At 45.6% G+C, this 144,179-nt stretch overlaps 3 protein-coding genes across 4 annotated transcripts; 1 reads left to right on the top strand and 2 right to left on the bottom strand.

The window, feature by feature from the left end:
- Nucleotides 1-319: 319 nt before the first annotated feature.
- tubgcp2 (tubulin gamma complex component 2) lies at nucleotides 320-52,756 on the bottom strand. Of its 2 annotated transcripts, XM_072491666.1 has the most exons (19): nucleotides 52,621-52,725; nucleotides 51,836-51,931; nucleotides 47,527-47,685; nucleotides 46,850-46,978; nucleotides 38,479-38,655; nucleotides 35,730-35,889; nucleotides 32,526-32,733; nucleotides 32,130-32,329; nucleotides 31,337-31,526; nucleotides 30,704-30,849; nucleotides 28,341-28,521; nucleotides 24,673-24,853; nucleotides 22,080-22,252; nucleotides 16,995-17,123; nucleotides 14,774-14,894; nucleotides 9,948-10,091; nucleotides 6,395-6,514; nucleotides 5,311-5,474; nucleotides 320-1,206 (listed from the first exon to the last, which is right to left on the bottom strand). In XM_072491666.1, exons 2-19 carry the CDS (start codon nucleotides 51,884-51,886, stop codon nucleotides 1,107-1,109), a joined length of 2,733 nt encoding a protein of 910 aa, XP_072347767.1. In that variant the 5' UTR covers nucleotides 51,887-51,931; nucleotides 52,621-52,725; the 3' UTR covers nucleotides 320-1,106. The 2 variants fall into 2 exon arrangements, with proteins under 2 accessions (XP_072347767.1, XP_072347768.1); XM_072491667.1 differs by lacking the exon at nucleotides 51,836-51,931 and having other exon boundaries at nucleotides 52,621-52,756.
- Nucleotides 52,757-52,963: 207 nt separating this feature from the next.
- znf511 (zinc finger protein 511) lies at nucleotides 52,964-74,175 on the top strand. Its single transcript, XM_072491349.1, has 7 exons — nucleotides 52,964-53,010; nucleotides 53,218-53,377; nucleotides 63,860-63,930; nucleotides 64,056-64,257; nucleotides 69,454-69,578; nucleotides 72,599-72,805; nucleotides 73,861-74,175. Exons 1-7 carry the CDS (start codon nucleotides 52,964-52,966, stop codon nucleotides 73,925-73,927), a joined length of 879 nt encoding a protein of 292 aa, XP_072347450.1. The 3' UTR covers nucleotides 73,928-74,175.
- Nucleotides 74,176-81,305: 7,130 nt separating this feature from the next.
- Nucleotides 81,306-93,623, bottom strand: msx3 (muscle segment homeobox 3). Its single transcript, XM_072491668.1, has 2 exons — nucleotides 92,847-93,623; nucleotides 81,306-82,775 (listed from the first exon to the last, which is right to left on the bottom strand). Exons 1-2 carry the CDS (start codon nucleotides 93,259-93,261, stop codon nucleotides 82,360-82,362), a joined length of 831 nt encoding a protein of 276 aa, XP_072347769.1. The 5' UTR covers nucleotides 93,262-93,623; the 3' UTR covers nucleotides 81,306-82,359.
- Nucleotides 93,624-144,179: the final 50,556 nt, after the last annotated feature.

Here is a 144,179-nt window from a genome sequence, read left to right on the forward strand (position 1 = left end):
GCATCACCGGGCAGGTAGCAAACTGCGACTGTATTCACTGGTTAACTTGTACCAAGACTCATTTTCTCCAAGTCCATCAGGCAAAAGTCATGAGCTGTAACATAGATACATAGCAGATAATGGCACGTAAATGTAGAGAATTTCACTGGCTTCGTAAAAAAGCTGTGGAAACCTCCAATCAGAGCTTGCACTCTAGGTTTTGAATCTCGTTTCGACAAACATGAAAAGGTTGCCTCTGATGACAGTCGAGTTTCGTTTCAGTTCAGTTCCCGAGAGTCCGCACACTTCACTCACTCAAAGACGAAGCACAATGCTACAATTTAGACGTGTTTCATATTGAAAATTTATTACAGACTGTTGATCAGATATACTAAATATAATAAAAATTGAAGTGCAGGGTGTAGATAAAGTGAAATGATTGAAGGCACTATGACTTTAAAATAAAAATCTGAAAATCTCAGCTTTTGAATAAACATACCACCCCATTTACACAGTCCTGCACTCAACGTAACACTTAGAAATTTCAAAACATTACCCTTAGATTCTCCGCTCTTGCCTACTTTCCATTTCATACCTCTCTATCACTCTCTTCAATGAGAAGCAGAGCAGATTCAAGCTCAGCTGCTCCTTACACAGTAGCGACACTGTAATGATTACCAATTGGCCGATTCTCTCTCCCTCTCTTCCCCCCCACCCCACAACTTCTTGCTTCCTTTCCCCAATTACACCTATCTGAGAATAGCAACATAGTCATGAGGAGGGGGACAATCAGGAAGGGACAATGGACTGCTTTGGGTACAAATCTCCTCAGGGGTTAGAATTCACACCAACCCCCCATCGCCCAGCAATATTGAACACAAAAATAACTCCATTTTACTTTTCTGTATCTGACAGCTAGCTGCAAACTAACATAGTATTAACAAAATGGATCTTATTCACAAAAGCTTCAAAATAATCTAATTACATATTTGAAAACTTGGATCGCAGAGTATGGATTTCTGGTAGCCTCAGTTATTACACACCTACATACCAGTCTTGTTTTGCAGTCATTGGACATTATGATGGCAAATCTACAATAAACCACGTCTAGCATTTTATTGAGTGGATCAAGTTGCTCTTGGAACAGTTCCTTGGGGGCCCTGCGATTTACTTCTTTCTGCAGACATGTGTTCAAGGCGCTCGGTGTAAAATCCATTAAAATCTAATCTGCAATGAGAAAACACAACAGTAGTTTAACAGATAAAATTATCCAGAAGGGGGCGGTTTACGGGGATATTTTGGAAGAGGAGAAGGCACCGCTGGAAGGGATCAAGGCAAAGTGGGAGGAAGAGTTGGGAGAGGGTATGGAGGAGGGGTTCTGGTGTGAGGTGCTCCGGAGAGTGAATGCCTCCACCCACCTCATGCACGAGGTTGGGGCTGATACAGCTGAAGGTGGTATGTACAGCACACCTCACAAGGGCAAGGATGAGCCGGCTCTTTGAGGGGGTAGAAGATGTGTGTGAACGTTGCGGGGGGACACAAACCAGTGATCATATGTTTTGGTCCTGTACAAAGCTAGAGGATTACTGGAAGGAGGTTTTTAGGGTAATCTCTAAAGTGGTGCACGTGAAACTGGACCTGGGCTCTCGGGAGGCCATATTCGGGGTGTCGGACAAGTCAGGGTTGGAAAAGGGTGAGGAGACAGATGTTGTTGCCTTCGCCTTGTTGATTGCCCGAAGGTGGATCCTGTTGGGATGGAGACCAACCTCTCCACCATGTGCCCTGGCGTGGCGGGGGGACCTGCTGGAATTCTTGACTCTTGAGAAGGTCAAATTTGAACTGAGGGGAAGGATTGAGGGGTACTTCAATTCATGGGCGTTATTCATTATGCACTTTCGAGAATTTGATTACATCGAACATTAGGTGGTGGGGAGGGGAGAGAGCTGGGAGGGTTGGGGGGAGGGGGACTCTTGTGTTAATGGTGACTATGGGCGATTCCTGATTCCTTTTTGTTATTTGTTTTTCAGCAATCTACGCAATGGAATTCTGATCAGTCCCAAACAAGATTACATTCTGACGGGTGTGTGGTCAAGTTGAAGCATCCTCTACACTCGTATGGAATAACTGGATCAAGGTGACATTAACTCTGCGATGATGTGCAAATACCATACTAGCAGCCTCAGCTTCATGGGGTCAAAACCCCAGATTGCTAGTCACCGTAGACAGCGAGCTTCTTAATTTTTCATTCCGCCACTAGATGGAACACTGTTCTTTGGCAGGGCATCTAATGTGTGGAAAGCAAATTGCTGGTCTCGTTACAATACTCCCTTTTGTCCGTGTTTTGATGTACCGCCTCTGTTATAAATAAGGAGATTCCTGCAGAGCACATAATTCCTTCCTTCTACCCAATAAAAGGAGACTGCATGCTCGCAAACACGCCCGCGAGGAAAATAGGAAGGAAAGCTGGGCGATTTAAAGGGCAATTTTCAAAATGATTAAATCGAAGATGTGCGTTTACCCGCCGATCATGGTTTTCCCAAATTACCAACTCGGGCTTCTCAATCATTGGTTTCACTTGCAGATATTAGGCCAATATCTATAACCACGTGCTCAGTTGCTGGGAATTCCCTCGGGTGGGGGAGGGGTCCTCCAGATTGGCCGGAGTAACTCCAGTGGAAATTGGGCAAGCCTTGTAAAGAGGGATATTACCATTCCTCTGCCAACGTTACAGCAGGTAAAGAGGACAAAGCTGTGGGCAAAAGTGTTTGCAAATGCTGCTTTCACAGGAAGAATGAATGTATTGATCCAAAGCTTTGCGAGAGTTCTGACACCAGTCTGAGACACACAAATGGAGGGCAAAGGATTTTAGCAATTAAACAGTGATTAGGAAAAATAATTACTTTCCAAAGAGTTGTTGGAACATGAAATTCTCTGACACAACCATTGTTGAAGCATAGGCCATAAATTCATTTAAAAGGGAAATACACCTGGGCTTAAAATGATTAGAAAGAAGAATGAGTGTGTGAGAAGGAGACTGGGACTAGCCTGAGTTGTTGATATGCTGCAAAATGCCCGGAAGAATGACCAGCTTCTGTGCTGTCCACTTTCTGTGATTCCATCAATTCCAAGCAGGTAGGAAAGAATTTTGATGTTCACAAAATAAAAACCTAATAAAAACATCCAAAGATGCGTGCAGGTTAGGTGGATTGACCATGATCAATTGGCCCTCAGTGAAAAGGGATGTGCAGGTTAGCTGGGGTTATGGGGTTGGGGGAAGTGGGCCTGGCTGGGGTGCTCTTTTGGAGGGTCGGTTTGGACTCGATGGCCTGAATGGCATCCTGGTGCACTGGAGGGATCCTATGGATTCTCAATGAAATCAGAAACACAAATCAAACAGTGGCTTGTGACACCAAACAGTCTTCGTCACTTGATCAGACTGATTGATTGCTATTTATTGTCACATAAGAACATAAGAACTAGGAGCAGGAGTAGGCCATCTGGCCCCTCGAGCCTGCTCCGCCATTCAATGAGATCATGGCTGATCTTTTGTGGACTCAGCTCCACTTTCCGGCCCGAACACCATAACCCTTAATCCCTTTATTCTTCAAAAAACTATCTATCTTTATCTTAAAAACATTTAATGAAGGAGCCTCTACTGCTTCACTGGGCAAGGAATACCATAGATTCACAACCCTTTGGGTGAAGAAGTTCCTCCTAAACTCAGTCCTAAATCTACTTCCCCTTATTTTGAGGCTATGCCCCCTAGTTCTGCTTTCACCCGCCAGTGGAAACAACCTGCCCGCATCTATCCTCTCGATTCCCTTCATAATCTTATATGTTTCTATAAGATCCCCCCACATCCTTCTAAATTCCAACGAGTACAGTCCCAGTCTACTCAACCTCTCCTCGTAATCCAACCCCTTCAGCTCTGGGATTAACCTAGTGAATCTCCTCTGCACACCCTCCAGTGCCAGTACGTCCTTTCTCAAGTAAGGAGACCAAAACTGAACACAATACTCCAGGTGTGGCCTTACTAACACCTTATACAATTGCAGCATAACCTCCCTAGTCTTAAACTCCATCCCTCTAGCAATGAAGGACAAAATTCCATTTGCCTTCTTAATCACCTGTTGCACCTGAAAACCAACTTTCTGCGACTCATGCACGAGCACACCCAGGTCTCTCTGCACAGCAGCATGTTTTAATATTTTATCATTTAAATAATAATCCCTTTTGCCGTTATTCTTACCAAAATGGATAACCTCACATTTGTCAACATTGTATTCCATCTGCCAGACCCTAGCCCATTCACTTAGCCTGTCCAAATCCCTCTGCAGACTTCCAGTATCCTCTGCACATTTTGCTTTACCACTTATCTTAGTGTCGTCTGCAAACTTGGACACATTGCCCTTGGTCCCCAACTCCAAATCATCTATGTAAATTGTGAACAGTTGTGGGCCCAACACTGATCCCTGAGGGACACCACTAGCTACTGATTGCCAACCAGAGAAACACCCATTAATCCCCACTCTTTGCTTTCTATTAATTAACCAATCCTCTATCCATGCTCCTACTTTCCCCTTAATGCCATGCATCTTTATCTTATGCAACAACCTTTTGTGTGGCACCTTGTCAAAGGCTTTCTGGAAATCCAGATATACCACATCCATTGGCTCCCCGTTATCTACCGCACTGTTAATGTCCTCAAAAAATTCCACTAAATTAGTTAGGCACGACCTGCCCTTTATGAACCCATGCTGCGTCTGTCCAATGGGACAATTTCCATCCAGATGCCTCGCTATTTCTTCCTTGATGAAAGATTCCAGCATCTTCCCTACTACCGAAGTTAAGCTCACTGGCCTATAATTACCCACTTTCTGCCTACCTCCTTTTTTAAACAGTGGTGTCATGTTTGCTAATTTCCAATCCGCCGGGACCACCCCAGAGTCTAGTGAATTTTGGTAAATTATCACTAGTGCATTTGCAATTTCCCTAGCCATCTCTTTTAGCACTCTGGGATGCATTCCATCAGGGCCAGGAGACTTGTCTACCTTTAGCCCCATTAGCTTGCCCATCACTACCTCCTTGGTGATATCAATCCTCTCGAGGTCCTCACCTGTCATAGCCTCATTTCCATCAGTCACTGGCATGTTATTTGTGTCTTCCACTGTGAAGACATGTACTGAAGTACAGTGAAAACGCATGTACTGAAGTACAGTGAAAACGCCTCTCATGTATATGCAGAATAATCAAACCAAAGTGAATCCTGCACCAACAGCACAGCAGTTCTCAAATTCTGTATATAGACAGGATACCTCACCAATAACCTACCTGTATATTATGTTGATCATACTGTGCTCGCAGTCATTTGTACTTGAAATACTTAATCTGTCCAGCAGGTCAAGCAGGTTGGACGAAAAATTGTTGTCAAAGGTGTTGATTGTACTCTCGAATCCGGATGTCGAATGTAGTGCGTCAGCATGCTCCGCTACGAACTGCAGAAACAGTAGAGCCTTTAGAAATGTGTCCGAACAACAATCACTGACCCCACAATCAAACATTGCTGCTTTGATTTTGAATGAAGAAATTGCCAACAAACTCGAGAGAAATTTTAAAAACTAGAGAACTGTATATTTTAAAATTCAACGTTGGTGGGCACAGTGGTTAGCACTGTTGCCTCACAGCGCCAGGGTCCCAGGTTCGATTCCCGGCTTGGGTCACTGTCTGTGCGGAGTCTGCACGTTCTCCTCGTGTCTGCGTGGGTTTCTTCCGGGTGCTCCGGTTTCCTCCCACAAGTCCCGAAAGACGTGCTGTTAGGTGATTTGGACATTCTGAATTCTCCCTCCATGTACCCGAACAGGTGCCAGAATGTGGCGACTAGGGGCTTTTCACAGTAACTTCACTGCAGTGTTAATGTTAGCCTACTTGTGACAATAAAGATTACTTTACTTGAAAAAAAAAGAAAATTGCATTTTTGCTTCCTGTGTCTGCGGCAAGCACCCTCACACATTAAACTCTCCATTCCCCTCCTCCCACCCCCACACTCCCTGCAGGGTGTACTAACCCTAATCCAACAAGAGCACATCCCGCTCATATCAGTGTGAATATTTTTATTTTCTACACCAGCCATCCAGTGATATTGCCAAATTATTGCTGGTGGTTTGTACTGGTAAACAAAAGGCGGATGTGGTTGCCAAATTAATCCGGTAAAGAACAATTTCATTCCAGATGTTGGATTTAAATTGCAATGCCCAAGAACAAGGGGAATGTGTTCTTCTAAAAACACTGCAATTAAATTACAAGAAGCTAAATTTTACACGGTTACTGTATTTTTCGATGCAAAACATTTGTTGTCAGTATGGTACCAAGGTCAGTACGTAGCCAGGAGCAAAACAGAATTAGACAGAATATTTACCTTTTTAGTGAGCCTCTTCTTTTCAGTCTCTTCACTTCGTTCCGACTGAGTTGGTGGACCTTTCATTGTACCATGTACCAGCGAGATCTCACTATCAATCTTGATGCTTTGCGTAAACTTCTGAGAATATAACATTACAGCTTATTGTACTTCAGACAATCCTAAACAAGTCAAAAGTGCTTGATGGAGATAGCAGAGGGCAACTACTCATGATAGGCAACAATTCTGTTCTCATAAATAGTTAGGCTCGGGAGGCAATGGCGCAGAGGAATTGTCCCTGGACTAGTAAACCAGAGACCCAGAGTAATGCTCTGGGGACCCGGGTTCAAATCCCACCACTGCAGATGGTGAAATTTGAATTCAATAAAAATCTAAACAGACCAACATTAAGTACAATGAACAAACCCTGGAATATGGATCCTGGATTTTCCATTATTTGGGAATTGTGTAATTTAGTTTGGAATGGGGAATAAAATGGAGACGTGAAAAATACTGCTGAGGCATCATTCTGATCTCAGATTCTCCACTTGTAGCTCAATGATTAAGGTACATAATATGTGTATTTAACATTTGATCCATTTTAGTGTACTTATAATTGAAAACTAAGGGGCAGCACAGTAGCATTGTGGATAGCACAATTGCTTCACAGCTCCAGGGTCCCAGGTTCGATTCCGGCTTGGGTCACTGTCTGTGCGGAGTCTGCACATCCTCCCTGTGTGTGCGTGGGTTTCCTCCGGGTGCTCCGGTTTCCTCCCACAGTCCAAAGATGTGCAGGTTAGGTGTATTGGCCGTGATAAATTGCCCTTAGTGTCCAAAATTGCCCTTAGTGTTGGGTGGGGGTACTGGGTTATGGGGATAGGGGGGTGGTGTTGACCTTGGGTCGGGTGCTCTTTCCAAGAGCCGGTGCAGACTCGATGGGCCGAATGGCCTCCTTCTGCACTGTAAATTCTATGAAATACAAATTCTATGAAAAACTAACGACATTCGATCTACTGATTCAGTGATGCCACGAACTGGATCCATGGAAAGATCCCTTAGTGTCCAAAAAAAGTTAGGTAGGGTTACTGTGATAGGGTGGAGGCGTGGACTTAGGTAGGGTGCTCTTTCCAAGGGCCGGTGCAGACTTGATGGTCCGAATGGCCCCCTTCTGCACTGTAAATTCTATGATCAGTTGGAAACAAGTTCAAAGGAAGATGACAGATTTTATTTTCTTTGTTGTTCAATTTCTTGTTTGAGTCAATGTTTTATTTCCAAGTATCTTAACACATTTGCCCAAATTCCTGGAGAATTCCTGGTTTGCTGAATAACTAGGTATGATTTTTTTTTTTTTTTAAAGGAATTTTATTGCTAAATCTTGAAGCTTATTGAAGAGAGAGGCAGACCATTCAGCCAATCCTGTCTTAATGTTTTTCTCCATGAGAAAGGGAAAAATCCTGCATTATGGACCTTGTCACGGCCTCAGGACATCCCAGCTAATGAGGTACCTTTGAAAAATAGGTCACTATTGAAATGTAGGAAACGAGACGGCTAATTTGTGATAAATGGCCAGGTAATCACTTTTGATGATAAATAATCTTAATTGTCACAAGAAGGCTTACATTAACACTGTAATGAAGTTACCGTGAAAAGCCACTGGTCGCCACTCCGGCGCCTGTTCGGGTACACTGAGGGAGAAGTTAGAATGTCCAAATTACCTAACAGCACGTCTTTCGGGACTTGTGGGAGGAAACCAGCCCTCTGAAACAGGACCCCAACTGAGCCCGCTCCCCAACCCAAGCCCCATAACCCTACCTAACCTGTATATCCCTGGACACTTATGGGCAGTTTTATCATGGCCAATCCACCTAACCTGCACATCTTTTGGGACTTGTGGGAGGAAACCGGAGCACTTGGAGGGAAACCACGCAGACACGGGGAGAACGTGCAGACTCCACACAGACGGTGACTCAAGCCGGGAATCGAACCTGGGGCCCCGGTGCCGTGAAGCAACAGTGCTAACCACTGTGCTGCCCCCATTGGTTGAAAGATAAATGCTAACCAAGACGTTGGTTAGATGTCCCTGCTCTTCTATGAAATTTGCTGTGGAATAATGTCAAACCGGAAAGATGACACCTCCGTCAGTAGCTTAGAATTTTTCTCTCTCCAAAATTAAAATAAATTCAGCGAGTTAAGGAAATCTGCTAAGTAATATTTTGCAATAAAGCACCGTATATTATTATTTAGTATAATTTACGCTTTAATTTAGGTTGGATCAAACAGCCTCTTCAAAAGAAATTCAGTAATTGAAGGGTGAAAGTTTGCAACCTTCTTCCTTGATGTAGATAGGATACTTTCAAATCTCCAAAATGCATTCCCTCCACCCATTTTCAAATGGGAGGGGAAGCTGCAGAGCTGTGTAACCTTTGATCTGACGGTATAAAAATATGTACATTTCCATTAAGCAAGGGCTAGACAGGTAATGTGCACATTTCGACCCTGTAATACTGAAGCAGAATTACAGCCACACTGTTCCTGCATGCGCACAATAAATATTTGTAATCGATCTAGTGAGGTGGTTGTTTTTTGTTGGCAGAAGATGACAAATAAAAAAAAAAATTAAGATTATAGATGGGTTCTGAGATTAGATTTCAACCATGTGTCAGCACTTGTACCAGGGAATGTTAACGGCTGAAGTTGGACTACCAAAGCGAGGTAATTGGAATCACACTGCTTGCATTTAAAGTGTGCCAGTTTCAACCCTTTTACTGCTAAACCTCCTTGTGACATTTCAAAAGGACAGATTACTGAGGGAAGGATCAAGGCATTTGATCTGCAGTTTCCTAGTGCCCCCAACCAACTGAAAGCCTAGCCTGCCAGCCAATCAGGCTGCCTTCTGCGTAGGAGACCTATCAGATCAACTATGCAGTCAAAGTGCCACAGCATGCACACAAACAGACAGTCTAGCTCAGTGGGCTAGACAGCTGGTTTGAGATGCAGAGCGAGGCCAGCAGGGTGGGTTCAATTCCCGTACCGGCTGAGGCTATCCATGAAGGACCCGCCTTCTCAACCTTACCCCTTGCCTGCACCACCAGTCAGCTCCCGCCTCAAAGTGGAAAGCAGCCTTTGGCGACTTTTCTTTTACAGCAAGCAGAGGATTCATAGAATTTACAGCGCAGAAGGAGGCCATTCGGCCCATCGGGTCTGCACTGGCACTTGGAAAGAGCACCTTACTTAAGCCCATGCCTCCGCCCTACCCCGTAACCCCACCTAACCTTTTGGACACTAGGGGGCAAATTAGCAAGGCCAATCCACCTAACCTGCAGATCTTTGGACTGTGGGAGGAAACCGTAGCACCCGGAGGAAACCCACTCAAACTTCCAGGTTTTGTGACAGAAATGCAAGCTCTCCCACCTGCACAGACTACACTTATGGTTTTAGCTTAAAGCAAAATATCCCTGGCATTGGCAGTCACACGCAGGTTAGTTGATTTGTTCTTTAACCAGATTTAATGAAAATAAATAAGGACAAGAGAACAGAAACCTAGACACACATAAAATGGAATAGAAATGCTTACCTGCATACAGTTAGTAAACATGACACACACTGACATAAGTTTTGAGAAGATTTGCAGCAGCACTGTATTGGTCAGCATACAATCCTTCATACAATTGTCCAGGAAACTGGTGTGGTAGCTCAAAACCTCATCAATGTTGGATGCCTAAAGTGGTGCCAAACAGTTGCAAGAATTATGAGAAGTATTGGTTCATCCCAGGAAACTTCACGCATAAATGTTAGTTAAATACAATTCACCTGGATTATGATTCGAGATGGGGGGGGGGTTAGTGCGGAATGTCACTCCGAAGTGCAAAAACTGTTGCTTAGGTTATAAGAAGCTTTGTTTAGACACACTGAATAGGAAACTTCATACACTCTTAAATTTTATTTAATGGGCGCGTGCAAAGACTTTCCTTGGGAGGTTCGCATGACCGTGGTGAACAGTTTGAGGTGACCTCATATCGACCAGGGTCACCGGGTTTCTGACCATCTTCTGTTGAAGTTAGTGTCCATTCATAAGAACTAGGAGCAGGAGTAGGCCATCGGGCCCCTCGAGCCTGCTCCGCCATTCAATAAGATCATGGCCGATCTTTTGTGGACTCAGCTCCACATACCCGCCCGCTCACCGTAACCTTTTATTCCTTCACTGTTCAAAAATCTATCTATCTTTGCCTTAAAAACATTCAACAAGGTAGCCTCAACTGCTTTACTGGGCAGATAATTCCACAGATTCACAACCCTTTGGGTGAAGAATTTCCTCAACTGTCCTAAATCTGTTTCTCCTTATTTTGAGGCTATACGCCCTAGTTCTAGTTTCACCCACCAATGGAACCTCCCTACTTCTATCTCATCTATTCTGTTCATAATTGTATATGTTTCTATAACATCCCCCCTCATTCTTTTAAATTCCAATGAGTATAGTCCTAGTCTACTCATTTGGGGTAGAATCAGAATAATTATAATCTTTATTAGTGTCACAAGTAGGCTTACATTAACACTGCAATGAAGTTACTGTGAAAATCTCCTTGTCGCCACATTCCAGCGCCTGTTCGGGTACATGGGAGGGAGAATTCAGAATGTTCATTTCACCTAACAAGCACGTCTTTCAGGACTTGTGGGAAGAAACCAGAGCGCCCGGAGGAAACCCACACAGACACAGGGAGAACGTGCAGACTCCGCGCAGACAGTCAGACAGTGACCCAAGCCGGGAATCGAACCTGGGACCGTGGCGCTGTGAACCACTGTGCTGCCGTACCACCCAAATTAGGGTTAATGCTGGGGAGTCAGGCGTGAGAAAGCAATGGACAAGATAAAAGAATTCAGACACTGGGAAGGAGAAAGCAACAGTGAGAGTGCAGATGCCCTTTCCTCCCTCAACCCGCTGATCTGACGAGCAGTCCGCACACTCTGATGGACAATACTGCAGAATGCAACAGCAGCATAGTGGAGGAAGGTCAAGAACAGCCATTCCATTCTGGGTTTCAAGGAGGGCAGCTTTCCCAACTTCACCCTCAAACATGCAAAGCATAACTTCCAGTATCAAGTCATTTGTCTAATCAGAATTCATCACATACATAAAAAAAGGTGAAGAATTAAACCTGTCACTAGTAATGTATGGCTGTATGGGATATTCTTACTTAGCATTCACATGTTCCGTTACAAGGACAATGACTGCTTGACAATTTTCATGTGTGTTTATGACCAGCTGCATGTGAGGAGTATGTGTAATCAGCAGGAAGCGACTCTCTCAGACTAGTATTACTAGTTTTACAACCAAACCAATTTCAAAATCCATTTCCAGAGGAGCAGTCACATCACTGACGACATGTCAGTCATTCTCTTCAGTCATTCACGGGATGTGGGCGTTGCTGGCTAGGCCAGCATTTATTGCCCACGCCTAATTGCCCTTGAGAAGATGGTACTGAGCTGGCTTATTGGACCACTGCAGTCCATGAGTAAATACACCTACAGTGCCGTTATGGAAGGGGACAGTGAAGGAACGGCAATTTATTTCCAAGTCAGGATGGTGAGTGACTTGGAAAGGAAATTCCAGGTGCTGGTGTTCCCATGCATCTGTTTGTCCTTCTGGATGGTAGAGGGTTGAAGATGTTGTCTAAGGAGCCTTGGTGAGTTCCTGCAGTGCATCTTGTAGATGGTACACACTGCTGCTATGGAGATATCATAAACTAGTAGATGGTACACACTGCTGCTATGGAGATATCATAAACTATGTAAATCAAACGTTATTCTATTTAGCTTATTTAAAAACAAACTTTGCTGAACCAAAGAATAACCGCCACAAGTCACCTGACAACCGGAATTGTAAGGTGACCACTTAGGCACTGGAGACATGCCCTGACATGTGAGATTACACATCTGGGACTCTCAAAGTCCATTTCAAAGGGGAACTATTGAAAGGAAACGGATGTCATTTGCATCTTTGTAAGATTACCCAGAACAGGGTGATCAATCTGGACGACAATTCTTTTCGAGGCTAATGACTGGGACATTAATAAGCCAGAAAACAAACGCCAGATAAATATCACTTTATGAAATCATGTGTGCAGGGAGGAGGTCACATGACTCAAATGAGCATTTTGAAATCTCTATTCAAGTTTAGAACTCAGAAGCTGTTCATTACCACAGAGAAACCGTAAGTGGCTAAAAGGTATAGGGGATCCTTTGCTTTGTAAGTGGAGACGTTGAGTACAAATCAAGGAAGCTTTGACAAACCTTTATACAACTTTGGTTCAGCCTCAACTGGAGAACTGCATCCAGTTCTGGGCACCACGCAAACTTCAGGAAAATGTGACGACTTTAGGGAGGATGCAGAGTAGATTTATGAAAATGGTTCCAGGGATAAGGAACTACAATCACATAGATAGATTGGAGAAGCTAGGATTAGAATATCTACAGTGCAGGAGACCATTCGGCCCAACAGGTCTGCACTGACCCTCTGATAGAGCACCCCACCTCGGCGCACTCCACCGCCCTACACCTGTAACGCCACCTAACCTGCACATCTTTGGACACTTGAGGGGCGATATTAGCACTGCAGGAGGAAACCGGAGCACTCGGGGGAAATCCATACAGGCACGGGGAGGAAATGCAAACTCCACACAGAAAGTCACCCAAGGCTGGAATTGAACCTGGGTCCCTGGCGCTGTGAGGTAGCAGTGCCACCATGCTTTTCTCCTTAAAGTGGATCATAGAATTTACAGTGTAGGAGGTCATTTGGCCCATCGAGTCTGCACTGGCCCTTGGCATGAGCACCCCACTTAAGCCCACACTTTCAACCTATCCCCGTAACCCCACCAACCTTTTTGGACACCAAGGGCCATTTAGCAAGGCCAATCCGCCCAACCTGCATGTTTTTGGACTGTGGGAGGAAACCGGAGCACCTGGAGGAAATCTAGGCAGAGATGGGGAGAACGTGCAAGCTCCACACAGACAGTGACCCAAGCCAGGAAGCGAATCTAGGACCCTGGAGCTGCGAAGCAACAGTGCTAACCACTGTAGGTTGAGAGGAGATGCAAACGGTGTTCAAAATAATGAACGGTCTGAGCTAAATAAATTGAGAAAAAACATACCCATTGGTAGAAGGGTTGAGACCAGGTGACAGCTATTTAAGGTGATTGACAAAAGGTATTTTGTAAGCAGCGAGTGGAATGCGTGGGGAAGCGGATATAAACACCTGAAGAGAAGAAATCTGCAGGCTGCGATAAAGGGCAGGGCAGTGGGAGCAGTTGTGTTGTTCCTGCTGACAGCCAGCATGGACATGACGAAACAAATGGCCTCATCACTGTGATTTCCCCCCCCCCATACATCTGTGGCAAATACCATCTTCAAATCCTTTCATGGTCTGTACGGAACAAGAACTATCCTGTATTTCTGGGCACCAATGACCAATTTCCTTCCTTCAATCTATCATGTACAAAATACCCTCTCCAGTCACAGCACAAGCACAGTGGCCATGTTTCAAGAGAACAAGCGATAAGCTGGGTTCCAGTCACAATCTTTAATGGGTCAGACTTAAGATGCCTAAAGTCACACAAAGGAATCGTTGGGTTCTAAGCCACAATCTGGGCAGAAGTCACTTTGTTTTAACTGAACAACAATATTGTAAAACTGGGAATTGAGTTTTCTGGAGCCAATCATACATACAAAGCATCTTCAACCCAAACTGTTCCATCCTTACTACTGCCCATAATTGGGCAATGACAAGGAACTCGACAAGCATAACAATAATTTCAATGTGAAATTATTCAAGATATATCTCTATTTCAAATACTTCCATTTATAAATATTGGAGATTGTGCACTGCAGCCACAATTAACAAGAGCATAAATAACTCTGCAATCTTGTCCTTAAAACATTTTAATGAGTACCATAAGACTACATGACAAAAATATGGTTAGCGCACATTTTGATTTAATTATCTGTCTCTGCAGTAATGTCTTCCACATTTAGGTTACGATTCCTTCGTTTTTTTCCCCCCCTATTATTGCCAAAAGGTTTACGTGAGGTTAGTCAGTAGAGAAAACAAAACGAATTCAGAGTATTCATTAAAACTAAATGCTTTTAACAGCAGGTAATTTATATTTGCTTAATGTAATTTGGTTCATGATTACAGCCAAAAAGAAATGCTGAGCTAATCTTTTCCACATTGACCAAGTTAAAAGCGGCACAGCACAGAGTACAGTAACAACTGTCCGGGAGACATTAAGTTTGGCAATATTTTGTACATTAGAATAGTTTGAGCAAAGTACGAGACAGAAATGAGGCACCATTAAGACTCCTGTAAATGGTTTTCCAGCTAATTTGAATTTTTTTCTCCTTACTTACGGATTTTAGGTTATTTTCCATGACGTGCCAATTCGGCTCCATGACCTCAAACATCATGTAGTACTGAATGTTCTGCACAAAATTCAGCATTCGCTGTCTCAAAGTGAAAGCTGCAGCAAGCCTAATGGATAAAGCAAGGGATGGTGAACGTCAGGAACCTGAAGTATTAAAAACAAACCTGCAAATAAAACTTGCAGACTCGGAAGAAAAAGGTGGCAGGCTGAGAAGACTGTTTTCCTCCACAGCTTCCTCACAATAGAATGTTGTGCACCATTTACAAAACCATCTTTATCTCAACTTAAAATGGCTTTTCTACCCCCCCCCACCACTCAATTCTCTTCCTCACAAAGTCCAGAGTCAAACGTCCTCATAAATAAATGATCCGAAACCACATCCAGGTGGAATAAACCTTGGGCTCAGTGGCAGCATTCCCACTCGAGTTAAAAGGTTACGGATTTGGGCCCTACTTCAGATTGTATCAGTGAGAAGCGATGAGAACTCTGGTTGTCTCGGAATACCAGGCTGACATCTAGCAGGTCATTTGTGTCCGAGGGGAACAGAGTGGCTTCACTCCAGCAAGCAGGAGGCCAGAGCTCCAGTATTCAAATAGTGGATGGGTAACCAACATGGCGCTCAACATTCCCACCTTGTATCTAGCTAGTTGTCCTGGTTAGAGCGAGGTGTCTGACTAAAGACATGTCCAAGCTTGATGGGACTTTAGATATGGTAATGGTTGCCTCGTTCAGTTTGACAAGAAAGGGAGTAAGAGCATGACATTCAAATTAACATTTGTTTCATAGAATCCCGACACTGCAGAAGGAGGCCATTCAGCCCATCGGGTCTGCACCGACACTTCAAAAGACCACCCAACTAGGCCCAATCCCCCACCCTATCCCTGTAACCCCATCCAACCATTGGACACAATGGGGCAATTTATCATGGCCAATCCACCTAACCTGCACATCTCTGGACTGTGGGGGGGAAACTGGAGGAAACCCACACAGACACGGGGAGAAAGTGCAAACTCCACACAGACAGGAACCAGAGGTCGGAATCAAACCTGAATCCCCGGCGCTGTGAGGCAGCAGTGCTAACCACCATGCCGTCCCTATTGACATTAATTCAGAATTCACGTTTTCATAAAAGCAGTGTTACAGTACAGACCGTTTAACGGTTAAAATGCTTTTGAGGAATAGATATTTTGCATTTTAGGTTTCAAATGTTTAGAAGTTGTTTGAGTAGCTGGGAGTAATTCACATCACAAATACATATTTCGACATTCTGACCAACTTCAATTTAAAAAAGGATTGAATAAACATGGTTATCATCAAGAATAAGTAGGCAACAATATCGCAAAACAAAAAAAAAAACCCCAGCATGACAGCTTAAATTGAACACTCGCCCAATTATACGTCTCAGAAGAATTTGGTCAGACATTTACTTGAGGTTTTGCCCAACCTGCTGCCGAAATGATGGCAAGCGACCGGGGTCAACCCAGGGAAATTTCCAGTCTGTTTGTGTGCGATATGAAGCTTGAACCACACCTTTATATTTTGTACAGATGGCGTTGATGGAGCTCATTAAATATTTTGGGTGGATAAATGCCACAAGGTTTCTCGATTTACAAAAAACATCTGCTGAATGGAATTCTCATGCAAGAACTGCAATTTTCAAGCTTGGCTTCAATCAGCTAGTGCGTTTACTTTATTCAAACTTGCTAACTAGTGATTCATGTAATATTTAAACAAAGTGGCCAAAAAAGCTCAAGTAGCATTTTGATTTGTATCTTCTTGCCCCATGCTCTTCTGACGAGCTAAACCGCATATTTAACATCTTCCATATTTATAGATAAAGTGCATTTTAAAGGACAGTTTTCTCACAATAAAAGCATTATTGTTCAGAGTACTCACTGATCGCGTGAGCTCACACTCTAATTCTGGGCGTGTTACACAAATCGTAATTCCATTTGGCCTTAAAATGATGCTGCCCTTACTTGAGCAATATTGTTCATTTCGGGAAGAAATCTGGCACCGCAGCCAAATGCAAAAGGATCCAAACATTTGGAAATTGGATTATGACCCTGCACGCCCACGGGCATAGGCTCACAACTGTGGGAAAATCACAGTTCTAGTAGCGATGCTATAATGCAGTAAAGATTGCGAATGCATGGTCAACTTTTTTCAGTATACTGTATAACACTGTTCCAAAATATCATACTCACCATTTTGCAGAGTGTAATGAATACTGTTTTGCAACTTTATTACTGATCCACACATTACACAGCTGCCGTTCCACATGCTTGCAGTAAAACATATGTCTGAAGAGCATTTGATACCTAGTTAAAGCTTTCCTATTGAGAAGAAATAAATGAATAGTGAGCTTACAGAAATACAACTCGAGAACTGGAAATAAGATCTTTATGGGCAGCATACATTGGAACAACTACATGAAGCCTCCTTTGCACAGAAGTCTGGAATGCACCCACGGCATTGCATTTTCAAAGCGTATGTATATAATTTTACTCTGTGGTAATAGTGCGATCCAAACAGACCCACTGTTAAAAAGCATGTTTAGTTAGTTTTGCTAATGCTATCTAGCATTTTTCCACACAAAATAATTTTATGGAAAATTGGAGAAATCATCTACGGTCTAATAGGCCATAATGAGGGCCCTCTCTAGCATTTGCGAAAGCGTCTGATGTAACGTTAAAGTTACAATTCACCATAAAGTTAATACTTCTGGCTGTCAGTACTTAACATTTGAGCTTATTCAATCTTTGAATATTGGGTCACCTTCATGTACAAAATAAATAGTCTTCCACCATATAGGAGAAACGAGAAATTTGGGATATTCTCCCTTTTAAAGGAATTCATTTGTTCATTCCAAGGCCATTTCAGCTTCAACTCCATCGGATATAGAAGCCTTGGCTAGGCCACACCTTGGCCACGGGCGGCAGCAGGGCAATAATGACAGGAGGTCAAACATGACAAGCTGTGCGTGTCTGAGAGAAGAACTGGAGGCAAGAGGGGAAATCTTTATTGAGAGGCTCAATTGGATTCACAGAATGAGGGACTGTCCCTTACTTACTGCATGTAATGTAACATTCTTCCTCATCCATTCACTCACTTGTCCTCCACCCAACAAGTCAATTATGGCAAACACACAAAACAAAACCTTGGGAAGTAGGAAAACAACATTAAAGACCAGCTTGGAGTGGAGCGCTTTCTAGTTTCAGCTGTCAGGTCAAAACACTAATGCTTAAATGAAATCAGGTTAGTTATTCTGCAAATAGCATTAAGATAAGCTTTCCATATATTAATCATCCCTCTGTTGGAATAGTTTCTAACTTTCTCCTCAGTTCTTGATCAACAATGAATGGCAGAGATATATATTCTGCATCTTTAACAGTCAAAAATTAATTCAATGCTTGAGGCACTTTGAGAAGCTTCGGACGCATGATGAGTCCGATGCAAGTATTTACTTTATCAATCCAATTTCCTAATCACTGCTCTGTGATGGTTTTTGCTACGAGCAAAATGAAAAGCTCCCTAGATTGCTGCTATGCTTACATTTTTTGTTGGTGTAAAGGATTAGTGAACCACGTGCATTGGTGCAGATCCCACTTCATCTCGTTCAATATTAAGTTAAAGCAGCCAAGATATACTTTTGAATACAAAATATAAAAATCCTAAGACGACAAATGTGAAATGCATCGAACACAAGCTTATTTCATAAGAGATTCAAATTTCAGAGAGGCATTTGCTGCCAAGCTTCCTAGGTCCCTTTAACGACCCTGAATTCCACTGTGTATCTGCCAACAGAATTTTTTGCCAAGCAGATGATTGCTGGCATATGAATTTTCAGTCAGTCAGCTGACAGATTCTGCCTGGAAATCAGTCAGAAAGCTGAAATGTCACAGCATAATGGGTTGCGGTCACAAAAAAAATCCTGGAAACAGTTTGTGAATCTTTTCCACTGACATGGTTTTATTTTTAAAAAAACGATGAAGATGGTAATAAAACATCCAAATACCACTGTAACAAGAAGTTACAGACTTCCACACTACTTGGTGATTATGAAAAATTTAGGAATTCGTGGAAGTACCTTTGAGATCAGAGTTAATCTACATCCGAAATAGTGTGTGCTTTCTTTTCAAATCCCTAAACGTTGCTCAGCTATACTTCACTTTGCAATCCATAATTCCTGCATCGAGATGCGGAGTGGGTGGCGCACCTCAATCTACCATGATGTCCTTATTTTTTTTTTAACAGCAGGTTTCACAATATTGTGGTTGCAGATACCAATGTTAAAATGAGCAAAGTACTGCGGATGCTGGAATCCGAAATAAGAACAGAGGATGCTGAAAAAATCCAACAGGTCTGGCAACATCTGTAGGTAGAGAAAGCAGAGTTAACATTTCAAGTCTGTTTGACTCCCCATCAGGATTGAGAGTCAAACGGGCTCGAAACGTTAACCCCGTTTCCCTCTCTCCACAGATGCTGCCTGACCTGCTGAGGTTTTCCAGCGTTCTCCGTTCTTGTTTCACTTAAATATTCAATTAGCTAACTTATCCCAGACAATGTGTGTTCACCTTTCCATTCATGTTGGAGTCTACGATAATAGAGCCTAACCCTAGAAAAATAATCTACAATTCTGTTGTCTGTGACAGCCCCATGGTCGAAAGAATTCCTGCTTAAAAACACGTAGATCTGCTCTATTCTTTGCTACTTTTAGGAGTTCAAACATTGCTTAACATAAAGAGCAACTGGGAATTCTGCTCGTATGTTTTTAAGTCCCACATTCTGCTAGAATCAAGGATCCATTATCCCAAGATATTAGAAATGCAAATTCTTTTTTACAATTGTATATATTGTCAATTATTTCTCGGGCTGTTTAATATCTTACTGTTGTGAATTATTTAAATATGAACAAATTTGACTAGTTATTTTGGAATGTGCAGAGCATATATATGTTCCATCATTAAGTAGACTACATATTAGAAACCCTGCTTAATTCCATGGTGCAGTTTACTGTAATCAGGACTAATTGATTGAGATGGGAGGACGGGGGAAAATGTCACTGGACTAGCAACACAAGAGGCCCAGGCTAATGCTCTGGGGACATGCTCGTCCCACACCGTAGCTGGAATAAATAGCTAAATCTGGACATTATAAGTCTGGTCTCAGTAATGGTGACCATTAAGCTACTGATTGTTGTAAAAACCCAGCTGGCTCACCGATGTCCTTTAGGGAAGGAAATCTGCTGCCCTTACCCAGTCTGGCCTATACGAGACTCCAGGCTATTGGTTGGCTAACCGTGCACTGAAATGGCCCAGTAAGTCATTCGTTCAAGGGCAGTTAGGGACGGGCAATAAATGCTGGCCCAGGCAGCGACACCCACATCCCATAATAGAAGTTAAAAAAAAACAACTTTGGACCAATTATGAAATCTCAAATCAAGTTTCACAAATGTGAAAGCATGCAAAATTGGGCAACTCAAAATACACTTGAGGAGATTTGGGAGCACTGTACTTAACCCCATTCCTTTCTAAAACAGGAAACTCTGGGTGGCACAGTGGTTAGCATTGCTGCCTCACAGCACCGAGGACAAGGGTTGGATCACGTGCCTGGTTCACTGTCCATTCTCCCAGTGTCTGCGTGGGTCTAAACCCCATGCCCCTAAAGATGCGCAGAGTAGGTGGATTGGCCACACTAAATTGCCCCTTAATTGGGAAAAAATAATTGGGTACTCTAAATTGAAACAAAACAGGAAAACTCTTTTACTATTGCGTGCCCTTATATTCAATTTTAGAAGTGACAATCTCAACAAATTCAAATGACACCCTGCTTTGGGTCTTCAACTTAAAATGTTTCCCAACAGAACATAGCAAGCTATTCATGCAACATTATATTAAAGTCATTCCAGCAACATTCGCAGTAGCAGTCTTAATAGTTTTGATGATCTTCAGATTCATCTTTTTCACTCGAAATACAAGATTTTCTTCAGCATTTTTATCATTAATTTCTACAGCAGGGTGAAAGAAATTGAAAGAAGTTGTATCCATAAAGTAGTTTATCAGATCTTCAAGCTTTGCCAAAGCACCTCTCAACTAGATTACCCGTAATCAGTTATGTGGGAAAACATAGCAGCTAAATATGTGTACAGGAACATCCCACAAACAGCGAACAAAGAATTAACCAATGAATTTAATTTTTGTATCGTGTCCCCTGAGGGTGAAATGCTGGACGTGACAAGTGGAGAATTCCGCGATCATTTTTGAGCATGAAAGTGATAGCCAATGTCCACATGCGAGTTGGCAGATTGGATCTCTGTTGAACGCATCACCTGAAAGGTGGCACCTCCAACATGGCAGTACCTCCTCATCAATGCCGTATGAGGAGAGATTATTGAACAGTTTAGGCCTATACTCTCTGGAGTTTAGAAGAATGAGGGGAGGTCACATTGAGGTATACAAGATGCTAAAAGGTATGGATAAAGTAGACGTGGAGCTGATGCTCCCTCTTGTGGGGCATTCTAAAACGAGAGGTAATAAGAATAAGAGGTAGCAAATTTAAAACAGATTTGAGGGAAAACTATTTCTCCAAAAGGGTTGTTGAATCTGCGGAATTCGCTACCCCAGAGTGCAGTGGATGCAGGCACAGTGAGTAAATTTGAGGAGTTAGACAGATTTTTAATTGGTAACGGGTTGAAGGGTTATGGAGAACGGGCAGGACGGTGGAGTTGAGGCCAGGATGGGATCAGCCATGATCACATTGAGGGCGTTAGGCTCGGGAGGCTAAATTGCCTACTCCCGGTCCGAGGTCATGTATTCTAGGGAGGAGATGCTGTGGCTGATTTTGCAATCCAGTTCTTGGCCTGTCGCATTGTAGGTAACAGATGAGGAACATATCAGCCATGATAGAATAGCAGAGCAGACTCGGTGGGGTGAATGACCTAATTCTGCTCCTATATCCTATGAACTTATGAAAAGTTGCCAATCTAGCTTTTCTGCACAAACATATGGAGGGTCTTGAACCTACAAGCCTGATTCAAAGCAAGAGCATTACAAGCTGAGCCACAGCGTTACTAATCACCTTCGTTCAGTTGGTGAGCAGCGTTTTGCAAAGCTGCCGTGAAGCTCTAGAAATTAAGTTATATTCTAAGGAAGCGCTTAAGTCGCCATCATCACCAGAGATCCTCATTTCCTTGATCAGCTGATGTCGGTGCCCCAACCAAACAAGTAAGCTAAACAAGGGCTTTTCTGGTAGATTTGCATGCTGCATTGTATCTAGACAAGGCCAATTACCTATTTATAATCAACGAAAGTGGCCACTTCACAACATAATCAAAGGAGAAAGCTTCCAGGCCACTAAGAGCAATCTCTGTTGGATCTGCATTGATGATATCCTTTTCCAGTTTGGTTTCAATAGCCAGAACCCGCAGGAGCTGAGTGATGAGGTCATGGGGCATAAGATTAATCTGCAGAGGAATAAAATCATTACTTAGTTTCATTTACCAGATCAAAAGTAGCATCAATGATGCAAAGAGTTGACAGAGGCAGTTATTTATCGGTTAATGCAGCTGTATAATAATATAGTTTTAGTAATAGTTTAGACGACTGAATGATTAAATGCTTTGGAAAATGCGCACAAGTACAGCAGATCTTAAATAGCTAGGCAGAATCTATATATATATATTTAAGAAATAATTAGACATTTATTTGATTCCTTTGTTATTTACAGCACATACTTTAACATGTGATCGAAGGTCGAGAGAGACTTTGGACTCCAGAAAGTCCATTAAAGAGTGAGAAATTTGCAATACAGCCATCAGCTTGCGGAGGAGGGAGGGAATAACTTAATTAATTGTTACGCCACCCAGTTCATTCCGTTACATTTGTGAGTCATAAAAACAGGTCGCTCAGCCTTTAAGTCTGCGCTGTTTTCCTCCAAGAGGCACCTCTCTGCTCAATTCATTCAGAATTCCTTTTTAATCCAAGCAATGGGCAAAGTTTCTTCAAATAACTTCTGGACTCTACAAGGAATTCGACATGCTAATCCCGTGTTTTAAAAAAAAATGTTCTGATCGTGTTACATTTATGTTGTTCCCCAGTCAGTTGTCCATCACAACCCTTCGTAAATATCAAAAAAAACCTTCAGGTCACTCTCTCACCTCTCAGCCCTCATGAAAAATACTCCTTTGCTTCTCATTTTTCCCCATCAACTTGTAATCCTCATCCCGGTGAACACACTAAATAGTTTACGCTGATCCTTTTCAATGTCCTGCTTAAAATTGGGCATTAAAACTGCACACCTCACTCCCACCATTCTTCAACCACTTGTAAAAGACCATCATCAGCCTCTTACATTCTTTGCATCTAAATTCAAAAAGAATCAAGAGTTCTATTTCTTTTTATGGCTTTTTTTTACTTGTGGGTCGCCCTGAAAGGCCTGGGTATTTGCACGTCCAGGACCCTCTGCTGCAGTTCTCCATTTAGAATTTAACAAACTCAGATACATTCCCTTTCGCTACATTCCCTTTCGCTATTCGGAAGTACGAAATGTACTCTTCGGGACTTTAACATCGAACTACATCAGTCACAATCTAAAAAGATGGGCAGATATTTGTCCTTCTGCAGTTCTACATAATCCTCATCACAATTTGTCATAGATCCTATTCGGTATCAGGCAATATCAATGTTGTTTCCTTGATCTCTAGATCCAAAATACAAGTGGCCCCATAACCCATGCGGAACATAGCTTTTCATATCCCAGGCAGAAAAATGTATTTCTTTCAGAACCCTTTGATTTCAGTCCTAAATACAGAAACTAATGCCCCAAACATTGATTTGTTTTTATTTGAAATGAAAATCGCTGTCACGAGTACGCTTCAAATGAAGTTACTGTGAAAAGCCCCCAGTCGCCACATTCCGGCGCCTGTTCGGTGAGGCTGGTACGGGAATTGAGCCGTGCTGCTGGCCTGCCTGGGTCTGCTTTAAAAGCCAGCGATTTAGCCCAGTGTTCTAAACCAGCCCCTTTTTAGAGTATCCAATTATATTTTTGTCCAATTAAGGGGCAATTTAGCATGGCCAATCCACCTTACTTACACATCTTTGGATTGTGGGGTGAAACCTACGCAGACACTGGGAGAATGTGCAAACTCTACACAGACAGTGTCCCGGGACCGGGATTAGAGGTGCTCAGTGCCATCGGCAGCTGTGCTAACCACTGCACCACCGCATTGCCCTATAAAAGTGAATTCTAATGTATTCCTTAAAATGATAGCGAGCCAATCCATCAAGGAATGGGGCATAATCTATTTTGTATATTTCAAGGAGTAATGTCACACAGACTGCTCTCTGATTAATTGTCCTTCTCGCTTTCCCAATCATGCACTGTTGCTTGGATAAGAGGGTGTCAGCTCCCAGAGCTCCGTCACTGTCGGTAGAAAAGAAGTGGGAGAGTGCTCCGTCACTTTCGATTTTTTTTCTCCTCGTCTCGGGTTGGGAGCAGGTGTGGGTGGATGGGTTAGCGGGTTCATCACTAGGTACACACAGCTTGCTAATATTCAATATAATTCTGGCATATAGGCCTTCGAGCTATTAAAAACAGTCAACCCTCCTATTCAAACGCAGGACTTACTCGGATACTCATAATCGTTTCAATATTCCCTGAAAGTGTGTCCAAGTGAATAACAGTAAGAGTTGTTTTTGGCACAGAAATTATACCACACTGTTCACAAGGTTAAAATTGTTATAAGATTTGCCTTATAATCCCACTGAGTACACTGTTAATAGAGGTTTATTCTGAACTTATCACAGCTAAACATTTTTCCATAGCCATTACATTAACAGGAGTTATTTTTAAACACAAGGTTCCATTAATTATGCTCCAACACACCTTCAAATCATCTTTAAATGGGTCAGTGTTGGCAGTGCTCATTCTCAGGGCTAGCTCCAGCAGGGCTTCCAGTCTAGTGGGAATGATATCATCTACTGATTTTTTTAGCTCCTCTTCTGTAAGGTCCATAAAGTGGACGAAGAAATCTCCTTGGTCCATCAGGAAGTAGTGTTTTATTGACCTGAAGAAAGAAGAAATTGAACAGCAAGCATTTTACTGAAGAACCACATTGATGAAGGCATGCTGTTTTTACAGTGCAGGACCACATAATGATAATTAACAAGCATAAAGCCCAAGGACGACAAAATACATTTGGAAGCAATTTATCCAGTCTTATTATGTTAGCACAGAACACATAATGAAATTCAGCTTTTGACAATGTGCGTTAGAATTAATTTGCATCAAAACTTCTTGAGCAATATCCAGGCAACAGATCACAATCCAAATGGGCTTCCAAACAGATTAAGCATCATTAGGATAGAGGCAGAATGTGTAATAACATCAATCATCACACTGCTGAATTCAGTTAACTAAGAGCCACAAAAGGTTACCTGTCTGAGAAAATAAGACCCGTTCAATTTTCTTCCCTCAGATTCAGGCTAATACTATAGGAGTAAGTTTCTAACTCGCATTGCTTTTACATAGCAGATTTTAACAATATCTACTTATTAAGGTTTTATCTTTTTTAAAACAAATTTTTAATTACATTTCGAGTCTAGAGTCCTTAAGAGAATCCGACTATAGTCTGTTCTATTTGCAACAGCCTCGTTTATGGAAACTTCTCTTTGGATGAGTTTAAAATTCTTGAACCACATTAATCTTCTCAGAGAAAGCTAAAGCTGTTTTAATTGAATAGTTAGTACCGATAAACATGATGCCTTCAATCAATCATGTTGTTATTAACTGGCTCATGTATAGCATCCACTGAACATAATAATCTTTATTTATAACCTTCATTATTGTCATAAGTAGGCTTACATCAACACTGCAATAAAGTTACTGTGAAAATCCCCTAGCCACCACATTCCGGAGCCAGTTCGGGTACACTGAGGGAGAATTCAGAATGTCCAGTTCGCCTAACAGCACGTCTTTCAGGGCTTGTGGGGGGAAACTGGGCCACCTGGAGGAAGCCCACACAAGACATTTTGAGGACATTAACAGTGCGGTAGATAACGGGGAGCCAATGGATGTGGTATATCTGGATTTCCAGAAAGCCTTTGACAAGGTGCCACACAAAAGGTTGCTGCATAAGATAAAGATGCATGGCATTAAGGGGAAAGTAGTAGCATGGATAGTGGATTGGTTAATTAATAGAAAGCAAAGAGTGGGGATTAATGGGTGTTTCTCTGGTTGGCAATCAGTAGCTAGTGGTGTCCCTCAGGGATCAGTGTTGGGCCACAACTGTTCACAATTTACAGGAGTTGGGGACCAAGGGCAATGTGTCCAAGTTTGCAGACGACACTAAGATAAGTGGTAAAGCAAAAAGTGCAGAGGATACTGGAAGTCTGCAGAGGGATTTGGATAGGCTAAGTGAATGGGCTATGGTCTGGCAGATGGAATACAATGTTGACAAATGTGAGGTTATCCATTTTGGTAGGAACAACAGCAAAAGGGATTATTATTTAAATGATGAAATATTAAAATATGCTGCTGTGCAGAGAGACCTGGGTGTGCTCGTGCATGAGTCGCAAAATGTTGGTTTACAGGTGCAACAGGTGATTAAGAAGGCAAATGGAATTTTGTCCTTCATTGCTAGAGGGATGGAGTTTAAGACTAGGGAGGTTATGCTGCAATTGTATAAGGTGTTAGTGAGGCCACACCTGGAGTATTGTGTTCAGTTTTGGTCTCTTTACTTGAGAAAGGACGTACTGGCACTGGAGGGTGTGCAGAGGAGATTCACTAGGTTAATCCCAGAGCTGAAGGGGTTGGATTACGAGGAGAGGTTGAGTAGACTGGGACTGTACTCGTTGGAATTTAGAAGGATGAGGGGGGAATCTTATAGAAACATATAAGATTATGAAGAATAGATAGGATAGATGCGGGCAGGTTGTTTCCACTGGCGGGTGAAAGCAGAACTAGGGAGCATAGCCTCAAAAAAAGGGGAAGTAGATTTAGGACTGAGTTTAGGAGGAACGTCTTCACCCAAAGGGTTGTGAATCTATGGAATTCCTTGCCCAGTGAAGCAATAGAGGCTCCTTCATTAAATGTTTTTAAGATAAAGATAGATAGTTTTTTGAAGAATAAAGGGACTAAGGGTTATGGTGTTCGGGCCGGAAAGTGGAGCTGAGTCCACAAAAGATCAGCCATGATCTCATTGAATGGTGGAGCAGGCTCGAGGGGCCAGATGGCCTACTCCTGCTCCTAGTTCTTATGACATGGGGAGAACGTGCAGACTCCGCACAGACAGTGCCCCACGCGGGAATCGAACTTGAGACCCTGCCGCTGTGAAGCAACAGTGCTAACCACTCCTACTGTGCTGCCCTGTTTAAACCACTTTCGACAATAAACCTACCCTACTGTACTTGGCCAAGTAGAACTACAAGCTTTTTTTCCCCCAAAGGAAAGAAGCTTTCTAATGTTAGAGCCTGAAGAACTCACCATATTCTTTGCACTGGAATAAAGAAATCTAACACTTTAACTTGCATTTGATATATGCAGTTGAGGATTAGTATTTTAGGGAAGTTATGAGACAGACCGCCAGCTATAGTGGACAAAAGAACGTTGCACCAATTAATCAGTCATAAAGGGATTCTACTAGTATAGCTGACTTACACCATAAATATAAAAGCATACATTTTACGAAATTCTTACTGTGCAAACTTCACCAGTTCGTGCTTCAAGGAGAATGTTACTGGTAGTTAATACATTTTAACACAACTGTTTATCAACACTTATAAAGAAGTTGGGGCATATTGGTCATGCTATTAAGAACCATCATTGTACATTGCACACAAGAACTAGGAATTTGCCAAATAGTTTTCCCACCTCCCTGAAAAAGAAGTCACACCATCGAATGAAGAATGGCATTCACCAGGCTGAAAGTAGAATATATTCCAAAATTCTGCCACTTGGATGGAATGCCAATTGTTATTGGATTTAAAAACAAATGTTCATTTAAAAAAAAAAGTTTCCAAATTCGATTAGCCCCCCATGTGGAATGAAAAGACATGTCAGTGAGTTTTAATCCTGCGCAATAGATGAACCCATATTTTTTTAAAGCATTTTTTCTAGCCTTGCATGTTAAACCACAGAGCAGAAACCTCAACCCTGCATCTTTGATTCTCATGACGCTAACTTGTTTTGTGAGAAGACTGGTCCAGTGAAATGTTTCTTGATCCCCCTTAAAAGGCATTTTTGAGACAGTGACTACTAATTTCTGAGTAAACATCCCGTCTGTGTTCTTAATAGGCTACATGCATAGATACTCATGATACAAGTTGACCCGCACCAGGGAACTATGAAACACGCAATTAATTCAATTTGTGGGAATAACAAAACACACTAAATGGCTTAGTATTTTAGAGCTCCCCATGGGAGTATTGACTGCATAATCCACGAGATTGCACAAAACTTGGAAATTAAGAGGCACTTTATGACGACTCAAATACTGTAGGCAAAGAACATAAGAAAACATTTCCTTTTTCAATAAACGACTTGATGCCGTGTACCTGAGACGTGCCAGCAGTTCTTTTTCCTTCATTAAGAAGTCTAATAGAACCTTGCTGGCATAGTTGTAAGATTTTTCGATTTGTTCCACATATGCTCGTTCCTTCAGAGTATAGATCACTTCCTTGGCATCGGGACAGGTCACATCACGGCCACATTCGCGAACGACATTAAGATATTTTCCTAGGGGCGAGGGGGGACAAAGAAATTAAAGTTATTGACCTTCAGACTGACTGGCCAAGACAAGCTACTTCACTTCTGTCTTATAGGAAGTTCTTCAACCTTTTGAGTCCAGGATGGAGGAGAATTCATTATGGAGTAAACGGTTTGCGATCAAACAAAAGAAAAAAATAAAATGGCAAGCTTGGTTTATTCTTTTTTTTTTTTTAAATAGGATGGAGTTTATTCTTTTTTTTAAAAATAGGATGGAGAGGCACAGAGAGAGTTTCCACTTTCAAGTTTCTGCAGAACATCAGGAAATTGCACAGCGATTTTCTGTCAGCTGATTTGAATGAATCTTACAGGCTAGGATATGCTACTCTGCACTCATGGTGTGAAATAAAGTATCCTTGATGAAAAATACCTCAATTCCAGTAACTTCAACTGGGGAAAGGTTTCCTCTGTCCAGTGTATAACAAATGTAAATATTCTCTTTAATAAGAAACAATTTTCTGCCTTGGATTTTAAGAAAACACTCCTCAATATTTTTTCATTTTTACAATTAAGGGGCAATTTAGCATGGACAATCCACCTACCCTGCAGATCTTTGGGATGTGGGGGTGAGATCCACGGAGACACGGGATAATGTGCAAACTTCACACGGACAGTGACCCAGGGCCAGGAGGCGTGAGGCGGCAGTGCTAACCACTGCGCCACCGTGGCGCTCTGAAAGTGCCCATAATTAACAGAATCTTTAGAGCAAAACAGTGTTAAAATGAAGTCCTCACGGCCAGCACAATCAATTTTCGGTGTAGGTTCTATCCATCTTGCAAAGCGACTCGTAACCTGCCATGAGCTAGTGCAATTGGGCAGCTTTTTAAACATCAAAAGCAGAAAGATTATTTTAAAAGCTTCCTTTATATGTTTAGGAGTATTTTGATTAATGCAACTGAAAATGGTTTTAGCACAACAAAAGCATTTTATATGGAGCATCTGGACCACCAACAGTTGGTAATCTGATTTGTAACTGACTGAAAATTCATTTACAAAAAAAAAAACCCCCGGGCCATTTGCTAGTTATATCGGTGCACCATAGCCAAGCTTTTTTAGTAAATTAAAAATATTATATATCAGCTTTCAAAATATGTCTATTAGCATCCTTGAGTTTTTAAATAATAACAGATCTTTTTAATATACAGCCTCGTGGCCAGATCTGTGCACATCTAGGGAAACACTTCTTAATCTAGTGGAACTCAATTTATAGCAAGTATATTTATTGCTCTAAAATTCTGAAATCTTGTGTGTTGATTTGGCAGATTTGGGGAAACTTGCACCGATGAAAACCAGTGCAGCTTAACAGAAATTGCAGCCGCTTAATTGCAAAGTAAATGGGTTGAATTAATAACGGGAGCCACAAACAATGCAGGTTACATCCGTAGATCTTGTTGCAGTGCGTTGCCCTAACTAGAATGCCACATGTTTACTTCCGAGAAGGACATTCAAAAATGTAATTTCCTTGGAGATTCTATCATCTTTTTGCAATACAAGGACATTGCAAATCTTCCCTGCTTGTTTTAAAATAGAAATTTAAAAAGTGGAATTAGACTCAAAAACAAGGTCTGTTCCTAAGGTCTCATTTTCAATAAGATTTCATGTACTCAGTCTCTGGAGTCAAAACATGCCACTATTTTGTCTTCCTAGTCGTCATGCCATTTTTTCCTGCTAGGAATTATGGACAAAGACAACATTATTGAAGCGTAATACTAAACTTATGTTTTGCAACCCCCAGCTAGATACATTGAAGAGCTTCGTAGACAAACCTTGTATTTTCAGTTCTCTATTAATGTTTTCAATAGAACTCATCTATGCAGACTGTGTGAAGTATTGTTAGACATAAATAGTACTCAGATGATTGAAAGTCTCCACAGACAAAATCAACCCGACTATACAGCAATTTAGCAAGACGCTCAGATCCTGAATGCAGGAGCGCACAATAAACTTGCTGATGAAATTTAGCTACAAATGTATTTTTCATGCAATGTCATTCCTCAGGACTTACAAAAAAAGCTAGTTTAACTTAACATCTTTTTAAAAGTCAATTTGCTTCAATGCTAGAGAACAACATAGATGTCATTGTAATTTAAACATAAATTAGATACAATGGAACATACAGATAATGAAAAGAGTACACCAAGTATTACACTACCTGTGCTAAGTATCTTATCAGCCAACCTCTGCAGAAACGAAGGGATTCTGTGCTGGATAATGGTATACCTCTCATCCCAGTACTTGTCATTGTAATCCTCCTGAATTTTCTCCTTTTGCAGTTCATGTTCCTCCACCATGAACTCACTGTGCAACACAAAGAAGGATACATTTGTTCAATAAAATTAACTGGTGAATCTTATGAAGCAAAATGCTATTTGGCAAAGTAATTAAAAATATTCCAAGCTAAGAAGTGGGCACATTTTCTTGTACACTGCATTACCTGGCCTATTCATGACCCAGGTCGCCTGCAATTCACAAACAACAGAACCCGTTGCCCCTCTGCAAAACAGTTCAGCTCAACATTTCCAGATCGCAAGATCCATAAATTCCCAGTCACACCATGCAACAACATTTAACTTCTTGGGAGTAACAACAGCATCAGACAGGAGTGACCAAGGGTGGGGAAAAATTACTCCATGAAGTGCACAGCCCAGGAGGGGACAAGAAGGGTAGAATGATGCCAGTGCGGAAGAAGATGGGAGGAGAGCAAGAGAGTATTTTATCTGTTTGGAACCAAGACTAAAATTTAAAACAAAACTCGGGGAGTGATTTCCAGTGGGTAACCTTATACCTGTAAGGGTCTTGTATGATTCCCCTGTAGATCCACTTCTCTAAAATTTCAAAGTAAGGAACACTGGCTGCTTTAGTCAGATAGAGACAGAGCTCTTGTGCCTGACTGTCTCCTGTGTAGTTAAAAGTCCGATCATGGAGCACACTTAGTGTTGATCCCCCCATGCATTCTCCTTTCTCCACAGAGGTAGCTGGTACAAAACACAGAAGAGAAATCATGTCCTCTTGAATCAGTTACTAATTATATATTTTTTTTGCCAGAAAATAAAAATCCTGGTTAGCTACACATAAATGCAGTTATCAACAATTAAAATGTATTAGATTTCTACCAAGGCTTGTTCACAGTGACAATAAAGATTATTATAAATTATAAATATTACTCAAAGATATCTTCCAATTAGAAGTGCATATGAGTGTTCGGCACAGTGGTGCCGTGGTTAGCACTGCTGCCCCACAGCGCCGAGGACCCGGGTTCGATCCCAGCTCCGGGTCGCTGTCTGTGTGGAGTTTGCACATTCTCCCAGTGTCTGCGTGGGTCTCACACCCACAACCCAAAGAAAATGTGCAGCGTAGGTGGATCGGCCACACTAAATTGCCCCTTAATTGGGAAAAAAATGAATTGGGCATTTAAAAAAAAATGTTTAAAGTGCGTATGAGGTAACTTTATATTAATATTATTTTTTAAAACAGGCAAATTGACACGCGCAAACTTTTCTCTTTTCGCTTTCTCAAGATTTTTAAACTTTATTTATACATTTAAAAGAATGAAGTTCAAAACACAGACAGAACAATACCTATCGAAGCCAATATCTCCATTGTTCTAATAGTTGGCTGAACATAAAACCAAAGTTTCTGTAACGAGAGCAGCCCTTGTCGCTGCAAGTGTTCCAGTTGCGTCACGAGGATCATGTACTCCTTCACAAGCGTCCGCATGGCTGCAGCCAAAGCATGGTTTACCTGACCATGCTCAAAGGAGGACTTATCTTCAATGAACCTGAGTAGAGACCCAAAGCAGAATTATCAAAGGTCCAGCCAAATTATTTACAGACATTGATCCAAGGTCTAGCATGTCACAGTTCCTTAGTCAATTTAGAGAACATGACTGTTGGGAACATCCAGTAAAATGCTTCTAATGCAGAAGCAATCCACATGTAAATTTCTGACCTCCAACACCTTTTGAGGTTGCCCACCTGGTGACAGAGGAGTAGCTCGCTGCTATTGGAAGAATCCTATTTACAAGTTCTTTAACAGACATGTCCAGTGTGGGGTCAACAGCAAAGGATCGACTGTGTCTTCCCATCAATGGCTGTGCTGTGATGTACTTTCCATCGACTCCAATCAAAACGTACAGCAAGTCTTCAACTATCATTTGTTCTTGTGCAGCAAGTGCCACAGTTCCTAATGGAGAGGGAGAGAGGTTTGGCAGTGAAACACATTGCGGCTGGATTTGGATCATCCCAACAAGCTTATTCTGAAAGTTTGGCCAACATAATTTTCTACAAGTTGCATCGTACGACAGACAATCTGCATGATTGCACCTCAACAAAAACATGTACAAAATCTTTTGATCTCAGAAGTAAAAGGAAGCATTCTGAACATTCATAAAAAGCAAGAGGGTAGCCAGGGAAAGGGTTGGCCCACTGAAGGATAGGCAAGGGAATCTATGTGTGGAGCCAGAGGAAATGGGCGAGGTACTAAATGAATACTTTGCCTCAGTATTCACCAAAGAGAAGGAATTGGTAGATGTTGAGTCTGGAGAAGGGGGTGTAGATAGCCTGGGTCACATTGTGATCCAAAAAGACGAGGTGTTGGGTGTCTTAAAAAATATTAAGGTAGATAAGTCCCCAGGGCCTGATGGGATCTACCCCAGAATACTGAAGGAGGCTGGAGAGGAAATTGCTGAGGCCTTGACAGAAATCTTTGGATCCTCGCTGTCTTCAGGGGATGTCCCGGAGGACTGGAGAATAGCCAATGTTGTTCCTCTGTTTAAGAAGGGTAGCAAGGATAATCCTGGGAACTACAGGCCGGTGAGCCTTACTTCAGTGGTAGGGAAATTACTGGAGAGAATTCTTCGAGACAGGATCTACTCCCATTTGGAAGCAAATGGACGTATTAGTGAGAGGCAGCACGGTTTTGTGAAGGGGAGGTTGTGTCTCACTAACTTGATAGAGTTTTTCGAGGAGGTCACTAAGATGATTGATGCAGGTAGGGCAGTAGATGTTGTCTATATGGACTTCAGCAAGGCCTTTGACAAGGTCCCTCATGGTAGACTATTACAAAAGGTGAAGTCACACGGGATCAGGGGTGAGCTGGCAAGGTGGATACAGAACTGGCTAGGCCATAGAAGGCAGAGAGTAGCAATGGAGGGATGCTTTTCTAATTGGAGGGCTGTGACCAGTGGTGTTCCACAGGGATCAGTGCTGGGACCTTTGCTCTTTGTAGTATATATAAATGATTTGGAGAAAAATGTAACTGGTCTGATTAGTAAGTTTGCAGACGACACAAAGGTTGGTGGAATTGCGGATAGCGATGAGGACTGTCGGAGGATACAGCAGGATTTAGATTGTCTGGAGACTTGGGCGGAGAGATGGCAGATGGAGTTTAATCCGGACAAATGTGAGGTAATGCATTTTGGAAGGTCTAATGCAGGTAGGGAATATACAGTGAATGGTGGAACCCTCATGAGTATTGAAAGTCAAAGAGATCTAGGAGTACAGGTCATTGAAAGGGGCAACACAGGTGGAGAAGGTAGTCAAGAAGGCATACGGCATGCTTGCCTTCATTGACCGGGGCATTGAGTATAAGAATTGGCAAGTCATGTTGCAGCTATATAGAACCTTAGTTAGGCCACACTTGGAGTATAGTGTTCAATTCTGGTCGCCACACTACCAGAAGGATGTGGAGGCTTTAGAGAGGGTGCAGAAGAGATTTACCAGAATGTTGCCTGGTATGGAGGGCATTAGCTATGAGGAGCGGTTGAATAAACTCGGTTTGTTCTCACTGGAACGAAGGAGGTTGAGGGGAGACCTGATAGAGGCATACAAAATTATGAGGGGCATAGACAGAGTGGATAGTCAGAGGCTTTTCCCCAGGGTAGAGGGGTCAATTACTAGGGGGCACAGGTTTAAGGTGAGAGGGGCAAGGTTTAGAGTAGATGTACGAGGCAGGTTTTTTACGCAGAGGGTCGTGGGTGCCTGGAACTCGCTACCGGAGGAGGTAGTGGAAGCAGGGACGATAGGGACATTTAAGGGGCATCTTGACAAATATATGAATAGGATGGGAATAGAAGGATACGGACCCAGGAAGTGTAGAAGATTGTAGTTTAGTCGGGCAGCATGGTCGGCACGGGCTTGGAGGGCCGAAGGGCCTGTTCCTGTGCTGTACATTTCTTTGTTCTTTGTTCTTTGAACGAAAGTGAAATTTAGCAACAGATTTACCATATGTGAGAGGCACGATATTGCAAAAAGACAATTTAGGAACATGTCAAACTTGGTTAAGAGATTTCAAACAGAAAGAATGAGTGGGAAATCAGTTCCAGCACGTTAGAGCTTGGGTTGAGTATGTTTTAATCTGAAGCTCCTAGGAACTCCTGGGAAATTGGGTAATGGAATATTAATGTAAAGTGCATTTTTACATGATTCACAATCTTTTTTTAACTTTTAATCGAAAAATAATTTGTTTAACATCTCTACAAACGACACACCAAAAAACATCTTTATATACAAAAATAAAATATGCCCCAAATCATAGGTAATACTGATTGCAAGGCTGTTCTTAAAGACTTTGGATGACATAAATCACAATGCAAAATATAAAATGCCTTTTACTATCAGCCCCGAAATGGGTTTACTACCCCCGACACTTCGCCAAAGTAAATGCCGTGACAAGTAGACATCCAGAGCACTGTGTGCCGTTAATGGATAACAACACAAACTGAAAGATTGATAATTGCATCATGATCTTTGCTACAGAAAAGAAATAAACAAAGGGATTCTTTATTGTAAACTGATATTGTCACAGGATTTCAGTGGAGCGCAATGGTGCCAGTGCTCAGCTCCCTTGAACGTTGGAGACGACCCAATACTACATGCGTTTCCACAGTGAGTCATGTTTGAAGGTAGCATTTAGAGTTTTACTGTTGACCGTTGATGGAACTCAAGGAATGAAAGTAAGAATAACACAATCTGCTTCAGCACAGCATTATGCAATGGTAAGAATGATTTTATTCTGCAGTGTATTGGTGTCCGGTTGTCTGTAATCTATATGAACGTAGTAAGTATTAATCCAAGAATACAGACCTTCGGATAAAATAACACTTCTAGTTTCTGATTTTCAATTCAGTTCTGTACAAGACTCACAATAATGAAAGAAAATTCAATGTATACTCTATATACCTATAGAAACGACTGTCTCAGTGATTGGACTCGAGCTGTTTATAAAGTCCCCCAGAAGAGCCGGCCTTTCATACACCCATGGTGGAAAATGTGGAATAATCAGCCCTGGATTTCTCTTGTTGTGCTTGTCCCGAAGGAGCTTCCGGACAACTTCAAGCGGCTAGAAATCAAAATTTAAAAATATGAAAGCGGAGACCACAAGTATAACTCCCTGACCTAATAAATTAAATTATTACAAAGGATACTCAGCATAACTGTGAAATGTCATTATTGTTTATTGCGAGGGGGATAGAGTACAAAAGTACGGATGTTATGCTTCAGTTATAAGGCATTGATGAGACTATATCTGGAGTGCTGTGTACAGTATTAAGGAAGGATGTAAATTCATTGTAAGCATTTCAGGGAAAAAGTTTACGGGAATGTACGGGTTGTCTTACGAGGAAAGGTTGGACAGGTTTGGTTTGTATTCACTGGAGTGGAGAAGTGTTAAGTCGCAACTTGACTGAAACATTTGAGATCCTGAGGGGTATTGATAGGGTGGATATGGTAGGATGTTTTCTCTTGTGGCAGAATCTAGAACTAGGGGTCACTGTTTCAGAATAAGGGCTCGTTCAGTTTAGAGAGGGGGAGGATTTTTTCTCGCAGAGGGTCCCAAATCTTTGGAGCTCTTTCTGTAAAGGCAGTGGCAGAGTCTTTGAATATCTTTAAGGCCGAGCTAGATAAGTTAGAAGTTGGTATTCCTACAGTGCAGGAGGAGGCCATTTGGCCCATCGAGCCTGCACCGGCTCTTGGAAATAGCACCCTATTTAAGCCCACTCCTCTAACCTATCCGTGTAACCCAGTAACCCTATCTAACCTTTTGGACAGTAAGTTCTTGATGAGCAAGTGGGTGAAAGGTTATCGGGGATAGGCAGGAATATGGAGTTCAGGTTACAATCAGACCAGCCATGCTCATGTTGAATGATGGAGCAGACTCGAGGGGCCGAATGGCCTACTCCTGCTCCTAATAAATTTGATCGTCGTAAATTTACTCCAGAATTTACTACAAATATATTCTTCATAGTGTTGTGCAACATTTCCAGTTACCTAATATCATTCAGTTTTTAAAATCAGTTTTTAAATATTTTGTGTTCCGTTTTTGAGGACTTCTGTAATAACAGAACAATATCCAGGCTTGTGCTGACAAGTGGCAAGTTATATTCACACCACTCAAGTGCCAGGCAATGACCATCTCCGACAAGAGAGCATCGAACCATCGCCACTTGATATTCAATTGCTTGACCATCGCTGAATCCCCACAATCAACATCCTGGGGATTACCACTGATCAGAAACTGAACTGGACTAGCCACATTTATACTGTGGCTACCAGGGCAGGTTAAAGGCTAGGAATCCTACAGTGAGTAACTCACCTCCTGATCCCCTCAAAGCCTGTCCCCCCATCTACAAATCACAAGTCAGGAGTGTAATGGAATACTCTCCACTTGCCTGGATGAGTGCAGCTCCAACACTCAAGGAGCTCAACACCATACAGGACAAAGCAGCCCCGCTTGATTGCTCCTCCTTCCACAAACATTCAATCCCTCCGCCACCAACGATCAGCTGGAGCCGTATGTATCATCTACAAGATGCACTGTAGTAACACGCCAAGGTTCCTTAGAAAGCACCTTTCAAATTCACACCCGTTACCATCTAGAAGGACAAGAGCAGCAGATACCTGGGAACCCAACCATCTGGAGGTTCTCCTCCAAGTCACTCACCATCCTGATTTGGAAATAGATTGCCGTTCCTTCACTGCCGCTGGGGGAACGTCCTGGAACTCCCTCTCTAACAGCACAGTGGGTGCACCTCCACCTGAAGGACTGCAGCGTTTCAAGAAGGCATCTCACCACCACCTTCTGAAGGGCAACTAGGGATGGGCAATAAATGCTGGCCTAACCAACGACACCCACATCCCATAAACGAGTAAAGAAGGGATTTTGTTTGCTTCGTGATTTAAGAAGTAACAACTTTCATCTCCCCCTAGAATGCTTTAAAATCCTCAAAAATACCCCATCTATTAAGGCCCACTCCAGTTTGCAACAACCTCTGCTGGAAAACACATATATGTGTGGACATTGGCATGAGGGCAGGATGAGAAGCTTGATTAATGATGCCAACTACAGGAAATAACCTGTTGACACACCATCCAGGTTCACCTGAAGAACTTGGACAAAACATCAGAGAGACACTGGCCTCCGGGAAGTGCAGCAAGGGTAAAGGTTTGGCAAGAGACGGCAGAAAACAAAAATGGGGCTCTGCGGGGCGGCACAGTAGCGTTTCAAGAAGGCATCACACCACCACCTTCTGAAGGGCAACTAGGGATGGGCAATAAATGCTGGCCTAACCAGGTTCAATTCCGGCCTTGGGTGTCTATGTGGGTTTCCTCTCACAATCCAAAGATGTGCAGTTTGGGTGGGATTTTGGATAGGTCAGGGGAGTGGGTCTAGGTAGGGTGCACTTTCAGCGGGTCAGTGCAGACTCGATGGGCTGAATGGCCTCCTTGTGCCCTGCAGCAATTCTATTCTACGTGATTCAGTCAGTTTTTACATTGGGAAATTTCGAATCATTTGCAAAACTTGAATTCATCAGCACAAATAATCGAAAATGGAAAATTTGTTCTTTAAAACACTGAATTCACACCAGCCGATGAAAGACGGCCTAAGTGTACAAGATTGGCCAAATAAAGATTTGAAGTTCAATCACTTTACCTGCTGTGAACTTGAGGCAGTAGTGACACTGCCAAGTTGTTTTCGGAGTTCTTCAAGTTCCTGTATAGAGAGTTTGGCAGTGGTCGTTGGAATGCTGAATGTTGCGCTACTGCTAGCTAAGACATTGGATGAATGTTCTGCTCTCTCCTTCGCGTTTTGTTGTAAGTACTGCAGAGTCTGCAATAAAATGGAAGACAAACCTGCTTTGAAGCTCACTGTATTGAAAATGCTTGCAGCTCACAATTTCCTGGCTATAATTGTTTTTTTTTTTTTAAAGCAGTCCTGTGTTGTCGCTTAGCCAGGTTGGTACCTTCCTGCACACTTCAATGAACCAGGGTTGATCTTTTGTCTTAGTGATAATGGGAGAGTGGAGGATATGCCCCATGGGGCATATCCATGAACCCATGGGGTTCTGCAGCATTATCCATGAAGTTGTATTTATGTACTTTGCTATGCATTGTGAATTACCTAATGTGAGCTGCGTCTATATATCATAAGCTTGCATTTCCAAATTCTCAGTCTCGTGCTTTAGAACAAGTTTGCCTGATGCAGATTCAATCATAGCAGAACCAAAGGCTATTTAGGGTAGTGAAAACACGACTGAGCCAACGTGCTTTGCCATGGAATGGCAAGATATGAATTTGCACGGTTGCAACTTCTGGGCAAGTTCTCAACTGGTTAGGTTGTCCAAGAAAGTCACCAAATGATGGTCCAAGTTACTTTAAGCCGCCCTCATACGCCTTTAACTGGCTGCCTTTAGGACATCATTAGTACAGGCCTGGGAGCAGATCACTTCAACACTCCCTTGGTCAGAGAAAGCAGGCAGCATTAACAGAAGGCCTAAAGAAAGAATGACTGAAAATTGATAACAAAAAGATTATTTCCACACCTTGTATAGTATTGTTACCAAATGCAGTCTAGCATGCTTAACAACAAAAATATTACCTGCATCGAGAAAACACAATTGGAAAAATAAACTGTGATCTACATGATAAAAATGCTAATCCTTTATGGAATCAAATTTAAATGGTGAAAGGGCTCAGCCAGTCCTGGTGGGGAGTGGTCATGTGACCTGCTGACTTCTTCGTCTTTCCTGATTTTATTTCTAGTTTACAGCATCTGCAGTATTTGCCTTACCTAAACGGTCGAGTTCTACAAATTTCTAATTGCATTTTGCCCCGGGAAAGTATTCCCTGATGATGGAGGTTCAATACAATTCTCAGCAAATTAGCAACGTCACAACAATCTTTCAATGTTTCAAGATAGTATAAAGTTCTTGTTTGGTTACAACACGACACAGAACCTTTAACACAGCAAACTGCCTGAGATCAGAGCGTGTTTGTAGAATTGGACAGGAATTTAGAAGTGGCCAGAGAATCCAGTCTTCAATGAGGGAAATGGATGAAGCTGGATAGGGTAATGAAATACCATTAAAAGGAATTGAAGTTGAGACACGTATGACATTAGAATGAAGACAAATTTTGCAGCAGGATTCAAAGTAATTTTGATATATAGGTGCACGATTTGCTTTAATTTTACGGCAGCTGTAGTTTGTTTTATTGAAAAGAGTGGAAAAATTGCATTTTATTTATGAGTGATGGGAAAACATCCATCACTGCAGACGGATGAGTATAGTTAAGGCAAACTAAAGCAAGTCACCAGGCCACAGTCTGCCAATGGGCGTGGGCAACTTCAGCACTGAAACTGTGCCACAAGAGTTACACAAGCACCATCTGTTTAAAAAAAGGGGTGCGTCACAGGGAGCCATATGTCAATGCCACAAACCGCAAGAAATTAAATGCAAATTCCCCGATATTTTTGGCAAATCCACCTATGACTAAATTAATTCAAGATCTCCATTGGCCTGTGTCACTGTGACCAGGCTGTTGGAATTTACAGTGTCAAGGAGAGAGATTTGTTCCCAAATTCCTGATTTTCCACATCGCCTTCCAACCAAAAGACAGTTGCAAAAAAGAAATACGTCAGACACCTATCATCAGAATTCATTGTGCCATCAAAACTCATACTAACAAGCATGTTTAGTCAAATTGGCAGGAACATTACATGGCTAGCACTGCTGCCTCACAGCGCCAGGGACCCTGGTTCAATTCTGGCCTTGGGTGACTGTCTGTGTGGAGTTTCCATACTCTCCCAGTGTCTGCCTGTGTTCCTTTCCGGAACTCCGGTTTTCTCCCAGTCCAAAAATGTCCAGGTTAGGTTGGTGTCAGGAAATAGTTAAATTGTGGGAGCACATCAGTTTTATAGAATCCAGAGTGGTGTGACAGTATAACAAAGGGAACATAGCCAGTATGTTAGATACCAATGTGAGTGACGTTAAAGACCACTATTCAGAAGTCACAATTCACAACTTGTAAACCAAAGAGGGGCAAAGAGGGGGGGCAGTATCAAACCGTACAGGTATAATGTTACTGCCGCATGTGTTGCCCGTCTCTTCTTCTTCGCCTTTGTTCTCCTTTCATTGTTTTCTTTAGTTTATTTTATTCAGTAGTTTTTGAAGTGTACTGACCTGATCTTTGCAATAAAACTCAATCTCTCACTACCACCGGACCCTCATCTCTCTTTTGAAAAATAAGCAATCCGACAGTTGGGTGATGGGGATAGGGTGGGATAGATAGGGTGCTTTTTCAGAGGGTTGGTGCAGACCCCATGGGCCGAATGGCCTCCTTCTGCATTGCGGGGATTGTATGGTAAAGAAGAGGGCGGTGGTTGGGGGGGCGCGGCGGGGGGATTGTGTGGAGCTGGGTGCACATAATGCCCTAGTGCATTATCGATTTGTCTTGAAAGTTAGCAGATACGTGAAGCAAAACTTGCTCCTTTCACACTGTGCCCCATTGCACAACGAGGAATGCACATTATAGAGTATAATGTGGGAATATGCAAGTTGGCCCACTTTGGCAGGGAGAACAGAAAAGCAGAGTATTATTTAAATGGAGAGAGACTGCAGAATTCTGCAGTGCAAAGGGATCTGGGTGGCCTTGCCCAAGAATCACAAAACGTCAGCAAGCAGGTGTAGCGAGTCAGTTGGAAAGCAAATGGAATATTGGACCTCAGTGCAATGGGGATGGAGCACAAAAATAGTGAAGTCTTGTTACAACCGTAAAGGACATTGGTGAAAGCACACCTAAAGTATTATATACAGTTCTGAACTCCTTACTCAAGGTCGGATTTACGTGTACTGGAAGTAGTCCAGAGGAGGTTCACTGGAGTTATTCCTTATTAGGAAATATTGAGCAGGTTGAGCCTATACTTATTGCATTTGAGAAGAATGAGAGGTGATTTTATTGAAACAAAAGATTCCTCGACAGGGTGGATGCTGAGAGAATGTCTCCTTTTGTGGAGCAATCTGGAGTTTGGAGGCATTGTTTGACAATAAGGAGGCTCCTAGTCTATAGGCACTGGAGATCGACATGGGACCAGTCTGGGTAAAAATAAGAAGTAGTACAGGAAAGTCCCTGGTGGGAGTAATCTTTTGATCCCCAAACAGCAGTTGCACAGTGGGGCACTGCAAAACCAGGAAAATTTGGAGGCTTGTAAGAAGGGTATGACAATAATGATGGGAGATTTTAATATGCATATAAACTGGATTAATGAAATTGGCGAGGGTAGCCCTTTAATGATCAACAAAGGGAGAATATGTTTCTTGGAGCTATATGTTGAGGAACCAACAAGGGAGCAGACTATTCTAGATTTGGTATTATACAATGAGGAGGAATTAATTAATTAATGACCATTAGCTAAAAGGGGTCATGAAATATCTTTGGCTAACAGGGTTAAGGAAAATGCCAAAGCCTTTTATTCATATACAAGGAGCAAGAGGGTAACTAGAGAAAGGATTGGCCCACTCAAACACAAAAGAGGGAATTTACGCGTGGAGTTAGAGGAAATGGGTGAGATTCTTAATGAGTACTTTGCATCGGTATTCACCAAGGAGAGGGACATGACGGATGTTGAAGCTAAGGATGGATGTTTAAATACTCTGGGTCAAGTCGGCATAAGGAAGGGGGAAGTTTTGGGTATTCTAAAAGGCATTAAGGTGGATAGGTCCCCAGGTCCGGATGGGATCTATCCCAGGTTACTGAGGGAAGCGAGGGAAGAAATAGCTGGGGCCTTAACAGATATTTTTGCAGCATCCTTGAGCACGGGTGAGGTCCCGGAGGACTGGAGAATTGCTAATGTTGTCCCTTTGTTTAAGAAGGGTAGCAGGGATAATCCAGGGAATTATAGACCTGTGAGCTTGACGTCAGTGGTAGGCAAACTGTTGGAGAAGATACTGAGGGATAAGATCTATACACATTTGGAAGAAAATAGACTTATCAGTGATAGGCAGCATGGTTTTGTGCAGGGAAGGTCATGTCTTACAAACCTAATAGAATTCTTTGAGGAAGTGACAACGTTAATTGATGAGGGAAGGGCTGTAGATGTCATATACATGGACTTCAGTAAGGCGTTTGATAAAGTTTCCCATGGCAGATTGATGGAAAAAGTGAAGTCGTATGGGGTTCAGGGTGTACTAGCTAGATGGATAAAGAACTGGTTGGGCAACAGGAGACAGAGAGTAGTGGTGGAAGGGAGTGTCTCAAAATGGAGAATGGTGACAAGTGGTGTTCCACAGGGATCCGTGCTCAGATCACTGTTGTTGGTGATATACATAAATGATCTGGACGAAGGTATAGGTGGTCTGATTAGCAAGTTTGCAGATGATACTAAGATTGGTGGAGTTGCAGATAGCGAGGAGGACTGTCAGAGAATACAGCAAAATATAAATAGATTGGAGAGTTGGGCAGCGAAATGGCAGATGGAGTTCAATCCAGGCAAATGCGAGGTGATGCATTTTGGAAGATCTAATTCAAGAGCGGACTATACGGTCAATGGAAGAGTCCTGGGGAAAATTGATGTACAGAGGGATCTGGGAGTTCAGGTCCATTGCACCCTGAAGGTGACAACGCAGGTCGATAGAGTGGTCAAGAAGACATACAGCATGCTTGCCTTCATCGGACGGGGTATTGAGTACAAGAGTCCGCAGGTCATGTTACAGTTGTATAGGACTTTGGTTAGGCCACATTTGGAATACTGCGTGCAGTTCTGGTCGCCACATTACCAGAAGGATGTGGATATTTTAGAGAGGGTGCAGAGGAGGTTCACCAGGATGTTGCCTGGTATGGAGGGTGCTAGCTATGAAGAAAGGTTGCGTAGATTAGGATTGTTTTTGTTGGAAAGACGGAGGTTGAGGGGGGACCTGATTGAGGACTACAAAATTATGAGAGGTATGGACAGGGTGGATAGCAACAAGCTTTTTCCAAGAGTGGGGGTGTCAATTACAAGGGGTCACGATTTCAAGGTGAGAGGGGGAAAGTTTAAGGGAGATGTGGTGGAAAGTTTTTTACGCAGAGAGTGGTGGGTGCCTGGAACGCTTTGCCAGCTGAGGTGGTCGAGGCGGGCACGATAGCATCATTTAAGATCAATCTAGACAGATATATGAACGGGCGGGGAACAGAGGGAAGTAGATCCTTGGAAAATAGGTGACAGGTTTAGATAAAGGATCTGGATCGGCGCAGGCTGGGAGGGCTGAAGGGCCTGTTCCTGTGCTGTAATTTTCTTTGTTCTCTTTTTGTTCTAGTACTATGAGTGATCATAGTATGCTAGAATTTCAAATTCAGTTTGAGGGTGAGAAACTGGAGTCCCACACTTGTGTTATGGGCCAGGGTTTAGAGAACCCCAAAGTGTATCATGGAGTTCACCTGACCCACAACTTTTACTAGATTGTGGTATGGAGAGCACAGGTGTGGTACAGCAGAAATGGAAAAGTATTTTTTAAAAGCAAAACAATGTTTATTCTATGAACTCAAGTTAACCTTTTTAAAACATACAGTGAACATGTTAGCAACCATTAATTCAAATACAACTCCCAAAGAGTACAACACTAAGTAATCCTTACGCTGTCCTTTTAACATCCATAAGACTTAAAACACCTTTTACCAGAAGCACATCAGCTTAAAGTCACTACTGAAAACATTTATAATTCTGAATTCACCAAATGATCAAGAGATAGTCTTTTCATGGCAGAGAGAACAGCAGTACACCTGCTCTGTCTGGCTTCAGCTCCAACACTGAAAACGAAACTAAAACACATCCTGCAGCCTTCTCAAAAATGAAAGTAAAAAGCTGACAGACAGCCCAGCTCCACCCACACACTGACATCACTGATAAACACCCATTTCTTAAAGGTACATTTCTTAAACACACATTTCTTAAAGGTACTCTCACATGACACTTATGTTCTGGAGTTAAACAAAAGTATTTACATTGGCATGAGGACAGATTTGGGCCAAGTGGACTGGGCAGGAAGACTAAAAGGTAGGGCAGTTGTTGAGCAGTGGCAGTTGTTTAAAGAGATATTCAATTCATCCAACTAAAATATATTCCAGAGGGGAAGAAAGATTGTATGGGGGGGGGAAACATCCATGGCTGAGCAAGGACGTCAACGATAACGCGAAGACAAAAATGAAGACATACCATTTTGCAAAGTTCAGTGGCAGACTGGAAGATTGGGAAACTTTTAAAAATCAACAAAGGATTACTAAAAAAAGTTATAAAAAGAGCTAAGGTAAATTATGAAAGAAAACTAGCGCAAAATATAAAAAAGGAGAGCAAAAGCTTCTATAAGTATATAAAAGGGAAGAGAGTAGCTAAAGTGAATGCTGGTCCCTTTGGTGGAAGAGACCAGGGAATAATGGGGAACACAGAAATGGCGGAGAAGCTAAATCAATATTTTGTCTCAGTTTTCACGATGGAGTAATCTAGTACAATCCCAACAGTAACAGGTAATGCAATAGAGGCAATAGAAACGGAGGAACTTAGAACAATCATCAATAGGGAAAAAGTACTAAACACACTGTTGCGATTGAAGGTAGGCAAGTCCCCATAGCCTCTTGGCCTCGGGTCTTGAAGGAAGTGACAGCGGAGATAGGTTATAATATTCCAAATTCCGCTAGATGCAGGAAAGGTTTCAGTGGATTGGAAAAATGCTAATGTAACGGCCTGATTCAAAAATGGAGAGAGGCAGAAAGAAGGAAACTATAAATCAGCAACTTTAACATCGGTCGTTGGGAAAAGTTTAGAATCCATTATTAAGGAAGTGACAACAGGACGTTTAGAAAGTCAAAACGCAATCCATCAGAGTCAGCATGGTTTTATGAAGGGTAAATAGTGTTCGACTAATTTGCTAGAGTTATTCGAAGCTGTAACAAGCCAAGGTGATAATGGGCATCCTGTGGATGTCGTATGGCTGGACTTCTAGAAGATATTTGTTAAGGTGCTGCACAAAATCACAAGGGTTTGGGGTAATTTATTAGCTGGGATGGAAGACTGGCCAACCAACAGAAAGCAGAGAGTTGCGATAAATGGGTCTTTTTCTGGTTGGCAAGATATTACTCGTGGGATGCCGGAGGATTCGGTCCTCGGGCCCCAACTATTTACAATATGCATTACTGACTTGAATGTAGGGATAGAAGGTACTGTAGCCAAATTTGCAGATGACACAATAGGTGGGATAGTAAGTTGCAATGAAGAAATAAGAAATTTACAAATGCATATAGTTGGTTAGGTGAGTGGCCCAAAATTTGGAATATGGAGTTTAACGTGGATAAGTGTGAGGTTATACATTTTTGCCAGAAAAATAAATGGAGAGAAACTTCAGAGTGCTTCGATACAGCGGGATCTGGGTGTCCTCCTGTATAAATCTCGGAAAATTAGTATGCAGGTACAGCAAGCAAATGGAATTTTGGTCTTTATAGTCAAAGAGATAGAACATAAAAGTTGTAAAGTGTTGCTGCAACTGTACAAGGCATTGGTGAGACTGCATTTGGAGTACTGTGTACAGTTTTGGTCCCCTTATTTGAGGAGGGATGGAGTTGCATTTGAGGCAGTTCAGAGTAGGTTCACTAGATTGATTCCAGAGAGAAGACGTTTGTCTCATGAAGAGAGAGTGAGCAGTTTAGGCCTATACTCTCTCGAGTTCAGAAGTTTGGGAGGAGAACTAATTGAGGTATGATAAAAGGTATTGACAAAGTAGACATAGAGCGGATGCTTCCACTTCTGGGGAAATCTAGAACGAGAGGTCAGTTGTAGGATGAGGGGTAGCAGATTTAAAACAGAGATGGGGAGAAATTGCTTCTCTCAAAGGGTCGTGAATCTGAGGAATTCACTACACACAGTCACCGAGGCCGGAATTGAACCTGGGACCCTGGCGCTGTGAGGCAGCAGTGCTAACCACAGGGCCACCACGCCAACTTTATAGCAGATCAGATCAAAAGACTCAGAACCGCTGAAAATATATTCAAAACCAAATTACCTCTTTATCTTCGGTAAGTTTTGATAACAGGTAAACCAATGGATCCACATTCCGAACATTTATTGATTTCAGCTCATCGTATTTCCTCAGAAATTCCTCCGGAGTTCTTGAAAACTCGGCTATTTTGACCTGACGGTTAGCAAAAAAATGTTTTAAATGCGTTTACTTTTAAGCAGTGCATACCCAGCAGTGTTCTCTGCTCACTCTGCCCCAAATCGAGCCTGGGGCCTTGTCCATGACCACTACCCTTCGTCAGCCACACACATGGTGGTCAAAGTCAGGCGGCTGAGACCCATTATACAATTTGCTATGCAAGCGCCTCTGCATACGAAATCCCAGCCTCTGTTCAGTGACTCTTTAGACTCCAACTCAGTAAAAGTTCTACCCAGGTATTCAAATCTCAAATCCAACTTCATCACCCCCCTCAGAGCACAGAAGCAGGTTATTCTGTCAAGCATGCCTCTCTCCATGGCCCATTTCCCTGCATTTAGTCCTGCAAACAGTCCTGCAAACCTTTACCCTTCAAGCTTGCATCCAATTTCCATTTGAAAGCTATCATTGAATCTACCTTCACCACCCTGAAGCAACACATTTCAGATCATAACCATCTCAAGACAGCATTTCATGTTGCGAGAAAGAGAAGCAGATACTTTAGGGATCCTTGCTAGACATATTACCTTGGCACTATGGGAAGAGACGGTCGTTGTGACATATGGAGTTCTGTTCTTTTGAAGGAGATCAATGTACACTTCAGCTCCATCGCCACCACGAACTCGAAGCAGGCTGAGCAGTTCATTGACATCATGATGGATTCGGAATTCACTCATGATTTCTTCCTGTGTAAACAAGAAACTGTAAGCGTGAAAAAGTTGACCGAGAACTTCAAATCATTCCATTACATCATAACTGCATCCTTAATTATATTTCAGTACAATCATTTTACAGCCAAGTATTTTAACAAGGCCAGTTTTCATTGCTCCCAGAGACATGTCTAAAACAAGGCGAGGTAGCAGATGTGAAGAAATGTGGAAACAAACTATTATGGTCAAAACTATGTCTGTGAACGGTGTCATTTTAAATGTAGGCTAGAGTTCTCTCTTTTTTTAAATTTAGAGTACCCAATTCTTTTTTCCCAATTAAGCGGCAATTTAGCGCGCCCAATTCACCTATCCTGCACATCTTTTTGGGGTTGTGGGGGTGAGACCCACACAGACACGGGGAGAATGTGTAAACCCCACACAGACAGTGACCCAGGGCTGGGATCGAACCCGGGTCCTCGGCGCCATGAGGCAGCAGTGCTAACCACCGCGCCACCGTGCTGCCCTTAGAGTTCTCTTTTAAATCAATCAATAAAACCTTCCCAAATTTCTGAAGGTTATGTGAGGATAGACAATATTTGTACCAAAACAAAGGAATTAAAAAGTCAAAAGTAAGAATCAGGAGTGCAAAGTGAACAGGTTGGGGGAGTCATTTCACAGGTTTACATCTACTGCATGTTACTAAGGTACACCTAATCTCACGCCTGTAGTTGTGCAATTTGTACACAAACATTACATCGAAGCAGAACGGTTAAAGGGTTACAGGTTGTTTTATACATCGCACGGCTAACTTTTCACAAAAGTATACAACAAAACTACCTGTGCAAATTAAGGGGAGGGTATTGCTGCTGTAATATTTATCCACTGAGTTGAGTTGAAACTATTAATCCTCCAATTCCCACCACATTGTTCATTAGGTAGTTAACCACAAATTTAGCCATGACAGCTGGAAACTCTCGACTTGCAAACAACAGCCTAAAATCATTAGCAACAAAAGAGAAAATGCTGGAGAATCTCAGCAGGTCTGGCAGCATCTGTAGGGAGAGAAAAGAGCTAACGTTTTGAGTCCAATGACTCTTTGTCAAAGCTTTGTCACAGCTTTGACAAAGAGTCATTGGACTCGAAACGTCAGCTCTTTTCTCTCCCGACAGATGCTGCCAGACCTGCTGAGATTCTCCAGCATTTTATCTTTCATTTCAGATTCCAGCATCCGCAATAATTTGCTTTTAGAAAACCATTAGCATATTGTAGGCAAGGAGAGCTTAAACATTCCGCAATACACTTTTTTATTCTAGAACCATTGAGCCTGGAAAATTACTAATTTGAACACCAGTTTCTACAGTCCATATTTTAATAGAAAGGACATCTCAGAACCACGAACTTGTGCGTAATTAGCAACGACTGTAATCAGTGATATTTGAATTTTAGTAACACACATTCATATCTGTCGAGAAGTGTCTTGTTTACGATACTATAATCGATTAAACAAACTAAGCGGCGGTGAGATACATTGACCAATTTACAAAAACTTTATAAAATTCTAGCTTGGAAAATCATTTAAAATCCACAAATTGCAGTCCAGCTTCTGCAAATAAAACAGGCTTGAAAATGAGGTCTGCAAAGGTTCAGCCATATTTATTCAGAACTAATGGATCCTTGGGTGTTACCCTCAGTGGGCCGATGCAATACAGAATGCATCATAAACTAACCTGACAGGGCCCTGGAGATAACAGGGAAAAATTGTTTAATAATAATCTTTATCAGTGTCACAAGTAGGCTTACAATAATGCTGCAATGAAGTTACTGTGAAAATCCCCTAGCCGCCACACTCCGCAGCCTGTTCGGGTACACAGAGGGAGAATTCGGAATGTCCACAGCAATGAGGTTTATTCAAACACTGGGAATAACATTTTGTGTCTACTTTCCTTTCAATATCTAGTTTATTGACTTCTATCTTTGTTCTCTATGATTTCCATTTCTAATTTCTCTCTCTCTTTCACTTCTGGTTTTGTTTCGTCAATTCCTGCTGTCCCATTTCATGATTCCCTCTCACTCTTTCTGAGGCTGGAATTTGTCCCATTTATCTACAATTCAAATGTTGCATCAACTGAACCTTTCAGGATATAAGCCCTCGTTTAGGAGTACCAATTAGGAGTCGGCCACTCGGCCCTTCCGAGTCTGCTCCGCAATTCAATAAGATCATGCCTGATCTGATTGTAACCTCAACCCCACATTCCTGCCAACCCCGATAACCTTTCACCCCCGTGCTAATCAAGAATCGATCGAGATCTGCCATAAAAATATTTTTATATTTATAAGATTCTGACTCCACCAACCTTTGAGGAAGAGTTCCAGAGACTCACGACTCTCAGAGAAAGAATTTCTCCTTATCTCCACTTTAAATAAGCGACCCCCTATTTTTAAAACAGTGACCCCTAATTCTAGATTCTCCGACAAGAAGAAACATCCTCTCCACATCCACCCTGTCAATACCCTTCAGGATCTTCAAGGTTTCGATCAGGTTGCCTCTTACTCTTCTAAACTCCAGTAAATAAACTCCTAACCTGTCCATACTTTCCTCATAAGACATTTTGCATCAATCTGTTGATAAATCCACCAATCAGATAATTATTGTGCCTTTGTCCCCCAAAAAGTTATAATGTTTGTGTATGCTCATAGACTGGAAAGTTCGTTTTTTTACAATGCACCAATATAATTTATGCAGCACAACTCTGCTGAACATGCACTGCCTATGACGCGATAGCAATTTGCCTTTATATACCTTTACTATAGCATTTAATGAGAGCATAAGACCATAAGACATAGGAGCAGAATTAGGCTATTCAGCCCATTGAGTCTGCTTCACCATTCAATCATGGCTATGTTTCTCATCCCCATTCTCGTGCCTTCCCCCCATAATCCCTGATCCCCTTATTAATCAAGAACCTATCTATCTGTCTTAAAGACATTCAGTGACTTGGCCTCCACAGCCGTCTGCAGGCAAAGAGTTCCACAGATTCACCACCATCTGGCTGAAGATATTCCTCCTCTCAGTTTTAGAGGATCGTCCCTTCAGTCTGAGGCTCTGCCCTCGGGTTCGAGCGCTATCAATAAATATTTTTGAAACCAAGCCTAAGAACGAGATTTCAGAACAGATGCCTAAAAGGGAGGTTCAAAGAAGCATTGTGAAGAAGGCTATTAGAGAAGTGGAGGGGTTTAAGGAGGGACTCCCAGAAATCAGGGCCAAGGTAGGTGAAAGTGCAGCCAACGACGGTAATTAAAACTGGGCTCCGAAGAGGAGTCATATCCAGTTCGAAACGTTGACTGTTTCTCTCTCTCTCCATAGATATTGCCAGACCAGCTGAGTTTTTCCAGCACGCTCTGTTTTTATTTCAGATCTCCAGCACCCGCAGCATTTTGCTTTTAATGCAATTAAAACTGGGGGATGCGTAGGATGCCAGAATTGGCGGCAGAGGGCGAGAGATCGTGCAGGAGGTTTAGAGAGAGGGTGGAGGGTTTCAAAAGTAAAACTGTAAAAAAACAAAACGGGGAACCTGGAGGGGGGAGGGCACCTGTTTGCAATATTCCAAAAGGTTGCAGCATTGGGATGCCACTGCTGCACAATACAATGCAACCAGCCATGCGAGGTTTAGCTTCACCTGTAAAAACAGGAGGTACTGGTAGCCATACGGAAGGAACATAGGAACACAGAAATTAGGAGAAGTCAGCAATTGAGTCCTTCAAGCCTGCACCATTGTTCAATCAGATCATGGCTGATCGCTTCCTGGTCTGAATTCCACCTCCCTACTGGTACCATATCCCTTTAACTGTTTTTTTAATACCAGAAATACATCTATCTCCTTCTTGAAACCATTAAATAACTCCGATCCCATTGCACTATGGGGCAGTGAGTTCTCCATTCATCATCCTCTGCGAGAAGTAGTGCCTCCTCATCTCAGTTCGAAATCGACCACCTCTCAACCTATATCCATGACCTCTCGATCCAGATTGCCCCACAAAGGGGAACATTTGTTCTACATTTACTTTATCAGTCCTTTTACACTATACACCTCGATCAGATCCCCTCTCATCCTTCTAAACTACATAGAATATAAGCCCGCTCCCGGCACCGTCTCCTCCCGCTCTCACTCCGGGCCCCGGCTCTCACCTCCTGTTTAATCTCTCCTCGTACTTCAACCCTTTCATCCCCGAAACCCATCTGGTGAACCTCCTCTGAATTGCCTCCAATTCCACCACATCCTTCCTGAAATAAGGAGACCAAAAGTGGACACAATGCTGCAGATGTGGTCTCATCAACTCCCGATACAATTGCAACAAGACTTCTCTACTTTTATACTCCAGTCATGGAGATTGACAGAATGGAAACAGGCCCTTCGGGCCAACTTGTCCATGCCGCCCAGTATTTAGCACTAAGCTAGTCCCAATTGCATGCATTTGGGCCATATCCCTCTATACCCATATGAAATGAAAATCACTTGTCACAAGTAGGCTTCAATGAAGTTACTGTGAAAAGCCCCTAGTCGCCACATTCCGGCACCCATTCGGAGAGGCTGGTACGGGAATTGAACCGTGCTGCTGGCCTGCTTTAAAAGCCAGCGATTTAGCCCAGTGAGCTAAACCAATGTTTCTAAAAGATAAATGTGTTCCTTCACCAATAAACGTTAACATTTAATTTGCCTTTTTAAGGATCTGCTGCCCCCCTTCTTCCAAAAACACTTGTCTGCAGGAGCAATGCAGCTCATTCCAACAACAGCAGGACAACCTGTGAAAGAGGAGGGAGTGTGTGGAGCTGCTGCAGCCGGGGCCGGGAGCTATACTGCCAGTACCGGGCTGCTGGGCCTCTCCTGCCCTGCGCCTCACCCACAGAGACAAACAAACCAGCGGCCGGGATGGAGAGGCCCGGCGCCGTCTCCTCCCGCTCCGGGCCCTCACCTCCTGGCTACTCCACAGCCCCCGGAGCCACCTTCCCGTTGCAGAAAGCCAAGGCTCCTGCTGCTCCTTTCCGCCTGGGTTGGAGACACACAAGGAGAAGGAGATTGGGGGGGGGGGGGGGTAGACGTGATTCCAGCGGGCGCTAGGGCCCGGTAAGGGAGAGCGCGGGATTGCGGAGCGCAGGCGTACTGGAGCTGCCGGCCGGGAGACGGCTAATACGCACGCGTGCTGGAGAGATCGAGCCGGGTGACGGCTACTACGCGTGCGCAATAGAGCCCACTGGCCAGGCGGCGGCTGGTACGCATGCGTAGTAGGGCCAACGACGGGCCGGCCGTGCAAACGCATGCGTAATAGTGCCACTGGCAAGGCGGCAGTTGGTACTCATGCATAGTAGGGTCAGTGGCGGACACCTGTCGATACGCATGCGTGATAGTGCCATCGGGCCGGGTGACGGCGACAGCGCAGGCGTGAGTGAGCCCGGGGGAAGGGGAGGCGGCGGTCGATACGCCTGCGTAGTTGAACTATTGACGGGTGACGGCTAGTGCGCACGCGCGCTGGAGCCACCGTCCGGGAGTGACGGTTCCTGCACACACGCAGTCCCGGCTGCCGGCCGGTTGGCGCTCCGACGGTGAGTTGTCAGAGTCCAGGCCCGGGGCTGGCGGGTGCCGAGGGCGGTGGCGATGGGGCGGATGCCGAGTCGCCTTTTACCTTCAGCTCCAGGAGGATCTTCCTGCAAAAGGAGGACGAATTCTTCGAAGTAGGTGATGGTTCTTGGAGCGGGTGAGACCTTAACCCGAGAGTCACATCGCCGGCTCCAGTCGGTGGGTGAGGGTGGTGCCCCGGCCAACTTTCATCCATCAACCAAAATCACTTAAACAGTTGATCAGCTCATTCCGTCATTGCTGCTGCTTCTGGGCTCTTGCTGTGCTGCTGCCTGTGGGATCTTGCTGTGCTGCTGCCTGTGGGATCTTGCTGTGCTGCTGCCTGTGGGATCTTGCTGTGCTGCTGCCTGTGGGATCTTGGTGTGCTGCTGCCTGTGGGATCTTGCTGTGCTGCTGCCTGTGGGATCTTGCTGTGCTGCTGGCCATGGGATCTTGCCATGCGGAAATTGGCTGCCGTATTTCCTTACAAAGTATAAAAATTGTATTTTCCTTGCTCCTTTTATGAGCCCAAGGTGTCTCGAAAGTGTTTTGCAGCCAATGAAACACTTTAGGAAGTGTAGTTTCTGCTGCAATGTAGGAAACGAGGGCAGCTAATTGGTGCCCAGCCAGATCCCACAAAGCAGCAATGTTCTTATGACTAAATAATCTGTCCAGGTTATGCTCATCAAGGGAGAAATATTGGCCAGGACACCGGGGAGGAGAGACTCGCCTGGTATATTGAAGATTTCTACTGGATCATGTTCAGTTCAGCTGGGCTTGATCCATCATTTCGGCGGCACGGTGATCAACACTGCTGCCTCACAGCACCAGGGACCTGGCGTCAATTTTGGCCTTGTGTCTGTGCGGAGTCTGCACGTTCTCCCAGTGTCTGCGTCGGTTTCCTCCCACAGTCCATAGATGTGCAGGTTAGGTGGATTGACCATGCTAAATTCCCCCTTAGTGTCCAACAACGTGCAGGTTAGATGGGGTTCCGGAGGAGTGGGCCTAGATAGATTGCTCATTCAGAGGGTCCGTGCAGACTCCCAAAACCCGAATGGCCTCCTCCTGTACGGATTCCATGATTTCCTCAGGAGTGCCACCTTAAAAGGTTTCACACCACATTGAAGGTGCCGACAGTGGACCTCCGGTTGCGGCCATGCCTGAATAGGTCGCACGTTCGGCAGCTGCCGCCGGGAACGGACTTTAGGGCTCTCTAGAGGGGTCCCAACGGCACTTCTTCGACGGCTTCCAGTGTGGGAAGGTGACAGCAAGGTCCCCCCGACAGTATATGGATTGGACCAGGAGTGGAGCGGTGAAAAAAGAGATCTTGGAGCAGCGAAAAGTGAGAGGGAGAAAAAGCAAGGTGGCGGCGGGTGGAGACCAAGCAGCATGGGCGCAGTGGTCGCCGGAGCAGCAGGAGTTTCTTAAACGCTGCATTGAGGAGCTGAAGACAGAAATACTGGCGCCAATGAAGGCCGCGATTGAGAAGCTAGTGGAGACCCAGAGGGCCCAGGGGGCGGCGATCTGGGAGGTGCGGCAGAAAGCCTTGGAGAACGAGGATGAGATCTTGGGCCTGGCGGTGAAGGTGGAGGCACACGAGGCGCTGCATAAGAGGTGGGCGGAAAGATTTGAGGACCTGGAGAATAGGTCGAGAAGGAAGAATCTTCGGATTCTGGGTCTCCCTGAAGGAGTTGAAGGGCCCGATACCGGGGCATATGTGAGCACGATGCTCAATTCGCTGATGGGCGCGGGAGCTTTCCCGAGGCCCCTGGAGCTAGATGGGGCTCATCGGGTCCTGGCAAGGAGACCCAAGGCCAACGAGCCGCCAAGGGCTGTAGTGGTGAGGTTTCACCGCTTTATGGATAGAGAGTGTGTCCTGAGATGGGCCAAGAAAGAGCGGAGCAGCAGGTGGGAGAACACGGAGATCCGAATCTACCAGGACTGGAGCGCAGAGGTGGCCAAGAAGAAAGCTGGCTTTAATCGGGCCAAGGCGGTGCTCCATCGGAAGGGGGTGAAGTTCGGTATGCTGCAGCCAGCGCGATTGTGGGTCACATTCCAAGATCGGGACCACTATTTTGAAACGCCTGAGGAGGCTTGGAGCTTTATACAGACTGAAAAGTTGGACTCAAATTGAGGGTTTGTTGTTGTGGGGGGGATGTTTGCTGTATATATGGTTTTAACTACATGTAGGGAATGTTCCCTTGGTTGGGTGATGGGTGGGGATGGATGAAGGGATTTGATGGGGAGACTGTGGGAGAGTGTGAGCGCCGGTGTTGGAGGGAGGGGAGGCCCGGGGATCGGGGAATTGAGATAAGGCCGGAAAAGGAGCTGTGCCAGATGGGGCGGGGCCGGCTCAGGAAAGCGCAGGCTTTTTCCCGCTCTAGGGAAGGACGGCGGTGGGGGTCGGAGGAGCGCACACTGACTGCCAGGGAGGAGGGGGAGGGGGGATTCCCACCCTGGGGGGGGTAGATGGGAAGGCGGGAGAGGCCGGGGTCAGCAGGAGTCAGCTGACTTATGGGAGTGTTATGGGGGGAGCAAAAGAGTGAGGGGCCTGAATGGGCCGGTTAAGAGGGCCCGAGTGTTCGCGCACTTAAAGGGACTGAAGGCAGACGTCATGCTTCAGGAGACACATTTGAAGGTGGCAGACCAGGTCAGGTTGAGAAAGGGATGGGTAGGACAGGTATTCCATTCGGGGCTGGATGCGAAGAACAGAGGGGTTGCAATACTGGTGGGGAAGCGGGTGTCGTTTGAGGCCAAGAATATTGTAGTGGATAAAGGGGGTCGATATGTGATGGTGAGCGGTAGGTTGCAGGGGGTGTGGGTGGTACTGGGATGATGCCGGATTTATGAAGCGCATGCTGGGTCAGATTCCGGACCTGGAGGCAGGAAGCTTGATAATGGGGGGGGATTTCAACACGGTGCTGGATCCAGCATTCGATCGCTCCAGATCCAAGACGGGCAAGAGGCCGGCTGCGGCCAAGGTGCTTAGGGGGTTTATGGACCAGACGGGGGAAGTGGATCCGTGGAGGTTTGCTAGGCCAGGGAATTCTCATTCTTTTCCCATGTACATAGAGCCTACTCCCGGATAGATTTTTTTGTTTTGAGTAGGGTGCTAATCCCGAAAGTGGAAGGAACGGAGTATTCGCCATAGCCATCTCAGACCACGCCCCGCACTGGGTGGAGCTGGAGTTAGGAGAGGAGAGGGACCAGCGCCCGCTGTGGCGTCTTGATGTGGGATTACTGGCGGATGAGGAGGTGTGCGGGAGGGTGCGGGGTGCATTGAGAGATACTTGGAGGCCAATGACAACGGAGAGGTGCAGGTGGGGGTAGTTTGGGAGGCGTTGAAGGCGGTGGTCAGGGGAGAGTTAATCTCCATATAGGGCCCACAGGGAGAAGAGAGAGGGCAGGGAGAGGTTGGTGGGGGAGATCTTAAGGGTGGACAGGAGATATGCAGAGGCCCCCGAGGAGCGACTACTTAGGGAGCGGCGAAGCCTCCAAACGGAGTTTGACCTGTTGACCACAGGGAAAGCAGAGGCACAGTGGAGGAAACCACAGGTGGCGACGTACGAGTATGGGGAGAAGGCGAGCCGGATGCTGGCACACCAGCTCCGTAAGAGGGTGGCAGCGAGGGAGATAGATGGAGTTAAGGATAGCAGGGGGAATACGGTGCGGAGTGCGGTGAGAGTAAATTAGGTATTTAAGGACTTCTGTGAGGATCTGTACAGATCTGAGCCCCCAGCGGGGGAAGAGGGGATGCGACAATTTTTGGATCAACTGAGGTTTCCGAGGGTGGAGGAGCAGGAGGTGGCTGGTTTAGGGGCGCCAATTGGGTTGGATGAGCTGGTTAAAGGATTGGGGAACATGCAGGCGGGGAAGGCCCCGGGGCCAGATGGGTTACCGGTCGAGTTTTATAGGAAATATGTGGACCTGCTAGGCCCGTTGTTAGTGAGAACTTTCAATGAGGCAAGGGAGAGGGGGACCCTGCCCCCGACAATGTCCGGAGCGCTGATCTCGCTGATTCTGAAGCGGGAGAAGGACCCGCTGCAATGTGGGTCGTAAAGACCGATCTCGCTCCTCAATGTGGATGCTAAGTTGCTGGCAAAAATGCTGGCTACGAGAATTGAGGACTGTGTCCCTGGGGTGATTCATGAGGACCAGACAGGGTTTGTAAAGGGCAGGCAGCTAAATACCAATGTGCGGAGGCTCCTCAACGTGATTATGATGCCATCGGTGGAGGGAGAGGCAGAGGTAGTGGCAGCTATGGACGCGGAGAAGGCCTTCGACCAGGTGGAGTGGGAGTATCTTTGGAAAGTGCTGCGGAGGTTTGGGTTCAGGGAAGGATTTATCAGTTGGGTCAGGCTCCTATATGGAGCCCCGGTGGCGAGTGTGGCTACGAATCGGCGGAGGTCGGAGCACTTTCGGCTGTACCGAGGGACGAGGCAGGGGTGCCCCCTGTACCCCTTGTTGTTTGCATTGGCAATTGAGCCTTTGGCCATGGCACTAAGGGAGTCCAGGAAATGGAGGGGGTTGGTCCGAGGGGGAGAGGAACATCGGGTGTCGCTGTATGCGGACGACCTGTTGCTGTATGTGGCAGATCCAGTGGAGGGGATGGTGGAGGTCATGCGGATCCTAAGGGAGTTTGGGGACTTCTCGGGCTATAAGCTCAACGTAGGGAAAAGTGAGCTCTTTGTGGTGCATCCAGGGGACCAGGGAAGGGGGATAGACGACCTAACATTGAAGAGGGCGGACAGGAACATTCGGTACTTGGGGATCCAGGTGGCTGGGAGCTGGGGGGCCCTGCACAAGCTCAATTTGACGCGGTTGGTGGAGCAGATGAAGGAGGATTTCAAAAGATGGGATGTGCTGCCACTCTCGCTAGCGGGCAGGGTACAGTCGGTTAAAATGATGGTCCTCCCGAGATTTCTCTTTGTGTTCCAGTGCCTTCTCATTGTGATTACCAAGGCCTTTTTTAAATGGGTAGGTAGGAGCATCATTGGTTTTGTGTGGGCAAATAAGACCCCGAGGGCAAAGAGGGTGTTTCTGGAGCGTAGCAGGGACAGGGGAGGGCTGGCGCTGCCAAATTTGTGCGGCTACTATTGGGCAGCCAATGTGGCGATGATCCGTAAGTGAGTAATAGAGGGAGAGGGGGCTGTGTGGAAGAGGCTAGAGATGGCGTCTTGTGTGGGCACGAGCCTGAGGGCGCTGGTGACGGCGCCGCTGCCGCTCTCGCCGACAAGGTACACCACGAGTCCGGTGGTGGCGGCAACGTTGAAGATCTGGGGCAGTGGAGACTGCATAGGGGTGAGATGGGAGCCTCAGTTTGGTCCCCGATTCGGGAGAACCATCGGTTCGTCCCGGGAAGGATGGATGGGGGGTTTCGGAGCTGGCATCGGGCAGGGATCAGAAGAATGGGGGACCTGTTTATAGATGGGACGTTTGCGAGCCTAGGGGCGCTGGAGGAGAAGTTTGGGTTACCCCTGGGAAATGCGTTCAGGTATATGCAAGTGAGGGTGTTTGTGAGGCGGCAGGTGAGGGAATTCCTGTTGCCCCCGGCACAGAGGATTAAGGACAGGGTGATTTCGGGTGTATGGGTCAGAGAGGGCAAGGTTTCGGCGATCTATCAAAAGATGAAAGAAGAGGAGGAGGTTTCGGTAGAGGAGCTAAAGGACAAGTGGGGGGAGGAGATTGATGAGGGTCTGTGTGCTGATGCCCTGAGTAGGGTTAATTCTTCCTCCTCTTGCGCCAGACTCAGCCTAATACAATTCAAGGTTGTTCACAGAGCGCATATGGAGTAGGTTCTTTGGGGTGGAGGACAGATGTGGGAGGTGCTCGGGGAGTCAGGCAAATCACATCCACGTGTTCTGGTCGTGCCCGACACTGAAGGGGTTTTGGAGGGGTCTTGCAAGGACTATGTCCAAGGTGGTGAAAGTCCAGGTCAAGCCGAGTTGGGGGTGTTGGCATTATTTGGGGTAACGGACGAGCTGGGAGTGCAGGAGGCGAAAGAGGCCGGTATGCTGGCCTTTGCGTCCCTGGTAGCCCGGCAGAGGATCTTGTTACTATGGAAGGACGCGAAGCCCCCCCAGTGTGGAAGCCTGGATAAATGACATGGCAGAGTTCATTAAGCTGGAGAGGATAAAGTTTGCCTTACGAGGGTCTGTGCAGGGGTTCTTCAGGCGGTGGCAACCGTTCCTGGACTATCTCACGGAGCGCTAGGGGGAGGTCAGCAGCAGCAACCCAGGGAGGGGGGGGGGGGGTTCCCCCAAGGGTACTCTTGAATGTCATGGGGGTGGGGGGTTAATATATGCGGGAGAAACCCAATGTATAAGTCGTTCATTATTTTTGATTGTGGTGTTTGTGTTCTTTTTGTTATGGGGGTGGGGGCTTGTTTGTTAAAAAATTTTATTGGAAACATTTGAATAAACGCATTTTTTTTTTTTAAAAGAAGGTGCCGACAGTGAGAAATCAACTTTCCTGAGTTTTTTTTCTACCAACCTTGGCAGGTTTTTATAGAGGTGGTTTGCTTTGGGATAGATCAGAAATTGTGCAGGAGCTTTGGAGTTGACATATTTCAATCATGGAGCAGTTAGAATGTGGACAAATGATCAAGTTTAAAAAGTTGTTGATGGAGATGAGAATGAATCTCCCGAGATACTCGCAAAAACTCCAAGTTGGGTACTATTTCTGGACCATGAAATGAGAAGCATCATAAACCAGCCAATTTGTGCAGGTGCCTAAGCTGGTTATTCGATCGTGACTGCTGGGATTGTGACACTGCAGCAAATATGATTACTTATTCTCTGAACCAAATGACTTTGGAAATGAGTGGAGTTGACAGTTGCCTCGCTAAAGTGAAAGTTGATCTCATTGACCTGCATTGTTGACTGTTACTTCCAGTCTCACTGTTGGAAGCTGTTCTTGGTCAATTTAAAAAAAAAAACTATATTCTATTGATAGTATACATTAAAGTGGAAGCTATTGTGTGCCCTTGTAGCCTGATCTGCTGGCAGTCTGTTTCTGGAAATTTATTCCTAGGCCACTCATTTATAGCAATAGGTTTCAGTGGGCCAGGTGTGGCAAAGTTGATGATTTCATTGCCTTCTGATGGCATTACCTCCAGTTGAGTTCTTTTTTATATTCATTAATGGGACGTGGGCGTCGCCAGCATTTATTACCCATCCTTAATTGCCCTTGAGGTGGTTAAGAGTTAACCACATTGTAGTGGGTGGTGGGAGGGGGGTCGGTGTGGGAGCGAGTAGAGGCGGCTTCATACAAGGGCACCAGCTTGGGGGCGTTGATAACAGCGCCTCTGCCGTTCCCGCCAGCCCTGTGGTGGTGGTGGCGCTGAAGGTCTGGGGACAATGGAGGAGGCATGTGGGAGCGGAGGGAGCATTGGTGTGGTCGCCAATCTGTGATAATCACTGGTTTGCCCCGGGAAGGATGAATGGAGGGTTTCGGAGATGGTGGAGAGCAGGAATTGAGAGGTTGGGGAATATGTTTATAGAGGAGAACTTTCCTAGCCTGAGGGAGCTGGAGGAGAAATTTGGATTGGCGAGGGGAAACAAATTTAGGTACCTGGAGGCGCAGGACTTCCTACATAGGCAGGTTTCAACGTTCCCATTCCTACCACCAAGGGGGATACAGGACAAAGTATTTTCCAGAGTGTGGGTGGGAGAAGGGAGGGTCTCTGCCATTTACAAGGAACTTGTGGTCAGAGGGGTCGCAGACTGAGGAGCTGAAGCGCAAGTGGGAAGAGGAGAAATTGAGGATGGTCTCTGGGCGGACACGTTGAGTAGTCAACGCGTCCACAACATGTGCCAGGCTCAGCCTGATACAATTCAATGTCGTTCACCGGGCTCACCTGACAGTGGCCCGGATGAGCAGGTTCTTTGGGGTGGTGTTGCCATCTAAGAAGGCCACCTGTAAAGGACCATGAGAATTATGGCCAACCCAGGACTCAGACAGATACACAGCCTATGTGTATCTTGTTGCTAACTTTTGGTTGGCTCTTAATTCGTAATTTGCTCTGTTTGTTTAACCTTTGCTCTAGAGTCGCCAGGTATCTTTATGATACCGCCACAAGGTTCAAGTTCAAGTAATGATCAATAACTCAACACACCAATTAGTAAGATTCAAATCAAAACACATTTATTATATACAGTAAGTCACTACTTATGCATATAACTCTACTTTCTAGACTATTTCTATCACTAAAAGGCCTATACTTAGCTTCGGAATTGGCCCACCAGGTCAGGGGAACAAATGGCCTTTCGTTCAGGTCCTGAGTCTGCAGGATTCAAAAGCTGGTATGGACTTGTAGCTAGGAGCGCCTATCTCGTAGCGTGCGTTGACTGGAGACTTGGTTGGTGCGGCAGCTGGGCAGTTCACTCTCGGGTTGATTCGCGTTGTTGAGTGACCCTGCCAAGAAGACCGATTTGAACTTGGGGGCTTTACTTTATAGTCCCCAGGGGCTTCCCACCCTTCGGGGCGGACCCCGTACCTGGTTCCAAGTGATTGGACTGCGTTCCGATCACTTGGGTCGATTTCTCCAATACTGGAGTTGTTCCCTGATCGTTTGGCCTTCCTTTGTCTTGGCTCCTGCTGGCGCCGAGGAGTCTGGCTTGGCCTTATTCACCTGAAGTGTATCAATTGTGCCCGGAAATCGCTCATTACTATGCAGATGACTGCTGGTTTCAGTGCTGTCTGGTTTTTACAAGTTCAAATACACAGGATTTCTGCACTTGCTCGTTTTTGCCTGTGTTGGCTGAATTTCCCTTTAGTCTTTGCGGTTCTCCATTTTAAGTCGGGAAGTGGCCAACCCAGGTGGCTACAATCTAAAACCCCTGATCGAAACCCCCGCTTGTTTGCATTTTAATGACCCATTTTCCCAGGACAATAGAACTCCAATCAAGCAATTGGTACATCCACAGACTGATCGGCGCCACTCCCCTTACTCAGAAAGCACAACTGCCAAAGTCAATGACCGCTAAGGACCTGCCCAGCTACCAAGGCACCCACTCCTTTATTGGCCGAAATCGAAGAGAGTGATCAGAGTCCTGTTCAACTATTGGGTCCAAGGTTAAGGACCGCCCCAAAGAGCGCAAAATCTCAGAGGGATAAAAGAGGACACCGCCATGTGTTCTGTCTCTTTTGGATCTGTCCTGTGCCAACCCAATTGCAGCAGGAACAGCCAACTAAGTTCAAGACCAACGATCTCTACCTGACAGATGACCCCAGCAGAGACAGAGCCACTTTCTTCGAACCAACCAAGTAAAATCCAGATAAAGGCCTTATCCATTTGCACCGTGCCGGTCACCCTGAAGTTAAGTATAGGTTATTGTAGTTGATAGGTGTAGTTTAACTCATAGTAGATATTGTATTTGCAAGTTGAGATAACTCTTGTGTATGTGAATAAACCATCTTTTGAACTAACTAACTAGTTGTGTGGTCATTTGATCGATAGAAGGGAAGGCTTGTGGTTCACTAAGATAAATAGAAATACCCACAGTATTGGCGATGCTGTTGTGACCGAAACAGAGCAACAGTGGAAGATAGGTGCGCAAGGTGTGCGGGAGGGCCGGCGAACCATGTCCACATGTTCTGGACATGCCCAAAGCTGAGGGGATTCTGGCAGGGGTTTGCGGATGTCATGTCCACGGTGTTAAAAACCAAGGGTGGCAATGAGTCCAGAGGTGGCGATTTCCAGAGTGTCGGAAGATCCAGGAATCCAGGAGGAGAAAGAGGCAGACGCTCTGGCCTTTGTTTCCCTGGTAGTCCGGAGACGCATATTATTAGCTTGGAGGGACTCAACGCCCCCTAAGTCGGAGACCTGGCTATCTGACATGGCTAGCTTTCTCTGTCTGGAGAAAATCAAGTTTGCCTTGAGAGGATCACTGTTAGGGTTCGCCCGGAGGTGGCAGCCGTTCGTCGACTTCTTTGCGGCAAATTAATCGTCAGCAGAAGGGGGTTCGCTTAGTTTAGAGTAGGGGGTTAGTGAAGGTGGGACCTGTAAGGGAGGAAGATGGCTTTTGCACTACGTTTATAAATTAATGTACATTGTTTACTTTGTTGTTGTAAAACCATAAAACCTCAATAAAATGTTTATTAAAAAAAAAAGAGTCAACCACATTGCTGTGGGTCTGGAGTCACATGTAGGCCAGACCATGTAAGAACGGCAGATTCCCTTCTCTAAAGACATTAGTGAACCAGATGGGTGTTTGCAACAATCGGCAATTTCATGGTCATCATTAGACTTAAACTCCAGATTCTTTTATTGAATTCAAATTCTGCCATCTGAACTGGTGGGATTTCAACCTGGGTCCCCAGAGTATTACTCTGAGTCTCTGGACCAGTGACCGTGTCACTACGCCACCTCCTCATGGCCTCATCCAGTAGTTCCATTGCCTAGGCTTATGGGTACATTACTGTCTTTGCTCTGCTCATGATGTGGGCTAAATTAGCCAATTGGCTGCACCATAAGAAGGTTTATACCGAGAATGGATTAAAGTTTGTGTGTGACTGACCAACTTGTAACAATTAAAAATAGCAGTTCTCAAACCAATGACTTACAGAAAATAATTTCACGTTTTATTTTGGTTCAGGACGGTGATATCCACAGACATTTATATCTGCGAGATGCCATAACAAGTGTGGGAGAAGTAGAAAGACCCACGTAAGAAAAACTATTTGTTTTTAAGATTGCCCCTTTCCTAATTCTGTTGCACCAAAGCTATTTGAATTTCACGTATTTTGTTCCTGCAGTGCTAACTTGTGGATATGCATTCTTTTTTAATGTAGGGTTTCTGAATTCTGTTGCCATATAGCAGGTTGCAGTCAACTGTTTGACACTCTAGAAAACTACGAACATCATTATAATACATTCCACCGCAATGTCTGTTCCTCCTGCAAACGCTCTTTCCCGTCCAGTCACCTGCTAAATATTCACATCCTGGAATGGCACGACTCACTTTTCCAAATTCTGACAGCAAAACAGAACATGGTAAGTAATTGTACGGCTGAGAAGAGAGACATGCTGTCGAAGCTTTTTGTTTTGCACCTATCAGGACAGATTCAAGAATGCCAAATTTCAAAGGGAATAGCAATTTACACTGTGTGAGAAAACAGAGTGCTAATTGGTTGGCACTCTGGCTGATGTGTTGCCATGGAGAACATACCAGGGGCCAGCTACCCCTAAGCTTTTGTTCATCTTCACTAGTCTGTATACATGTTGGGATTCCTACAGTTCAATAAATTAGAAGACTGGCCTATCAGAACCTCATATAGAGGGCCCGTGGGATAATGGCTACCCCGATCAGATAATTGCTTGTTTCATATAACGTAAAGTGATTAACGGGCCTAAGGCCATCACGTTCGGCCCTGAAAAGTGCCGTCTACCTCCAGTCACCCTGGAGAGTCTCTCAAAGGTTGGAGCAACAGTTAAAACTAGCTGTTCACACTGCTGCTATGCTGTAGCAATGTGAGTGGTATTTTCCACTAACAGGATGCAGCGATCAAACCAAATTACACAAATGAGTAATATGTATGAATTTCAGCACTGGTGTGATGCCAGGTATGTGGGTCGTATGTCCCAACAACTGGTGCATTGAATCAATCAGTACATCTCTTTGGCTGCTCACAGTAGGCAGAGTACTAATTGTGCCAACAGCCTGTGTTTGCAAAACTCACAACATTGTGTCCAACTTTAGACTTGATTCCATTATTGGGCAACACTTGATGAATAATCCAGAGCGCGCCAACGATTGCATTAACAACCAATTTAAGGTTATCAGTCGGGGCTTTTCACAGTAACTTCATTGAAGCCTACTTGTGACAATAAGTGATTATTATTATTATAAAGTGACTCACTTAATGCTTCAGCTGTGACAAAGGGTCATCTGGACTCGACAAGTTAGCTCTTTTCTCTCCCTACAGATGCTGAGATTTTCCAGCATTTTCTCTTTTGGTTTCACTTAATGCTTGCTGGAAGCTACATATATTACCACTCATTCCCCATGGCATGTCTCGACCGGTCAGAGTTGCATTGCCGGCCAGTCGACACCCTGTTTCGCATGCAGTGTAGATTGTTGTTCCCTTTGAAGTTTGGCGTTCTTGCAAATGTCCTGATGGCGTGCTCGATGAGAGGCTTCAACAGCATGTCTCTTTTTTTCAGCAATACTCGGGTTCTGCCAAGTGACGATGACTATAAAATTCTTAAGTCATGAATTGTTCTCTGGCCTGTGTTAAATCTATGTATTTATGTACAATTTAGAGAACAAACTGTCTGAACTCCATACAGATCTAAGTACATTGGCAGGATACTCCAGGAATCTCATGTACAGTTTTAAGAGGAACCATTTGGGTGCAGCTAATTCAGGGTGCATTGTGGCTGTAGAGTTGGAAGGAATGAACGTTGTGTTATAAGATGCATTTGTAATCCAAATTAATCAAGACAAAGCTTTGCCAGTGTTTGAAAACATAATTTTAATGGAATCAAGCCCTCAAATGAGGTGCAGCATAGAATATAGAGCCTTTCTAATCTTCCCCAACTTCAGAAATTACATTTGTAATCACCTCTAGAACAAAGGTTGTGGTTTAGGCTGCTAAACAGCACTGACACATTCTACTTTCTAATGCATAATTTAAGAAAACCGGGCCATTAGCATTACCATCCTTCAGACGAGAGGTTAAAAGATTAGCAGTGATGGACATTAAAAGCTCTGATTGTTTGACAGATTATCGGGAAAGTATGCTACCACGGTGCCAAAGCTGTCACCCAAGTATGCTTTGTACAATATTACAATCTGGTTAGGGACTTGTAACAATTTGTTTAAAGTAGACAAAGTCATTGATGTCCTAATTGGCTAATATTCTCTCAAGGAATCCCTGGCCCTGATTAGCACCTTGCTCCACTGAAGAGGTTATACAGAATGTTGTAAAGTCTCTGGGTAGTCAGCATCCAGCTGGTGTTGCAAACCATTTGATACATCTGCTAAACAGGTCTCAAATCCCTAAAGAGCAGCGGGAATGGGGAGCCAGAGTATCCTAAAGTGTGGCGTTACTTCAATACTTTCCATTTCTCTACCATGCACAGAGGCAGTCTTAATACTAATTCAATATTGAAGTCAATTATTGAGTTCAGACCTTGGCCATCTTGCCGACAGTGCAACCCCATCATGAACAATCGCCAAAAGATGTTGAATTCGGAACATAAGCCTGGGCCTATCAAGATGTGTGTAGCAACGTATCTACCTTCCATTTACTGTAGGAGTTGAATTTAATTCAATCCCACCTCTTGATTTTTTAAAGGTGGGATGCCAGCCTTTGTTCCATACTTTCTGCCCAGTTAATCTTGCAGCCTTCTGCTATGCAAATGAATGCCTGTTTCTGAGGGGCAGCATGGTAGCATAGTGGTTAGTACTGTGGCTTCACAGCACCAGGGTCCCAGGTTCGATTCCCCGCTGGGTCACTGTGTGCGGAATCTGCACCTTCTCCCCGTGTCTGCGTGGGTTCCCTCCTGGTGCTCCGGTTTCCTCCCACAGTCCAAAGACATGCAGGCTAGGTGGATTGGCCATGCTAAATTGCCCTCCGTGTCCAAAATATTAGGAGGGGTTATTGGATTAAGGGGATAGGGTGGAAGTGAGGGTTTAAGTGGGTCGGTGCAGACTCAATGGGCCGAATGGCCTCCTTCTGCCCTGTATGTTCTATGTTAACTTCAAAAAAGGTTGCGAAAGCAGCTCTAGTATCCATCGGGAAAGTTAGCAACACCTAAGCTTTCCTGACTGGAAGGAACAGTTTACTTCATTGCCACAACTGTCTAATCTCGAGCACCTCTAATCTTAAGCGCAGCTTGTTTCTTACCGATTGAGATTGTTATTTGGTTGTATACTTTGCAGACAGTGTTTCCTAAAATGACTAGTTTCTTTGGTGGTTTTGATGCCCTTTTTCTTTGGTGCCCTTTTTCTTGCTTTGGTGGCTTGAGTTATGCAAGAAACAACTTTCATTTATATAGCGCCATCCACGTCCTCAGGCTGTCACAAAGCACTTCACAGCCAATGAAAGGCAGTTGAAGCAGAGAGGCTTTTCTAATGTAGGAAAAAGCACCAGCTCATTTATACATGGCAGCACCAGCTCATTTGTGCATAACTGACAGAGGCATAAATGATTAAATAATTTGTTTCAGTGATGTTGGTTTCATGATAAATGCTGGCCATGACACTGGTTATTTGAGTAGTGCAGTGGAAGCTTTTATGATGGCAGATAAACACCTCAACCACCATACAGCACCTCTGACAGTGCAGCAGTCCCTTAGTAGGGCACTGAAGTGTCAGTTTAGATTGTATGCTCAGGTTTCTAGTGAACCCATGACCCTCTGTTTCTCAGGAAAGTGTGCTACCCACTGTGCTTCCCACAAGTATGCTTTATAGAGTTTTACGATTAGGTTAGGGACCAGTAACTCTTTGTTTAAAGTAGACAACGTTTGAAACCTGTTACCTACTAGAGGAATAAAGCCACAAGATTCCACAGTTCAAGCCAAACAAAATGAACCTAACTCTACAAGGTCAGTAATGTAAAACAACTTACAATATCAGTTATTAAAGATGAATTAGCAGGCAAACTGGCCGAACATATCACACTGGACAGTAAATGGTACGTGCGACCAAGACATATCCCATGGATTTCTCAGCAGCCCGCCCAGTTGTCAGTGACCACTATGAGTCACAAAATCTCCCTCACGAGGGATTTCAACTTCTCACTTTCGATGATCTAGCCTCTGAATTGCCTTGAAAGCTGCTCCGACATGTACTGCCTCAATAACTGCTCACCTCGCAATGGCTCAATCTCTTCTCCCAGACTGTGCTCCATGGGACTCAGAGCCGCACTGCCACCTCTAGTGGCACATTTCCAACTCTTCCGAAGACCTCTAGCTTCACAAAGCTGCCACTGCCCTTGGGATTCTCCAAACACCAGTCTCCCAGCTGCATCAAGATGTATATGGCTCCCAGGTTTTCTGAACCCCTGGACCCTGCTAACAGCTACCAGTGCCTCTGTGAGCTGCAAGTCACACGAGATCCAAACAGCTACTAAACCCTCTCTCCCCACAAGTACACACCTAAATTGAAAGCAGAGAACCTTCTTAAGTTCCACCCATCTCCATGACAACGTAATCTTTCCGAGTTCACTGAATGCTATTGATCTAATTTAGCTCTAACTTCTAAAACGGCAAGCAGTGTAGACATCATGTCTCCATCCCTTCAGTTAAGTAAGCCCACCTGCTGTTTTATGATCTTATTCGCTGTTAACCCCTTAAGGCAACATTGTCCCTCCAACCTTTTTTCAAATAAATTTAGAGTACCCAATTAATTTTTTCCAATTAAGGGGCAATTTAGCGTGGCCAATCCACCTAGCCTGCACATCTTTGGGTTGTAGGGCGAAACCCACGCAAACACAGTAAGAATGTGCAAACTCCACATGGACAGTGACCCAGAGCCGGGATCGAACCTGGGACCTCGGCGCCGTGAGGCAGCAGGGCTAACCCACTGCACCACCGTGCTGCCCTGTCCCTCCAACCTTTTAAGTATAATAGAGTCCAAGCTGCTTTGGCTGCATTTATCTCATTTTCTACGGTTAAATTTTTAATTTTGCCAGAACTAAACATTATCTCAAAATGTTAACATGAACCGTGAACTAGATATTCATCATAAAGTGTTTTAATTGTGCTTAGCCAATGAACAAGGAAGCAAAACTAAACCACTTGAAGTGAGGGTGTGATACAGGTAAAGGATGCATTCTGCAGAAGTGTCAATCCTGTCCCAAAGTGCAGCTGGAAGGGAGTCGCAGCATAGTTGGGAAGGGTGCCCCACACCAGTGAGCATGTATCAAGTGTCACCACACTGCTCCAATGGTCGGAGAGATCTGCCCCTAGGAAGGCAGAAGACCATGTACAGAAGGTCATTGGCACCTCCAATTAATTACCTTTTGTGTAGAACTTTTTGGGGGATTCATAAGCTCCTCCCTGTGGTAGTCCGGGAATTCCCACAGCATTCCCCTTGAAGTAACTCGCTCACTGTGGGATTTATATCCCTCGACCCACAGGGCAGTTTGAGGTTTGTCTCCAAATTACTGCCAGCCCACCCCATCACGGTGGTTGCCTAGAATTTCCCGATGAATATATTTATAACTCGCTGTTATTTTCCAGTATATATGTTTGGTGGAGAGTTGTACAGAAAAATTCAAGGCTTCAAGTGACCGGAAAAAGCATTTGATCAAAGTTCACGGTTATCCAGCTGACTTTAGATTTGACAAACCGAAGAAACTGAAACGGTAAGGAAATTGTCCTCTACAGGTTTACGTCTAACTTAACTGGGGCGAGTTAATAAATTAAACAAGATGGGTTTTGGATCGCAAAACAATAGAGCCATGCTTCCCAAATGTCTTTCCATATAAGACATAGGAGCAGAATTAGGCCACTCGGTCCATTCTGTCATTCAATCATGGCTGATATTTTTCTCATTCCCTTTTCCCCATAACCCCTGATCCCCTTATTAATCAAGAACCCATCTATCTCTGTCTTAAAGACACTCAGTGATTTGGCCTCCACAGCCCTCTGCGGCAAAGAGTTCCACAGGTTCACCACCCTCTGGCTGAATAAATTCCTCCTCATTTCTGTTTTAAAGGATCGTCCCTTCAGTTTGAGGATGTGCTCTCAGGTTCTAGTTTTTCCTACTAGTGGAAACATCCTCACCACGTCCACTCTATCCAGGCCTCTCAGTATCCTACAGGTTTCAATAAGAACCACCCTCATCCTTCTAAACTCCAACGAGCACAGACCGAGAATCTTCAACCACTCCTCATATGACAAGCTTTTTTTTCCAGGGATAATTCTTGTGAATCTCCTCTGGACCCTTTCCAAGGCCAGCGCATCCTTCCTTGGGTACGGGGCCCAAAACTGCTCACGATACTCCAAATGGCGTCTGACCAGAGTCTTATACAGCCTCAGAAGTACATCCCTGCTCTTGTATTCTAGCCCTCCCGACATGAATGCTAATATTGCATTTGCCTTCCTAACTGCTGACTGAATCTGCACTTTAACCTAAGTTCTACCCCAGTGTCTTATTATCTTAGATTGCATACTGCCTGCTGGGCAATCAGTTGAAAGTTATTTCTTGATAAGCTTGTTAAAGGAGTTTCAGTTATTAATCCTTCATAAATGAGGCTAACAAAATCATAAATTGAGAGAGTGCAGAAGGAAACCGTTTGATGCATCAGTGCCTGTGCTTGTACTTTGTTAGAACCATCTAATTAATCCCATTATCCTCTTTCCGCTAAGTCACGTCATTTCTTTACCTTCCAAGTATTTGTCCAATTCTCTTTTGAATTTTACTATTGAATCCATCAGTTTTCCAGGCAGTGCATTCTGGATCACAACAACTCACTCTGTAAGAAACTGTTTCCTCACATCACATCTGAGTCTTTTTGCCATTCACTGTAAATATGTGTCCCCTTGTTACTGACCTTTCTTTCACTCTTTCTCTTTATTTGCTCTAATCAAAATCATTCACCACTTTGAACGTCCCCACCAAAGCTCCTCCTTAAGCTTCTCTGCTCCCAGCAGCACAATCGCAGCATCTCCAGTCTCTCATCCCTGGTGCCTGTGGGTGGCACGGGAACACAGTGGTTAGCATTGTTGCTTCACAGCGCCAAGGACCCAGGTTTGTTTCTCGGCTTGGGTCACTGTCTGTGCGGAGTCTGCATGTTCTCCCCGTGTCTGCGTGGGTTTCCTCCCAGAAGTCCCAAAAGATGTGCTTGTTAGGTGAATTGGACATTTTGAATTCTCCCTCAGTGTATCCAAACAGGCGCCGGGGTGTGGCGTCTAGGGGATTTTTGCAGTAACTTCATTGGAGTGTTAATGTAAGCCTACTTGTGACACTAATAAAGATTATTATTATTTGAGCAAGTCTGCATCTCCTCCAATCTCTTGACTTTGTTTGCAGTATAGACCCCAGAATTGAACAGAATATGTCTATTGTGGTCTAACCAGTGTGATATAAAACTTAATTCCCCTGTTTTTGTACTCTGTTCCTCAAACAGTTCATTAGTAAAGCCAAGGATCCAATATTTCTTCTTAAACACTCTTCTCCACATGTCCTGTCACCTTCAGTGGTTCATGTGCACACCCCAGGTCTCCATGTTCCTGCACCCTCTTTAAAATTATCCCATTTAGTTCATACTGCCTCTCTTAATTCTCCCCACCTAAATGCATCGCTTCACTTCATCTGATATGTATCTGCCTTTCCACCAGTCTACGTCCTCCTAAAGCCTGATACTATCACCCTTGCTATTTATTATCTTTCTAAGTTTTGATCTTCAGCGAGCTTTGAAACATTGCCCTCTACACACAAGACCAGGTTGTTTATATCAAAAGATCAATGGTTCTATTACCACCTCTTGGGTAACTTCCCCCGCTCTGAAGAAACATCAACTATCCCCCTCAACCCTCTCTGTAACTTCATGAAAGAACACAACCAAGTTAGTCAAACATGACTTGTCTGTAACACATGCATATTGACTTCTATTTATTAATTATATCTTTCTACATTTTGCTTTGGATTAACCCAATGCCCCCAATTAGCAAAATTCCCTTTGCACAACTTTTTCTACCTAACAAAGTCAGTTCCAAAGAGATTCAGGACATAACCATTCATGATGGATAAGAGTGTTGATTTTCAGAAAAGAAGTCACAGAAAGATGCATTGTATACACTGAAATGTTATTAGATTGATTGCTACTGGTACTGGGGTTCTACACTGCCTGTCAGATCGCAATCATGTGCCTGTGTTGTCATCACTTGTTGTGGTGGTTGATCAAGAGTTCCTTGCACTTGCAAAGAACAAGGCATTCGCCAAAGTCTTCACGAAAAGACTTTAAACAATACTTTACTTCCTTGTCAAATCTACCAAGTCTTTCTATGCAAAAATCTTGTTTAATGTGTTTGAATAGAATGGGGGAAATCTTACAGGCTTGAAATGGTCACGTTTGGAGGGTTTTGTAGAGGCAGAGTGAAATCGTACCTTCACTTAATTGGCTCAATTGGAACAGAAAATTGAAGCCCCAATCTTTTAGCGACGAGCAATACTTCCCTGTAGCAGTGAGAGAACAAGCAACCCAGGCCGAATGGTTCGGCCGTGTGGGATTAAATGCCACATTTTTGTGTTCATCTCAAATAAATGGGTGCCGGACGTGAACTTCAAATCGGAAACCATTTTGAAAGTCATTGGTTGTGCTAATCTTCGATGTGACAGTACAGTGAAAACAAACGTGCTCTCTTCCTCCCCGCCTCGCAGCAATCAAAAGAATAAAGACAGGAGTTCATACGACATGGATGTGGAAAAATCCAGTTGTCAAAAAGAAACAAACGGCATTTTCTGTACAACAGCTGCAGAATCAATGGACCATGCACCGGTGGAAACAATGGAAGCTGAGAATCCATCTGTGACGGGACAAGCAAAATCCAGCAATACACTGCATCAAAGGTCTTCATACTCCCACAGGTTACAGTCCTATTTTTATCACTTTTACCTAACTTCAAAGGAATAAGAGCATAGCTTTATCTCTATTTAAAATGTATATAGTAAAACACTGCAACATTATCCTGTTATTTCAATGTTAGTTTGCAGTCAATTTTGTGGTATGTGCTTTTTATTTAACTCTACTTTCATTATACAAGATGTAATGGTTGTAATCATGTTCGGAAAACATTCCCAGAAGTTACAGAACTTTGTCGGTACTTAGTTATCAGTTTAACTACTCCCCTACCCCACCTAGTATTTCTTCCTGTCACTCACGGAGCAGCTGAAGTTCAGCTGCCTGCCTTCCATTATCTTATCTAGGTGACAGTTGTTCATGTATATGCAGACAGTCAGCATTTAAAGATATTTAACTGTGGGAGGCATCATAGCTAAGCCAGTTATATTCTTGCCTGAATGAGTGCAGCTCATCAAGAGGCTTGACATCACCCAGGACAAAGCAGCCCGTTTGATTGGCACCCCATTTACCACCTTCAACATTCATTCCCTCCACCAGCGATGCACAGTGGCAGCCGTGTGTACCATCTACAAGGTGCACTGCAGCTACTCACCAAGGCTCCTTCGACAAGTGCCTTCCAAACCCACAACCTCTCCACCTAGAAAGACGAGGACAGCGGATGCCTGGGAACACCAGTTCCCCTCTAAGCCACTCATCATCCGGACTTGGAAATATATCGGCGTTCCTTCATTGTCACTTTCAGAATCCTGGAACACCCTCCCTAACAGCACTGTGGGTGCACCTGTAGCAGTTCAAGAAAGCGGCTCACCACCACCTTTTCAAGGACAGCTGGGGATAGGCAATAAATAAATACTGGCCTAACCAGCCTCGCATCCTGTGGAACAGTAGGAAATAAACATGTGCACCTTCCAGCACCTGGGCCGACACTTTACTTTGACCACCTTCCTAGACTTGAGCACTGATCACCATCGCCACTGCCTTGGGTTTAACAATGGCTGACGATGAAAGCCGATCCTATCTGACCTCCACCGTTCAATTGTCTTTCTTTTTTTCCTTGTAGGGTGCCAGCAACAATTTGTTTTGGCCATGGGTCAGTCCGTGGCTTCAATCCAAGGAAAAAGAAGTGATCTGTTTTTCCGAATTAACTAGGCACTGGTAACAAGAACAATGTACTGCAAAAGGCATTAGTTCAAAATATGAACTTGGAAGATCACGTTTGGCCTGATCAGTTGGAACAATCTCAGCCTCCAAGAGGCAATCGGACACAATTATCGGTCAATGTGGTTGCAAATCTTTTTTTTAAATAATTGTACGGTTCAGAAAACAAATAAGTATTTATTCATTATTCCCAAAATAAATCAGTTGCTTTTCATCATTTCCATGCACCTTTATTGAACACCCATCATTTCCAAACACATTGCCACTGCTTTCTGGATAGGATATTCCAGTAGAAAGTGTTTTAATTAGATTATACCGGACAAAGCTGTGGATTGCCGATGCTTCTACACAAGAGTGTGAAAAAGATGCAGCGTGGAGGATATGTAGTATATTGGGGCTGGTTTAGCACACTGGGCTAAAGAGCTCGCTTTTAAAGCAGACCAAGGCAGGCCAGCAGCACGGTTCAATTCCCGTACCAGCCTCCTCAAACAGGCGCCGGAATGTGGCGACTAGGGGCTTTTCACAGTAACTTCATTTGAAGCCTACCTGTGACAATAAGTGATTTTCATTTCATTTCAGTATTTATCCCCCTCTGTACAAGACTCCCGGTGCACCCTTTCAGTCACCATCCCATGACAGTGAGGTGGAAAATAATTGCTGGTCCGGCATCCCCTTCTCCCATTGACTCCCAAATGGAGTGGGGAGTGAAAAAGATGAATCAAGAGCCCTTTTACACAAACTTCTGCGGCACTACAATATTCAGATTACACCATCACAATCGTGTCATATGACAGCAACACATAGCATTTATAAGCAGCACAGAAATATTGACTAGATGTTTTCCACCAGCGTTTTGGACAGTTTAAGCTATTAAAGCCCAGTCCAAAGCCTAAGGTGTGAGGTTTTTATTTTGGGTTGACCAGTGTTTTGATTACAGCCAGGCCCAAAGGTAAGGTCTGAGGTCATTTGAAGGTAGGCCTCATGCTCCATAACCAGTCAGCCAGGCCTGGACTGTGGGGGGGGAAAAGACCATGTGCCCGGCTGCTGTTCGTTGGAAGCTTATCGGTGCAGTGCTGTACCAATGATGGTTTCAGCAAGGACTGCCTTTTTGTTTTTGTGGAAGTGAGAGAGGTATACAATATTTTAGAATCGTGTAATATGGACCAGTACATTTGCTATTTTACAGTGATAGGCACACAATGACCAATACCAAATACAACCCATCTCTTAATTAATTCGCAGGAAGTGAACATTGTTGGTCAGACCAGCATTTACTGTTCATGGTGGTGGTAAGCTGCCTTACCAAGTAGCTTGAACTTGCAGGTGTATTGTACAAACATGTACAGTGGGTGTTCTATGCATTTAAATACTGCCTCCTATTTATTTATGTGGTAAAGCTCAGACCAAAGTTTATATTTAATTCTATTAGAGTTATTTACAATCCTGACACCTACTGGTTACTTTTTTAAGTCACTGTTTACTTTTGTGTTGAGCTAGAAATTTCCGATTCAACAGAAGGAAATCCCCAGCAGTAATCAGTGTGGTTACGGTGGGGGAAACCAGTGAACGAGTATAAATGGGACTTAGATAGTGGAGCTTTCCTTTGGGGTAGTGGGTGCGAGAATATGATTCATGCCCACACAAATGTTTGCAAAATAAAATGTATGGCTGAGAAATCTTAAAAATGTCATGCAGTCACAGAGAGACGAGGCTGGGTAAGGACGGCAGATTTCCTTCCCGAAAGAGCATTAGGAATCAGATAGGGTTTATTATAAATGAGAATCCAGTAGTTTTTGGTCACTGAGGCTCAGATTTTAAAAGCTGTGCTGGGATTTGAACTAATCTCCCCCTCCCCCCCCCTCCCCTTCCCCCCTCCCCCCCTCCCCTTCCCCCCTCCCCCCCTCCCCTTCCCCCCTCCCCTTCCCCCCTCCCCTCCCTCCCCTTCCCCCCTCCCCTCCCTCCCCTTCCCCCCTCCCCCCTTTCCACCCTCCCCCTCCCCTTCCCCCCCTCCCCTTCCCCCCTCCTCCCCTTCCCCCCTCCTCCCCTTCCCCCCTCCTCCCCCTCCCCCCCTCCCCCCCTCCTCCCCCTCCCCTCCCCCCCTTCCCCCTTCCCCTTCCCCCTTCCCCCCTCCCCTTTCCCCCTTCCCCCCTCCCCTTTCCCCCTTTCCCCCTCCCCCCTTTCCCCCTCCCCCTTTCCCCCTTTCCCCTTCCCCCCTTTCCCCCTCCCCCTTTCCCCCTTCCCCTTTCCCCCTTCCCCCTCCCCCTTCCCCCTCCCCCTTCCCCATCCCTTCCCCCCCTCCCCCTTCCCCCCCTCACCCTCCCCCCCTCCCCCCTCCCCTTCCCCCCCTCCCCTCTCCCCTTCCCCCCTTCCCCCCCTCCCCTTCCCCCCTCCCCTCCCCTCCCCTTCCCCCCTCCCCTCCCCCTCCCTTTCCCCCCACCCCCTCCCTTTCCCCCCTCCCCCTCCCTTTCCCCCTCCCCCCTCCCTTTCCCCCTCCCCCTCCCTTTCCCCCTCCCCCTCCCTTTCCCCTCCCCCTCCCTTTCCCCCTCCCCCTCCCTTTCCACCCTCCCCCTCCCTTTCCCCCCTCCCCCCCTCCCCCCCCTTTCCCCCCTCCCCCCCTCCCCCTCCCTTTCCCCCCTCCCCCCCTCCCCCTCCCATTCCCCCTCCCCCCCTCCCCCTCCATTCCCCCACCCCCCCTTTCCCCCCTCCCCCCATTCCCCCCTCCCCCCCTCCCCCCCTTTCCCCCCACCCCCCTCCCCCCCCTTTCCCCCCTCCCCCCCTTTCCCCCTCCCCCTCCCCTCCCTTTCCCCCCTCCCCTCCCCTTCCCCCCTCCCTCACCCCCCCTCCCTCTCCCCCCCTCCCTCTCCCCCCCCTCCCTCTCCCCCCCTCCCTCTCCCCCCCCCTCCCACCCCTCCCCCCTCCCTCTCCCCCCCCTCCCTCTCTCCCCCCCTCCCCTCTCACCCCCCTCCTCACCCCCCTCCCTCCCTCTCCCCCCTCCCACCCTCTCCCCCCCTCCCTCCCTCTCCCCCCCTCCTCCCTCTCCCCCCTCCCTCCCTCTCCCCCCTCCCTCCCTCCCACCCCCCTCCCTCCCCTCCCCTCCCTCCTCTCCCCCCTCCCTCCCTCTCCCCCCTCCCTCCCTCTCCCCCTCCCTCCCCCTCCCCCCTCCCTCCCCCTCCCCCCTCCCCCCCCTCCTCCCCTCCCCCCCTCCCTCCCTCTCCCCCCTCCCTCCCTCTCCCCCCCTCCCTCCCTCTCCCCCCTCCCCTCCCTCTCCCCCCTCCCTCCCTCTCCCCCCTCCCCCCCTCTCCCCCCTCCCCCCCTCTCCCCCCCTCCCCCCCCTCCCTCCCTCTCCCCCCCCCTCCCTCCCTCTCCCCCCCTCCCTCCCTCTCCCCCTCCCTCCCTCTCCCCCCTCCCTCCCTCTCCCCCCCTCCCTCCCTCTCCCCCCTCCCTCTCCCCCCTCCCCCCCTCCCTCCCTCTCCCCCCTCCCCCCCCTCCCTCCCTCTCCCCCTCCCCCCCCTCCCTCCCTCTCCCCCCTCCCCCCCCTCCCTCCCTCTCCCCCCTCCCTCCCTCTCCCCCTCTCCCCCCTCCCTCCCTCTCCCCCCTCCCTCTCCCCCCCTCCCCCTCTCCCCATGCCCTCCCCCTTCCCCCACCCCTTCCCCACCCCCTCCCCCCACCCCTTCCCCACCCCCTCCCCCACCCCTTCCCCACCCCCTCCCCTTCCCCCTCCCTCTCCCCCCTCCCCATCTCCCTCTCCCCCCTCCCCATCTCCCTCTCCCCCTCCCCATCTCCCTCTCCCCCCTCCCCATCTCCCCCTCTCCCCATGCCCTCCCCTCCTCCCCCTTCCCCCACCCCTCCCCTTCCCCCACCCCTTCCCCCACCCCTCCCCCTTCCCCCACCCCTCCCCCTTCCCCCATCCCTCCCCCCACCCCTCCCCCCACCCCTCCCCCCACCCCTCCCCCTTCCCCCACCCCTCCCCCTTCCCCTTCCCCCTTCCGCCACCCCTTCCCCCACCCCTTCCCCCACCCCTCCCCCTTCCCCCACCCCTCCCCCTTCCCCCACCCCTCCCCCTTCCCCCACCCCTCCCCCTTCCCCCACCCCTCCCCCTTCCCCCACCCCTCCCCCTTCCCCCACCCCTCCCCCTTCCCCCACCCCTCCCCCTTCCCCCACCCCTCCCCCTTCCCCCACCCCTCCCCCTCCCCCACCCCTCCCCCTCCCCCTTCCCCCACCCCTCCCCCACCCCCACCCCTCCCCCACCCCCTTCCCCCCACCCCCTTCCCCCCACCCCCTTCCCCCACCCCCTTCCCCCCACCCCCTTCCCCCCACCCCCTTCCCCCCACCCCCTTCCCCCCACCCCCTTCCCCCACCCCCTTCCCCTCCCCTTCCCCCACCCCCTTCCCCTCCCCTTCCCCCACCCCCTTCCCCTCCCCCTTCCCCTCCCCCTCCCCCTCTCCCTCCCCCTCTCCCTCCCCCTCTCCCTCCCCCTCTCCCTCCCCCTCCCCCTCTCCCTCCCCCTCCCCCTCCCCCTCTCCCTCCCCCTCCCCCTCCCCCTCTCCCTCCCCCTCCCCCTTCCCCCTCCCCCTCCCCCTCCCCCTCCCCCTCCCCTCCCCCTCCCCCTCCCCCTTCCCCCCTCCCCCCCTCCCCCTCCCCCCTTCCCCCCTCCCCCTTCCCCCCTCCCCTTCCCCCCTTCCCCCCTCCCCCTTCCCCTTCCCCCTCCCCCTTCCCCTTCCCCTTCCCCTTCCCCTTCCCCCTCCCCCTTCCCCTTCCCCCTCCCCCTTCCCCTTCCCCCTCCCCCTCCCTCTCCCCCTTCCCCCTCCCTCTCCCCCTTCCCCCTCCCTCTCCCCCTTCCCCCAATAACATAACTGCTCTGCTACCATATCCTTGGCCTACCCCTGAGGGAGATCAGAACACATCTAAATTAAGAATCATCAAACCACTATAGCACAGAAGGAAGCCATTCAGCCCATCGAGTCTGCACTGACCCTCCGAAAGAGCACCCTAACCTCAGCCCATCCCCGTAACCAAACTAATATTATCTGTTGACAAAACTGTGCAGTTTGATACTGTAGGGAAAAATGGGAAAAAAACATACTCAGGCGCTGCTTATAATGCTTAGGAAGCTGCATGATATGTGGAGATCACAGGTGAGAATGGAAAATGTATCCAGACACCAGACACCCTTGCCCATATGGATATTTCACGAAGCTACCCTGATAGATTCCTGGGAAAATGGTGGTCCTGATTTTGGACTGAGCCACCAAGAACAAGAAAGTCAAAAACTGCCTGCGCTGAGTAAGCTATTTTCATTCCAGCTACCAAAAGTAGATCAGAAATTCTTGCCAGATAATTTTCAATTCTGAAACAAAACATTAGACCAGGCTCCAACTCCTGTTTGAGAGCCAATGGCCTCCTGGAGACTGGGCCCACACACTGATGGCTAAAGTGTGGTCAGGGTCTGGATTGCCGCGATGTCCCAATAATCTTTCGGACACCGGCCCCCTCCGCCTCGGGCGAAGAACGGTCAGGCCTTTCCCCCAGCGGATCCACATCTCCGCATCAGTCACTGTCTGCACTCGAAAAGAAGAGGACTATTCTATACAGGGTTCAGAGATGGAACGTGCTTCGCAACATAGTGTAATTTTTATTTTACAAACAGGATTATAAACAGTCAAAATAAACTGAAAGCCCATAAAATGTACAATTAAGGTATATTGTGCAATAATGTACAGTGGGTGTTCTAAGCATTTAAATACTGCCTCCTATTTATTTATATGGTAACGCATTGGAGCTACTGACAACCTCTAATTATTTTTTAAATCACTTTTTACTTTTGTGTTGAGCTAGAAATTTACGATGCAACAGCAGGAAATCCCCAGCAGTAATCAGTGTGGTTACGGCGGGGGAAACCAGTGAACGAGTGGAAATGGGACTCAGATAGTGGAGCATTTCTTTGGGGCGGTGGGTGTGAGAATTCATGTCCATACAAATGTTTGCAAAATCAAATGTACGGCTGGGAAATCTTAAAAATATCAGGGAGGTAAGTGCAGAAACTATGCATGCAAATAAAATGCATTTTTTTAAAATGATGGGATGCTTGTGCTGTGGGTGGAATCTGGGCTGGGGATTGACAAAACACAGGCCAGCGGGTTATGCAGGAGGTGACCGCTAGATGGGAATATTGCATTGTGTTTGGGACATATCTGCACGGGGCACACACTGCGGACTTGTTTGAGCGGAAATGCTTTGCTCATGTCCGCAATAATAACTCAAGGGCCCATTAAACGGACGGAAAGTGACCCAAATTATTAATATTATTGAATTTTAGAAAACGATTAGCTCTGTGAAATGACCCCGGACGGTGCAGGGTGCACCTCGCGTAAAGTCAGTCGCCTTTAATGTCTGAATTTAGTTTTCAACTCGGGAGTTCATCATGAAAAAGTGACCAGACATCGCAAGCTTCAAATGGCACCGGGCTGGCGAGAATCTGACTGGCAGATTCCTCAAACAATCCGATTCAACCCCCGCCCCCCTTAAACACTGGGGGGGGGGTTAAACAGCAAATGTAACGCGAGTGCTGGGCACTAACATTAACACAGGAGAAACGGTTGAACATTCAAACGGTATAAACTTGGGAGGTGAGGATGGGAATAAATAGGATTGGTTAAACAACAATTGTGACAACAACTCTCGACTTGGCCAGTCCTTGGCGAGCAAAACATTTGAAAGTCAAACATGTCCTTTCGACGAACAACTTAATCGACCGGGATTCTAAACACTTACACTCATTATAATATTAGTGATTTCAAACTCACTAAGCAGGTTGGACAATTAATTGCATTCTAATCCGATCAGATGGTTATAAATTTGGTTCCAACGGCAGACATTGAACAGTTGGTACAATCTGCCCGGATCCACAGCTCAAAAATCAATCGATAAACAGTCTGCAGAGAGCAGGGACCTCGCAAAAAAAATGTTTTGTTTTAAATTTTGTTTTATTTAAGACTGGGGAGGAGGGAGACGAAAATAAATCAAGCTGCCAGTTTTTAAAAAACTGACCCAAAAAACTCTGCACCGTTTTAAACATACTATTCGCTGCGTGAATTCCCCGGGTCCATTTAGCTTCGTTTGATGTTCATTTCGCCCGCCACCATCTCCCTGACCATTGAAGTTTAAGTGGTAGCCAGGAATCTAATAAAGTCCCCATTTCTCTCTCTCTCTCTCCCTCCAGCATCAGCTCAACATCCATCCCCCCAGTCAGCTATTATGAGATCGCAAAACATTTCGTCTTCTAAAGCAATCGCAATGAACTGTCATCAGTAAACGAGGGAAATAAATAAAGTTAGGAGGGGGGAGAAAAACAATTCAAGAGTTTATTTGACCATCAGTGTACAAAAAAAACAAGTGAAGTTCTCGTAACCCATTTTACCATCTGCAACGCACTGTACACTCGTGTAAGGAAATGTAAACAGCTCTTAAAAAGTATCTTAAATGCACTTAATATATATTTAAATATCGGTAAACACTCTTCAGAGTTGCTCCCTCCTGCTACGGCTGGCGGAGGTTGCGTCCAAAAAGCAAAATAAAAACAGAAAAACCCAGCCCTAATTCTACACATTTTTTGTTATATTTACAAGGAGGTCTGGTTGATCGAAGACAAAAAGTCCTTAAGCAAATGATCAGATCACACTTTCTGAAAACAAACCTCGTTTTAAAACAAGGTGCAACTTCCCCTGTCAAAGGGGTTGGGGGTGTTTTAGACACAGACGAAGTTATAAAATGACAGTGAGAGAAAAAGTGAGACAATTTAGCAACGCCAAAACAAAAATATATATAACTCCCCCCTCCCCCCCACCTCTCCCGGAGCCACGGGCTATCACGTCCTGTTGGGCTTTGCTCCCCAACCCCCGGGAGCCATTAAAAATAAAACCCCTTCGGCAAGTTTTGCTTCGTCCATTCAAAGTGAGTTTCCAACTTTTCACCCCAACCCCACCCCAAATTAAAAGTCAGGAATCAACTCAAAAGTCTACAGGGAACGCTGCAAAACTCCAGAGTCCGCGGGATTAATCATCAAAACCCAAGGCACTTGAAACCAAACGACAGCTATATTATGTGGAGAGGATTTATCGCTTTCTTTTCTCGTTTCGCCGTGGAAATTTTTGGTGGAGACTTCGATTACTAGATATCGACTGTTCCGTGTATTGTTGCACTTTGTGGGGGGGGGGGGGCAGACCCCCTTAAGTCTGGGGCAGAAAGTGGTGGGGGAAATCCCACCACTGCAAACTAGCAGATTATTGTGCAAGAATGTTGCCAGCCTCTGGAACACTGCACTGCAACCTTGTGGTAGCTGAGTTCAATTCTTTCAGGGGGGGCTGAATAAAGGCACAGAGGGTGGGGGGGGCACAGTTACAATCTATGATAAATAATACATTCCATATGTGACCGGGGCTGTGAGAAAGCCCGGCACAGGGAGGCCAGGGCGCTGGAAGGCGTTAGACGGTCCATACAGGCCGGGGGAGGTGAGGTGCGAGGCGATGGGGAACGGCAGGCCGAACGACGGCAGCAGAGGCTTGGCCGCCAGTTTGAGCTTCTCCAGTTCGGCTTCCTGTAGCCTCTTGGCCTTGGCCCGTCGGTTCTGGAACCAGATCTTGACCTGGGTCTCGGTCAGGTTGAGGGAGCTGGAGAACTCGGCCCTCTCGGCGATGGACAGGTACTGTTTCTGGCGGAACTTGCGCTCCAGGGACAGCAGTTGCGAGGTGGTGAAGGGCGTCCTGGGTTTCCTGTTGTTTTTGTGTTTCCTCAGCGTGCACGGGGGAGGACTGGGGTGCCCTGCAATAAAAACAACCAGTTTTATTTAAAAATAAAGCACTTCAGCTGCTGTGCATGGAGCGGACCATTCAAAACACTGAACTCTACTCTACATGGAGCAGACCATTCAAAACACTGAACTCTACTCTACATGGAGCAGACCATTCAAAACACTGAACTCTACATGGTGCGGACCATTCAAAACACTGAACTCTACATGGTGCGGACCATTCAAAACACTGAACTCTACTCTACATGGAGCAGACCATTCAAAACACTGAACTCTACTCTACATGGAGCAGACCATTCAAAACACTGAACTCTACTCTACATGGAGCGGACCATTCAAAACACTGAACTCTACATGGAGCAGACCATTCAAAACACTGAAATCTACTCTACATGGAGCAGACCATTCAAAACACTGAACTCTACTCTACATGGAGGAGACCATTCAAAACACTGAAATCTACTCTCCATGGAGCAGACCATTCAAAACACTGAACTCTACTCTACATGGAGCAGACCATTCAAAACACTGAACTCTACTCTACATGGAGGAGACCATTCAAAACACTGAACTCTACATGGAGCGGACCATTCAAAACACTGAACTCTACTCTACATGGAGCAGACCATTCAAAACACTGAACTCTACTCTACATGGAGGAGACCATTCAAAACACTGAACTCTACTCTACATGGAGGAGACCATTCAAAACACTGAAATCTACTCTACATGGAGCGGACCATTCAAAACACTGAACTCTACTCTACATGGAGCAGACCATTCAAAACACTGAAATCTACTCTACATGGAGCAGACCATTCAAAACACTGAACTCTACTCGACATGGAGGAGACCATTCAAAACACTGAACTCTACATGGAGCAGACCATTCAAAACACTGAACTCTACATGGAGCAGACCATTCAAAACACTGAACTCTACTCTACATGGAGCGGACCATTCAAAACACTGAACTCTACTCTACATGGAGCAAACCATTCAAAACACTGAACTCTACTCTACATGGAGCAGACCATTCAAAACACTGCACTCTACTCTACATGGAGTAGACCATTCAAAACACTGAACTCTACATGGAGCAGACCATTCAAAACACTGAACTCTACTCTACATGGAGCAGACCATTCAAAACACTGAACTCTACATGGAGCGGACCATTCAAAACACTGAACTCTACATGGAGCGGACCATTCAAAACACTGAACTCTACATGGAGCGGACCATTCAAAACACTGAACTCTACTCTACATGGAGCAGACCATTCAAAACACTGAACTCTACATGGAGCGGACCATTCAAAACACTGAACTCTCCATGGAGCGGACCATTCAAAACACTGAACTCTACATGGAGCAGACCATTCAAAACACTGAACTCCACATGGAGCGGACCATTCAAAACACTGAACTCTACATGGAGCGGACCATTCAAAACACTGAACTCTACATGGAGCAGACCATTCAAAACACTGAACTCCACATGGAGCGGACCATTCAAAACACTAAACTCTACTCTACATGGAGCGGACCATTCAAAACACTGAACTCTACATGGAGCAGACCATTCAAAACACTGAACTCTACATGGAGCAGACCATTCAAAACACTGAACTCTACTCTACATGGAGCGGACCATTCAAAACACTGAACTCTACATGGAGCAGACCATTCAAAACACTGAACTCTACTCTACATGGAGCGGACCATTCAAAACACTGAACTCTACGCTACATGGAGCAGACCATTCAAAACACTGAACTCTACATGGAGCAGACCATTCAAAACACTGAACTCTACATGGAGCAGACCATTCAAAACACTGAACTCTACTCTCCATGGAGCGGACCATTCAAAACACTGAACTCTACATGGAGCAGACCATTCAAAACACTGAACTCTACTCTCCATGGAGCGGACTATGCAAAACACTGAACTCTACTCTACATGGAGCAGACCATTCAAAACACTGAACTCTACTCTACATGGAGCAGACCATTCAAAACACTGAACTCTACTCTACATGGAGCAGACCATTCAAAACACTGAACTCTACTCTACATGGAGCGGACCATTCAAAACACTGAACTCTACATGGAGCAGACCATTCAAAACACTGAACTCTACATGGAGCAGACCATTCAAAACACTGATCTCTACATGGAGCAGACCATTCAAAACACTGTACTCTACTCTACATGGAGCAGACCATTCAAAACACTGAACTCTACATAGAGCGGACCATTCAAAACACTGAACTCTACTCTACATGGAGCGGACCATTCAAAACACGGAACTCTACATGGAGCAGACCATTCAAAACACTGAACTCTACTCTACATGGAGCAGACCATTCAAAACACTGAACTCTACTCTACATGGAGCGGACCATTCAAAACACTGAACTCTACATGGAGCAGACCATTCAAAACACTGAACTCTACATGGAGCAGACCATTCAAAACACTGATCTCTACATGGAGCAGACCATTCAAAACACTGTACTCTACTCTACATGGAGCGGACCATTCAAAACACGGAACTCTACATGGAGCAGACCATTCAAAACACTGAACTCTACATGGAGCAGACCATTCAAAACACTGAACTCTACTCTACATGGAGTAGACCATTCAAAACACTGAACTCTACATGGAGCGGACCATTCAAAACACTGAACTCTACATGGAGCGGACCATTCAAAACACTGAACACTACTCTACATGGAGCAGACCATTCAAAACACTGAACTCTACTCTACATGGAGCAGACCATTCAAAACACGGAACTCTACTCTACATGGAGCAGACCATTCAAAACACTGAACTCTACATGGAGCAGACCATTCAAAACACTGAACTCTACTCTACATGGAGCGGACCATTCAAAACACTGAACTCTACTCTACATGGAGCAGACCATTCAAAACACTGAACTCTACATGGAGCAGACCATTCAAAACACTGAACTCTACTCTCCATGGAGCGGACCATTCAAAACACTGAACTCTACATGGAGCAGACCATTCAAAACACTGAACTCTACTCTACACGGAGCGGACCATTCAAAACACTGAACTCTACTCTACAGGGAGCGGACCATTCAAAACACTGAACTCTACTCTACATGGAGCAGACCATTCAAAACACTGAACTCTACTCTACATGGAGCAGACCATTCAAAACACTGAACTCTACTCTCCATGGAGCGGACCATTCAAAACACTGAACTCTACATGGAGCAGACCATTCAAAACACTGAACTCTCCATGGAGCGGACCATTCAAAACACTGAACTCTACATGGAGGGGACCATTCAAACACTGAACTCTACATGGAGCGGACATTTCAAAACACTGAACTCTATTCTACATGGAGCAGACCATACAAAACACTGAACTCTACTCTACATGGAGCAGACCATTCAAAACACTGAACTCTACTCTACATGGAGCAGACCATTCAAAACACTGAACTCTACTCTACATGGAGTAGACCATTCAAAACACTGCACTCTACTCTCCATGGAGCGGACCATTCAAAGCACTGAACTCTACATGGAGCAGACCATTCAAAACACTGAACTCTCCATGGAGCGGACCATTCAAAACACTGAACTCTACATGGAGCGGACCATTCAAAACAGTGAACTCTACTCTACATGGAGCAGACCATTCAAAACACTGAACTCTACATGGAGCGGACCATTCAAAACACTGAACTCTACATGGAGTGGACCATTCAAAACACTGAACTCTACATGGAGCAGACCATTCAAAACAATGAACTCTACATGGAGCGGACCATTCAAAACACTGAACTCTACATGGAGCAGACCATTCAAAACACTGAACCCTACTCTACATGGAGCAGACCATTCAAAACACTGAACTCTACTCTACATGGAGCAGACAATTCAAAACACTGAACTCTACATGGAGCCGACCATTCAAAACACTGAACTCTACTCTACATGGAGCAGACCATTCAAAACACTGAACTCTACTCTACATGGAGCAGACCATTCAAAACACTGAACTCTACATGGAGCGGACCATTCAAAACACTGAACTGAACATGGAGTGGACCATTCAAAACACTGAACTCTACTCCAAATGGAGCAGACCATTCAAAACACTGAACTCTACTCTACATGGAGCGGACCATTCAAAACACTGAACTCTACATGGAACGGACCATTGAAAACACTGAAATCTACATGGAGCGGACCATTCAAAACACTGAACTCTACATGGAGCAGACCATTCAAAACTCTGAACTCTACTCTACATGGAGCGGACCATTCAAAACACTGAACTCTACATGGAGCGGACCATTCAAAACACTGAACTCTACTCTACATGGAGCAGACCATTCAAAACACTGAACTCTACATGGAGCAGACCATTCAAAACACTGAACTCTACTCTACATGGAGCGGACCATTGAAAACACTGAACTCTACTCTACATGGAGCGGGCCATTCTAAACACTGAACTCTACTCTACATGGAGCAGACCATTCAAAACACTGAACTCTACATGGAGTGGACCATTCAAAACACTGAACTCTACATGGAGCGGACCATTCAAAACACTGAACTCTACATGGAGCGGACCATTCAATACACTGAACTCTACATGGAGCAGACCATTCAAAACACTGAACTCTACATGGAGCGGACCATTCAAAACACTGAACTCTACATGGAGCAGACCATTCAAAACACTGAACTCTACATGGAGAGGACCATTCAAAACACTAAACTCTACTCTACATGGTGCGGACCATTCAATACACTGAACTCTACTCTACATGGAACGGACCATTCAAAACAGTGAACTCTACATGGAGCGGACCATTCAAAACACTGAACTCTACATGGAGCAGACCATTCAAAACACTGAACTCTACTCTACATGGAGCGGACCATTCAAAACACTGAACTCTACATGGAGCAGACCATTCAAAACACTGAACTCTACATGGAGCAGACCATTCAAAACACTGAACTCTACATGGAGCAGACCATTCAAAACACTGAACTCTACATGGAGCGGACCATTCAAAACACTGAACTCTACTCTACATGGAGCGGACCATTCAAAACACAACTCCAAATGGAGCGGACCATTCAAAACACTGAACTCTACATGGAGCAGACCATTCAAAACACTGAACTCTACTCTACATGGAGCAGACCATTCAAAACACTGAACTCTCCATGGAGCGGACCATTCAAAACACTGAACTCTACATGGAGCAGACCATTCAAAACACAACTCTACATGGAGCAGACCATTCAAAACACTGAACTCTACGTGGAGCGGACCATTCAAAACACTGAACTCTACTCTACATGGAGCAGACCATTCAAAACACTGAACTCTACTCTACATGGAGCAGACCATTCAAAACACTGCACTCTCCTCTACCTGGAGCAGACCATTCAAAACATTGAACTCTACATGGAGCAGACCATTCAAAACACTGAACTCTACTCTACATGGAGCGGACCATTCAAAACACTGAACTCTACTCTACATGGAGCGGACCATTCAAAACACTGAACTCTACATGGAGCGGACCATTCAAAACACTGAACTCTATCTGGAGCAGACCATTCAAAACACTGAACTCTACATGGAGCAGACCATTCAAAACACTGAACGCTACTCTACATGGAGCGGACCATTCAAAACACTGAACTCTACTCTACATGGAGCGGACCATTCAAAACACTGAACTCTACATGGAGCGGACCATTCAAAACACTGAACTCTACATGGAGCGGACCATTCAAAACACTGAACTCTACATGGAGCGGACCATTCAAAACACTGAACTCTACTCTCCATGGAGCGGACCATTCAAAACACTGAACTCTACTCTACATGGAGCAGACCATTCAAAACACTGAACTCTACTCTACATGGAGCAGACCATTCAAAACACTGAACTCTACTCTACATGGGCGGACCATTCAAAACACTGAACTCTACATGGAGCAGACCATTCAAAACACTGAACTCTACTCTCCATGGAGCGGACCATTCAAAACACTGAACTCTACTCTCCATGGAGCAGACCATTCAAAACACTGAACTCTACTCTACATGGGCGGACCATTCAAAACACTGAACTCTACATGGAGCGGACCATTCAAAACACTGAACTCTATCTGGAGCAGACCATTCAAAACACTGAACTCTACATGGAGCAGACCATTCAAAACACTGAACTCTACTCTACATGGAGCGGACCATTCAAAACACTGAACTCTACTCTACATGGAGCGGACCATTCAAAACACTGAACTCTACATGGAGCGGACCATTCAAAACACTGAACTCTACATGGAGCGGACCATTCAAAACACTGAACTCTACATGGAGCGGACCACTCAAAACACTGAACTCTACTCTCCATGGAGCGGACCATTCAAAACACTGAACTCTACTCTACATGGAGCAGACCATTCAAAACACTGAACTCTACTCTACATGGAGCAGACCATTCAAAACACTGAACTCTACTCTACATGGGCGGACCATTCAAAACACTGAACTCTACATGGAGCAGACCATTCAAAACACTGAACTCTACTCTCCATGGAGCAGACCATTCAAAACACTGAACTCTACATGGAGCAGACCGTTCAAAACACTGAACTCTACTCTCCATGGAGCGGACCATTCAAAACACTGAACTCTACTCTACATGGAGCAGACCATTCAAAACACTGAACTCTACTCTACATGGAGCAGACCATTCAAAACACTGAACTCTACTCTACATGGAGCGGACCATTCAAAACACTGAACTCTACTCTACATGGAGCAGACCATTCAAAACACTGAACTCTACATGGAGCAGACCATTCAAAACACTGAACTCTACATGGAGCAGACGATTTAAAACACTGAACTCCACAAGAATGGCATTTTGACTCTGCTATACCCAGCCCATCATCGACAAGAATAGCATTTTCCAAAGCTTTTATTTTGAAATCTTTACAAATGCATTTTCCAACAGCTGACTGAATCAACAGCAAGATTTGGGTTTGTTTCTGCAATACAATTGACCTCACACCGCCTATGGAATGGGGCAAGTGCTGGAAAGAGGGCTTAGTGCAGATGTAATGTCATTTTGTCGGTGTCGGCTGGATGGGTCGAAGGGCGTTCTCCTGTACTGGTGTGGCGTCCTGACACAGGAGGCCAACATGGTGGATTTTTACATTTAAACCTCAAACAACATAGCATTCGCCCCCTTTTCTATGGCTAATTTTAGCTACGTTCATTCTGAAATACTCGACTGTCTCAGACAGTCAATTCCCCCCATACTTGATGGACAATTAGTGCACAATGGCCCTGAGGAGCTCCGGGGAAACAGTTCCCCAGAATATTTGAATGGAACCCCTGTAGCTCCCTCTCCCCCGCATCAAGTGGGTTAGATCAAGGAGGGAGATCACCAAGGGGCTAATCCCACTGTAAAAACCTATCTCCTTGGAGCATTACAGCATTCCCAATCACTCTGGAGGGAGAAAGGAGGGACGGCTGTTGCATCAGTTGTTTGGGAATTCCGCGGTTGTAGAAATTAAACTGGGCGGCTTTCTCAGGGCAGCTCGCACAGAACTTTCACTCTGATTTACCCAAGACAAACGAATAAACCAGTTTCCATTCGCACCAAGTTTAGGAAATGCAAAAAGCTCCCACACTGGGGCTCTCCAGTGAATAGCATCCCCCTCTCTCTACACATTGTCACTCTCGGTCACACTCCCACTTATCCAATATCGAGAGGTATTGTTTTTTTTCTTCGACAGAGGAGATTGCGGATTTCATATCGCTGCATTTACACCAGTACGCATGACCAAAGACAGCGGAGTCCCAGTGAAACCGGGTTGGGGTAAGACCACGATTTAAATGCGGAAGCAGCCAGACTTCAATAGATACTTGGAATTTGCTAATCTGGCATCATCCACTTCCCCATACGCCTTTTCTTTGTGTTGGTAACCAAATTCTGACTTGTCGAAGGATAAATATTTATATATCTATGTCCCGCAGTCTCTAACCTACATTCACGAGGACCCACAGTCTGGTCTCCAACCCGCAATCCGGTCCATAACATAAACTGGTCTATATCACACAGTCCAGTCCATAACACACAGTCCCGGGCCATAGAGGCGCGACGGTAGCACTGCTGCCTCACAGCGCCAGGGGCCGGGTTCGGGGACAGTCTTGGGGGATTGTCTGTGGAGTTTGCACTTTCTCCCCGTGTCTGCGTGCGTTTCCTCCGGGTGCTCCGGTTTCCTCCCATAAATGTGCAGGTTAGGTGGACTGGCCATGTTAAAAATTGCCCAAAAGTTGGGTGCGGTTATGGGGTTGGGTGGGGGATTGGGCCAAAGTAAGGTGCTCTTTCAAAGGGTCGGTGCAGACTCGATGGGCCAAATGGCCTCCTTCTGCCCTGTAGGGATTATATGATAACACTGTCCGATCTATAACACAGTGCAGTCTATGTTTCACAGTCCAGTCCATGTCTCTCAGTCCAATCTATAACATACAGTTAGTCTAGGTCCCACTGTCCCATCTGTATCCCACAGTCCTGTTAAAATCCCACATCCGGTCTACGTCCCACAGTCCTGTCTATGTAATAATAATAATCTTTATTAGTGTCATGAGTAGGCTTACATTAACACTGTAATGAAGTTACTGTGAAAATCCTCTAGTCGCCACACGCTGGCGCCTGTTCGGGTGCACTGAGGGAGAATTCAGAATGTCCAATTTACCTTAGAAGCACGTCTTTCGGGACTTGTGGGAGGAAACCAGAGCGCCCGGAGGAAACCCACGCAGACACGGGGAGAATGTGCAGACTCCGCTCAGACAGTGACCCAAGCCGGGAATTGACCCCGAGACCCTGGAGCTGGGAAGCAACTGTGCTACCGTGCCGCCCCTATGTTCCACAGCCCAGTCTATGTCCCACAGTCCGGCTTATGTCCCACAGTCCGTTAATGTCCCACAGTCCGGTCTATGTCCCACAGCCCTGGCTATGTCCCACAGTTCGGCTTATGTCCCACAGTCCGTTAATGTCCCACAGTCCGGTCTATGTCCCACAGTCCGGTCTATGTCCCACAGTCCGGTTTATGTCCCACAGTCCGTTAATGTCCCACAGCCCAGTCTATGTCCCACAGCCCTGGCTATGTCCCACAGTTCGGCTTATGTCCCACAGTCCGTTAATGTCCCACAGTCCGGTCTATGTCCCACAGTCCGGTCTATGTCCCACAGTCCGGTTTATGTCCCACAGTCCCGTCTATGTCCACAATCCGGTCCATATCCCATAGACTCATTTATGGCTCACAGACCCGTCTACGGCCCACTGTCTCGTCTACGTCCCACTGTCCTGTCTACGTCCCACTGTCCCGTCTACGTCGCACAATCCGGTCTATATACCACAATCCGATCTATATCCCACAGACCGGTCTATATCCCACTGACCGGTCTATATCCCACTGACCGGTCTATATCCCACAGACCGGTCTATATCCCACAGACCGGTCTATATCCCACAATCAGGTTTATATCCCACAGCCCAGTTGTGTCATAATAATCATGACCCGAGTGGATTATCCTAACCTCTGGGTCACTAACGGCCTTTTCCCGGGAGAATTCTCACTGGTCCTTATCCGCCCTACATGTGACTCCAGACCCACAGCAATGTGGTTGACTCTTGCCCTCTGAAAGGGGCTAGCAAGGCACGTGGTTCAAGGGCAATTGGGAATGGGCAACAAATGCTGGGCCTTGCGAACGTGGCTCTCACAATCTGAAGGGGGAATTGAAAAAGTGCTCCAGATGCCTGTTTCTGCCTCACTGTCCAGTTCACCACCCAACTGTTGGCACTGTGGGAGGACCAGCTCAAATCCCACCCTCCTGGTCCACTCCTGGCCCAAACCACTGGGAACGATTACTGTTGGGAGATTTTTAAATAAATATTTAACAGACCCCAAATCCTCCCCCCTCTCCAGTTCAGGGAGTTCAGCAGGCAGAGAGCGGAGAGGGAGTCAGCCACTTACTTGGAGGAGGTGAATATGAACCATTTTGAACCCACGCCGGCTGCTCCTTCTCGCTGGGGGGATCCGATTGGTGCGGGGAGGGGGTCTGGGGAATGTTTGCAAAGTCTTTCCCAGGGTGACCCTGAGTCCTGGAGGAGCAGGAGGAGGAGGATTGATCCTTCGCTCCTAAAGAGTTAACCCCAGGCAGTGCAGGCTCCGAGGAAGGCTGCTGTGTCCTGAAGGGGTTGTGGTGGGAGATGAGCGACTCCACGCTGAAAGGCAGGCTGGAAATCTGAATTTTACATCCCTTCGAGCTCACGGGCGAAGCTTGGCTGCAGTCTCGCCCCTTCCCCGCCGATTCCGAGTCCTCCTGCTCTTTAATCCCCTGGTTCAGAGACCCCTGCACAGTATTCATCATCCGTGAGGAAGGGGCCATATACACCTTAAGACCACTTTTTTTTTGTTTTACAACGAAAGCCCTCTTGTGCGACCCTCCGTAGAGCCACTGCAATCAATTAACTCCCCCAATCTCAATCTGCCAAAATCGCTGCCTGACTTTCCTCAATTTGCAGCGCCGGGATTTGACTTGCTTTAAAAGTTCTTCCCAGTTTTCTGTTATCTCGCCGCCCTCCAATGGAATGGTTGGGTTAGGGTGCTGACGACGAAAATGCGGCCCCGATTGGTCCCTCGGTTCTAAAAGGCAACAATCATTTTGAAATAAATGAGTAGTTAATCATAGATCCCTTGCTGGGCACGTTTATTGATAGCTCAGGGGCTATAATCTCCTAGGAACACTGATCCACAACAACAATTCCGATGTAATTAAGCAGTGGGGCTGCCTTTAGCGAGATCTCTTTCTCATTACTGGTGACTTATTGAAACCATGCTTTAGGAGAGAGAGGTGGTGCTTGTGGAGGAGGGAGGGAGGGAATAAACTAGCACGCCTGGTATTTAAATACAAGCTACTCTTCAATATCAGAAGTCCGACATTTTCTGCATATTTTCATTGGAAAAATCTTTCTGATTGGTAAATTCTGTGTGCCCCCCCCCTCCATACACAGACCCAAAGCCCCCATACAGCTAATAGCAAAGGCAATTCTTCCAAGATAAATCAAGGCATTTCAGAGGCAGACGAATTTTGTTATGGAAGGCGCCAGCTCCGGGAAGATCAAACAGAGAAGCTACCTCAGGGCGAACAGGGAACGGGGCAAGCAAACTGAACCAATTGTCCTGAAACTTTAATGTGTCCTGCATATCCCCCCCCCCCCCCCCAACAACCCACCCCCTGATCATTCTCACCCTGCTCCTCACAACTCCCAATATGATCTCATAAACACACATTAGACACATCCCTGTACGTTATTGCATTTTCTTTCGAAAGGACATGTCTGTTCACTATTTGTCTGGGAGTTTGACCAGGCTGTTTTTGTTGTATTAAACTCTCTGCAGAGTTTTTTTTTGTGCAAATGGGCAGGGGGGTTAATATTACTCTGTGTGTCCAGCTCCCCATCAAAGCGTTGCAGCTTTCTTTTAATTAAAAATAAAACTCCGGACCCACCATAATTTATCACGCTGCTGACATCATTAAAGTCTGCCGACAAATTACTGGGCAACTTAACCCCGGTCAAAGGGCTCCCAGCAAATTCTGATCACCATTTCTCTGCAAACTGTCCACTGTGGCAAAGGGAAGGAAGATATTCGTTCCCAGACCTTCCATATTTATACCTAACGGCTGGAGCCGCCTCTCTCGTTTACGGGATGTTTATCAATGATTTAAAAAGTTGCTACTTTTCAGGTCGCCTGGAGAATGTCAGAATATGTTTTTTCACTGGCCCAAAGTATTTAGATATTATTTTGGTGCTGAGAATCCCCACGGAGATCCATTAAATAACCGATTTGCAAACTTTATAAAGTTCCACTGCCATTATTAGGTTGATTGTAAAAGTATCGTTGCAAATGGGTATTATTTAAGTGCAAACTATCACTAAATAGGATGGTTTTACTATGTGGGGTTGATATCCTTTCGTTTTGGCCTTGCAACTAATATAAAACTTTCATTGACGTTTCAAGCAATTGTTTCTATCGCAGTGAGCGAACGTTCTGTCGCATACCGGTGGGGTTAGGCAGCCGAGAGACAGACCCGGAGATACTGCATGGACAAACAATCCGCTGGCGAGAGGTCAGGAGGGACACCGAGTGTGGGAGCAGACTTGGATCGAGCAGGGGAATAAGCACTGACTGAGAAAAAAAAAACAGCTAGTGTAGTGGGGCCTGGCATGAAGGTGGTGGATCTGCCGCTGTGAAGACAGCCCAGAATGGAAGGATGCGGCACTCGCCTCAATTTGACAGCAAGACTCCCCCTCGGCTAACTTAAAACCTGCCAAATGCATCTTAACTCAAACACAACCTTATAGCGCGTCCATGAGGACAGATCCCAACTCCTCGATGAACCTAATTGCCAACACTTACATTTTATACTCAGACTACATTCTAAAAACAAGTAACGATGTGATCGTTTGCAGTGTTCACCCCCCAGTGACAACATTCCCACCGGATTTCAACGTTGAATAAACGAAAACCGATGCTTTTGGTGTCATTTGAAGATAAATGTGAAGACCCGACGTGCATCCGAGTGAGCCTGCTGCAGCTAACGGTCCCACATTAACACATTAGTAAAACGGAACCGACTGTCCGTCCACCGAACCGATTGTAACGATTGAACATTCCTCGGGTTCCCCTCCGCCACCCCAACCCGCCCAAATTAAATGTGTGAAGGATTGAACGCGAATGTGTGAGACACATACTGCGTTGGGTTAACCCGGCAAAACACAAGGACACATCGAAAGGTTCAGCTAGGACAGCATCCGCCAACTTTGCAGTTCAGAACTTTGTTAGTAAGTTTGCTAGTTTGGAGATCCTTTTTTTTTTTAGCGTCAAGAGGGTTAGCCACTTGATGCAGCAAAGTCATCCCTGAAAGGAGATTTTCAAAATGCCACAATTATCATGAAATTACACGTAAAGTCAATTACAAATGAATGCTACTTTATTTTTTTTAAATCATCTTCAAACCAGACTACCTATGAAGCTATGTCGTAGCTTTATTTCATGGCTGTTTGGAGTGAGGTGACCCCAGACATTTCCCCCATTACATTCTGGTGAGAAACGCTTTATACATTTTGGACACGTTTTCTCCTGACGCACTATTATACTAACATTGTCTTTGCAATTGGAATGAACTTAATGAGTCGCTACCGAGTTTCACTCGCCTGCAAGAGACCTGCACGTCTTTTAAAGCTCCCTCAACTAGTTATCTGTTTCAAAGTCACATAGTGTTGCAAAGAGGTCATTTTGAGCTCCATGCAAGTTCCAGTGAGTGCAAAAAATATATAAATAATCTCCGCCCTTACAATTCGTTCAAGTAACTGGTTGCGGGATGGATTTCGATTGATCACATGAACCGTTTTGGGGAAATAGTTCTAGGTTGTCTAATTAGATCCTGACCAGTATCTGTGGGGAATGTTTCTGTAAAACAATGAACAAAAATGAGACACTTCAGGAGATACACGTGGCTTTATGTCCTGCACTGTTTACAGAAGTAAAAACAAGCATTTATTTTCAGGTTAATAGGACATATTTTATGATCAAACTGTTAACAAACGTGGAATCTGTATCTCACACACAATTCTATGCAGCTGTGTGTGTTTTTTTTCCAGGGAAATATATGGTGTCACATGGAATGTGTTGCATATATGGGATGGATGCTTCATTATTACACATGTTTTCGAAGGAAGTGTGTAGAAATTCGCCTGGAGTGAATGAAATTGCATGGTTTGTGTTAAACCAGATTAAGTTATGTTTCAGAATGTCTGTTTCTGAGGCGATGAATTGCAATCATTTTATTCCACATTCGGCGAAAGTAGGATCTTGCCTTTTGAGATTCTTAAATTCGTTTAGCAACTGATCGAACTAATTAAGTCATCAGACTTCTAAAAAAAAAATTGCACAGGACTCCTGTCGCATTGCATCGTTCCCTCAGTGACTGGCATTTCAACCGGTTACAGTACGGTGTCTGGGGCGCGGGGCAAGTGACGGCACACTGTCTACCGAATGTCGAGGCGCTTTAAAGTTTGTGGATATTTCTGCTGTTTTAAATGGATGTGTGTGGGGGTTGATAAAGAAGATGAGTTCAGCAAAAAAACAACAACAAATAAATAAAAGCAAGGTAGGAAATGTTCTGGGACATATCGAAAGAAAATCTTGTAAGAGCCTGGTCGATAAAAAGCATGCTCACGAGAATCAGATCTTCACACTTGTAGCGAATGAGCAGCTGAAATTACAGAACTATCTCCCAGTGACCACTAGGTTACAGAAAAGATCTGTAAAATTATAAATTTGTTTGAAAAAGGCACACATTTTCTAACCGCAGCTTCCAACCTTTTACGGGCGTTTTCGACCTTAGGGGAAATTCCCAAGTATTATTGTTCTAAAAATGCCTGTGAAGTCGAGATCTCCGACTATATTGTGGTTAGAGGAATATGCCAATGTCCAAAGCATTGTTGTGATTGTAAGCGAACATGCCTTGAATTAAAGTGGGGACGCTTGTGTTGGGGGATGCCAGTGTTAGTAATCAGATTCCCCATAAAACAAAACTGCTCCTTTGTAAATTTGACCCCTGGGACAAAATAGAACCACTGTGGGGGGGGGGGGGGGGGGGGATTTTTTTCTTTTAAACTGGCTCCTGAGTTGAGTGTAAGTAACGAAAATGGCAAACGCTACAAAACCTACATTATTTCACATCTGACAGAGCCACCCCACTCATTTGGCTATTGCATGATTTATGTTATTGCCCGAAAAAAATTGTTTCAAAAAAAACATACAAGAAGTGTTTTGTTTACAACCAGCTGACTGTCAGTGAAGAGAGAGGGGGGTGGAGAATGCATGTTAGAGGCTCTCTGTAACCTGACATATGTTGCTTAGTAATTAATTCAGCCCAGCCTAATTTTTAGTCTTTCCCTTACTGTTAATTTTAAGTGGTACCAGGCATTGAGTAATGATATTGTTAACATATGCACGCTGAAGAGCTCTTTTCTTTAAAAAAATACAAGCTCCACCGTCACTTTCGCGCGCGTTTTTGTTTAAAGAAAAGCTTGTTGACAGGCATAAGGACTGCAGTTGTAACTGAAGGATTGCTTTGACTTCGTTTCGGCCCGACCCCAGTTCCTTCTCGCCCCCAAACCTTAAATGACACAAATAAGACTTCAGGAGAGGGGGGATGACAAGGTAGTTCTTGTTACAAAGACTGTTGCAGAGAATGTTAAGATGCTGTGAAAAATATCAGACAATCTGTCCCGGGGGGGGGGGGGGGTGAACGCACTTTTTTTGTTGTTGTTGAAGTTATTGCATTTGGAAGTTGCTGGGAGAGTTTTACGTTCGGCTGCACTTGGCTTTGACTAGATAAATCTGCTTGGGTCACCCAGCACACTTTAGTGTCAAATATTCCCGCCCGAAAAGGCTTCATTGTTTTTTTCTGTGTCCACTGCAGACTTCTTATTAATGCCGATTGCAAGTGCCTTCCGAATGGAAAAGATGGATTTCCAGCATGGGGGTGGGGGGGATATGGTGTCCCAATTCAGTCCAGGAAATTGAACTCTCGATGCAACCCTGTAAACAATCTCCCCCCCCCCTTCCACAAATAAAATGTGGACGGAACCGAACCGTGTCCTTCTGGACTTTCCAAAGCTCCACTCTCCTGTGGAACCAATCTTACATCAGTGAGCAACTTCCAAGTTGCCAATGACAAGGTGCAGGTGAGATTATATAGAAACTTGATGGCTGCCCTATATTTGGGGTGTCCTATATTTGGACATACACACACATACACGTGCAACCACACATCTGTATTAGTGAGCCCATCCGCTCAGTGGAATTGTCCTGGAGTGAGGAGGCAGGGGGTGCAGGGATTTGTAATCTGTTCAGAGCCCCTCCAATCTCATGATGGTTAAATAGACGGAAAGTAACTTTCTGCCAATATTTCCGGCAAAGTTCCACTTTTGTCAGCCAGGCTCGCTAGCCCCCTCCCCCTCCACAGGGACCAGGTCCATTTAGTGTTGTGGAGGTGGGTGCAGTGATTTACAGCCTCTCACAGGCTCCTTTTTAACCAGGAAAGGAATCCGAAGCAACCTTCCTCTGAGTTAGCCCCGTTGGAATGAAATGTATTCGTTGCAGACACATGTTTCAATGTTTAAGATGATTCTATGAGATGTAGAAACGTTTCAAAAGATTCCCAGTACGTTTAAGCGTACACAAAAATATGAAATAAATATAATTTATAGTTCTGTCATCATATATGCCCGATAAAAAGTGTGGCGCAATCGATGATATTGATTTCAATATATGAAGCCCATATCCACCTCCCCGGAGTTTGGAAATTCTTGCCTAGTCAATTTGACTTTTTATAACCGATTTTCCCCATATAATAATAATCTTTATTAGTGTCACAAGTAGGCTTACATTAACATTGCAATTACTTTGACAAAAAGTCATCAAGACTCGAAATGTTAGCTCCCTTCTCACTCCACAAATGCTGTCAGACCTGCTGAGATTGTCCAGGATTTTCTGTTTTTGTATTGACATGACCTCGGCTGCTCCAAACTCGGTAATCCATTCCATCATCGGGAGCAATGACATGGAAGATTTGCTTGTGCCTGCTAAGTAGTGTCTGTCCTGAACTCCCTCCTAGCATCTCTGCAAGAAATATTAGTTGTGGGAGTCAGGTTCCATTCCTGGACATGGGCACCAAAATACTCACCTCTCAATCCACATCAAAAAGCAGCCTATCCGGTCATTATCTGCTTTGTGGGAGTTGCTGCGTGCAAATTGGCTGCTCTATATTACACCAGCGATTCCGCTTGAAAAGTACTTCTTGTGATCATGAAAGCTGGTATATAAATGTAAGTTTTCTTTTCAAAATATGCGGTGAGGTTGAGATTCATTAGGAAGTCCCCAGTGTAACACAGCTGAGCAGGAGAGCTTGTGCTGTCATTGCCTGCCTATTCTACACTATCTGGGGTGATATACATAATGTAAGTGTGTACATAATGTTATGCACGACCACCGACCACTAGGTGGCATTGTAAACCCATCATCACCATGTGATGGGGAGTTGGGAGTTGGTCGTGCTGGGAGATAGACATATTTGCAGTAGTGCCACAAGAGTTGTTTAGTGTTAGTTGTTTGTTAGTATATTTATCCTAGTTATCTTACCAGGCAATTTGTTCTTTAATAAATTATTTAAAACTGCATGTTCTGTAATAATCATTCACTTTGGCCAGTCCACAGAACATGACACTATTATCAACTGGAAACGGTTTTTACAATCTGTTTTGCTACAGACAGATTGCAGAGACAACACTTGCTTCGGGGAAAAAATGTTTTACTCTTGTTTTCTGCTACTGCTGGTGATTTTAGTATTACCCCCAGTTGTGGGGCTTTCCGCTATCTGCTATCTAAATAGAGGTGTAAGATTGCACAAAGTCAATACATTTTATAAAGAAAAGTTCTGTGCCTTGCTTTTTACTTCACCAACCAGCTGGATCCTATTGACAGGAATGAGTTCCACATTATTCCCAGGGTGCGGGTCTCACTCGTGCCTGACAATGTGTCGCCCCCTCACCCCCTCTGGGGAACTCCCAGAATCTGGCACATCATAATTGAAAGTTCTTTTGTTTTTCTGCCTCTGTAGATAGTTCAGGCAGTGCCCTATTGGGACCCCCTTCACCAACACCCCAACTCCTTCCCTCCCCCCCACCCTCCTTTCCCCTCTACCCCCCCCCCCCTTCCTTTCCCTGGTCTCTCCAGCGCAAAGTTTACTGCTTGTACCATTTGTTTTTGTAGAACGGTGTTGTGAACTGTTTTAATATTCAGAGTATCCACCCCCCTCCCCGTACATTGGTACTGAGGGAAGGATATCGTGTTTCTCCAACACAAAATGAGTGTTTGTACCGTTTGGCCTTGTATATATTTTTTACTGTTTTAATAAAAAGATATGGATAGAGATACAAGGTTATAGCAACAAACCTGGCTTGAGCATCATGCATCAGTCTGTCCTGGCCAATAATTTCCTGAAGAACTACCTGTGCAGTCACTATTTTGATTGCAATTTCTGCTTTCTTTAAAAGTTCTGGGCACATAATAATAATCTTTACTGTCACAAAAGGACTTACAATAACACTGCAATGAAGTTACTGTGAAAAGCCCCTAATCGCCACATTCCGGCGCCTGTTCGGGTACACGGAGGGAGAATTCAGAATGTCCAAATTACCTAACAGCACGTCTTTCGGGACGTGTGGGAGGAAACTGGAGCACCCGGAGGAAACCCACGCAGACATGGGAAGAACGTGCAGATTCCATACAGACAGTGACCCAAGCCGGAAATCGAACCTGGGACCCTGGCACAGTGAAGCAACAGTGCTTACCACTGTGCTACTGTGCCGCCCCAGTACAAGCATACAGCTTTCCCAGATTATTGTCGAGGCAATGGCTTTATCACACAACTGCATGCGTGCCACGCACAATGCAACAAAAACAATTGCACACATGGCCAAGTCAAATGCCAATTTTCAAGAGTGGAGGTTTGTTCAATGTCTTGTTACTATTCCCCAAGAAAAAGGACAAAGCGACATAGTTATAGTAATCCATTGAGAAGGATGGGTTGAGTTGATTGCCTTGTGTTCTTTCTATTTCCTGTTCTCTGGAATAAATGTCTGTCTGAATGATTGAATAATGATATCAAACATGGAAACTGACCAGAACCGGGTGTGCAGTAGTTCCAAATATATTGCATCGAATTCTGTGAAAATGCTTCTTTATGAGCTCGTGCCTTGTCCTTCAGTTCAATTTCCTGATTCTTCATGCCATTTCTGTCTCATTAGGAATTAGTTATGAATAATTATAATGACCTTCTTCATTATTTATTATTTCTTTCTCTGTTGGGGATAGTGGGAGACTTCAATGGCCCATTGTCTCCATTCAATAAATAACTTAAGTAAAACAAGCAATGGCATCAGTTCACAAGCAGGCAGGCAATAGAAATAACCTTCAGGCTTGTTCTGATCTACAATGTACTGACTGAAATGCTGGTGGAAGCAGATTCAATAATAACTTTCCAAAGGGAATTGGACAATTGGAAGAGGGAAAAAGTTGCATGTGTGTTAGGAAAGGGCGGGGGAGTTGGACTAATTCAATAGTCGTTCACAAGGGCTGATGTTTGCTTGATGGGCCAAATGGCTTTCTCTGTCCTATATGATTCCAAGATTAGTCACATTTCTGCAAAGTTTGTGTTGGCTTCATGTCATGTTAATAGGTGACATTAAAACTGATTTAACACAATGTACCAGATGAAAGTCATACGCACATATCTTGGGATTAGCTCAACAGATGTGAATCGAAACATTGCACTGCCAAATATGGTTCCATGCGTCCTGGGGCTCCAGATACACAGGCAGGTGAGTATGAACAACATTAACAGTGATCGTTTTAGGTTTGTGCGCACTATATTTTGCCAAGTAAGTCTTCTGGTCACCACTTAAGGCTCTGTACCCTTCACTCTTCTCTTATTAGCCTGTTGTCAGCCATTGAGAGAATGCTGGAATCTATTATTACGGAAGACTTAACAATGCACTTGGAAAAATAGACAGAGTCAGCATGATTTTGCAGAAGGAAAATCATGCTGGCCAAGTAATATATTCAAGGAGCTTTATAGTTGGACATATAAAGGGGGCCAGTAGATGTAATATACTTAGATTTCTGAAAATACACGTATAAAGTGCCACACAATTCTTTCCTTCTTTATTCTTTCAGGGGATGTGGGCCAGCGTTTGTTGCCCATCCCTAATTGCCCCTTGAACTGAGTGACGTTCTGGGTCATTTCAGGCGGTAGTTAAAAGTCAACCTCATTGTTGTGGGCTTGCATATTGCCCAGACCAGGTGAAGATGGCAGATTTCCTTCCCTAAAGGACATTAGACTGTAGCCACCTGGGTTGGCCACTTCCCAACTTTGAAATGGAGATCCGCAAAGACTGCAGGGAAATTCAGTCAAGCCAGGAAAAACTAGCAGGTGCAAAGTTTCCTGTGTATTAGACTTTGCAGAAACCCAGACAGCACTGAAACTACCGACCATCTGCATACTAATGAGCGATCCCCGGGAACAATTGGAAACATTTAGTAAAACAAGGTCAAGCCAGACTCCTCGGCGCCAGCAGGAGCCAAGACAAAGGAAGGCCAACGGACACCTAGGGACTTAGCGATCAGGGAACAGCTCCAGTATTGGAGAAATCGATCCAAGTAATTGGAACGCAGTCCAATCACTTGGAACCAGGTACGGGGTCCGCCCAAAGGGGCGGGAAGCCCCTGGGGACTATAAAATAGAGTCCCCAAGTTCAATTCGTCCTTCTTGGCAGGGTCACTCAGCAGCTCGAACCAACCCTTGACAGTGAACTGCCTAAGTTGCTGCACCAACCAAGTAAGTCTCCAGCCAACGCACGCTACGAGATAGGCGCTCCTAGCCACTAGTCCGTACCAGCTTTTGAATCCTGCAGACTCAGAACCCAAACGAAAGGCCATTTGTTCCCCTGACCTGGTGGGCCAGTCGAAAGCTAAGTACAGGCTTATAGTGTTAGAGATAGTCTAGTTAGTAGAGTTTTATGCATGAGTAGTGATTGACTGTGTATAATAAATGTGTTTTGATTTGAAACTTACTAACTGGTGTATTGAGTTATTGATCAGTACTTGAACTTGAACCTCGTGGCGGTATCATAAAGATACCTGGCGACTCTAGAGCAAAGGTTATAGAAACAAAGCAAATTAAGTAAAGACGCAACGAACAACATTTAAGAGCCAACCAAAAGTTAGCAACAAGACAACCTACAACAATCAATGATAGCCGTCGTGGTCATGAATACTGAGACTAGCTACATGATCCAGATTGTATTAATTGAATTTAAACTTCACCAGTTGCCATGGTGGGAGTTGAAGCCATGTCCCCCAGGGTGTTAGCCTGGACATCGGGATTATTAGCCAAGTGACGTTACTGATACACAACCATCTTTCACAAGATACGGGCTCATGGAGTTGATGTTGATGGAGGATTGGATTATTTAACATATAGGAAGCAGAGAGTAAAGATAAGAGGGGCATTGACAGGTTGGCAGGCTGTAACTAATGGAATGCACAAGGATCAGTACTGGAGCCTCCATATGGGCTGGGGATGGAGTGTGGGGGGTGGGGGGGGAGTTGGGCGCTGACCTCCTGATGGGCCACTCTCGAGAAGAATTCCCTATCACCAACACTTTCTCCACTTCTCAATGAGGCATGACTGATTGACACCATGGTCCAACTTGTGAAGAGGTTGGCGTCCATCTTGGACAGCTGCAATCCCTACTATGGCCACTGCTCCTGCTGGCGCTGCTGGCTCTGAAAAGCCTCCACCCGTCTGCTTGGCTGGCTTTTAGGAACGGGCTTCCATCCATTAAAGGGACAGGAGCCCTGGTGCCAGGCAGTTAATTGCCTGAGCACCAAAAAATACACCGGGGGATCCCCAATTGGCTGAGGTGGGGTTTCCCCAGCATTCTGGCCTGACATCAGGACCCCTATTGTGACATTAAAATTCAGCTCCCATACCTGAACACAGGATTGAACCTGGTATATTTCTGGTCCGTAAGGTTCAACTACATACAAGGCAGTGTACTTCCTCACTGAGCCAATGGGGAGATTCATCTGTTTGAGCTGCACCCACTGATTGCTGCACATATCACTCTTGTAGACCTACCTGCCAATACTTACCCCAGGAATTTACCATAGACTCCAGAGCTTCAGTTTGTGAGGCAATTGCTTTAGGAGACCTTCCAGAAATGTGACATTTAACAATATTCCATGCTTCAAGTTTGGCCCGTTCTGCCATAGAGTCATAGAGGTCTACAGCACAGACTAGGCCCTTCGGCCCAATGCTTCTCAAAACAGCCACCTAACTATTCTAATCCCCAATGTCCAGCACTTGGCCGATAACCTTGTATTCCTTGGCATCACAAGTGCACATCTAAATACTTCTTAAATGTCTTTTAAGCTAAACTCTCAAAATTCTTATGTAAATTTGTGGGTCTACACATGTGGTGTTGATCCCAACTATTTGGCACATGCATACACATATGGGTTTGGTCGTAGACACATGTTATGTACATGAGTTTGGGGAAGGAAATTAGCATTGAAATTGAAAAAGAGACTACGTCCTTTAACATCATGAACAGTGACTTATAAAAAAAACGAGAGGTTTTTAGTTTCAATCCAAATTCCAGCCGCCCGCAACTATTTCTATGGAAGACATTTTCCATGCTGGAACCTCCTTTTCCCAGAAGAATATGACAATTTGGTCGGCAGACAGCTCCATAACAGTCACCCTACACTGCACTGCGTAATAGGTAATTTTATTGGACTGAGTTGATGGAACCATTTTAACTACTTGTGCCCTGACACCTACACCAACCTGCTTTCTCCTTTTTTTTTAACAGAAGTCTTTTTTCTAATGTGTCCATTCGGGTAAGTATTTGGCACATGCCAACTGACATGGCACATGGCACATAGTGGGCAGCACGGTAGCATAGTGGTTAGCATAATTGCTTCACAGCTCCAGGGTCCCAGGTTCGATTCCCGGCTTCGGTCACTGTCTGTGCGGAGTCTGCACGTTCTCCCCGTGTGTGCATGGGTTTCCTCCGGGTGCTCCGGTTTCCTCCCACAGTCCAAAGATGTGCAGGTTAGGTGGATTGGCCATGTTAAATTACCCTTAGTATCCAAAATTGGCCTTAGGGTTGGTTGAATGGGGTTACTGGGTTATGGGGATTGGGTGGTGTGGGCCTCAGTAGGGTGCTCTTTCCAAGAGCCGGTGCAGACTCGATGGGCCGAATGGCCTCCTTCTGCACTGTAAATTCTATGTAAAAAAAATTCTATGTAAGCTTCGTCCTTTTTCAAATTAAAATAAATTGTCTTTCTTCAGCTCACTGGTTGGAAGCTCATGGTCCTTGTAGCCACCAACAAGACTAAGAACTCTGAGTTGCTTTACAGAAAATTGGAGGGCACCAAGCTTAGAGCTGAGAATATATGATATCGTAGGACTCCTGCAGTTCTCTTTCTGCACCTTATTTGACATTCAATTGACCACCCATTCGCGCTTCTCTCTCAGCTCCTGCCCAGAGCTGTCATTTTATCTGATTGGTCAAGCAGATACACAGTTTCCTGGCCAGGTTACTCAGATCCCAATGTCCTGTTTCCCTTGCTGCTGTTGTAAACGCGCATTTCCAGCAACATGCAACCCAAAAATGTTCAAAATCAAATGAGCATCAACAAGTCCGACTAATGGCAGATGCTGTTAATTGCCCCGTTAAAGCAAAGTCTGGGTTCACGTGGCAGGAATTCAGAGCATTTGTTCAAAAATAATAGATGCCTTACATTAATATAAAAGCAGATGCTGGGGATCTGAAATAGCAGAAATCGCTGTGAAAACTCTGCAAATCTGGCAGCATCTATGGAGAGGGAAATAGAGTTAATCTTTCGAGTCCAATATAACTTTTCGTTGAAATGGAACCTTGGCTCTCATAGATCAGATATAAAAATAACTCTGGGTTAGCATGACAAAATACTGGCAGCAAAACATACCAATGGTTTGTTGGGGTGGGTTAGAACATATAATTTAAACTAATTGCAATGAAAGATTGTTAAAGAAACTTGTTTTCCGCTGCATTCACATCTAACATTCAGAAAGCTATTTTCCTTTTGAATTGCTATTTAATTGTCATGCATGAAACGAGTGGCTTGCTTTCTCCCCACTCTCCAATGCCCGTTAACTGCTACCCTATGGTTATTTTTTGAGAACTTCTCCTCAGTTTTTTCAATCTTTGTCCTTTTTTATTTTGCTTGCCAGCTGTGTCATGGTCAGCCTCAGGTTTTTCGCTGTGTTGTAGGCGTTACAGAAATGCAAACCAGTGTCATTGTTCCTTTCCCCATTGTGATGTCACAACAGTAGCAACTGTTGTCCTCATCTCTTTAAATTTCACCCATGAGTGGTGTTGGTTCAGTAGGTCGGTGGTTAGAGCACTGGTCTTGTAAACCCAGGGTTGCAAGTTCGATTCTCTCTAGGGCCTTCAGTTGATGTCGAGCTCATAATGCCAACATTGGTGGAAAGCAAGTCATGGGAGGCCATAGAGAGGCTGCAAAGAGAACTAGACTGGCTGGGTGAATAGCTCAGTAGGCTGGATGGCTGGTTCGTGATGCAGAGCGGCATGAACAGCGCGGGTTCAATTCCCGGTACTGGGCACGGAGGTTATTCACGTCTAAAAAAGACCATGTCCAAAACATCACCACCAGTCAGCCCTCAAAGGGGAGAGCAGCTTACGTACTCTGGGGCTTACAGTTAGGTAAGTGGGCAACAAGATGGTGGACGGAGTATACTGGAGGGAAGTCTGAAGTTTATTCACCTCACCCTCTAAGAATAGGATGAGAAACCTTTCAAAGGTTACATTAATTCAGATCAGTATTGGTGGCATAATGGCTATATTATTGGGATCTGGAATGCTCTGCTTGGAAGGTGCATCAAGGGAGTGATTACTTGAGTAGTGTCACGTGAGAGTACTTTTAAGACATGGATATTTAAGAAAACAGTGATGTCAGAGAGTGGGTGGGGCTGGGATTTAGATCAGCCATTTTGCAGTTGGGTTTTGGAGTTTGAAAAGTGCCTGGCTGGTTTTGCTGAGAGCAGTTTAAAAGTAGAAAGCCAGTTTGAGACAACAGCTTGGTTGTGTCTGTGTGTTTCCAGAGAGTTTGCAGGGAGAAAGCAAGGTGCTGGAGCTGAAGTCACCCAAGCTAATATATCTCTGCCATTCTACAAAATAAAAATATATCCTTTAACCTAATGTGATACTGTTTAAAGGTGTTAAGTCTCTTGGAAGTTTGAAGGAACATTTTAAGGAGTTATTTACCGTTGCAGTATTTTCTGAGTTATCTTTGAAGTAAGGGGTGCTAAGAGAGCCAATGTTTATTTAAGATGTTAAGTTGAGTTCATGGAATAAACAGTGTTTTGTGTTTACAAACCCACGTGTCCATAATTGTAATCCCACACCTAGGGAACAAGCCGTATGCTTGGAAAAGCAACAAATACATTAAAGGGAGAGGTTGGTTGAACTCCATGATACATTTTGGGGTTCTGAAAATGCCTCGCCCATAACAATTGGGGGCTCGAGGGGGATAACAGTCTATCTATTGGATTGGCTTTTGTGAACTTAAAGACAGTGAAGGATTGTTGCTTTTCCGGTGTGGTATTTTAGTTTAAGTGGGGAGAGTGTTGTGAACAATGGCTCTTTCAGAGGCTCAGAAGTTTTTGGGGGTGGAGAATGTCACACGTAGTACCTTACGGACAGAAACGAAAAGCAGACTGTCAGATTTGGCAAGAACATTGCAGTTAACATCACCTGACAAAATGGAAAAAGATGAGGTAATTATGGCGGTGGTTAAGCATTTAAAGTTGCCTGAGATAGAGTATGACTCATTGGAAATGGCAAAAATTCAGTTGCAGATTAAACAAATGGAACATGAGAAAGAATTAAAGCGGCTGGAATACGAGAGTGAGAGAGGGGAAAAAGAAAGAGAAAGAGAGAGAGAGGAAAAAGAAAGAGAAAGAGAGAGAGAGAGGAAAAAGAAAGAGAACGTGAGAGAGAGGAAAACTAAAAGGAGAGAGAAGAAAGGAGAAAAGAAAGAATAGCCTTAGCAGAACAAAAAAGAAAAGAAAGGGAGATAAAGATCAGGGAAAAAGATAAGGAGAGGTCGCTTGAACTTCAGAAAATGGCCATGAAACATGACAATTAGTTAAAATTGGCAGACGTAAAGGGAAACGTACAGTTTGATGATAGTGATGAGGATAGTAAGAAAGAGCGTCATAGTCGAAGGCTTGGTGGGAATCTATTTAAATATGTCCAAGCATTGCCAAGGTTTGACGAGAAGGAAGCGGAAGCCTATTTCAATTCATTTGAGAAGGTAGCTAAACAAATGAAATGGCCACAGGACATGTGGGTGTTACTGATTCAAACAAAGCTGGTAGGTAGAGCTAGTGACGTGTTTGCATCACTACCGGAGGGGGTATCTGAAACGTATGAGGAAGTGACAAAATCCATCTTAAGTGCATATGAGCTAGTGCCTGAAGCTTACAGACAAAGGTTTAGAAATTTAAGGAAAGAATTTAGTCAAACATACATGGAGTTTGAAAGGCTCAAACAGAGTAATTTTGATAGGTGGATAAGGGCTTTGAAAATAGACCAAACGTATGAAGCTCTCAGAGAAATTATACTTTTGGAGGAGTTTAAAAATTCAATTCCTGATGTAGTGAGAACTCATGTGGAAGAACAGAGGGTTAAAACTGCGAAATTAGCAGCGGAAATGGCAGATGATTATGAATTAGTTCATAAATCAAAGATTGGTTTCCGACATCAGTTTCAGCCGGTGAGGGATAGAAACTGGGGACATGAGAAATACTCAAGTGGTAAAGGTAAAGGTGATCTGATGGGAGACAATAAAGAGTGTGTACCTCAGATTAAAAAAGAAATCCAGGAGGGTGGAAAAGAAATGAAAAGTTTCAAATGTTTCCACTGTAATAAACTAGGCCATGTAAAGTCACAGTGTTGGTGGTTGAAGAAAAGCACTGGGAAGACTGATGTGGCAAAACAGGATAAGACAGTGGGGTTTGTTAGCGTGGTAAAGGAAAGCCCAAGGGAAGCGAAGGAGGTGCAAACGATTGTACAGCCTGTTCAAGAAGTAATTGTTAAGAAGGTGCCAGATGTCTTTAAAGAATTTACTTGTGTGGGTAAAGTTTACTCATGTGTATCAGGAGGAGCAGGTAAAGAAGTCACAATTTTGGGCCCCACACCTCAGGAAGGACATACTGGCACTCGAGTGGGTCCAGCGGAGATTCACACGGATGATCCCAGGAATGGTAGGCCTAACATACGATGAATGTCTGAGGATCCTGGGATTATATTCATTGGAGTTTAGGAGGTTGAGGGGAGATCTAATAGAAACTTACAAGATAATGAATGGCTTAGATAGGGTGGACGTAGGGAAGTTGTTTCCATTAGCAGGGGAGACTAGGACCCAGGGCACATCCTTAGAATAAAAGGGAGTCACTTTAGAACAGAGGTGAGGAGAAATTTCTTCAGCCAGAGAGTGGTGGGTCTGTAGAATTCATTGCCACAGAGGGCGGTGGAGGCCGGGACGTTGAGTGTCTTTAAGACAGAAGTTGATAAATTCTTGATTTCTCAAGGAATTAAGGGCTATGGAGAGAGAGCGGGTAAATGGAGTTGAAATCAGCCATGATTGAATGGTGGAGTGGACTCGATGGGCCGAATGGCGTTACTTCTGCTGCTATGTCTTATGGTCTTAATTTTAAGGGATACAGGGGCTAGTCAATCTTTAATGGTAAGAGATGAAGAATTATGTAGTTTGGGAAGAATGTTGCCAGAAAAGGTGGTGATATGTGGAATTCAGGGTGAGAGGAGTAGCGTTCCATTATATAAGGTAAGGTTGGAAAGTCCAGTGAAGAGTGGTGAAGTAGTAGTAGGAGTAATAGATAAACTACCTTGTCCAGGAATACAGTTTATCTTGGGTAATGATGTAGCTGGATCGCAGGTGGAAGTGATGCCTACTGTGGTTGATAAGCCAGTGGAAAATCAGCCAACTGAAGTGTTGAAGGACGAATATCATGGGATTTTTCTGGATTGTGTAGTAACAAGGTCGCAAAGTCATAGGTTAAGACAAGAGGAGAAATCAAATAGTGAAGATGAAGTTGAAGTGCAATTATCAGAAACGATTTTTGATCAGATGGTTCTAAAAGAACAAGAACAGCTGGAGGATGAGGCGGATATTTTTAGTTCAAGAAAATTGGTGGAGTTACAACAGAAAGATGTAGAAATAAAATGGATAAATCAGAAAGCATATACGGAAGAGGAATCTGAGAGTATACCAGAGTGTTATTAGCGTAAAAATGATGTCTTGATGAGAAAATGGAGACCTGTACATATGCAGGCGGATGAAAAGTGGGCAGAAGTTCATCAAATAGTATTGCCGGTAGGGTATAGAAAGGAGGTGTTGCGAGTTGCACATGAGATACCAGTGGGAGGTCATTTGGGAATAAGGAAAACTCAAGCTAAAATCCAAAAATATTTTTATTGGCCTGAACTACATGATGATGTAGTTAAATTGTGTCAATCATGTCACACATGTCAAGTGATAGGGAAACATCAAGCAGTGATAAAACCAGCGCCCTTCATACCCATTCCAGCATTTGAGGAACCTTTTACGAGGGTCCTATTCGATTATGTAGGACCGCTTCCTAAAACAAAAAGTGGGAATCAATATCTTTTGACTGTAATGGATGTGTCTACTAGGTTTCCAGAGGCCATTCCAGTACGTAATATTACAGCTAAAAGGATTGTGGAGGAGTTACTTAAATTATTTACTAGATATGGATTACCCACAGAAATTCAATCAGATCAAAGAACAAATTTTACTTCAAAGTTATTCAAATAAGTTATGGATAGCTTAGGAATAAAACAATTTAAATCAACTGCATACCATCCAGAATCGCAGGGAGCGTTAGAGAGGTGGCATCAGACATTAAAGACAATGTTGAGGGCGTATTGTCAAGATTATCCAGAGGATTGGGATAAAGGAATCCCATTCGTATTGTTTGCAATTAGGGATGCACCTAATGAGTCTACCAAATTTAGTCCTTTTAAACTAATTTTTGGTCATGAGATAAGAGGACCACTTAAATTGATAAAGGAAAAATTGTTGGGTGAGAAATCGGAAATTACACGATTGGATTACGTGTCAAATTTTAGGGAATGATTAAATAGAGCAGGTGAATTGGCTAGACAACATTTGAAAGTTGCACAAAATGTGATGAAACGGGCAGCGGGCAAGAAATCCAAAGTTCGTAGTTTTGCCAGTGGGGATAAAGTTTTAGTGTTGTTACCAGTGGTAGGGGAGCCTTTAAAAGCTAGGTTTCGTGGACCGTATTAGATTGAAAGGAAATTAAGTGAGGTGAATTATGTAGTTAAAAACACCAGATAGAAGGAAGACTCATCGAGTGTGTCATGTGAATATGCTTAAAAGGTACTTTGAAAGGAATAGGGAGAAAAAGGAAGTTTTAATGATTCTAACTCAAAGTGACGAACCAAATCCAGATGACTGTGAATTTGACACACCTCAAATTAAATTGGAAAATGAGGATGTTCTTAAAAATTGGGATGAATTGTTAAGTTACCTTCCAGAGGAAAAACGAACTGACCTGAAAGAGTTATTGATATCACATGGGCAAGTTTGTAGAGATAAATTGGGAAGTACTAAAATGGCTATACATTATGAAGATGTGGGAAATGATGTTCCGATTAAACATCCATATAAACTTAACCCTTTAAAATTGGCACAGGTTAATAGAGTGATTGAGAGTTTGCTGAAGAATCTCATAATTGAAGTGGGTTGCAGCCAATGGAGCTCACCCATAGTGATGGTACCTAAACCAGATGGTACCCAATGGTTATGTGTGGACTAGAGAAAGGTGAATGCAGTTACAAGAACGGACTCTTATCCTGTCCCACCATTGAAGGATTGCATGGAGAAAGTGGGACAATCTGCTTTTATTTACAACTTCCAGACATGGAAAGAACATTTAAAGCACCGTATGGAGTTCTTCGATCAACTTCAGGTGGTGGGTTTGGTGATGAACCTAGCCGAAAGTGAATTTGGAGAAGCCGAATCACTTTCCTTGCGGAGTTTCCGTTATCTTCAAGACAAAGGGAAATAATGCAATCTCTTAGCATGAATTAATTTGATCGACCCTTTGTGCAAAAGATTTGTGGCGTGATTACTCCACTGATGGACTTGCTAAAGAAACCTAAAAAATTTCAATGGACGGTGGACTTTCAACAGGCGACTGCCTGAAAGCTGTGATCACCTATGCTCCTGTATTGGAGAAATGCAAGGGACTGTGTAGTCAAATTGAACTAAAGTATCTGATTCTAAAGAGAAATGCCAAGGAGCAGAGGAATGGATGGATTGTGCAGAGACTTTGTTCAAAGAGACTGTCAATCGAGAAGGATTTCGGTTGGAGGAAGAAGAACAAAGAAAAATGGACTATATTATTATACCTGTTTGCGTGTGTTGTTTTTTTTTTAAAACAAAAAGGTATATTTACTGTGTACATTTCTTAGTGGATGGTGCAAAAGTGAAAAATGAAACCATCTTGAAGTTGAAGTTTTGTTTTTTTTTCTTGGGGGGGGGGTGTCATGTGAGAGTACTTTTAAGACATGGATGTTTAAGCAATGTACCTTTAAGAAAACAGTGATGTCAAAGAGTGGGTGGGGCTGGGCTTTAGGTCAGCCATTTTGCAGTTGGGTTTTGGAGTTTGAAAAGTGCCTGGCTGGTTTTGCTGAGAGCAGCTGAAAAGTGCCTGGCTGGTTTTGCTGAGCGCAGTTTAAAAGTAGAAAGCCAGTTTGAGTCAGCAGCTTGGGTGTGTCTGTGTGTTTCCAGAGAGTTTTCAGGAAGAAAGCAAGGTGCTGGAGCTGAAGTCACCCAAGCTAATATATCTGCCATTCTACAGAAAATATATATATCCTTTAACCTGATGTGATACTGTTTAAAGGTGTTAAGTCTCTTAGAAGTTTGAAGGAACATTTTAAGGAGTTATTTTACTGTTGCAATCTTTTCTGAGTTATCTTTGAAGTAAGGGGTGTTAAGAGATCCAATGTTTATTTAAGATGTTAAGTTGAGTTCATGGAATAAACAGTGTTTTGTGTTTAAAAACCCACGTGTCCATAATTGTAATCCCACACCTAGGGAACAAGCCGTGTGCTAGTAAAAGCAACAAATACATCAAAGGGAAAGGTTGGTTGAACTCCATGATACATTTTGGGGTTCTGAAAACGCCTCGCTCATAACAGTAGAAACAACGTACGGGGGAAAGTCATTATGCTCCTCCATTCCTCTACTCTGCGGCATTTCTCTTTAGAATCAGATACTTTAGTTCAATCTGACTACACAGTCCCTTGCATTTCTCCAATACAGGACCATAGGTGATCACATCTTTCAGGCAGTCAAATGCCTGTTGGAGAGGCGGTGCTGACATGATGTGCCAAGTGATCTCCTTCTGCGCCATGTCTCTTTCTCTTTCCCAGCATTTAACTATCGCCCTGGCAACGGAGGGCTGCTGGAGTGGTCCTCCATCCGGTAGTTCAACTCCTTGCCTTTCACAGTCAATGAGATGATCAGATGTCTAACAGACTCAGCTCTGACGGCTTTTGAAGTTCCAAAACACCGAATTAAATCATTTTGCGGACCTTTCTCCTTGTCCCAGGGTATGCAATGCAGAAGATAATGTTTTATATTTGGGGTGAGTGTGTTGGGGCGGAGACTGTTGTTATTTGTATTGTTCTGTTGCACATCTGAGATGTCGGGGGCTATTTGTTACAAATACTTGCCAATATTCTGTTCCATTGAAGGTAAACCAGGAGGCCTTTGTAGCTAATCTCGAGATTGCAAACTGAATTAGAAATCTTTACTTACTGGAAGGAGAGGACCACAATAATCAGGATTAAGGATTCTTCCTCCAAACCGTGAACTTGTGTTTTGTTTTGTATGGAAACAATAGGGTGCATTAGCTGAGTTCCTTGGCTGTGAGGACTTTGGAAAATCAAAGGGCCTCCTTTACTCGCATGGGAGCTCTTAATGACTTACTTGGTTATATAAAACCTGGAAATGCAGAGCTCATCTTACAATTAACAAGAACAGTCTGTAAACACAGAAATGGATCTTGTACCCACAACACTTATCAATTAGCCCTACAACTGGAGCAAGTGTCACACCAGAACAAGCCATTCGTCAGAACAATGAGCGGGAGCACAGCACAGTTTGCTTCCCCACTACACCATTTGGTTTGTGGTTTCCAGAGGGAGCTCCGTAAATGTTTAGAATGGGCATTGATTATCCTCACTGTTTGACATTGGGCTGAATGGGATTTTGTTGAAGGCCTCTGGACGCATTGGTATAGAACTCACTCACCCCCCCCCCCCCACCCACCCGTTAGGGGTAACAGCCAGTGAGTGGCTGTCTTAGAACATAGAACTGTACAGCACAGTACAGGCCCTTCGGCCCACGATGTTGTGCCAAACTAGTCTGGAACTAAGATCAAATCAACGTCGAGAAGCCTGGCTCTCTCTAAGGCTTTTCTCTCAGTAGCTCCCATTCATCTCCCAATTATTCCGCAGAACAGGAGCTACCCCCATTGGGATAACCAATCCAGCTGCTTAATCCGCCTGGAAGTTTTAGGAGAGGGCAGAATCTCTGAACAAGCTGAGGTGAACATTAATGGACAGAATGCTGGACAGCACTTGCTGAAGAAAATGGTGCAGACGTCATTTCAAAACAAGCTCCACTAAAAAATAAATAGCTGAGAAAATCATCATCAACTTTCCCAAAAGCTGAGGTCAGGTGAATGTAATATTTATTGACATCAATGAGAACCAAATTCATTTTGGTGTGTGTGTGTGTGTGTGTGTGTGTGTGTGATTGGGGGGTGGGGTGGAGTCTTTATCTAGTCAACCTTTGCTGGTGGCTGTTGATGCCAAACCTTGAGAAGCAGGTTCTACACACGTGCCTTGCAACTTGCTGCCAAGTGGCATTGTGGGTTATTGTTTCCAATGTTGGCACTTGTTGCCAACCTGCCGTAGCCATTGCTTATTGTGGTAGTGCATGCCAGCTCACAGGAGGGATTACCATTTTCTTCTTTCACCAGCTAGTGACTCCGAGGTGTGACGATTTGTGTTTAAGGCCTTCACGTCACATTCGCAAGCATGCTTGATGTGAATCTTTGAGCGTTCCCATTGGTGACCTGGCCCCAGTTACCTCACCATACAGAAGGCTCTTGGGCCTGTGACTGCGGACGTGCCCGATCTACCTCTGTTTGGTTCGTTCCAACACAATTGTGAGCTCTGCCTTTGACTGAACTGCCGCATTCATGCTTTTGTCCTGCCAGCATACACCCAGAATGCACCAAGGGGGCTGGTTTGCGATGCAGAGCGAGGCCAACTGCACGGGTTCAATTCCCGTACCGACTAAGGATATTTATGAAGGCCCTGTCTTCTCATCCTTATCTCTCGCCTGAGGTGTGGTGGCCCTCAGGTCAAATTAGCACAAGTCAGCTCTCCCCCTCAAAGAGGGAAACGGCTTATGGTCACCTGGGACTATAGCGACTTTATAATGCACCATGGACAGTGAAAATGGAAATTATTGTGTTTCTTTTCCTGGTGGCTGTGTTTATCCATGTTTCACAGCCATATAACAAGATGTCGACAACACAGCCTTTTAAACCATCAGTGCAAGACCTTCTCTCACAAGCACAGGTCTACACCAATACATTATCATAAATCCAGAAAATGTGCCTGCTTTGGAGTTTTCCAAGGGGTTAAGCCATGTAAAGGAGAGGGTTTCAGCAGGCAACTCTTGGAAGTGGTCTAAACGATTGAGCCAATTTGTGCCGTGTTGATGTGAAACCTGCGTGAATCAGTTACATGCAAATTTCCCTGAAAAGAATTGGCACAGCCTGCCACCATTATGCCCCCAAAACTTCCAGGAAATTCCAGGCCTTGTTTTCCAGAAAGCAGCTTTGTCAGTTAGGAAACCATTTGCAACATTTTCCAATCCTGAAACCAGCCCGTTGACCTGAAAAATTGGGCGTCATTCATTCAAAACCCATTCATTTAATCAGAGTTCAAATTGGGCTGGATAAACTTTGGTGTTCCCCCCCCCCCCCCCCCCACACACACACACACACACACTCATTGATGTTATCTGACCCCTGGATATTTCCAACATCCCTTATTTATAGAGTGTGGCCTAGTAGCAGGATCCTTCAAAGAGATGGTGCAGACTCGATGGGCCAAATGGCCTCCTTCTGCACTGTTGGGATTCTAATTTAAAAAAAAAATGTTTTGCCCAGTGGGCGCTAACGGTGGGGGCTGTTGGGATTCCAATGAGAGGAGATCTAATTGAAGTAAATAAGATGATGAAAGGTATTGACAAAGTAGACGTAGAGTGGATGCTTCCTCTTGTGGGGCAACCTAGAACGAGAGGTCATAGTTTAAGGATAAGGGGTAGCAGATTGAAACAGAGATGAGGAGAAATTACTTCTCTCAAAGGGTAGTAATTCTGTTGGATTCGGTACCCCAGAGTGCAGTGGATGTGAGGCATGGAGTAAATTTGAGAAGGAGATAGACAGATTTGTAATTAGTAATGGGTTGAAGGGTTACGGACAATGGGCAGGAAAGTGGAGTTGAGATCAGCCATGGTAGTACTGAATGGTGGAGCGGGTTGAGGGGCTGAATGGCCTATTCCTGCTCCTAGTTCTTACATCCTTGATACGAGGCAGGTTGGACCCTGATCAATGCCTGCAGAAACTAGTGTACAATTTCATTGTATAATTACATTGGGTAAATGCAATGACTGGGTAGCACAGTGGATAGCACTGTGGCTTCACAGCGCCAGAGTCCCAGGTTCGATTCCCCTCTGGGTCACTGTCTGTGTGGAGCCTGAACGTTCTGCCCGTGTATGCATGGGTTTCCTCTGGGTGCTCTGGTTTCCTCCCACCGTCCAAAGATGTGCAGGTTAGGTGGATTGGACATGCTAAATTGCCCTTAGTGACCAAAAAGGTTAGGAGGGGTTATTGGGTTACGGGGATAGGGTGGAAGTGAGGGCTTAAGTGGGTCGGTGCAGACCCGATGGGCCGAATGGCCTCCTTCTGCACTGTATGTTCTGTGACTGTATGCTCAATGTTCATTTACAATGTAGTTTGCACAGGCTGGGCTTATTTCCACTGGAGTTTAGAAGAGTGAGGGTTGACCTGATTGAAGTAAATAAGATCCTGAATGATCGTAACAAGATGGATGTGGAAAGGATGTTTCCTCTTGTGGGCGAGTCCAGAATGAGGGGGCACTGCTTTAATATTAGGAGTCGCCTTTCTGGACAGAGAAGATTGTGTGATTTTCTGCCTCATAAGGCAGGCACTGAATATCTTTTATGGGAAGGGAGACAATCATTTTCGGCCCGAATATGTAGATGGGAATGTAGAACCTGAAACACAAACAAATCAGCTATGATCAAATAGCAGAGCAGGCTCGAGGAGCCAGCTGGCCGTCTTCTGTCCTTAGTTTCTGTTCATATACATATATATTTGTATATGCTGCATTTGTATACAGATCACATACTCTCCATTGCTTGTCACCTGACTTCTCTTGGTGTTATTCGGCATGGTAGCAGGGAGCTTCACTGCGCCAGGGACCAAGGTTCTATTCCCGGCTTGGGTCACTGTCTGTGCGGAGTCTGCACGTTCTCCCCGTATCTGCGTGAGTTTCCTCCGGGTGCTCCGGTTTCCTACCACAAGTCCCGAAAGACGTGCTCATTAGGTAATTTGGACATTCTGAATTCTCCCTCTGTGTACCCGAACAGGCGCAGGTTGGCGACTAGGGGCTTTTCACAGTAACTTCATTGAGGTGTTAATGTAAGCCTACTTGACACTAATAAAGATTAGATTATTAGGATTCTGCCTCCAGAATTCACAATATTATTTTCAATCTGTACATTTTCATCATTCCAGAATGTTTTAAGTCTCTTTTCGTTTGGGCGGGGCAAACTGTGTTACAATGCACAGCGTTCTTTTTATTCCATGGATAACTCGATCCACTTCACCTAGACAGAAAGAATGATTGCATTTCTATAGCGCCGATCATCATCAATGGGTGGCTCCAAACATCTTTTGCAGCTGATTATATACTCCTTAAGTGGTCACTGTGGAAGTGTAGGAACCAGGCCAGTCAATGGGCATGCAAAAAACCCACATAAACAGCGTGGTGGAAATGTGCAGATCTGTCCGCAAGATGCCATCGGAAAGATCCAGGTTACCAGGGAGTGGTCTCTTTGACTTCAAATAGTTCCATAGGATCTTTTACTTCCACCTCAGAGAGCAGAAAGGGTCTTAGTTTGATATCTCACCCAAAAGCACCTCCAGCAGTCCTTGGTTTAGGTGTTTTACAGCGAAGATGAGGAAGAATTGAAATAAAACAATGTATTTTCCTTTCCACCCCTCCCCCAGTATGTCTGCTGCAGTACCTATTGTACCTGGGAGGGACACACATTTTAATTTCAGGAATTACATTCAGAACCTCCTTCAAAACGTGGATAATTGTTCATCTTCCCTTCCTTATCTTAATCTTCCTCTGCTGGTCCCGGAATCTCTCTCTCTCTCTGGCACCCACACACTCAAAATGCAGTCCCTGTAATCGTGTACAATCCCATTACAGCATGTGCGACATTTCATTTGTCGCTTAACATGCACAAAGGCCCAAAACTATTGGGGGAGAGGGTCGAGTTGAATAGATCCAGAAGAAGCAGTGAGTGGCGACTCATGCCCCTGACCCGTGACAGGGGAGTGGGCTTTCTGAGGCAAAATTGGACAGCTTTCCTATATAGCACAGGCAATTTTCAGGGTGTTTGTTTTCTCCTTTCCATTGTTTACATTTTCCATTTTTTTTTACAAAACTTATTTTAAGCACCACGCATCTTGGCATTGCTGATGAAACACAATAGCAGCCAGATCCAATTGTTACCATTGTGCCAGCTCCCCCTTCTCCCCACAAACAGATCCAATTGTAACCATTGTGCCAGCTCCCCCTTCTCCCCACAGGCAGATCCAATTGTGACCATTCTGGCAGCTTCCCCTTCTCCCCATGGGCAGCCAGGTCCAATTGTCCGCTCTGGTACCTCTTTGCCACAGTGTCATTGGCAGCTTCCCTCATCCTGCCCGGTAAGATTCCAGACACTCACTGTCTATTTAAAAGAAAAGGGTGAGGAATTTCACATTGACAAGCACATCCCCAGAAACCGACCTAGATTCTGCATGCCTGACACACTTTGAGGTTTGCTGAACATGCCAGACGGAATATCTGTCATTTATGCAGATAAAACATTTTCATGCTTTGTGTCAGGTTAACTAAAGCAGTGAGTCAGTCGGCTAAATCGCGTGATTTTCTCCACTGACGACAGGCATGTTTGATCTTACTGCTGGAACTGCAATCTCCAAGGAGCAGTTTCACCCTGATCCAGGTTGTCTCTGAATTCTCTCGTTGCAATCTGTTATTATGCTGGGCTCTGACCCATAGCTGCGTGGCCTATCTAATCATTTGACATTGATACAACTAATAGAGGATAAATAGCAATATGCATGGCACGACAAGAATGTGCCTGCTCGCTAGGAAGAAGCCAGGATCGGATTGGGGGAAGTCAGTCCCTCCCATTGACGTTTCGTACAGGATGGGGACTCTGTCCAACTCTGGGCCTCCTCACCAATTCATTAAAGTGCCCTTTTTCCTGGAAAAGTTAACAAGCCTTCTCACTGATAGATTCTGCAGATAAGCCAGTTGAATACCTTTACTGTGTCCTAGCTAGGGGCAGCACGGTGGCGCAGTGGGTTAGCCCTGCAGCCTCACGGCGCCGAGGTCCCAGGTTCGATCCCGCTCTGGGTCACAGTCCGTGTGGAGTTTGCACATTCTCCCCGTGTTTGCGTGGGTTTCGCCCCCACAACCCAAAGATGTGCGAGGTAGGTGGATTGACCACGCTAAATTGCCCCTTAATTGGAAAAAAATGAATTGGGTACTCTAAATTTATCAAATATATTTTTTTTACTGTGTCCTGGATAGGAGCATGGTGGGGGTAGCTATTTTCAGTCGAGCTGGTCTCCTGGGGTAGGGGGGAGTGTGCCATGCAGGAGACGGTTGTCTTAACCAGTTTCACTGCTCCTTCAATCTCACATTTCCCACACACAGAAGTTTTTTTCCCACTGCTGATTTGGTTTGAAGAGTGCTACCCAAACCTGGTGTTAATTTCCTACAGCACGTCGAGTCGTCTCCTGGCCCTTTGATAATGATCCCCCATTAGAGTCAAACACACACAACTGCGCAGAAAGCTGCAGAAATCGGAGAGTTTGTATCAAGTTAGCAAAAGGACAGGATCAGTTAATTAAGTTGCATGGGGCCGGGGGGGGGGGGGGGGGGGGGGGGGGGGCTGTGCCTGGAGACAGAGTCAGCGACCGTCTCTGCTCGTTACCCATTCAGTAAAATGTCACCAAGTGATTTTAATTCCATCACCGCGGAGCACAGAGCTTGTCAGAGTGGGACCAATTCTTCAACGATATCAGCCTCCCAGAAAACGACCGCTTTTGTGTACAATTGAGAAACTGCGTTTTGGTGTTGTTTTAATTGTCAGCTTTCTGCAAACATTTTACAAGTGGAAAAATCCACCAAGAAACTGTGCAATCGGACAATTTTGCAATAGAACAGAAGAGTACCTCCCCTCCCTGTCACATATTATTCCTTGTTGCATTCAAGAGTGGTAACCTGGCGCAGTTTCAAGTTGAAAACCAGCAAGAAAGACTAGCATTTGAAATAAGTGCATCCAACCAGCTACCCGCCCCCACCCCCTCCCTCCTGTGAGGAACTCGATTTAAAACCATTGCAAAAGACTTAAAAATCAAAGTTTCATTGGTGCACGCGAGTCAGCTTCTTTCGAATACCCTGCTCTTTTTGACAGGCGTTCAAGCGCCTGATAACGTGGAGCAACCTTCCTGAACTGGAAGACACTAGGAGCTTGCAATTGAGACTTGGTGGCCAGGCCAGTTTATGGGCAGCTGAATTGAAGATTTGAACCAGTACGTAAGATGGGGGAGAAGCAGGTTGCAAAATTCCACCACCTTTTCCGCCGGTGACCGGCTCACTCCGCCACGATTGCGCCGATCCTGCCAGGAGTTCCGGCTCAAACAAGCAGAACAAAGAAAAGTACAGCACGGGAACAGGCCCTGCAAGCCTGTGCCGACCATGCTGCCCGTCTAAACTAAAATCTTCTACACTTCCTGGGTCCGTATCCCTCTATTCCCATCCTATTTATGTATTTGTCAAGATGCCCCTTAAACGTCACTCTCGTCCCTGCTTCCACCACCTCCTCCGGTAGCGAGTTCCAGGTACCCACTACCCTTTAAGTAAAAAACTTGCCTTGTACATCTCGTCTAAACCTTGCCCCTCGCACCTTAAACCTATGCCCCCTAGTAATTGACCCTTCTACCCTGGGGAAAGGTCTCTGACTATCCACCCTGTCTATGCCCCTCATAATTTTGTAGACCTCTATCAGGTCTCCCCTCAACCTCCGTAGTTCCAGTGAGAACAAACCGAGTTTATTCAACCTCTCCTCATAGCTAATGCCCTCCATACCAGGCAACATCCTGGTAAATCTCTTCTGCACCCTCTCGACAGCCCCCACATCCTTCTGGTAGTGTGGCGTCCAGAATTGAACACTATACTCCAAGTGTGGCCTAACTAAGGTTCTATACAGCTGCAACATGACTTGCCAATTTTTATACTCAATGTCCCGGCCAATGAAGGCAAGCATGCCGTATGCCTTCTTGACTACCTTCTCCACCTGTGTTGCCCCTTTCAGTGACCTGTGAACCTGTATACCTAGATCTCTCTGACTGTCAATACTCTTGAGGGTTCTACCATTCACTGTATATTCCCTATCTTCATTAGACCTTCCAAAATGCATTACCTCACATTTGTCCTGATTAAATTCCATCTGCCATCTCTCCACCCAAGTCTCTAAACGATCCAAATCCTGCTGTATCCTCTGACAGTCCTCATCGCTATCTGCAATTCCACCAATCTTTGTGTGTCCGCAAACTTACTAATCAGGCCAGTTACATTTTCCTCCAAATCATTTATATATACTACGAACAGCAAAGGTCTCAGCACTGATCCCTGCGGAACACCATGCGTCACAGCCCTCCAATCAGAAAAGCACCCTTCCTTTGCTACTCTCTGCCTTCTGTGACCTAGCCAGTTCTGTATCCATCTTGCCAGCTCACCTCTGACCCCGTGTGATCAAGTCCAAAACTGTCTGGTGATACCGACGTTCTGAGAGGCAACTTTATGGCCAGGGGGAAGACATCAATCGGACATGTGCATCTTGTTGTCACAATGTTGGAGGCGAGCCTGTGAGGACATTCCCCACCAGCCTGGACAACACATGTGCAAGACGGGACGAGGTCACCAGGAGACTCCATGAGGTCTCCAAATAAAGCCAATCAAAATGTAACTTGTAAATGACAGGCCTCGAGAGGCGAAAGTGCTCACATTACCAGAAGAAGTTGTCTAATAGTTTGACCTCAAAAGTAGGGGCAGCACAGTGGCGCAGTGGTTAGTGCCTCATGGCACCGAGGCCCCAGGTTTGATCCCGACTCTGGGTCACTGTCCGTGTAGAGTTTGCACATTCTCCCCGTGTCTGCGTGGGTTTCGCCCCCACAACCCAAAGATGTGCAGGGAAGGTGGATCGGCCACACTAAATTGCCCCTTAATTGGAAAAAATGAATTGGGTACTCTAAATTTATTTTTAAAAAATGTTTGGAGTGGTTGACAGATAGGTGTTTTTATTATCTCATTCTATCGCATGCACCCCATTGGATGAAAGCTCTGCTCTGCAATAAAGCTTGTCTTCTTATTTTACAGGACCTGCTACAAATAATGCTTTGAACTAATATTCCATCTCTAACATTATAGAGCTTTATGTAAACGCATTCTTTCTGAAGGGGAATGTGAACCATTGAGGCTCCAGAGCAGAGCTGAATTTCACACCATCACAAAGTATTGACACAAACATTACCGAGAATCAACACTGTGAAAGGACCAATTAGATTGCTGTGGCATGGTGTTGGGGTGGCACTGAGGCACAGTGGTTAGCACTGCTGCCTCACAGTGTCAGGGACCCGGGCTCGATTCTGGCTTTGGGCGACTGTGTGGAGTTTGCACATTCTCCCCGTGTCTACGTGGATTTGCCCCAAGTGCTCCAGTTTCCTCCCACAGTCCAATGATTAGGTGGATTAGCAGGTTAGGGGAATTGGCCATGATAAAACTGCCCTTTAGTGTGAAGGAATGTGCAGGTTAGGTCGAGTTATGGGGATTGGGTGGGGGAGCAGGCCCAGCTGGGGTGCTGTTTCAGAGAGCTGGTGCAGACTCGATGGGCTGAATGACCTCCTTCTGCACAGTAGGGATTCTGTGATAACTTGAGTGACAGAAATAGATGACTAATGATCTCCAATAGTTCAATGCTATTTGGAAAAGGCAGTGGGGGATCTCAGGGGTCCGACACCTCAGGCTGCAACACTGAGAGGTACACCACTGGTCAGTCTTTCAAACAATCAGCTTCACAACATTGGAATCAACTGTCCGTTCCTGTGGAAGAAAAGTTGAGAAAAATGGACGTTAATGTTCAGAAACTTCCATTGCCTGAGCTGAATAACCACACTTTAGTGAGTATCCTTACCTCTGATATCGTTACTATGCTGGACCAATGGTTTGCAGATCATGTGGCACTAGTGTTGCCAATTGCAATTAATCACATGATTCCCCCCCCCCCCCCCCAACCGCTCCAGCCATTAGTCGGCCACCACATCCATCCTTGTGATGCACGACCTTCCTACACCAACTGGAAAGCAAAAAGAATTATAACCCAATTGGATGATGCTTGATTGTCATCTAACCCCCCCACCCCGCTCCATTTTCAATATTTTTATATCTGAGAAAGAGAAATGTTCAAAGAAAATTGCAAAAGATCCCAACTTTTTTAAAATATCTCCAGGGTCGTCCATATCAGTGACTCTGAGATTGGTCTTTCGTTCCTGGAGACTTCAGACCAATCCTGGAGGGTTGGCAACTGTATTCGGCACACAGACTGAGCATCATATAAACAGTGCTCCACTATCCACCCTGGCTCAATGGTGGCACTCTTGGGTTCAACTCTAACTCGAGGAGCTGAGCCTGCGAGCTGGGCACAGTAGGGAGGGGGCACTGCATTGTCAGGGGGCCCTTTCAGATGAGGAGTCTATATTCTCGAGTCGACATTCAAGATCTTATGGCATTGCCTGAAGAGCAGAGGGGCCATCCCTGTCCAACATGTATTCTTCAGCAAATTGAACCAGGGGGAATGATCTGATCTTCCATTTACTTGCTCTCTATGGGATCTTGCCATGCCACATTTACTGGATGTCATCAATTGGCTGCAAAGTGCTTCAGGAAGTCCCGAGGATATGGTTGATGTTTTATAAATGTACATTCTTCATGTCTTTGCTGCTCTGAATCCTGCAGTTTTCGTATTATCCAGAACACTTGCGGTTATAGAGTGAGATGGCCCAGAAGAAGCGAATGCAATCAGTCAACAACAACAACTTGCATTCATGTAGTGTCTTTACTATAAAAAAATCTCACAGGATTGTTAGAAAAACACAATGAACAGAGACCCCGATAAGAGGATGTTAGGATAGGTAACCTGGTCAAAGAAGTCGATTGAAAGGAGTTAGATAAACAGTGAGCTTTAGGGAGGAAATTGCTGAGCATCAGACCAAGGCAACAGCAGAAACAGCCACCCAAGGTAGAGTGAAGGAAATGGGGCCTGTGCAGGAGGCCAGAATTGAATCATAGAATTTACAGTGCAGAAGGAGGCCATTCAGCCCATCGAGTCTGCACTGGCCCTTGGAAAGAGCACCCCACTGAAGCCCACACCTCCACCCTATTCCTGTAACCCAGTATCCCCACCTAACCATTTTGGACACTAAGGGCAATTTATCATGGCTAATCCACCGAACCTGCACATCTTTGGACTGTGGGAGGAAACCGGAGCACCCGGAGGAAAGATACAGGGAGAACATGCAGACTCCGCACAGACAGTGACCCAAGCCGGGAATCGAACCCGGCACCCTGTAGCTGTGAAGCAACAGTGCTAACCACTGTGCTAATGTGCTGGAAGAGTGCAGAGACCCTGGAGGGTTTACCGGCTGGAGGAGGTGATAGAGATAGGGCAGCCAGAGGCTGTTGGAATGATTTGAAAGCAAGGATGAGGTGATGTGGGACTGGGAGCCAGTTGTTCATTAGGCAGGAATTTCTTTTAGTGTAACAAATATGCACATTGCTCTGCCCTCAGATAGAACAGGGGTGGAGTAGGTATCCATTACCATGGTGTCGCACTATAAATTCAGAGCCCCAAGATATTGGAGCTTATGCCAGCAGTCTGCTCCTAATGCAGGTTACACGGGCACAGTCTTTTGGCTGTTTCATTGGAAGACAGGCTATTCTCTAAGGCAGTCATTTTCAAACTCAGGGTTTGACCCATGGGTGGGTCGTGGCCTGGTGTTGGGAGGAACCGAAAAAATTAAAATGGATCATTTCGGAATAAGGAAGAAAGGGCCAGAAACATAAACAGGCCATGATGTCACAACTAAATCTGCTGGAGAGAACTGCACAGGAGAGTCACGGCTGGACAAGGCTGTGCTGGTGTGAGCTGTTCGAGAGAGTGCACAGCAGGACAAGGCTGTGCTGGAGAGAACTGCACAGGAGAGTCCACAGCTGGACAAGGCAGTGCTGGTGTGAGCTGCACAGGAGAGTCCACAGCAGGACAAGGCTGTGCTGGAGAGAACTGCACAGGAGAGTCCACAGCAGGACAAGGCAGTGCTGGTGTGAGCTGCACAGGAGAGTCCACAGCAGGACAAGGCTGTGCTGGAGAGAACTGCACAGGAGAGTCCACAGCTGGACAAGGCAGTGCTGGTGTGAGCTGCACAGGAGAGTCCACAGCAGGACAAGGCTGTGCTGGAGAGAACTGCACAGGAGAGTCCACAGCTGGACAAGGCTGTGCTGGAGAGAACTGCACAGGAGAGTCCACAGCAGGACAAGGCTGTGCTGGTGTGAGCTGTTCGAGAGAGTGCACAGCAGGACAAGGCTGTGCTGGAGAGAACTGCACAGGAGAGTCCACAGCTGGACAAGGCAGTGCTGGTGTGAGCTGTTCGAGAGAGTGCACAGCAGGACAAGGCTGTGCTGGTGTGAGCTGCACAGGAGAGTCCACAGCTGGACAAGGCAGTGCTGGTGTGAGCTGCACAGGAGAGTCCACAGCAGGGCAAGGCTGTGCTGGAGAGAACTGCACAGGAGAGTCCACAGCTGGACAAGGCTGTGCTGGTGTGAGCTGTTCGAGAGAGTGCACAGCAGGACAAGGCTGTGCTGGTGTGAGCTGCACAGGAGAGTCCACAGCTGGACAAGGCAGTGCTGGTGTGAGCTGCACAGGAGAGTCCACAGCAGGGCAAGGCTGTGCTGGTGTGAGCTGCGCAGGAGAGTCCACAGCTGGACAAGGCTGTGCTGGTGTGAGCTGTTCGAGAGAGTGCACAGCAGGACAAGGCTGTGCTGGTGTGAGCTGCACAGGAGAGTCCACAGCTGGACAAGGCTGTGCTGGTGTGAGCTGTTCGAGAGAGTGCACAGCAGGACAAGGCTGTGCTGGTGTGAGCTGTTCGAGAGAGTGCACAGCAGGACAAGGCTGTGCTGGTGTGAGCTGCACAGGAGAGTCCACAGCTGGACAAAACATTGCTGGTGTGAGCTGTTCGAGAGAGTGCACAGCAGGACAAGGCTGTGCTGGTGTGAGCTGTTCGAGAGAGTGCACAGCAGGACAAGGCTGTGCTGGTGTGAGCTGTTCGAGAGAGTGCACAGCAGGACAAGGCTGTGCTGGTGTGAGCTGCACAGGAGAGTCCACAGCTGGACAAGGCAGTGCTGGTGTGAGCTGTTCGAGAGAGTGCACAGCAGGACAAGGCAGTGCTGGTGTGAGCTGCACAGGAGAGTCCACAGCAGGACAAGGCAGTGCTGGTGTGAGCTGTTCGAGAGAGTGCACAGCAGGACAAGGCAGTGCTGGTGTGAGCTGCACAGGAGAGTCCACAGCTGGACAAGGCTGTGCTGGTGTGAGCTGCACAGGAGAGTCCACAGCAGGACAAGGCTGTGCTGGTGTGAGCTGCACAGGAGAGTCCACAGCTGGACAAGGCTGTGCTGGTGTGAGCTGCACAGGAGAGTCCACAGCAGGACAAGGCTGTGCTGGTGTGAGCTGTTCGAGAGAGTGCACAGCAGGACAAGGCTGTGCTGGTGTGAGCTGCACAGGAGAGTCCACAGCAGGACAAGGCTGTGCTGGTGTGAGCTGTTCGAGAGAGTGCACAGCAGGACAAGGCTGTGCTGGTGTGAGCTGCACAGGAGAGTCCACAGCAGGACAAGGCTGTGCTGGTGTGAGCTGCACAGGAGAGTCCACAGCAGGACAAGGCTGTGCTGGTGTGAGCTGCGCAGGAGAGTCCACAGCTGGACAAAACATTGCTGGTCTGAGCTCCAGGACCCCTGGAGAACACCCAACAAAGGAAAAACTGAAATCGGGAACAAAGCAGTATAAAAATGATTTCAAGAGGTGTGGCTTTATTAATTGTGCCAATGCAAATCAGGATGCAAAGCCCATGTGTGTTATATGCAGGGAAGTGCTGATAAATAACAGTTTAAAACCCTCAAAACTTCAAAGGCATTTGAAGACTAAGCATGATGAGTTTGAAGACAAACCTCTTGATTTTTTTCAAAGGATGCAGCAAGAAATTAAATCGTCAGCTGAAGTTCGTAGCAGAAATGTAACATTGAATGACAAAGCCAGGGAGATTGTGAGGACCAAGCAGGCTCACTTGTTGCATTAAAGGTAGGAAAGAATGGTGGGTTGCGGTCAGCAGGCATGGGTCGCGGAGGTCGGCTGGCGTGGGTACCAAAGGTCAGCTGGCGTAGGTCACGAAGGTCGGCTGGCGTGGGTCACGAAGGTCGGCTGGCGTGGGTCACGAAGGTCGGCTGGTGTGGGTCACGAAGGTCGGCTGGTGTGGGTCGCGTAGGTCGGTTGGCGTGGGTCACGAAGATCGGCTGGTGTGGGTCACGAAGATCGGCTGCCGTGGGTCACGAAGGTCGGCTGTAGGGGATCATGAAGATCGGCTGGTGTGGGTCACGAAGATCGGCTGGCGTGGGTCACGAAGGTCGGCTGGTGTGGGTCACGAAGGTCGGCTGGTGTGGGTCACGAAGATCGGCTGGCGTGGGTCACGAAGGTCGGCTGGTGTGGGTCACGAAGGTCGGCTGGTGTGGGTCGCGTAGGTCGGTTGGCGTGGGTCACGAAGATCGGCTGGTGTGGGTCACGAAGATCGGCTGGCGTGGGTCACGAAGGTCAGCTGGTGTGGGTCACGAAGGTTGGCTGGTGAGGGTCACGAAGGTCGGCTAGCGTGGGTCACGAAGATCGGCTGGCGTGGGTCACGAAGGTCGGCTGGCACGGGTCATGAAGGTCGGCTGGCGCGGGTCATGAAGGTCGGCTGGCGTGGGTGGAAAGGTCGGCTGGCGTGGGTCACGAAGGTTGGCTGTCGGGGGTTGCGAAGGCCGGCTGGCGCGGGTCATGAAGGTCGGCTGGCGTGGGTCACGAAGGTCGGCTGGCGTGCGTCGCAAAGGTTGGCTGGCGTGGGTCACGAAGGTCGGCTGGCGCGGGTCATGAAGGTCGGCTGGCGTGGGTCACGAAGGTTGGCTGTCGGGGGTTGCGAAGGCCGGCTGGTGTGGGTCACGAAGGTCGGCTGGCGTGGGTCACGAAGGTCGGCTGGCGTGGGTCACGAAGGTCGGCTGGCGTGGGTCACGAAGGTCGGCTGGCGTGGGTCACGAAGGTCGGCTGTCGGGGGTTGCGAAGGTTGGCTGGCGTGGGTCACGAAGGTTGGCTGGCGTGGGTCACGAAGGTTGGCTGGCGTGCGTCGCGAAGGTTGGCTGGCGTGCGTCGCGAAGGTTGGCTGGCGTGGGTCACGAAGGTCGGCTGGCGTGGGTCACGAAGGTCGGCTGTCAGGGATCATGAAGGTCGGTTGGCGTGGGTCACGAAGGTTGGCTGGCGTGGGTCACGAAGGTCGGCTGGCGTGGATCACGAAGGTCGGCTGGCGTGCGTCGCGAAGTTGGCTGGCGTGTGTCGCGAAGGTCGGCTGGCGTGGGTCACGAAGGTCGGCTGGCGTGGTTTGCGAAGGTCGGCTGGCGTGGGTCACGAAGGTCGGCTGGCGTGGGTCACGAAGGTCGGCTGGGGTGGGTCACGAAGATCGGCTGGCGTGGGTCACGAAGGTCGGCTGGCGTGGGTCGCGAAGGTCGGCTGGCGCGGTTTGCGAAGGTCGGCTGGCGCGGGTCACGAAGGTTGGCTGGCGTGGGTCACGAAGGTTGGCTGGCGTGGGTCACGAAGGTCGGCTGGCGTGGGTCACGAAGGTCGGCTGGCATGCGTCGCGAAGGATGGCTGGCGTGGGTCACGAAGGTCGGCTGGCGTGGGTCACGAAGGTCGGCTGGCGTGGGTCACGAAGGTCGGCTGGCGTGGGTCACGAAGGTCGGCTGGCGTGGGTCACGAAGGTTGGCTGGTGTGGGTCACGAAGGTCGGCTGGCGTGGGTCACGAAGGTCGGCTGGCGTGGGTCACGAAGGTCGGCTGGCGTGGGTCACGAAGGTCGGCTGTCGGGGATCATGAAGGTCGGTTGGCGTGGGTCACGAAGGTCGGCTGGCGTGGATCACGAAGGTCGGCTGGCGTGGTTCACGAAGGTCGGTTGGCGCGGTTTGCGAAGGTCGGCTGGCGTGGGTCACGAAGGTCGGCTGGCGTGGGTCACGAAGGTCGGCTGGCGTGGGTCACGAAGGTCGGCTGGCGCGGGTCACGAAGGTCGGCTGGCGTGGGTCACGAAGGTCGGCTGGCGTGGGTCACGAAGGTCGGCTGGCGTGGGTCACGAAGGTCGGCTGGCGTGGGTCGCGAAGGTCGACCAATTGGTAAAAATGGGTCCTGGGTGGAAAAAATAAAGGCACATGTACAAAGCATTCCTTGCCCGGACACTCCACTGTCCAAGTGGGCTGCTGATCTCTCTGTCGGACCCTCTAAAACAGCAAAGAAAGTTCCCAGATAGGGAAGTTAATTGACGGCAGTGGTCCTGTCACCAGAAGGGGGACACAGAGAGACACTCATGGTTACATCTCACAGGGCGGGGGAGGTTAACTCGTGCGAATGCACCTGTATCACTCACTCGCCCTGTCCAAGATCCCTCAAATATATACATTTCTGGTGAGGCGAACGGCCAGCAAGTTCCTCAAAGCTGAGCAGGTCCTGTAGTGACAGAGGGGTTCGACATTCACTGCATGGGGATGGTAACAGCGGATAACCAACACCAGCGACACGAGGAATATTGGTATAGAAATCAAAGAAAATCCTTTCAATTTGATTATAGTCACAATTATTCTAGGAATCCCTCATTTTGTATCAGTTCCCCTGTGATATTGAATGTACATTTTGAAACCAACCTGACCCCTTGTTTTTTTGGGGGATAAAACAAAATCCCAGCTCAGTTATAAAATTGAGGGACCCCGGTTTCGAGGTAACTCCGGTGCGGGATGGTAGAAGGTGGAGCATTTAAAGTTCCTGATGAAAATGGTGCCTTGAGGAGGCGGTGAACACTCTGGAAAGTGAGATTATAAAGGACAAATCCTGGCTTGTTTTATTGAGAAAAACCCTGTGGAAAAAGAAGTTGATGGGCTGTTTTTCTATTTGTGTAAAGTAGTAACCTACAGGCCCAAACTAACCTCAGCACCATTTAAAACAAACGATTTGTTCTGCCCACACAGCACAGTTTCTTGTTCTGTTAGTATTCACAGCACAGTAGCAGCATTATGACCTCTAGTTAAATAAAGACATTGGGCGAAGTTATTCCTACCACTTAATGCTATCATCACACTGTAGGAGTCTCCAGGAAGGGTCATAAAACGCTTTTTCTTTCGCCCCACTGTGACAGATGTCTATGTGATTATGGGTTGACTCCGATGACTAAACTGGAGAAAGGTCAGAACAAATAAACGGGGCCCAATTGTGCCCAGATTACAGTTTAGAATTCTTCCCATCCGCGGGAACAATAAGTGGGAGGGACGCGAGAAAGGATCCTGAATAAACAAGCTTTAAATTTTCCTTTGACAAAGAGCCCGCTCGACTCTCAAAAGGAGTGGGGTTTGAAGAATATACATGGTTAAGGAGCAGACAGATTTCTATGGGGAGGGGGGGGGGCCTGTGTTGTCCATCAATTTATTTAATTCTGAGGCTGACTGTGTTTCAGATTTTTTTTTTGGTGGGGTTGGTTGGTTGGGGGGGGGGGGGGGGTGGCTTTGTTGCACCCTTTGCTTAATGGGCTGGAAAATACAATTGCACTCCCCTGGCTGTGAACGTTGCTTTGAGGGCGTCATAAATTAGCTACTTGAGATACTTAAATGAGTTTCCTTTTGTGCTCTCTGCGCGGGGCCTGTGTTAAGGCACATCCTCCCGCAGGCGCAATGAACAAATTATGAAGGATCAAAAGCTGGGCCATTTCAATGGGAGCTGGCCCCATTTCTGGCTGGGCTGGAAATACATTTGGACATGGGGGAGTGCGGAGGGGAATCGACGTTGCCCTCTTCCAGGGGAGTTGCGATAACTTAACACAAGTTAACTTCAGCAACAGATGACCAGGGATCAGCCCCTCTGAAGCACCCATTAAATGCAGCATTTTCCAAATCTTACTGCATGTCCCTTACCCATCCCCACTGCTCACATATTTTACACATGTACTTGTTAGTTATTGGCACACTTGGAGAGGAGTTGATCTGCAAATATTCAGCAATGCTGCAAAGACGTCTTTTCTCTCTCTCTCCCCCTCGCAAGCTTGGCACATGTCTTCTGTTACTATGTGGCTCCATATTCAACAACTCCGCATCTCCCTATTCTTCAGCCCACTTTGGTGCCCCGACTAACAGCCCTGGCAGCTGCTAATTCCTGAAAGGCTCGGCAGGTGAACTCCCCTGTCAAAAGCAACTTCCCAATCAAAGCCTCTTTCAGCAACTTCACAAGGAATCTGACTTTGTTTCGTGGTCACCGCTCGCCGTCCCCCGCAACAATGCTCGCACTCACTAAATATGCAGATCATATTGAGCGGACATTCTGCACTGGGCTCTATTATGAGGAGCTGATGGTCGGCGTGAGCTCCTGTCACTCTGGGGCACGGCAGCGTTCAGTTATTGTACGTGCTGGGATGTGTTAGTCATAGGTGTGGCGTTCAGTGAGGGAAGCATTTCTCTCTATTCAAAGCCTGTAATATTAGGTCATTGCTCTGCCTAAGTGTAATTGCTGCCTTTGAAGTTTGCGAATGCCAAATCACTTGCTCTCTCCTCGGGGCTGCACCTCGCCAACTGCACACACTGAGCTCAGATCAACCCGTTAGGCCACTCCTTTTCATCCTCCTCCTCCTGCCCCCCCCCCCCAGTATTAGCAATGCTGGCTGGAGGTTTTCCGGTGCCTTGGCCCTGGACCCACTTTCTGACTGCCCCACAATAGGAGTTAAACCATTCCCCTGGACTCCCATCCAGATTGCTTCAATCAAAGTGAACCAATTCTCTGCAGGAGGCAAGTTCATGTTAATAACAATCTTTATTAATGTCACAAACAGGCTTACATTAACACCACAATGAAGTTACTGTGAAAAGCCCCTAGTCGCCACATTCCGGCGCCTGTTCAGGTGCACCGAGGGAGAATTTAGAATGTCCAATTCACCTATCAAGCACGTCTTTCGGGACTTGTGGGAGGAAACCGGAGCACCCGGAGGAAAGCCACGCAGGCACGGGGAGAACGTGCAGACTCCGCACGCAGATTGTGACCTGTCGCTGCTACTCCGTGCTGACGAGAATGCAGCTCGGGGGAACATAGAAAACAGGAGTAGGAGGCCATTCAGCCCTTCGAGCCTGCTTCGCAACAGAGATTCCCCACCAGCAGAGAATCCAGCCCACAATATTTTGGCCTCAACTACTTTTGGTGCTTGTGAATTCCACAGGCCGACCACTCTCTGGGTGACAAAATCTCTCCTCATCTCTGTTTTAAATGGTCTACCCGTATCCTCGGACTGTGACCCCTGGTTCTGGATTATAGCTGACAATGTTCAGAGCACCAGCGTTAGGACCAGAGGAGCAGGAGTAGACCATTCAGCCCCTCAAACCTATACCCTCAGTCAATTAGATCATGAGTGATCGTGTCTTATCCTTTAGTACTTTTGCCCAACACAAAATGAAATGAAAATCGCTTATTCTCACAAGTCGGCTTCAAAAATGAAGTTACTGTGAAAAGCCCCTAGTCGCCACATTCCGGCGCCTGTTCGGGGAGGCTGGTACGGGAATTGAACCGTGCTGCTGGCCTGCCTTGGTCTGCTTTCAAAGCCAGCATGTCAGTTTGGAAATTTTCACTCGAGCCCCAGCCTTTTGGAGAGAGTTTCGAAATGTCCATTACACTGTGGACTGCACTGTTTGTTAAGATAGACCTTGAACTGAGTTAAACCTCCAGCTTTGTGGCTGACTTCAAAATGTACTTCTGAGGGTGGGGATAGGCAATTCCAAACTTCAGGCACTTTGAGATGCCCTGCTCCGAATGACATTGCTGCTTGAGGGAGCTTCCAGTGCACAAATTGAGTGCCTCCTTTCCTACTTTAAAGCAGTTGCCCTCGAGGGACTGAAGCAGAGAAAGAGACCGCTGTCCACCTCCTCGAGGAACGTGCCTTTGCAAAGTGGGTCTGGTGAGAGATGAGATGGTTTTTGTCGGGGCTTGTCCCGAGCAGCTCGGAGATGCAGGACCCTGTGCCCAGGGTGTTCCCAGCCAGGGATGCACACCGAGACAAACATCAGCTGTTTCTGAGGATCACGGACTCGGTGAAGGACGCTCTTTGGTCTGCCCGAAACCTGTTGGTCTTCCAGCGCAAAGAATTGTCCCCGACTGCGTGTTGCAGACGGGCACATTCCAAAACCCAGGACTATGTGCTGAGGGACACACTAAAGCTTGGGACAGCTGCGCAGAGGTCAAATGGGGGAAGGCCGTTGTTTAAGGCCCTTCAGCCACAGTGAACGGAAAGAAGTGAAATTGTACAGAAACCCTCGGGCTGAATGACTCACATTGAATGTATACAGTGAATATTACATGCATATTACACAATTGTATTGAAGCACCTCAGAGTGCAGCTTGATCTGGGTAAACAATTTGAATACCCTAGCACCATTTGTGTTCCCACCCAGACCCACTCCCCCACCCTATCCCCGCAACCCACCGAAATCTTTTGGACACTGAGGGGAAATTTTGCTGGCTGTCAGGATTTGGAATTTAACACAAACTTTCAAACGGCATCTACACATGTACTTGGAGCAAAGAAATTTAAAGCATTATGGAGTTGGGGGGGGGGGTGGGGGGAAAGCTGGGATATGGGGGAATAAACTGGACCGTTCTTTCAAAGAGCCAGCACAGATATACAGGCTGAATGGCCTTCTTCTGTGCCATATGATTTTATGACCTTAGAGTCGTGGAGTTTTACAGCACAGAAAGGGGTCCTTCAGCCCATCATGTCCACGCCAGCCATCAAGCACCTATCCCACCAAACACCAAAGCATACAAAGCTACGGAACAAGTGGTGGAAAATGGGATCGGTGCTTGATGGCTGGCGTGGTAGGTCCCCTTTCTGTGCTATATAAATGAGAAGGCACAGAGAAGGACAGAACTCTATTGGTGGGAACCGATGTACTTTGTGACGAAGAGACCGAGAGCGCTGAGGAAATTGAAGGCATGCTTAAATTGTCGAGTGCCAACGTTTATGTAGCATTGATTTCAAAGAACAACAAAGAACAAAGAAATGTACAGCACAGGAACAGGCCCTTCGGCCCTCCAAGCCCGTGCCGACCATACTGCCCGACTAAACTACAATCTTCTACACTTCCTGGGTCCGTATCCTTCTATTCCCATCCTATTCATATATTTGTCAAGATGCCCCTTAAATGTCCCTATCGTCCCTGCCTCCACTACCTCCTCCGGTAGTGAGTTCCAGGCACCCACTACATTTCGAGGGGGCGGCACGTTGGCGCAGTGGTTAGCACTGCTGCCACACGGCGCCGAGGACCCGGGTTCGATCCCGGCCCCGGATCGCTGTCCGTGTGGAGTTTGCACATTCTCCCCGTGTCTGCGTGGGTCTCACCTCCACAACCCAAAGATGTGCAGGGTAGGTGGATTGGCCACGCTAAATTGCCCCTTAATTGGAAAAAAATAATTGGGTACTCTAAATTTATAATGACAAAAACATTGATTTTGAGGAGACGCACCATGTCGTGCACCTTTGCCGGCGGTTTCAAACTTCTCGAAAACATCACAAAGTGCAATCAGGAATACAGAAGGTGCATTTGTTAAGGTCCCCCCCCCCCCCCCCCCCCCACAGCCTTTAATTATTTCTTCTATTGAATGCATTATTACTGTGAGCCACACTGCCATGCTAACCCCCGTAATGCCTTTTTCTGTTATTCATCCATTTTAACCCATGCTGACAGATTATTGGAAATGCATCGCATTGTTGCTGACTAACCTCGTTCAGCAATGTCATTTTGTATCATTCCTGAAACATTCCTTACCAGTTCCGCTATATTATTGCAAAGATGGGTAATGGTGCTGTACATATTCTCATTTCCAGTGAATTCTCTGCAATCTATTCAGACTCCCACTGAAGGGGCTGGGTCAAAATAACCCCAGAATCTTTACCTCTCCCTCCCACTGCACCTCCACCTCATCATTCTCTAATAAAGTGGAAGAACTGCCAATACGTGGAGGAGGCTCTGTGGTTTATCTGTTGCTTTTACACTTGCCATTACAGATTGAAGAAACTCTCCTGCAATATACTGCAGACTTGTTGCCATCGATTGCCATTGCAATCAAAATCAAAGTGAGTCAGATTCAGGCTAAAACTAAGGAATGGAAATGATAAACGTCTCCATTTTTGACTGTTGAAATTCTCTCCACCCACGATGCTCACAGAACAGGAAATTGCAGCCCTAACCATCATCAGAAAAGAATCGAAGGAACATTGATGTCTTCACTGTCGCAACTAGGCAAAGTTTTCTTTATTTTCCTCAGTGGCGCAAATAGTGCCCACCGCACCAGATCATCATTCTGAACAGCGCAGAATGTGCGCAGTGCCTCACCTCAGTTCCAAAGTCGTGGGATCTAATCAAGGCCCAGGCCAGGACTTAGGTCTACGAGATTAACAACCCAACGCAGCTTTGAGAGAGTGCAGCAGTGCCTGAGGTGCATCCCTTCAGAAAAAATGTTATGCACTATCCTGTTGCACTGTGTCAAAAGCTTTTCTACGCTGACATTAATTTTACCTTGGCACTATTTGCAATGTCCTGGGAAACATTATTCCCTTTCCAATGCCACCAACAATTGATGAACCAGTTATTTATCTAATTGTCAGTCGTGGGATCTTGCTCTGATGAACTGGCTGCTGTATTTGTCTCTATAACAACAGGCATTTACTTCAAAGTATTTCATTGCACTTATAGCTCTTTTGGGATGTCTCTGAGAGATATGGTGCTGTATAAATGCTGTTATTTAAAATTATATAATTGTTCTCTTTCTGCCTTAGCATGACGATTCACATCACTGTTGCGCCAGATAGGATGGAGTACATATCCCACGAGAACGTAAGGGGGCACGAGGACTTTGAGCTGTGGCTCTGTCGGCTCTGAATGACAAGGTTCCAGGTTTGAGACCCGCTCCAGGGCTTGAGCACAGCAGTTGAGGATGACTCCATTACAGCACTGAGGGAGTGCTGCCTCATCGAAGGTGATCCCTTTCAGATGAGATGTATAATCAAGGCTCCATTTTGCCCACTTGGGTAAAACACCCTGAAGCAGTGCAGGGGAGATATCACTGGGGTCCTGGCCAATACTTATCACTCAATCAACATCACTAAAACCCATTATTTGGTAATTATCATGTTGCAATTTGTGGGATCTTGCTGTGTGTAAATTGGCAACTGCATTTCCTACATCACAACTTTGAAAGTGCTTCATTGGCCGTAAAGTACTTTGAGACGTCCAGTGGTTGTGAAAAGTGCTATTTAATTGCGAGCCCTTCTTTTTTGATCAGGATAAAGATATTTGGTAAAGGGGCTCCAAAGAGACTGATCCTTCCGTGAAGCCCTCAACATTGTTAACCTTAATGTGGTCCTATTAATGTCTCTGAATAAGGTCCATCCCAAACGTGGAACAGTCCATTCGAAGTGTACCACGTGGAGGTGGATTACATCTTTCCTTTGCCCACTTCCTGTCTGGGAATCCTCAATTATATTTTGTCCCTTATGGCAAAGATTTAAAAACACCACTGTCCAGCTGGAATGAAGTAAGCCAGCACACAACCTTGGTTTAAGCCTCAACTCTTTCTCAGCTAAATGACTTGGCCTCTGTGCTGGAGGTGCATGCGAAAGCGGAGTCAATGGAGGGGGGGGGGGGGTGTGTGTGTGTGTGCGTCAGAGCATTTCTTCCCTCAGGACCTCACTTTGCCATTGCCTAAGCTCCCACGCTGATGATAATGAGAATTCTGCGGAGGCTGGAGTAGTGGTTTGTTATAATGAAAGGTGTGTAATAACAGAAGTGGTAATAATGAGGTTCCACCGTACTTCAAGCCTTTGTAGGCTCTGTTTAACATAAAGGTTCGGCTTTCCATCAGCCACTACCTCCAGAACATTCAATCTTTACCTCAAAGTGGCTTCCTCCTTATCCATTTACCAGGCCATGGATTGTTTCGAAAGCAACCATCTGAAAACGAAGTTGAATATGAGGTTAAATTCACACTGAGATCTAGTTGAATTGAAACCCAACTCTTAAATCTGAAGTTAATCCAGTTGAGGAGTTTTTAGCTAACTGCGTTCATGATACTCCTACAGGTCCAAATCAAAAGTTTTCTGATCCAATCGTTTAGTAATCCAATATTCCAGGAAAATGAATCGCTTCCAAACAGCAGGCAAAACGTGCATGGGCATTTTCAAAGCTCTTGATGATATGGAGTTTCTTGCTGAACACTTCCTGTTTTTCATTGCAACAGAGTTCAGAAGATAGATTTAACTCAAATCAATAAAGAAAGAGCATATCATGTGTGAATTCATAAGCAGAATACTTTGTGAGGAGATGCTTCCACCTGTATGGCTCTTTTGCCTTCTCAAGACCCGTAATAATCCACTGTGAGTCAACAAGTCCATCGTAGAGTCTTTAACCAGTGAGGGATTAGTGAACCACTGCACTGCTCCATGAGAATTTGGTCCAAAGTGATACAATAAGTGATAGCTGCAAAGATCTTAAATAACTTTGGGAGGAAACCGGAGCACCCGGAGGATACCTATGCAGATACAGGGAGAAGGTGCAAATTCCACACAGACAATCACCCAAGGTGGGAATTGAACCTGGGTACATTCCATGGGGGTTTTGCTAACCTTCTGCTGTATCTTTGGTAGAATCTCTAGGTGTGACATTGATTTTCAGTATTCTAGCCGGTTTAGACAGTCAGTACAAGGTCACGAATCAAGAGTGTTGAACTGGCATGGTGCTTGTCATTCCCTGCAAAATTAATTCTTGATTTTAACCTTGCCACGGGTGGGAGTGTGCAAAGGGTGGAAATAAAATTAAAATACAAGTCCCCACCATCGATTATTTAGCAGTCGAGCAGTGAATGAAGAGTAGGTCATTTAATAAGCTTCTCTCGATGGGGATATGGTCTTGTACATAAAGGTTTAGTGGAAAAGATATACAGGAATGACGAAGTTCAACACTGCATTGCCAAATTCTCTAACCTCCCACTTCCCCCATATTCCCTGAAGGGATTATTTTTGGTTGGGACGCCTGATTGTATCTCAGATGTTATCTTTAGGTGGGAGTGGTGGGGTAGGGGAGCACTGAATGGCCTGCTGTACGGCTCAAGCACTGGAAGTACCATAGCTGCCAATTTGCATAAACAATCTGGATTCAGAAACTCAATGCCAAGTGGAAGCAGAGGAGATAGCGGCACGGTGGTGCAGTGGTTAGCATTGCTGCCTCACGGCGCCCAGGTCCCAGGTTCGATCCCGGTTCTGGGTCACTGCCTGTGTGGAGTTTGCACATTCTCCCCGTGTTTGCGTGGGTTTCACCCCCACAACCCAAAGATATCAGGTGAGGTGAATTGGGCACGCCAAATTGCCCCTTCATTGGAACAAAAAAATTGGGGATTCTAAATTTAAAAAAATATTTTTAAAAAGGAGGCAGAGTTTTAAGGAAGTCTTTTCTGCTTGGTAAGGTGAAGTAACTATATAGAAGCACTCAAGAGTGTTAAGAGTATGGAGAAAGTTAAGCTGGGATATCATTTTATGCTACTCTGCGGATCCTGTGGATAAGGAATAAGGGGATCAGGTAAAAGGCCATTTTGATGGCTGACATTAGGAGGTTCTTCAGAGTGATCAGCATGTCGAACAGACTTTCCGATAGTGAAGGTGGATTCATTTGAGTAAGAAATGGTTGTTGCAATGGGTGAATGTGGATTTTAGGATCTTTGGTTGAATGAAGTGGGGGCCAATTGGAATTCCCCATTTGTAATCACCTTCTGATCCTGTGCCGAATGGGAGCATGTAAGGGCAGGATGAGGGTTGGCTTAGATGTTCAATAGGGTGGGCAGCGGTCAGCATTGAGGCTGGCACATAAATGATGGCCATCTCTGGAAGGTACCAGTGAGTGCCCAGCGCCAGTGGAATTATACCTCATCAACAGCTATAATACCTCCCGGGAAAGAACAGGTAAACCAACAGGAGAAATGTATATTGTTAGCACGCGTTTTAAAAAATAAATAAATCAAAGTTCGACAAAGAAAGAATGACAGGATGGAGGAAGGATTGTGAAGTCAGATCATGTGCTGGGCGAGAGGGGATTGTTGAAAGTGCGTGATTCCACCTGGGCCACTAGAGGGAGGTGCTGAGCAGAGATGAGCAGTTTGCGGATTGGTCAGTATCATTTCCAGTGGCCTGGGTTCATATTATCCACTACTTCTGTTAACAAACAGGAGTGGAGAGGAGATCGAGAGAGAGAGAGAGAAACAGCTCATTGACAAAGTCGAAACACATACAAAATACCTGCAAATATTAATAGGAGAAACTTTGAATTTTCTAAAACAGGATGTGATGTTTTTAATCACAAAAAGATACATTGATTTCTAAAATCTTAAATGAGGCGTTATACCATCTGACTACAAGTGCTGGATTGTTAATGGCCAACTTCCATGCACCAACACTCGCTTACTGTCATCTCGTATTGCCGTCCAGTATTGCTGGTTTGCTTGTGGTCCAGGAGTCCTCTCAATGATTCCTTTACCTCCCAAACTCACTCATAGAGTCATGGAGGTCTACATGCACAGAAAAGACCCTTCGGCTCACAGCGTCTGCGCCAGTCAAAAACAACCACCTAACCATTCTAATCCTATTTTCCAGCACTTAGCCCATAGCCTTGTGTGCCTTGGCATTGCAAGTGCACATCTAAGTACTTCCCAAGTTTTATGAGGCTCTCTGCCTCCACCTTTCAGGCAGCGAGTTCCAGACTCCCACCACTCTGGTGGGTGACAAAGCTTTTCCTCACATCCCCTCCTGCCCCTTACCTTAAATCTCTGCCCCCTGGTCATTGATCCCTCCACCAAGGGGAAAGTTTCTTCCTGTCTACTCTATCTATGCCCCTCATAATTTATACATCTCAATCATGTCTCCGCCCCCCCCCCCCCCCCCCCCCCCCAGTCTCCTCTGCTCCAAGGAAAACAATCCCAGTCTATCCCATCCCTCTTCATCGCTAAAACTCTCCAGCCCAACAAGGTTGTTTCATATTTTGCACAATTCAGCTTGACCCCTCGATGACCTCGTCAACCATCCCGTTGCCACATCACACGGGTGCAAACCTCCTTCATGGAGCATGCAGCTCCCGTCGGATCAATCCCACAAAATACGCTCATTACTTTGTCTGAGTTTTCAAAACAGCTTGGAGAATTAAAAACAGCGTGTGCGGAATAGGGAAGGTTCAGGGGCCAGTCAAAGGATCGAACCGTTGGGTTCTTCTGCATTTCATCCGATTCCTTTACTGAGGACTGCCTTCTAGCCAGGCACCGGCCTGTTTCAAGTCAGGATAAGAGCTCTGATTGGGATACTTAACTGAAACAAACTGTTTGTAGTTTATCCCCTTCAGCCGAATGTTCATAGTGAGCTTAAGTGGAGGAAAAGTTAACAACAGTCCTAAAGGGGCCAGTTCCTTTCAATTTAGTCATAAATATCTATAAGCCCAACAAATGGACTCTTTGGAAACAGTGGACCTGCCAGGCTGTCAATTAAGCTTGACAGGAAAGTTTTGTATCTCGCTGGGAATGAAAATATATTAAACCAGTCCTTATTACTCGATTAATAACGATGAATGGCTGGTTGATTTAAGATCACACATTATGTCTGACAGGAGCTGAGGTAATTTATTCATTTAGCTTGTTAATATGCTTTATTATATTTTCCAATGATTGACTCCCCTCATGACTTATTAGTCCAGTGATGCCTTAGATTTCAACTCTGAACGAGCTGAGGTACGAGATCGCAAGCGGCCAGTGATAAGGCGGAGGAGTAACTGCAACCGGCCTCCTTAACCCAGGGCCATGGGGAGCTAAGGAAATCTGCCAGGGTCCTTGCTCGCCATCCAACACATGAACATTCGACGAGGACAGCTTTCCTCCAGGGTCAGGCTACAACATCAGCAATTTGCATTTGTGCAGTGCCTTTATTGTAGCAAAACCACTCTTCACAGGAGCAAACATAAATCTGACATGGAGCCACATAAAGAGGTGGTCACAGAGGTAGATTTTAAGCATCTTAAAGGAGAAAAGAGAAGAGGGCATAGGGAGGGAATTCTGGAGCTTAAGACGCCGATAGCTGAAGCCACAGCCAGCCACCGATTACAGGGCAATTAAAATTGGGGCTATGCAGGAGGCTAGAATTGTAGAAGGGTAGAGAGCTTGGAGGGTTAAATAGCTCGGGAAGAGTGAGACAATGGAGAGATTTGAAGAAATAGAATCTCTACAGTGTAGAAGGAGGCTATTCAGCCCATTGAGCCTGCACGGACTCTCCCTATGTCCACCCTGCCCTATCCCTGTGACCCCCATCACCTAACCTGCATATCCCGAGACACTAAGGCAATTTATCATGGCCAATCCACCTAACCCGCACATCTTTGGACTGTGGGAGGAAACCGGAGCACCTGGAGGAAACCCACGCAGACAAGAGGAGGATAGACGAGAACTTTAAACCTTAGGTGCTCTGAGGGGGAACCTAAAGAATATGGGGTAATGGGTGAATGGGAATTAATGCTAACAGCCAGCGTCTATGCTCATGTGGCCATTATAATACCAATTATAATACCTTATTATATATACATTATATACATATATACATTATAATACCTCTGAATACCAATATTTCTCAGTCTCTCACCTTTTCAAAACTTCCTATTTTTCAATTTTCTACCTTCACACTTCTCATTATATTCCACTTTCTCAATCACATTAACCTGTTTAATTCCTTCCACTGCCTCCTTCCTGCCATACTTTACCACCTAACTTTGTATCATCAGCAAATTTGGATATGTTAATATATATCAACATATTTTGGGTTCAATTTCCATAGTGGCTGAGGTCATTCATGAAGGCCGCGCCTTCTCAATCTTGTCCCTTGCCGGAGGGGTGGGGATTCTCAGGTTAAATCACCACCAGTCAGCTCTCCCCCTTCAAAGGAGAAAGCCTATGGCCATCTGGGACTTTAGTGACTTTACCATTACCTTTTCCCAAGGAAGAGTAGACGTGTCTTCGATTGAGGGCAACATAGGTTAACTAGATTCATTCTTGGGTGAGGAGATTGTGAATGAGAATCAATTGCGTGGATTAGGCCAGTAATCAGTGGATTTTAGAAGAATCAAGGTGGATCACATTGAAACATTAAGGGTTTTGCAGGGGAGGAATTAAACCATATTTTTGCTGGCTGGGGAGTCTCGCCTCAAAATAAGGGGTGGACCCTTTAGCACCGATAACAGGAATGTATTTCTTCACTCAAAGAGTTCTGAATCTTTGAAATTCTCCACACCAAAGAACAGTGGATGCCGGTGATATATTCGATATTGAGACTGATAGATTTTTGAATACTGGGCGAATCAGTGGATAATGTGAGAAGATGCAAGTGAAATAGAAGATCAGTCATGATGGTATTGAATGGTCCAAAGGGTGATATGGCCAACTCCAATTCCTGTTTGACATATTCTCGTGGAAGATTCACTAAAATCACAGTCACTCATTTCGGAGCTGATTGAGGTGCAAGCAGGAGGTTATTGGGTATTATGGACTAAGATCATACTTGGTGAAGTGGCCACAGACTACATGAAGATGGCACTTAAACTGTGGGGAGTGTTTGATTCGATGGG

This window comes from Scyliorhinus torazame, chromosome 28, assembly GCF_047496885.1.
Source record: "Scyliorhinus torazame isolate Kashiwa2021f chromosome 28, sScyTor2.1, whole genome shotgun sequence".
NCBI lineage: Eukaryota > Metazoa > Chordata > Chondrichthyes > Carcharhiniformes > Scyliorhinidae > Scyliorhinus > Scyliorhinus torazame.

Bases quoted from the DNA above. Each gene is read 5' to 3' on its own strand.
- msx3 (XM_072491668.1), bottom strand. From the start codon at position 93,261: ATGGCCCCTTCCTCACGGATGATGAATACTGTGCAGGGGTCTCTGAAC. The intron at 82,776-92,846 runs GTAAGTGGCTGA...TTTTTATTGCAG, and splicing joins TTCATATTCACCTCCTCCAA to GGCACCCCAGTCCTCCCCCG.
- tubgcp2 (XM_072491666.1), bottom strand. From the start codon at position 51,886: ATGGGTTTCGGGGATGAAAGGGTTGAAGTACGAGGAGAGATTAAACAG. The intron at 28,522-30,703 runs GTAGTGTAATAC...CCTCGCCCCTAG, and splicing joins TGATAAGATACTTAGCACAG to GAAAATATCTTAATGTCGTT. The intron at 6,515-9,947 runs GTAAGCATTTCT...TTATATTCTCAG, and splicing joins TGTTTACTAACTGTATGCAG to AAGTTTACGCAAAGCATCAA.
- znf511 (XM_072491349.1), top strand. From the start codon at position 52,964: ATGCGTAATAGTGCCACTGGCAAGGCGGCAGTTGGTACTCATGCATA. The intron at 53,011-53,217 runs GTAGGGTCAGTG...GCACACACGCAG, and splicing joins GCAGTTGGTACTCATGCATA to TCCCGGCTGCCGGCCGGTTG. The intron at 69,579-72,598 runs GTAAGGAAATTG...CCCGCCTCGCAG, and splicing joins AAACCGAAGAAACTGAAACG to CAATCAAAAGAATAAAGACA.